Below are 144179 nucleotides of genomic sequence, written 5' to 3'. Positions count from 1 at the left end.
CCTACCAAAGAGGAAATCAAAACGTTAGGAATTTGTTGGAACACAACGGATGACAATCTGCAATACAAAACTCAAGCAATGGCAAAAACGGATCGTCCAACTAAACGATCAATATTATCAACTATTACACAAATTTACGACCCACTCGTATTGATGGGTCCGACGATAATTTGTGCAAAGATCGTACTACAGCAACTATGGAAATTGAAGCTAGGATGGGATGAATCATTACCGTTAGATCTTCATACAACATGGATCAAATATCAAGAAAAAATCGAGAACATGAGTCTAATTGCGATCCCACGACATGTTATATGCGCTGAACCACAGCATATAGAAATGCATGGGTTTTGTGACGCCTTAGAATCTGCATACGGAGTTTGCATTTATATCAGAAGTATGAATGAATCTGGAAAAATTTATACTCAACTCCTATGCGCGAAATCAAGAGTAGCCCCTCTCAAGCGAGTCACTTTACCACGGCTGGAACTGTGTGGAGCACTGGTACTTGCAAAACTCGGACAAAGTGTAAAACAAGCACTGTCAATCAACATCGATGCCATTCATTATTGGAGCAATTCGACAATAGCGCTGGCGTGGATTAAGCATAGCCCCGAAGAATTACAAACATTTATTGCTAATCGAGTAGCCGATATTCAACGTATCGCACCCGAAGTTCGTTGGGCTCATGTAAAATCGCAAGATAATCCAACCGATATAATATCCAGAGGTTCTAAAGACACTTAACCTATGATGAAATGGACCAGGCTGTCAATGGATAAGTTACATTGGCCGTGTGAATTCATATCATCACCGAACTGCATTCCTGAGCTCAAAAAACAAACAACAGTATTTCATTGTACTCGATCGGATATCAAATGGTTCACTAGATTTTCATTTCTGACCAAGCTTAAACGCATCACGGCCTATTGTTTACGATTCAAAACAAACACTTTAACTAAGGAATCAAAAAGATACGGATTTCTATCAATAGAGGAACTGGAAAAAGCCAGAACAACACTCATACGGATGGTTCAATCGGACGAATTTGCCTTGGAGAGAATGGATCTTCGGGCGAACAAGGGAATCAGCAAAAAAAGCAAGCTTGTCACATTGAATCCATTTCTCGATCAAAAGGGAATCTTACGAGTAGACGGCAGACTTTGTCACGCTAATATTGAATACTCCCGACGTCATCCGATAATATTGCCAGCAAAGCATCCTTTTACAGAACTAGTTATTCGCGATAGTCATTTGAGACAATTGCATGTCAGGCCGCAGGGTATTCTTGCTAACATAAGACAGTCTTATTGGATTCTTTCAGGTTAGGTTAGGGCGACAAGCGGTTAGACGAGTTTTTAGAAAATGTATCGCATGCTTTCGTGCACGTCCTACTAACATAGATCAAATGATGAGAGATTTGCCTAAAGATAGAGTAAGACATTCTCGAGCATTTTTGCATTCTGGAGTGGACTACGCAGGTCCTTTTAATATTAAGATATCGCGAAACAAAAGCGGGAAAGCATACTTATGCATTTTTGTGTGTTTCTCCACAAAAGCTACACATCTAGAAGTAGTTAACGATCTATCGACTACTGCATTTCTAAATGCCTTAAAGCGATTTATTGCGAGACGCGGAAGATGCGCTAAATTAGTCTCGGATAACGGATTAAACTTTGTTGGAGTTAACAATGAGCTAAAAGCGTTAATTAATATGATAAAGGCAGAGAATAAAAAAATTGAAAAATTCCTTGCAGATCAAGCTGTTCAATGGACTTTCATTCCGCCATACTCGCCTCACATGGGAGGACTATGAGAAACCGCTGTCAAAGCAGCAAAGACTTATTTGACGAAAATTGCAAATAATGTGTCTCTAACGTTTGAGGAACTTTACACTATTTTTACGCAAATCGAAGTGATTTTGAACTCTAGGCCGTTGTGTCTCTCAGATAATCCTCAAGACTGTGAAATATTGATACCAGAACATTTTATTATCGGCGAACCTCTTAATTCATTCCTAGAACCTGATTTATTTGACGTACTAACTAATAGATTAACTAGATTTCAATTATTGTCACAAATGCGTCAACATTTTTGGAAACGTTGGTCCAGTGAATATCTTACTCAATTGCAAAACAGATACAAATGGTAAGGGTCTAACCTCGAGACTATTAAGGTTAATGCCTTGGTGTTATTAAAGGATAAGGATTTACCGCCTTTAAAATGGCGTTTAGCAAGGATTGTTGAAGTCTTTCCAGGTGACGACAATCATGTACAAGTTATAAGCGTTAGAACGTCAAGCGGCATTACGAAACGAGCAGTCAATAAGATATGTGTATTACCTATCGACATATAAACTTTAATTTTTGCGTATTTATTTTTGGACTTTATGCGTTCTTTATTATATAACTTGTCATTTCATTATAGCGTACGTGCATTCAATTAAGATAACACTATTTTATGTTTACTTCTTATATTGTATTCATTTTTACTACTAGAATATTATTGGAAGACAGACCTTCCAAGGCGGGCAGTATGTTTAGTAATTACATTATTCACACGCATATTTGTGACCCCTTTTTAAATTTAAATTGTGCGCGACTACATTTTATCTGCAGCGACTCTACCGCGCCTCTATAACTACACAGAGAGACACGGCGGAGACTGTAGCACGAGACAAGAAAGGACCAGTGGGTCTAAAGCGAGCGTACAGATAGCATGTATTAGTGATAGAAATAGTTCAGTAAATTAAAAGTAAAATTTACTGTACACAAACTAAAAGATTAAAAATGATATAATGGATAGAATTCGATGATTGAATATCAATTTTAAAATACCAAACGGAACGAAACTCGTCAGATGTAATTAGAAGACAACGAACGGAAATCAGTTGTATCGGATACCAAAAGTATTCGCCTGACAGATCACCTTTACTCGATAACGATTGAAAATGAGCAGATAGGAAAAATACCAAACCCCCTCCAAGACAGGAACCTAGAGAGAACCCCTTGAGAACCAAGTCAGTCGACTGCAAATCGTTACCCTGACAAGACCTTAGCCAAAATTGACGACTAATAGATCATTGATTATTTGAATCATATTTAACATCATAGTTTAAGCTGTGAAAGTGATGATTTAATCTAACCGAAGATTTTTAACAAATTTTGAGAGAAGATTATCCCCGATTTTAAAGAGTGAATAATCAATCCAGTAAGTAGTAAGTCGATTTTTATTTTATTAACATTAGAATTAAATATTAAATAATAATTAATTAAATAGAAATAGTAATTTAAACATTTTTAAATATGATTAATGAATTATTTTCATAATAAATCATATTCATATATTTAATTAATTAATTAATTAATTAATTATATATATCCTTTTAAAATTTTTAAAAACCATTCCCTGTTACTGCTATTGTGAGACGACACCTGTGATTTATGTCGGTCTATACTTTGTGTATGGATTTACAATCATAATCGATTGGATCCATAGTAATTCTTCCTCAAATTCCTTCTCTTAGATAATAGGAATGATTCGTGTCTGATCTACACTTTATGTGTGGACTCTTAGTCCTCCTGTTCAATTAACATTAGTTCGTCTCCTTTAATTACTATTAAGAGAAAGAGGTGTGATTGCGTTTGGTCCACACTTTATGTGAAAATCCACAGTCACAACCGATTGGATTCACAATAGTTTCCATTATTTATTTTAAATAATTTTTCTCTATCCAATTTAAATTTATAGTTACATTTAACTTAGGCCTAGATAGAGGAAGTTTTTGTGACAAGATACTCTCTCGGTGGTTTTGCTATTGCCTTCCGAGAGGTGGCGATTAAATAACATCGAATAAAAATTCGATGGTTCTGTTCGGATTTGAACCCGAGATCTTAGGTATAGCGAGCAGACGCTCAATTCACTGCGCCAGAATCGCACACACATATATATATATGTTACGCATTGTTGTGCCCGTGCCGTGAGGATAGGGTCTTCTGGGATATTTGCCCAAAGAGTTGGAACTCAGGCAACAAATAAACGCACTCCGTACTTGTTTAGTAAAAGAATATATTTCGGTCGTACTGTTACACTATTCTCACACTACTGTTAACTCGCGTATTCGGTCGTCGTATAGACGAACCGTGTAGATAGGTCGATAACTTAATTATGCGCGGCTCTCTTACTAACGACTTTCTTACGAGCGACTTTCTTACGAGCGACCGCGATGGGTCTCGCGATCGGTTTATATATCGCTTTAATTTCGAGGATGGAAGGATGAGGTTTTCCGGGTCGGAGCGCGGGACGTGCTCCGTGCTCGGGTGTCGTAATGCTTATTCAGCTTGACCGTGACTTGCTTTCTTGTTGGTCACGTCTTATTTTTCTTTCTTAATCTTTCTATTTAATTCTTATTTAATTTTCTTATTTAATTCTTTTAATGCTTTGCTTTGCTTGCTTAATTTTAGTTTCTTATTTTTTAATTTTATGTACTTTTTCTTTCCAGGTAAGTGTATCGGGTTACGACATCCTTCCCCCTTTGAGAAAAGAAAATTTACTAGCGGTAAATTTTCTTTACTTTATTTTCGCTTCTTAGTCTATGTTTTTACATTTTGTCTTATTAATATAACATGGCTGTGTTGTTTTCGTCATCTAGTGTTGTGTCGGATTGGTAAGGTCTGTTATAAATTTTTTCTCTTTGTACTCGTGGTGTGCTTATTTGAATTGTGCTTATCTTGTTGTTCTTTTTTCGTTTGCTTCCTTCTTCTTACTAGGTGAGTTAACACTACAATGCTGAGTATAATTATTGTTCCTGTGATGCCTGATATCGCGGGATATATTACATGTTCTCGTATCAGTAGACTGTCTTTATTTATCTGTCTGTCTGTCTCGGTCAGTGTGTTACTCAGTTTAATTAATTCGGATGGGTTCCGTATTATCTTTCGTAATTTTATGCTTTCTACTTTGTCTTTTGGTTCGTTCGTCTGTTTTTTCAATATGCTTGTTAGGTTGTAGTCTATCTTGTAGGGTATCTTTGTATTTATATGTTGTTATGGCGGGTTTGCTCGCTTTTATTATTATGTCGGGCGTTACTAATTTATATTTTTCTTTTATTGTTATTCGCCCTGACCTTTTGATTTCGGTTTTCTTTGTTTCTCCGTTACTACATGTTACTTCTATTGGTTGTCTTTTCCTAGCGGAGTATATCCACGAGTCACTCAGCGTTATCCATATCGTTGAATTAGCGTGTATGTGTCGTGTGTTGCAGCTGTTTGTATGTGTGTCTGTTCGTACGTATGTCTGTACCTCGCATAACGCTTGGCTGTCTATGTGATGTGTCGGATGACTTCTTTCGCATACATGTTAGTTGTCGTTTCGCATACATTTTGCTAATTCGCTTTCCGTGGTTGTAAAATACGTTCGACTATCGGTGTCTATCGCTATTATCGGTTGGCTTACTTCTATACATATAAATATGTCGTCTTGTTTATGGACGGGTAGAGGGATTGTTTTTATTATCTTGTATGTAGGGTACATTATTAATGGAAATCTTACTATCGTAATTATTCCTATACTATCGTAGTATGCGCTTATTTTTATAAATTTCTCGATCTCTCCCCAATTTTCTGGTGCAATGTTGAACGGAAAGTGCGTTCCTTGCGGTATTTGTGCCGCGATTTCTTTAAGATTATTTATTATGGTTTCGATCGGTAGTACTCTTATGTTTATTATTCCGCTTTTCGCGCTATTTAAATGCGATATCGGTAATATCCGTTATTAATCTTCTGATGATCGCGTTTAATACGATGAAATGTTCGTCCATCTCTTCTCTGTGTCCGAATCCTGTTTTCATCTGTATCCAGCTTTGTCGCATTTTCTCTGTCACATTTAAAAACTTGTCTTCATTTTCTTGTATTATTTTTTCTGATTCTTCTACGTGTGCAATGGTTGCGTTTAACACTTTAATTTGATTCTTCAACGCATGCTGTAGTGTTTGTTGATTTCCTTCTAGCATTTTCAATTGTTCGTTGATTATTTTTTCGTCGTCGGCATCCATCGTGCCGAATAGCGTTTTGGCTATGGTTCCTAGTCCATCTACGAGTCCTCTCCTTGTTTTCTTTGCTAACTGATAGGTCGTTCTTGGACGTGTTAATAGAGTTACTGATTTTTCGTACTCTTGTTCTGTCAGTTGCAGTAAGAGGCTACAAGTTCTTTTCATTTTTTCTTCCAGAGGTTTATCATAGCATAACGCTCTCGTTTGCGCCATGTATCCTACTAACTGCTCTTGTCGGTGATCTATTGCGGAGATGTCCGTTTTGATTACCATTTTCCATGTGGACTTTACTTGATTGATTTTTCCTATCTTCTCAAAATATGCCTGGTTCCTGTGAGAATTTTTCTATCTTCGTCGGTGTCAGCTTTTTCTGTTCTGACTGTGCTCCAAGTAATTAGACTCCTGTAATATAAATAGTATCATATTATATCACTGCGCTTTTTTAGAATGTTTCGTGCATTCTTTATTCGCGTTGCGCTTTTACACATGTAGCTGCTTTCGCTGTTCTTTCTTTGCTCTTAGTTAGTCTTCAGTCGCGATCCTGTATGGTTCCTTTCGCTTTGTGTTGGATTGTTTATTGTCGAGCAAGTTTCATGGCTCCCAACGCAGGTGACATTCAGTTTTCGAGTGATCAACAGATTGTGCGTGATAACGGTGAATTGGTTTCTCGCGAAGAGCCCGCGGAAGACCATTTTTCTCGCAGTTTTGTTCCGCGAGTGGTGCCTCGGGTTTCTGAGGTGGTGTTTGAGCCTATCCCGGACACGCCGTTTACCTCGGTGCCACCTCACCGGTTTTGGCTGTCAGGGCGCGGTCGCCACATTTGGGATCAGGGTGCCTTCCGGTATTACGGGTCTATATCGTTTCGTTCGCGGCCGTGGCGCTCCCTTTTAAGGTAAGCTGTATTTTATTTACATTTACTTCGCTTCTTTATCGCTTTCCTCTACGCGCGGCGCCGCCTACTATTCTAATTTTCGATGAACGCTTTTAATCGGTTTACGTGTACGCGTATCGTCCTTCTTTCCATTTTTATCGTATAGTTTAGTCCGAATTCTTTTCGGTAATTAGATAGGGTCCAAGCCATAGGGAATCTAACTTCTTTGATCGCCCTCTACGAACCGTTTTGTCGTGTAGCAGGACTTTCTTTCCTACTTTGAATGTAGTTTCGCGTGTCTTCTTATCGTAATTTTCCTTCGCTTTTATTTTTTCGTTGCGTAGGTGCTCCTTTGCGACTTGTTGCGTTGCGCGTAACTTTTCTCACAGTTCGTTTGCGTAGTCTTCGTACGTGTATGTAGATTTTGGCGGTTACGATAGAGTTGTCGGTAGGGTTGCTCTGTGTCCGTAAATTAGTTCGAACAATGTGAATCCTGTCGCTGTGCGGAGTAGTATTATACGTGAACATTGCGTATGGGATCCATTCGTCCCAGTTGGTTTGATCTGCGTTGATATAGTGTTGTAAATACTCGGCTAGTGTACGATGTGATCTTTCCAGCGCTCCGTTGCTCTCCGGATGATACGCTGTTGTTTGTATCTTTTCGATTTTTAACAATTTGTAAGTGTTTTTAAACATCTCGCTTAGGAAATTTGTTCCTTGGTCGGTTAGTATTTTTTCTGGAATACCGTACTCGAATATTATTTTCGTTGTAAATTCTTTTGCGATTGTGGCGGCTTCTTGGTTCGCTATTGGTATCGCGTTACTAAATTTTGTTAAATTATCTTGGAAGATTAAGATATACTTGTTTCCAGTATTTGTAGTTGTTAGTGGTCCGACTATATCTAGTGCACATTTTCCGAATGGCTTATCGGCAGTGTCCGTGATTATTAACGGTGCCTTATTTTTTTCTTGATAGTTTATTTCGTTGGCATAGTTCGCATTTCGCTATATAATTTTCGACGTCTTTTGTTATTCCTTTCCAATTATGCATTAGTCGAATTCGATTTATTGTTCGTTCGACTCCTTGATCTCCTCCTAGGGGTGCGTCGTGGTATTCGTATATCTTTTGTTTCTCCTCTTCCGTATATTCTTGCATTGTTCTCGCGTCGCGTGCCTCTTCCTCTTGAATTGCATTGATATCCGCTACGTGTCGACTCATCGTTTCTGTTCGCTGTTCCGGCTTTATGTATTATTACATAATTGTATTCTTCTAATTTAAGTCTCCATCGGGTCAATCGAGATCCGGGATCAGTGACATTAAATAACCACACTAACGATTTGTGGTCCATCACGATCGTGAATTTGGTTCCATATAAGTACGGTCGAAAATGTTTAATGGCCCATACTATAGGGAGTAACTCTTTCTCTGTCGTACTGTAATTCTGTTCTGCCTTTGTTAGTACTCGACTCGCGTACGCTACGGGTCGGTCTTGTCCTATCTGTCCTTGCGATAATATGGCTCCGATTGCATAGTTGGATGCATCTGTCGTCACTATAAATTCTTTTGTAAAATCTGAGTACTTCAGTACCGGTGCTGTCGTTAGTTTTTCTTTTAGTAATTCAAAGGCGTTCTGTTGCGCTTGCGTCCACTCGAACTTGTTTTCTTTTTTGGTTAATCTTGTGAGTGGTCTCGCTATCTTGGAAAAATTTTCAATAAATTTCCGATAATATCCAGCTAATCCTATAAATGCTTGTACATCCTTGACCTTTTTTGGCGTCGGAAAATTTTTTACAGCTTTTAATTTGGTTGGGTCGGGTGATATTCCGTTCTCCGTAATTATGTGTCCGAGATATGTCACTTCCTTTCTTAGAAATTCACATTTGTCGGGCTGTAATTTTAGTTTTCCTGTAATTTTTTTAGTACCTCGATTAATCTGTTATTGTGTTCCCTTAAACTAGCTCCAAAAATTACAATATCGTCTAAATAAACTAGACATTTTATTCCTTGCAATCCGCTTAACACGGCGTTCATTAATCGCTGGAATGTGGCGGGTGCGTTTTTTAATCCAAACGGCATTCTGTTAAATTCGTAGTGTTCATACGGCGTGGAAAACGCTGTTTTACTTTTGTCACTTTCTTCCATCTCGATCTGGTGATATCCTGATACCAGGTCGAGGGTAGTAAAATATTTTGCGTTCCCTAATTGATCCAATATATCCATAATATTCGGTAGAGGGAATGAGTCGCCTATTGTTAAGTCGTTTAATTTTCGAAAGTCTACCACCACTTTAAATTTTTGTTTTCCGGATGCATCTAACTTCTTCGGAACGACTAGTAAAGGTGCGTTCCATTGACTCACGCTTGCCCTAATTATTCCATTATTCAGCATCTCCTGCATTTGTCGATTGACTTCCGTCTTTTGTTTTTCTGGCAGTCGATATGGTCGTACGTTAACCGGTGCGCTATCTGCTCGTGTTGCAATTTGATATGTCACCGCGTTTGTACATGTGAGTGGCTCTCCGTCGGTGTGGAACACGTCACTGTATTCCTCGCAGATATCTCTTATCGCTTTTTCCTCTTCCTTATTTAGGCGTCCACTGCGGAGCTCTTCTAATATTTTCTCGGTCCGTCGTAGGCTTTTCTCCTCCGTTGTCGAATGTGCGAGATTTATCTCCGTTGCGTCTTCGGCTTCAATTTTCTCAATTGTTATCTGTGGCATTGTAATTTCGACTTCGTTTATGTTTGTATTCATTACGCTCGCAGGGCATAAGAATTTTTCGGGTTTGACTAGGCAGTTCCCTATAAATACGCCTGGTATTATTTCCTCTGCTTGGGTTACTCCCATCATGTCGATTGTCGTTGCCACTTGTACTATCGTCTCGCTCCGAGGCTGTAATGTGATCTTTTGATAAGGGTATAGTCTCAGTATATTTCGTCCGATTTTTAGCTGTTTCGTTGAGTAATTGCATATCGCTTCTTATTTTTTGAGAAAATCTATTCCTATTATTCCTTCATACTTAATCGGAAAATTGTCTTTTATGACATAAAATCTATGTTTTATTTTTTCATCTTCCAACTTTATCGTCGCATTTATTCGTCCAATGGTATATACCTGGTGTCCCGTCACGCCCGTGAGGGTTATTTTATCTTCGGTTATCATCGTTTCTCCTTTTAGATTTCTCACTTTGATAAGAGAAATGGCTGCTCCCGTATCGCATAATAAATTAATTTTTCCTCCTTTTTCCTCTCGCATGGGTAATGCAACTAAGTCTAGGCCTGTGTGTGAGTGAGGCATTCGTCTTACGTGTGATACGTGATACTCGGCGGCAGGTCGACGTTGCTTCTTATCTTCTTTCTCCTCCTCGTCGCTATTTCGAGCGGAATCAGATCTCTTTTTTCTTCTTTCATCGTCGTACCGATTTTTAATTTCCCGGCTGATTTCGTTTTGTACGATTAGGCTGGTCCTTATACGGTCGTCCGTGTAATATCCAACATTCTTCTTGCCTATGTCCGGTCCTTTTGCAATGGTTGCAATATTTATTCACGGTATTCACGCGCGAGGGTCGCTCCGGTTTTGATAATGAAAATCGCGTCGCGTATCGATTCGTCCGGCATTCTCGTCCGTAATGCCCCATTTTTCCGCATTTCTGCAGTTGTTTGCATTTCTGGCATTGTGCAGTTCTTTTATTATCATGATTATGCGCGGGCGTTGTAGCGTTCTTTGGTCGTGCGCCGGCACATGCCGATCCCTTGACCTTCTCTTCCGTGCTCGCGGCTGATATCGCTTCTTGCAGTGTCATGTATCCTCGAGAACGTACTACGGTTTTAATGTCGTCGTATAATCCGATTTGAAAATTCTCTAAGGCTTGCTGCTGTATTATTTTAAAAATTATCCGCTTGTGCTCCGTCGCATAATTTTGTCCGTCTAGCATCGACTCGTACAATTCTATTGCTAGTTTGTCTGTTCGAAGTCCGTATGCTCTCGCGCTTTCGGCGGTTTTCTGTTTTAGCGTATTGAACTCTATTTGCAAATGTGTCGTGTTCTTTCTACTAGCATAGCACGCTTCCAGTTCTTGCTTTAATTGTACAAAATTTCGGATCTTTCGCGTCTGAAAATCTAGCATCGCTCTGCCTTTTAATTTGGTACATAGTACGGCACCTAATAGAGTGACTTCGTCTAATAGATCAATATTTTCAACCGCGTACGTTGTCTCGCTTAAAAATTCTTGTAGTTTATTTGGCGATCCGTCGAATTCTGGTATTAGGCTTCGTGTCTCTTTCAAGGGTAAACTTTCGCGTCCTCAATGGTATCGTACATCGTCGGGCGAGTAGTCTTCTTCAATTTCGCGTCTGTGATTTGTTGGCGTTAGGCTTCTGTTATTTCGCGTTTCCTGTCTTTCGCGAATATAATCGATTTCAAGGTGTAAGTCCTGAATTTCCTGCATCAGCATTTGTATCATCTCTCTACTATTATCGTTTATATCGCTTGTTCCGAGTCTCGGTTCGACGTGTCTCTGTGTACGTGGTTCTGCCGATTCCTCGCTTATCTCGTGTAAGTGTTCGATTTCTCTATTGACCTCGTCGGCAATGACGTTCGGTTGAGCTACCGGAAGTGTTCGGATCATGTTTCTTCTCTCGCGGTATTTTAATTCCGGATTAAAAATACTTGAGTCGTAGGACGTTAATGAAAATTCGCGTCGGTGTGTCACACGGCTTGGTGTGCTTATCGCTGACTCGGCGTCGGATAACTGACCGTCTTGATTCGCGATTATGCTACGATCTATTTCGTTGACCGGGAGTTCGCGTTCTGCTAATACGTTCGCTCCGGGTTCGCTTTCGGAAGAACTTTCGCTTGAGTAATATGCCTCTAAATGTCTGCGCACTCTATTACTAAGTCTCTAAGTGCGGTTTTTGCTACTCTTTGCGGGCTTATATTAAACTATTGGCTTTTTCTGCCGATCCGCTGTGTAGCTACGATGCGTTCGCTCTATTATTTGGTCGTTTGTTTCGTCCTTCCGACATTCACGCGTTACAATAGTAAATTTTTCGTTCGACTTACATTAGTATGATGAACCGCATTTTATTTGATCGCTCGCTCTCGCTGTTTGAGGTAGATCGGTGCTTTCTCAGGTTGCAGTCCGGCTGTTGTCTCAGCGTACCGGGTGTTCGGGTTTCCTGGTTGTCTTCTCCGTTGTAGTGGGTGTGTTTGGTCCCGACGTCCTTTATTTCCCTTGCGTTACTTGTGCTGGCGTATCCCACCGCTGCCACCAATTAATGTTGTGCCCGTGCCGTGAGGATAAGGTCTTCTGGGATATTCGCCCAAAGAGTTGAAACTCAGGCAACAAATAAACGCACTCCGTACTTGTTTAGTAAAAGAATATATTTCGGTCGTACTGTTACACTATTCTCACACTACTGTCAACTCGCGTATTCGGTCGTATAGACGAACTGTGTAAATAGGTCGATAACTTAATTACGCGCGGCTCTCTTACTAGCGACTTTCTTACGAGCGACCGCGATGGGTCTTGCGATCGGTTTATATATCGCTTTAATTTCGAGAGTGGAAGGATGAGGTTTTTCGGGTCGGAGCGCGGGACGTGCTCCGTGCTCGGGTGTCGTAATGCTTATTCAGCTTGACCGTGACTTGCTTTCTTGTTGGTCACGTCTTATTTTTCTTTCTTAATTTTTCTATTTAAATCTTATTTAATTTTCTTATTTAATTCTTTTAATGCTTTGCTTTGCTTGCTTAATTTTAGTTTCTTATTTCTCAATTTTATGTATTTACTTTTCCTTTCCAGGTAAGTGTATCGGGTTACGACAACATCAAAGCAAGATTCTTAAAGGAGAAATTTTCATTGCTTTTTATTATAGAACATAATACAACTATTTTTATTATATAAATTTAAATATAATAATTAAACATAAACATAAATATAAGTATTAAATATATAAATAATCTCTATTAGTGAAGTGCTAAGAATTTCTAAAATAAGCTTTTTCAGATCTTACACTACACAATCTCAGATTTATAGAAAATTTTACAGATTTCTGTTCTAAAGTTATCATCAGACGTAAACATATGAATTTTGGTGGCAGCGGTGGGATTGTTATAGTGATCTACCCTTTAATAATTATATTGTTTAATGATTTTTAGTATACAGAATGTCCGAAAATTCGCGCAATATCCTTTAAGGGAAGATAGAGAGTATTATTCTGAACAGAGAAGTCCTGTATCATTTCACGATTTTCTCAATATTTAAGAAAATATTAATTGTAAAAGATCAGCTAATGAAGTGCCGCGAGAAGCTCGCGGCGCGAAGACGCTTCCCATTGTTACTTGATACTAGGCCCGCGACGAAGCAGTGGGAGGAGCGCTTTGCGAGCGCGCTTCGCTATGACAACCAAAAAAATTATACACATAATGCACGCTCGCAAAGCGCTTCTCCCACTGCTTCGTCGCGGGGCTAGTATCAAGTGACAGTGAAAAGCGTCTTCGCGCCGCGAACTTCTCGCGGCACTTCATTCGCTGATCTTTTACAATTAATATTTTCTTAAATATTGAAAATCGCAAAATGGTAAGGGACTTTTCTGTTCAGAATAACACTTTCTACCTTCCCTTAAAGGGTGTTGCGCGAATTTTTGGACACCCTGTATGTACATATATATGTACTGCATATTAATATTGCACTTTAATTGTTTTCATTTAATGAATTCCCATAACTCTGTATTATGTACGATTTAATGATTAAAATCCTTATGAAGCATTTAGGCAATTAATTAAAATTTGAAATGGCATATTCGACTCGTTCATACGGTACTACTGAGGAACTCGAATTTAGACAAAAACATCTTGACGAACGCGAGAAGCAATTACGCGAACAGTAACAAACTATGTAACGCGAACATAACGAAATAAAAAAACAATTACGCGAACAGCAACAAGCTATGCAACGCGAACGTAACGAAATGGAAAAACAATCACGCGAACGCGCCGGTAATAGTAACGAAGCTATAGATGCAGAATCTCTTATACAGCTGCTTTCACAAATTCAAAATGAGCTCTCTCAATTACGAAATCTGCCGGATCAAATAAATCAATTAGAACAACGTGTAAATAATGCGTCGCAGGCCACCTCTCACCCTGAAGAAATCTCAGGATTGCCAGTTTTAAAGGACGTTCCGGCACCCTTACCTACTGTAAAGTTAAAAGATGTTATTGCCAATATCTCCGAGTATGATGGTTATAAAATATCAATATTTCAGTTCGCTTGTGCCTGCGACCGCGCATGCGATTTGATATCTTCAGTTCAAGAACCAGAGCTGGTTCAATTCATCATTAACAAATTAGAGGGACGCATATCAAGTAGTTGAAGGAAATATATATACTCGAGTCGTTGATCTTTTGGATAGATTAAAAGCTATTTTTGCACTGAATAAATCAATCGCGCAGTATAGAGGCGAACTCGCTAATATCTACAAATTGCCAAATGAAACAATTTTAAAATACGCCGGAAGAACCAAAGATCTCGCTATATTAGATGGAAACAGGCGCCAGAGTAAGAATTTAAGCTATAATTTTACGGACGAAATAGACAAAGAGGTTTTGGAGGCTTTTACTAACGGATTGCCATCTAATATAATAACGCGCATGGAACACAGGCGAATATTAAATTTAGACGAAGCCATCAAGTGGACTGTAAATATTTCAAAGAATTTAGAAACGGAAAAATTACGTGAACGACACTCTTTTCAAAAGGCCGTCCTTTTATTACGCTCGGACATACGAAATGTAGAGCCATTATACCCCGAACCACCGAAATCAATTCTAAAAAATTCAAGTACTCCACATCCATGGATTAAACCTTTAATTCCGGGCTAACCAGGCCCAAATTTCCCCAATGTATGTAGATATTGTAAATTCCCGGGACATGAAATATCTGCTTGTAAAAAACTAGTCTTTCGAAACGCCATGCAAAGTTCGGGAAACTCCGAAAGCTGCCCAGAGATGAACGCGGCCTGGGATACGGCTCAGGGTACAGCGCACCCAATCTCTGCGGAGACAGAGCCAATAATAATCGAGAGTTGAAATAACTATAAATAATCAGGGTTTCAAATCTATTCCAGATGCAACAGTAGTAGTGGCAAATTCGGGAACCACTACTTCTTTGCCTAAAGTAATGTTAATTTGTGAGAATCTAAAAGGATATTGTACCTTTATGATTGACTCTGGCTCTGCCATAAATATAGTTAAGTTACATATTTGAAATGATATTGCTATAGATTTAAATGATAAGATAATACTAAGAGCATTAGTAGCAATCCTGTCAAAACGTCAGGATCCGTAACTTTTATATTATCAGGACGAGTAACAAAATTCTACGTAACAGAGGATGATATATCCTTCTCCAGTGATGGGATTCTCGGCTCGGAATTCTTAAGAAAGAACAATGTTATTTTAGATTATAACACCGAATGTTTAAAGGTAGGAGAGATGATAATTCTATTTTATAAAAATAAGAAATTAAAGATACCGGCCCGAACTGTGGTACCGGTCTCGTTTAATGTTACAAATCCTGAGAGCATGGACGGATATATTCCATATCAGAAACCTGTCAAAGGATTATATCTGGGTGAAGCCATCGTGGCTAATTCACAGGACAAAGGGCATTTAAAAGTATACAACGCCATCGAGAGTGACCACGACATAATACTGAAGCCATGCACCTGATTGATTATGATTCCACTGATTTAATTAATTATACTAATCTCATTGATTCCATTGATTTTACCACTGAGTCTCCTAATTCCACTGATTTCACTGATTTTACTAGTTCCATTGCTATTTGTTACTATAATGAATCAGATAGCGCTAAGTTCAAAGATCGTTATAGTACATTAAAGAATTTAATAGAGCTTAGTCGAAGTTATTTAAACGAAGAAGAAACGAGAAAGATCATGTAGAAATGATATTAAAAGAAAACAAAGACTGTTTCTTTTTGCCAGGAGATAAGTTAAAATCATCTAACCTTGCTCACTCTATCCCAATCATTGATAATATCTCTATCCATGTCAAGCAATATAGATATCCGTCTGTCCATAGAGAAGAAATTACTAAACAAGTAAATAAGATAAGAGATCGAGGAAAACGAAAAAAGGAAGGGGTTTTGGAAGTCGCCTTATTTTCCTCTTTCTCAAAATCAAAAGAAAATTAATATCGAATTCCCAAAGAAACACATTTAATCATAAAAATGTGATTTCTCTAAATTTGTGAAAGAAAAGAATCGCAAGAATAAATTTGCAAATGTTGTTTAACCCCAACATTTGTCTAAGGCGGAGGGTGTTACGTCCAGTGGACTCCACGATTCTTTTCTTTCAAAAATTGAATATCGAAACTTAAAACCAAAGGAATCCCAGCAAACACAAAATATAACTATTATATAACATGGAGGTAACATGTAATATAACATACGTTACATTTTAAGAATATAAATGTTATATAACTTAGAAGTAAAATGTAATATAACACATGTTACACTATATTTATATTGTGGTTACATAACTTTATTTTATATTTACAATATAACTGAGTTATGAAACTGTTACACTGTTATTTATACGTTATATAGATGAGCAGTATTATAACTGTTATATCACGTGTTATATGTATAACATTTCTTATGTTTATGTTACATTGATATTATGGACTTTGAATTGCGCGAGACTCTAATCTTTTGCATTACGATAAATTAATTTCTGATATAATTACAACAAGAGATTCAAAGTATGAAATAGATTATTTGCAACAAATCGGATAAATTAGAAATAGTTCGTTTTACTGCCTATTTGAAACACAAAATTGAAATTTCTAACTTAAATACATATATAATTTATTAAGTTATTAATTAAGATCAACCTAAATGGAATTACAAAGCATTTCAATATAATTAATTGATTGAATTTAAAGTCGTCATTAAAACGACAATAATAGACCAAAAATGGTCACGAAGTCATAGTCCTTTTAACGTCTTTGAAATGTCGTCATGGGTCTGTGACATTAGTCCGTCATTTTTACGTCATTACATTACGTCATATTCGTCCGAACTGACCATATTCTGACGTCAAAATGTCGTGTGCTATCTGTTGGGTGTTATATAATAATTCAATAATTTTGTTAAAGTTATATAACATGTTACTTATGTGTTACATTAACGTTATATAACTGTAATTTATATGAATAGGAAATTACTCCTAACATGTATATAACGTAGTACATTCGCGTTATATTGCGTGTTATATTTCGTTTCATTGTGATAATATAAATGTTATATACCCGTGTTTGCTGGAATCTGACAGGCGAGATTTAATAAATCAATAATAAAAGGTAAAAAATAGCAACCAGACGGAACGAAACTCCTCAGATGTAATTAGAAGACAACGAATGGAAATCAATTGTATCGGATACCAAAAGTATTCGCCTGATAGATCACCTTTACTCGATATCGATTGAAAATGTGCAGATAAGAAAAATACCAAACCCCCTCCAAAACAGAAACCTAGAGAGAACCCCTTGAGAACCAAGTCAGTCGATTAGAAATCGTTACCCTAACAAGATCTTTCCCAGAATTGACAATTTGAATCTTATTTAACATCGTAGTTTGACTTGTGAAACTGGTGAATTAATCTTTCCAAAGAATTTTTAACAAATTTTGAAGGAAGATCATCCCTGATTTTTAAAAGAAGTAAATAATCAATCCAGCAAGTAATAAATCGATTCTCTTTATTAATTAACATTAGAATTAAATATTAAATAATAATTATAAAAAGAAACAGTTCCAAATTTAAACAATTTTAAATATAATTAATAAATTATATTCATAATAAATCATATTTATATTTAATTTTTTTTTATTTATATATATATATAGCCTTTTAAATTTTATTATTCCATATTACTGCTATTGTGAGACGGCAGGTATGATTTGTGTTGGTCTATACTTTATGTATGGACTTACAATTATAACCGGTTGGATCCATTGTAGTTCTTCCTCAAATTCCTTCTCTTAGATAATAGGAGTGATTCGTGTCTGATCTACACTTTATGTGTGGACTCTCAGTCCTCCTGTTCAATTAACATTAGTTCCTCTCCTTTAATTACTATTGAGAGAAGAGAGGTGTGACTTGCGTTTGGTCCACACTTTATGTGAGGATCCACAGTCACAACCGATTGGATTCACAATAGTTTCCATTATTTATTTAAAATAATTTTTTTTTATTTCTAATTTAAATTTATAGTTACATATAACTTTCATTATTATTATTAAATCAAAACTCAATTTTGTTTATTTCATTTAATTTTTAACAATACTTTTATAAGAAACTGTTTCTCCTTCATTATTTTTAAACTAACAAATTACTGGATTTCTTAGTGGAGTCAAAATCAAAAAATGAGCTAAAAGAAACAGATATCGTTAAAATAAATGGGCAAGAAAAGTCTTGGCGAGGGCGGTCGTCAATCCTAATTTTAAAATAAATAATAATAATATAAATTTAACAAAATATTTACCATAAGTTAGGTTAACTAGATTAGAAGATTTAATACACAAACACATACAAATTTCTCCTCCTTCAAATTTATCTCAAACAGATTCCTCACCATCCTCATCTCCTCTCTCTCCTTTAATAAATTCTGAATCTTCTTCTCAAACACCTTTTCGCCATCTCCTTTCTGATTGTTTCTCAGAATCTTCATTTAGACCACCCTTTCCTTCTTTTCCTTCACAATCTTCTGTTAGGTCTCCTTCTCCTACAATTATAATTTTAGAAGATTCACCTCCTTCTTCTCCTTATTCCCAAAATTCATCCCATATTGATAGTCAATCAAATAATTATCAGAAAGAATTCCTTAATCTAGAAAAAGAATTTGAAGATCAATCTTCAGATTTTGAAAACTACCAATCCAATTTTTCCCCTCAATCAAATCTTAAATCAAAAGAAACATCTAAAGAAAACCTTTTAAATTATTTCCTATCTCAATTTCCTAGAATTGAAGAATTAATTCCTGAAGGAGCTTTTCGAGTAGGTCCTGGTCCTGTAGATCATCAAGAATTCTTTAATATTCTTTTGACCAGTTTTTCTCATACAATTATCCCTTGGTTTCTTTCTGGGAATCGTTTTCCACTCGCTGTTCTCATCCAAGCCCTTTGGAAGAAATTCTCTCCTTCAACTATTGTATTCTTAGCGAAATTATTTACAGCTTGAGAAAGAGACCCTTGCGCTCGTCACCGCCGTCGAACAATTCCACAAATTTGTATGGGGTAGAACATTTATACTCCAGACAGATCACAAACCTTGTAGCTCTACTACAGACAGAAAACACAAAAGGCTTGAAACCCACTACAACAGCTCGCCTCAAACGATAGGCGCTACGACTCCTGGGTTATGACTTTAAAATACAATACATATGAACACAAAAGTTCGGTCAAGCCGACTGTCTGTCCCGTCTAATAGATAAATTCTGACAAGATAATGCTGACGAATTACAGGTTGCTAGCATCAAAGAAACAGAAAACGAACTTCTTCAAATAAAGAATTTAGCAATCGATACCTTCGGGAAGAATCTTTGCAATAAGCTAAAGGAAGCTACAAAGGAAGATCCTCTCCTTTAATGAGTTTTTAAAGCTATCAAGGAAGGCTGGAAGACATCGGGAAAATCAGGTTCTTTAGACCAATTCAAGAAACGCTCAGAAGAACTCTCCATAGTCGATGACATCTTACTGATGGGCGATCGAGTCGTCATTCCAGAGAAATTAAGACCAATACTCTTGAAAGCTTTCACAAAGGTCATTGCGGCATAAGAAGAACAAAACAACTCGCACGCGAATACTTATATTGGCCAAACATGTCAGAAGACATCGAACGTCTCGTACGCCAATGTGAAGTTTGTCTGTTTAATCAGAAATTACCAGTAAAGGTTCTGCTAGAATCTTGGCCTAGCCCATCGCGCCCAATGGAACGCGTACACGTCGACTATGCAGGCCCGATCGACGGACAATACTTACTCATATTCGTGGACGCTTATTCCAAATTTCTAGAAGTTGCAATCACACCCACGATCTCTGCAAAACGTACAGTCGACTTGTGTCATGAAATCTTTGCCAGATATGGATCTCCGAAAATAATTGTCACGGATTACGGAACACAGTTCACGTCAGAACTATTCGCTACCTTCTGCAAAGAAATGCAGACAACTCACATTCTTACTGCGGTAAACCATCCACAGTCAAATGGTCAAGCTGGGAGAATAATGGACATTGTAAAAAGGGCCATAGCAAAAAATCCAGACAACTGGAAACATCAACTGTTTGATTTTCTCTATAGCTATCGGTACACATCATGCTCAGTGGTTCCTGAAGGAAAATCTCCAGCCGAGCTCTTATTCGGACGTTGCATGAATACTCCGTTCACTAAGTTGCTCCCGAAACCGAAGAGTACCGAAATCACGCTAGGAAAATCGTCGAAACAACAGCCATGGAAAAACAATTCTCGAGACATCATGGCGCCCGACACCGAAATTTAGTGGTAGGAGACCGGGTAGTAGTACTAAAAGGTTTGAATAAACGAGTACCATAGGTAAACAGGTACTATCTATAAAGCTCTGTCAAATATTCGCTACTCAGTACTTCTTAAAAATGGGAAAATAGTGGATCGACACATTAACCACATTTGGAAGAGTGGTTCTACCCCTTCACCTCCATCTCCGGAGGAAGGAGACGATTCGACGCCGATCACGTCTCAGGATTCTCAGACCCCACAGCAAGAACCTCCACCCGACCCGGAACCTGCTACACACCGGGAGGCTTCTCCCACTGGAAGACCTGGACGTACTCGAGCTCCTCCAAGAAGATTGATTCTGGACCCCACTGCGAAAAGCTACTCCGAGCGTTAGCTATTTGAGGGGGGAGATGTTGGGTATCGCGAGATGCTACGCGTAGAGCGCGGAGTAATGTCATGCGTAGAGTGATGTCATGCGTGGGCGCGGTAATACACGGACACGCGAGAGGGGCACCGTGACGTGAGAAATTAGTACTTTGCTAAGCCCTGTGCAGACGGTCAAGTAAAGAGTACCTCGCGAGTTATCAGCGGACCTCATTCGCATACGATATATCGACCAGACGAACTAATATAAGGACCCAACAATGACTTATCATCGAAGGAAAGGAAAATACAAGAGGAAATTAATAAATGGGCAAGGGAAGAAAAAAGAAAAAGGTACGGATATTAAGATTGGATTTGACAAGATAAGATTAGATAAAATTTGGAAATATTGGGGAGAAATAGAAAAGAAAATGGAAAAGAAAGGGGAAAGGGTAGAGATAATAATAGATGAGCATGGGGATAGAAATGAGGGAATGAAAAAGAATAAGAATTTTGCTAAGCCAGAAGAGATGGGGGGATATGAGAGAAAAAAGAGAAAAATTAGACAATTTTTATTTTGGAATGTATGTAGTTGGTTTAGGGACACAGATTTGGATTTTTGGCACTACATGAAAAGATATGATTTTATAGGTTTAAGTGAAACATAGTTGTATAAAAAAGGATGGAATAGTATTAAGTATTAAACGTAAAGTAGATATCCCCTTTGGGAAACTTTATTAATAAGTAATAATAATGACGGTCTAATCGCTAGATTTAAAAAAGCTTAGAGTACAGATTAAGATCTGCAAAAAAATTAGCGAGACTTAATAAAGCCGATGGTTTTATATTAAGAAATGATATACTGTATCAAGATAGAAACGGCGAATTATTGTTAATAGTACCTAAGATATTAAAAAATTGATAATTAGACATGGGCACGAGCAAGGTCACTTTGGTATTAATAAGACAGAGTTGCTTGTACAAAGAGATTACTGGTTTAAGAATATATGCGATCAAAAGTCGAAAAAGTTATAATGAATTATTGTATAAGTTGTATTCTAGCAAAACAAAAACAAGGTAAACAAGAAGAATTTTAAAATGTAATTTATAAAGAAGATATTCCATTACATACGTATCATGTCGATCACTTAGATCCAATGTCGAGCACAAAAAAGAATTACTGTCATATTTTTGTCGTAATTGACGCGTTTAGTAAGTTCGTGTGGCTATATGCTACAAAATCGACTGATACTGCCGAAATACTTAATCACTTGCATAAACAATCCAAGTATTTGGAAACCCGCATAGAATTATATCAAATCGCGGCACGGCATTTACGTCCAATGAATTTAAAGAGTATTGTACTGATGAAAAGATCCAGCATTGCTTGTTACTACAATACCCAGAGGTAAAACGGACAAGTCGAAAGGGTAAATCGCATCCTTATACCGCTTTTAACAAAGTTGTCAACTCCAAAATCAAAAGAGCGGTTTAAATTTCTCGATATTGTCCAGAAATTTTTGAACGCTACGTCACATAAGAGCACAGATCGAACACCATTCCAATTAATGTTCGGTATATGCGTTTAAAAGAAAATTCACAAATTTGTAAAATAATTGAAAAAGAGGGCGCAAATGTTCAAAGAAGAACGCGATGACATCAAACAAGAAACTAAAGAAAAATTGCTGAGTTTCAAAGAGAAAACTTAAAAGATTTTAATAAAAAAACGAAAAACAACGTTAAAATATATGGAAGGAGATCTCGTTGCGATTAAGCGGATTCACTTTGGTCCAGGGCTGAAATTTCGTAGTAAATTTTTAGGTCCGTATCGCGTAAATAAAATAAAGCGTAATAATCGTTATGCTATTGTAAAAGTAGGTCTACAAAAAACTTCTACATTAATTGACTATATGAACTCTTGGTTGCAGTTCGATGATGTAAAAGAAATGGAAAGCGAAGATGAAATCGAGAGAAATCTCATTTTATTAATGACATGGACATTCAAGGACGAATGTCTTGTAGAGCGGCTGAAATGTAGGATAAAAAACATATTATTTAATATATTATATTCTTTAAAGCGTTATTGTTAGAAGATAAGTTTTGCGTGCGCGTTTGCTGTTACGACGTTGTAGTGTTTGCGACTAGATCATACGGCGAGGCCATGGAGGCTAAGGAGTTCCCTGACTATCTTAGGCGGATTGTTGATGACTATTTGTTTGAAAGGATAATCGAGTATCCCACCTTCGGTGGTGTTCGTTCTAGACCGGTGAGAACAGAAGTTCCCCAGGGCTCTGTTCTTGGGTCCCTGCTCTGGAACATCAGTTTCGACCGAGTGCTGTGGGGTGGCCTGGAGCATGAGTGTCGGTTGGTATGCTACGCTGATGACACCTTGATTCTGGTATTCACGGATGTTATCGGGACTGCAAGCGAGCGAATCTCCAGGTGTCGCGGGTTCTTTTTCGCATCGGCCGTTTAGGGCTGAAGGTTGCAACCGGTAAGACTGAAGCTGTATTACTTATGAGACAGAGGAGTCTCCAAGGGAACTTTCCCCTCCCTTCGCGTGGGTGAGAACACTATCGCAGTTGGTAAGTCAATGAAGTACCTGAGGGTTGTTATTGACACTTGTTTGAACTTCACTGAGCACTTTGAGAGAGTTGCTGACAAAGCCGGTTTGGTGGCTAGAGCCTTGGACAGACATATGTCCAACCTCAGGAGTCCCGGAGAACCTAAGCGACGATTGTACGCTAATGTGATACTGTCTGTAATGCTCTACGCTGCTCCAATGTGGAGTGATGCTTTAGTGTCGTCCGGAAAAGCGCAGAGAATACATAATAGGATATTGAGAACAGTCGCGATTCGTATCGTTTCTGTGTATCGAACGGTATCTTAGACGCGGCGTTGCTGCTGGCTAGGATTCCCCCCTTAACTATGATGGCTGACGAACGCCAAAGAACATACGAACAGGTGTTAGTCTTAAGATCTGAAGGTGGTTTTGATAAGAAACGAGCTATGCGTATACGAGTGCAGGAACACTTACGAACTTGAGAAATGTGGTCAGTCTACCTGAGGAGCCCCGGTCTTGCCGGTGCCAGGACCATTAGCGATGTACTTCCAAGGCTGGAAGAATGGTTGGACAGGCGTCACAGTAGGATGAGCTTCCGGCTGACGCAGGTCCTTACTGGACATGGGTGTTTCGGAGTCTTCCTTCATAGAAGCTACAAAAGGTAGCGGATCAGGGGTGTTTAGCCTGTGACTCGGGTGACCCGGAGGGAGCGTCCCGTTTGACCACGTCACGATTGACCACAGCCACTTATATCGACCGATGCCTAGGGTCATTAGCAACGATTAACCAATCAGAGAGCCTCATTTTAAACTGGCCAATTGACAACGTGATCAATAGACTCCCACCCGACCCGGATACCCCCGAGCATATCTCGGCGAGGTGTGGTCGGTGAACGACCGAGCGGGAATAGCTAATCGAGGGAGGGGGGGGGCGATTGGATTGGACTCCAATCTGGGCGCAGTTTCTAATGCACTACGACGAGTCGGGCCTGACTCGGCCTTGAGTGCCCCTTGGGCTGATAACGACGATGCGAATCTGGCCGATGACGAGAGAGAAGGACTACTAATCCAGATGCCGTCCTAACTCTCGAATATCTGGTGACCTGGGACTCAAGAATGCCTGGACTGCCGTGGTCAAATTCGTGGAATCGGTGATTTCTATTAAAGAACAAGAGGAGAGAGATCGCCAGGCGCAGGAGGTGGACTTGGATATTCCCTCTCGTAGAGGGAGAAGACGTCGGAGAACACCCTCTACGGATACGAACGAGTAAATGGGACAGGACCATCTATAATAGACCTCTACTTGGAAGACTTACCGGACTGATGGGCGCCAGCAGCGCGGACTCCGTTCTCTCGGAAGAAGTAATGTTCACAACGGTTCCTTCTGGACAAACGCATGGAGACTGATGAACTTCCGGTGGGGGTGATTCTTTGAATCACCTCCTCCATGGGAGTGGTTTTAGCGAGTAAAGTACGGTGCGTGGGAGTCAGTACACCCACGCACCATTGCACTCAGTCCCGCATAACTCCTAGACCGGCCTAGTATCCATAAAGGATTTCCACCTTCCCGTCAGCGAAATAAATAAAAAAAAAAGATCATACGGCGTAAATATTTAGCATTGTTTATAAAAAGATATCAGTTTGTCAACTGTTTAGTATTAATATAAGATATTGAGAGAACACGATGAATCAGTGCATTCTTTCAGAACAGTCTGTGCCTAGCTGTTATTCTGTGCGTACCATTACATTACATTCTATACTCAATAAATCCTTAATTTAATTAATAACATATTTATCTCCACTCTATCTTACATACATTACTTAAAATGTATATGGTTCAGATTTTAATAATTAAGATTATTAAACGGAAAAATTCAAAAATTCAATAATTTTTTAAATTGAACTACTCTACTTGCACACAAGATTTCACAATTTTCTGGATTTTCGGGTATGTAATATACCTAACTTTTCCCTTGTAAATAAAAATAAAGAATTTTTAAAATTTGCAGTTTTGTAATTATTTACGCATTTTTTAATATTATTTAAATATTTTTTAATCATGCATCAGTTAAAAAGAAAAAAAATAAGAACCATTTAAATATCAAATATTAGATTTCTAAATACTGAAATAAAACTGAAGAGAGAGAAACAGACTTCATAAGTATTTTTCTTGCCAAATTTTTTTTGTTATTTTATTATTAAGAATTACAATGAAACAGGATTACAATAAATATTATATTCTGCAAATTTATGAATCACACATGGATATGCTGCCGTATCGCTATATTAATTAATAATTTAGCCGATCAGTAGATTACTGACTTGCAATCAAAAAGCAAAAATATCAAAAAGGTAATTTTTTTAATCCTCGAGTTTCAATAAAATTTCATGAAAATTCCTTGGTTATTTAAAGAAAAATTTTTTTCTAAGATATCCAAGTTTTACAAATTTACAAGGAATAGACGCTTTGAGTTTATTAAGAGTTGAATACCAGATGATGTAGAATAATAAAGAAGTCAGAATAGCGTGGGACAGAATACGAAACATTTTGCTATAAAATTTAGTGATCGTGTTTAATTAATTATTATTGCTTCTAGCAATAGCAATGATATAGTCAACAATTTTTCGTTCCCATACTATTTTGAAGGACAATATATCGCTTGTATTAATATATTATATTAGCTTGCTGCATTTTTTTTAAATATTAAAGCGTATCCAAAATATTTTTGTTCGTGACTACACGCACACGCATACCCACACATATATATGGGACGTTCTACGTTAACCGGATCATCTTCACACCCAAAATTCAGTGCATCAGAAAAAGAAATCTTAAGAAATTCGTATATGCGTGTAGTTTTGAACGTGGCCTTTGGAGGTAGGTTACCTTAGATTAAACCGTAGGCAGAATGTATAATCCATTCTGTGCTCTTCAGGAGCGGTGTGTGACAAGCAGATTTTAAAAAACATACATCATTTTAACCTTTTGGTAGTATGAACTTGTTTGATTGTATGATATTGTATTTGGTAGTTGAAAATATATTTAGTGTTTATTTATCTTATTTTATTAAATTTTGAAAAGGAAATGTACTGTTGTTAATTATGAAACAAGAAATTTTGAGTGTAAGACGAGCGTGTTTTAAAGTCTCTAAAGAAGATGAGAAAAGAAAAAATCGTTAGAATTAATACAACAATTAAAGGCTCAAATTTTAAAAGTTTCTCATGTTATTTGTAAACATTTTCTTCCAGAACTTATTGTAAAAATTTTCGGTATTATAACAAAAATATATTTTTGTTGTATTTGTGTCAAATGTATACCTACATAAAATGCATTTCTCGAATGATTTATCTGATAAATTATTCTAAAAATTACAAGTCCACTATATATGTTTTGGAGAAATTATAGTATTGTATAGCAAAGTATTAAAAGTAAATCGTTGGTATTGTACTTTCTTCGTAAACGAAAAGTATGTCTAAATAGAGAGCAGTGCATTTAGACACAGTACAATTGGACACGTTGTAAATGGTTCAAAGGAACGCGTTTCTAGTGGATACGAAAGGAGAATGTTAAAACAAGGCTGATTTTTGTCCCGAAAGGTATAAGTAAAAAAAAGAATTTTTTATAGATTTTGACTTTCTAAACGCGGTAAAACTATTGAAAAGTTCATGAGTGTTGAGGAACACCTTGAAAATTGAACAAGAATTATAGTATATTTATAGAAATTTAGATGATGTATTGAGTCACTACAAAACACGTCCATACCTGGTAAAAAATTTCTCATATATAATTATATATAATAATATACAAGTATATAGAAATATATAAAATTCTGTATAAGTTATGTATAGTTATGTATAGTATGCATAATTTTGTATTATTGTTGACTGACATCTAGCCAACATTAATATAAAATTATATATAATTATATAATAAGTCATATATTATTATATATAATTATACATAACTTATACAAAATTTTATATAATTCTATATAATTTTATAGGGTCATATATCATATATGATTATACATAACAAATTTTTTACCGGGTATGAATTTTTTTTTGAGGGATTGAAAAGGAAAAGATAACAAAGGTATGTTTTGTGTGCGTTTGTAAAGGAAATTGTAAGCAACTGAGTGCGTGGAAGGAGAGACTTGCAAAAATCTCTGCAAATAACTTGAAGAATAAGAACTTCTCATTATGTATATAATTGTAAATAATTTTCTTTGATTTATTAAATAAAACTTGTGTTATTCGACTTGTGTCAGTCGACTTTCTGACGTATAAGTTTAATGTTCGATCTGTAATACCTCAACCGTCAGCGTCAATCAAGACTTGAAAAGGACCTAAACCAAAGGTCGAAACGTCGTCGATGTCAACCTTTTAATAATAAATTTGATTTGTCAGTTTGGTCGCATAAATAAATCATTGTATTATTTTGTAAACTTGCTATGATTTTGTAAACTGTGTGTGAGTATGTATTGTGCTTTATCCACTTTATCTTTCCAAAACTATCTTCTTACACATTAACCTTTTGCTTCTTTTAATCTCCTTCTCTGTCGAACTCAGAACCGAAATATTGGTTCCATTTTTTTATATTTTTTGGTATTTTATATTTTTTACTTTTCTTGTTTTTTTTGTATTTTTAATTTATATATTCAAAAATATTTTTTGTATTTTTCTATTTTTTAATTTTAATCTTTTTTTACTTGTGTTCACATTTTAATTACTTGAAAAATAAATCAACTTCTTACGTTGTTCTTACACTTAAAAGTTGATTTATTTTTTAATTAATTAAAATATGTAAACAAATAAAAAAAGATTAAACTAAAAAAATACAAACAATATTTTTAAATATACAATATAAAAAAATTAAGAATACAAAAAGAAATTAAAAAATACAAAATACCAAAAAATATAAAAATATAAAAAAGGAACCAATATCTCGTCGCATCTTCGGTGTAATTCCAGGTTCGGCAGAGAACGAGATTAAAAGAAGCAAAAAGTTAATGTACAAGAAGATAATTTTGGAAAGATGAAATGGACGCAAAGCACAATACATACACAGTTTACAAAATCATAACAAGTTTACAAAGTAACACAAGTTTTATTCAATAAATCAATCAAAGAAAACTATTTATAATTATATACATAATCAGAAGTTCTTCAAGTTATTTGCAGAGATTTTTGCAAGTCTCTCCTTCCACACACTCAGTTGCTTACACTTTCCCTTACAAACGCACACAAAATATACCTTCTTTTATCTTTTGACTCAATACATCCGAATTTCTAAAAATATACCACATTCTTGTTTAATTTTCATAGTGTTCCCCAATACCCATAAACTTTTGAATAATTTTATCATATTCAGGAGGTCAAAATCTATAAAAAAACACTCTTCTTTTTACTTACACTTTTGGGCAAAAATCAGCCCTTTTTTTAATATCCTCCTTTACATTCAAGGACTAAAAAATTTAATAATTATATTTTCAAAAAAATTAAAAATTAGTTATTAAATATTTTTAATTTTCGAATGTGAATTTTATCGCTAGTCAGACATTTGTTACGCCTTGATTCGCATTTTAATCTACGATATTACAGATCATCAGTCGAGTGTAGGCGCTGTATTGGATTTTTCAAATAGCCATGTTACTTTCAAAACTATATACATACACAAATATTTTAAGACCTTAGATGTTTTTTTCCCGATGTACTGAATTTTGGGTGTGAAGGTGATCCGGTAAAACATCTCATATATATATATATATATATATATATGGCTATGTACATATACATATACATACATATATATACATATACAGGGTTTCTCATAACTAACAAGCCAACGCTCGTGAGCGGGTAGAGCGGGTTAAATGGAATAGAAAAGTTCTGTACCCTTTTGCGATTTTCAGAATAATTATTGAGAAATTAATTTACAAAGATCGGCAAATCTGGTGCGAGTATCAGCCTGCCGCAAAAAAGATGGCGAGAAGGATAGCCCTAAGGACGATCGCTAAGCGCGCGCGGCGTAAATAGGCGCCATTGCCTCGCGGTTACCAGGGGCATAGACGAAAAGCGTTGATAAGAACAATAGATTAGCGATTATTATTTAGCGACCGGCCTTGCGGCGGGCTGATACTCGCGCCGGATTTGCCGATCTTTGTAAATTAATTTCTCAATAATTATTCTGAAAATCGTAAAATGGTACAGGACTTTTCTATTCCATTTAACCCGCTCTACCCGCTCACGAGCGTTGGCTCGTTAGTTATGAGACACCCTGTATATACATATATATATATATATATATATATATTTACAAACATATATATATATATATATATACATACATATATATATATACAAACATATATATATATATATATATACATACATATACACACACATATATATATATATATATATATATATATACATACATATATATATATATATATATATATATATATATATATATATATATGTGTATATATAGCCATGGCCAGAAGTATTATTTCAAATTTTCCGTACTTCATAGTGTGTAAATACTAAAAGCAATAAGAATTTTTAAAGAAGTATCGATAGCACGTTAAAGTTGAAACTTCAAGCTTCAAAATGCTTTTTTAATTTTTCGTTTGTGATGATTTTTCGCCAAGTATCGACAACATTTCTAAAAAATACAGGTTTAGTTTCAAAGTTATATAATTAAGAAAAAGAATCGTAGAAAAGTTTAAATAAAAGTATGTAGGCAAAATATTTGTAATTTATGAAACTTGATTTAAATTGTTTGAAAAATAATGTGTTCTTTTTTAAAGTACAAAACAAGGAAAATACAAAAATTTTTTAAATTATTGTATTAAAGTTGCTATCAGTACGTTTAAAAAATTTTTGTATCTTCTTTGTTCCGTGCCTTAAAAAACATGTTTTGTTTTTTGAAATTACGTATTTTTGCCACTCGGAAGCTCACTACAAATATTTATCTCAAAAAATTTAAGTCAAGTTCCATAAACTACAATATTTTACCTATAAAATGTTTTTCTTTAAACTTTCCTGCGATTATTTTTGGTCAAATTACGTAATTTTAAAACTAATCCTGTATTTTTCAGAAATATTATCGATACTCGTCAAAAATTATCGCAGATAGAAAATTAAAAAACATTGTAAAGCTTGAAATTTCAGCTTTAACATGCTATCGATACTTTTTAAAAATTTTTTATTACTTTTAGTATTTACACACTAAGAAATACAGAAAATTTAAGGTACTTAATACTTCTGGCTATGACTGCATATATTATATACATTATATACGTACATGCACGCACGCACGCCCGCCCGCCCGCCCGCCCGCCCGCCCGCCCGCCCGCCCGCCCGCCCGCACGCACGCCCGCACGCACGCACGCACGCACGCACGCACGCACGCACGCACGCACGCACGCACGCACGCACGCACGCACGCACGCACGCACGCACGCACGCACGCACACATACATACATATATATATATTGTAACGGTGCATGAAGTGCATTTTTAAATTGTGAGTCTTCCGACCATACACAAGCACCAGCGCAAGTGGGAGCGCTGATAAGGTATCTAAGCCAGCGCATAGGATTAGGAACGTATCATAAAAAGACAAGTTTGTGATTATATAGCAGTTTTCTTTTTTTATTTTCTGACGCGTCTTAACAATGAGAGACATAGGGCTCGAGCATAGAATTTTGCATAATGCATAATGAGATTTCGAGGAGATGCTATTAGCGGACTCTGTCTTTATTTAACTTTCAGTAAATAACAATGAAAGACACTTTTAGTGTTTCCCCAAGCACACTCATAGTTTAATACGTTTTATACGTATCCTACATATGATACGCAATCATACATACCATACATATGAAACTTCTAAAATACGTATCAAACCTAACCCTGCATGTTCCAATTCAGTTTTTAGCCACAAGATTTCCAGCTCCTGTTAGCATCGTTAGGTGGCGAGTGTTCTTAGTGTCCGATCTCCATCTTGATTGCGTTATTATTGGGCGACAAGAGTCCTCGTTGCTCTATCGAATGTTCTTGGTATTCAATGCTTTCATGTGCAATTATCTGCGGCGTATTTTTCAGCGCGATTGCGAGATCAAAAACGTTGGTATCGCCAAGCAATATTAACCTAACCTGCTTGTTAATAAAGGCTTTGGCCTATTCACTTTTCTCGTTTAGTTTAAGCACTCACATTGTCTTCATTTTTTAGCTCATAAATACACATCCTCTGTATAACGCTGGTACGCACACACATCTAGTTTTAAGTCACGCTCGCGGATTCTGTTCGGGCGCTATAATATAACGCTGCATCTATCCTGACACTCGGGATTAACTCGATGTCAGAATTTGGATGTAGGTAGAAGATTCTAACTTGTTTCTTCTCAGACAAGATCTTTATTCAAATTTAGATTACAAAGAATAAAACGGGTGTACAAAGTAACGCGAATTTAAGACTAGGAATGTCTTATATAGAATATGTGGATATCTATAGATTACAAGATAGAGACGATGCTCCACGAGCACGGTTTAAACCTAGGTATATGTGCGTTTTTGGGCGTTATATATAGAGTTTATGTATATTTATGAACTACGAAATGAAGTTATTGTACGCGTTCGCGTTTATGTGCATGTGCACTGGACTCTGAATGACATCACTCATTTTTCGATGCGCTGGCCGAGCCAGTTTATATATCTGTCATTCACAATGTTACATGATGGGTGGTGCCCACGGTGAGAGCTGACAAGTGTGACGTTTAGATGCGTCAGGTTTCTGAATCCGAAGATGGTCGGCTCGAGAAGCTCACTTATTAATGATGCACTTTGTGCAACGATATATATATTTATATATATATATATTTATTTATGTGTGTATATTTTGCATATATGCATATTTATATATGTATATTTTGACCTGACATATCACGGATCAAAAGAATCTAATTATATCATTGGTATTAAAATATCTTAATACATATATTAATTAGTGAACAACCTTAAAGAACATATGTTACTCTAATAGACTAGGAAATTATAATTATAATTATGAGTGTGTGTAAATATTTTTCTTTTCTCTATCTTTTTCTTTTTTTCTGTTCTTTACTACTTCATTTCTTCTCTTGCTTTTTTCTTCTTTTTTTATCTTTTCATAAAACTCACTCTTAAAAAAAAACATGTTAAATATTACGATATTTATATTGTTGCCTTTTTTCTATGTTGCTGACTGGTTATCTTGATGCTGCGCATTACGTCATATCAATAGAAGCTTATCATGACTGAGCGACGCATTTGACAATTCAAATATTAAGTATGCATTTTCAATTTAATTGATTTTCAAAGAAAACGGAGAAATAGAGTTAATACGTATATAATTTATAATTATATACATATATATATATATATATATACACAGTGTTCCAGAATTCGCGGACATGGAATGCACAACGTGATTGTCCGTGCCAAAAGAAACAACTTTTTTCTCAGCAAAAATATCGAGACATCAATAATTTTCCAGTTATAAGCAATTGAAAAAGACGGGTTTTTCGCAAACTAAACTTTGTAGAATTAAAAGATTAACACAATTATATTCTTCAATTAATTGTAGGTGGAGTTTACTTTACTAAATTTTTATGTAAGACTTAGTTACAGAGATGTATAATTGCAAAATTTGTAAATTAGCGAAAATAACTTTTTTCGACATTTTCACCGAGAAAAAAGTTGCTTCTTTTGGCACAGATAATAACGCTGTGCATTCCGTGTCCGCAAATTCTGAAACACCCTGTATATTTTGTATATATACACACACACACACACACACACACATACACACACACAAAATATACAGGGTGTTTCAGAATATATATATATATATATATATATATATATATATACAGAGTGTCCCGAAAATACCGGTAAATATTTGAATGGCAGGTTCTTTAGAACATTTTAAGACAAAAAGTTTAATACAAAAATGTCGAGGCTACAATAGTTTTCAAACTAGAAGCAATTATATCTCACGAATGATAGGGCTGAGATTTCGCGCTTTCAGGTGCGGCAAAATAATAAGTGATAAAAGTGCTCCTATAAATAGCGCTCTTTTCACGATATTATGAATATTATGTTAGCACTTGTTATTTTGCCGTACCTGAGAGCGCGAAATCTCAACCCTATCATTCGTGAAATATAATTGCTTCCAGTTTGAAAACTATTGTAGCCTCGACATTTTTGTATTCAACTGTTCGTCTTAAAATGTTCTAAAGAACCTGCCATTAAAATATTTACCGGCATTTTCGGGACACCCTGTATATATATATATATACAGGGTGGGTCATTTTAATCGAGGAAGTCGAATATCTCGAAAACCAAACCTGGGAGAGAAAAATGTTTCAGGCAAAAGTTGTTTGATTTCGAGGGGGCCATAAGATGGTACTATTGGTCTGACCTTGAAGAGTCATTTGAAGGTCACATGAACGTCATGTTTAATTTTTTAAATGGGACACCTTATATATTATTGCATATTCTTGTAGCTTATCTTGAGAGCTTTCCAAAACACTATAATCAAATGTTTTTTCATGAAGTACTTTTTGAGTTATAAGGCTTTTAAAGTTGAAATATTTTGACATAAAATATAAGATATCTTGTAAAATATTCATTTTTCGATTATCTTACCTTAATACTTTTATGCACAGAATAACAAGACAAATCAATTGGCGTAATTAAAACACATAGTTATCTTTAAGAAAAAATCTGAATTTGCAACTACAGTTACACATTTTTACTTTAACATAATTATGTGTTTTAATTACGCTAATTGATTTGTCTCGTTATTCTGTGCATAAAAGTATTAGAGTAAGATAATAAAAAAATGAATATTTTATGAGATATCTTGTATTTTATGTCAAAATACTGCAACTTTGAAGCCTTATAACTCAAAAAATACTTAATGAAAAATACTTTGTCATAAGTGTTTTGGAAAGCTCTCGAGATGAGCTACAAGAATATGTAAAAATATATAGGATGTTCCATTTAAAAAACTTGCAGTGATCTTCACGTGACCTTCAAATGACTTTTCAAAGTCAAACCAATGGTGCCATCTTATGGCCCCTTCGAAACCATACAACTTTTGTCTGAAACATTTTTCTCTCCCCGGGCTTGATTTTCGAGATATTCGACTGGATGGATTAAAATGGTCCACCCTGTATATATATATATATATATATATATATATATATATATATATTTATATATATATATATATTTATATATTTATATATACAGGGTGTCTGGTAATGATCGCCTCTCCTCTCTAGGACAGATAGAGCAGGTCCAACTGAACATAAAAGTCCTGTACCATTTTGCGATTTGCGCAATAATTTTTAAACTAATAATTAAAAACGCTCAGCGAACGATATTATATATTTATACAAAGTGTCCGGTAATAATCGCCCCAACTTTCTAGGGCTTATAGAGCAAGTCAAACTGAACATAAAAATCCTCTACCATTTTGCGATTTTCGCAATAATTATTAAAATATTAATTAAAAACGCTCAGCGTATGAGCGCGCGTATATAGTACTTAGCATATGCTGAGCGTTTTTAATTAATATTTTAATAATTATTGCGCAAATCGCAAAATGATAGAGAATTTTTATGTTCAGTTTGACCTGCTCTATCAGCCCTAGAGAGGTGAAGCAATTATTATCGGACACTTTGTATATAATATATATAATATCGTTCGCTGAACGTTTTTAATTAATAGTTTAATAATTATTGCGCAAATCGCAAAATGGTACAGAACTTTTATGTTCAGTTTGACTACTCTATCTGCCCTAGAGAGGTGAGGCGGTCATTACCGGACACCTTGTATATACATATATATATATATATATATATATATATATATATATATATATATATATATATATATACAAAATAAATGGCGCACGCTTATAATATTCTAGTGTAATAATTTGTTAATTACAATATAATAATATTATCTATTGATTGAATTGTTACATCTGCACTGCCCTGTTGCAGCAACGTTAGAATATATTCGAGATGTAATATGAGGTAGAGATCCAAGAAGATTAGCTCCTCTCAAAGTACCGGCAAAACCGTTTTTTCCTAAGAAACTGTGAGTACATTTATAAAGGCGAGTTTGAAGAATTAGCACATCATCGAGATCTTGTTCGCTGTAATATAATTATATTATATTTTAATTTAATGTAGAGTTAGACTACATTACAAATTTATATAATTTTTCTACATTATAATGCTTTTTATATTTATATTTCTTGAATATAATATAAAAAATATTTCATCTATATCTTAGATAAGAACGGAAAGTGACCCTCTTATCATATAGTTTTACAGCAGATCGAAAAAAGAAAGCAATATATTAAAAATTTGTCAATATATATATATTTATATGGTGAGTCAAGAAGAGAGGGAAATATTTTGATGGTATAAATTATTAATGGGTAAATAAATAAATTTATATTAATATGGTTATTATTCTTAGTAGTATTCAAGTTCGTATGAACATAGTTGTTATTCTCATTGTCAGTATTTTCGGAGATACAGCTGTTTGAATGTTGCGCGCATAATTTTTCCTAAACAATGGGCGGATTCAGCGGACTCAACAGCTTAATAGAACCAACAAAGTTCTAAAAGTAAGAACCAATCATGTTCGATTGCTACTAAGTAGCTAGTAAGTTGTTGAATCCGTTGAATCCGCCCAATGGATTGATCGAGATGCTCTGATTGATTGATCGCTACGTATTTGGACTTGACTTCGTAATATGGGGATGCACAATGGGCTAGGACTTCCTAAATGACAAAAAACCAAGTTGAAAATATTGATACAAGATCAAGAATTTCTTAAAATATTTTGTATATTTATTTTTCAAATTATTTATTAAAAGAGTAATTAATTTGTCTTTAACAGAAATAAAAAGCCAAAACAAAAAAATTATATAAAACTAATATTTTTAACTTCCTTTCATAGCTTTTTTTGGGAAAGGATGATGTTTTTGAATTCTGTAGGATGTCTTTCAAACTTGTGCTTTTTTGCGCTTTCTTCTTTATTAAAAGATTTTTTTAATTAAATATAGAATGTCCCGTTTTAAACAATTACTTCTTTCAAATATTTTTTGTTTTCAATTTTAGAAAAAAAAATGTATTAAACAAAAATCTTAGTAAAAAATGATTAGTTAAAAAGCATCTATTCGACCTCTATTCAACACATTTAACATATGTATAATAAACGTCTATTCGACGTTTTTTCGACTGTCATTTCTCACTGAAGTTATAAGATTTCAACAGGGCTATATGATTATGGTATTGATTCATTCATGAGTGGCGCCACTGTCGATATTTTTAAAGGCATCATTTTTTAAAAATAAAATTATATATACATATAAAAATTTTAAGCTTTACTAAAAAATTAATAATTTTTGAGATATTTTATATTTTATGTCAAAATATATGTCAAAATATACCGAAATAAAGTATAAACTATTTCGAAAAGTATTAATTTTTTAAATAACATTAGCTTAGTATTTTTTCATAAATATACTTGACTCTATTTTAGTGTGCTTATCCTTTCTATTTATTTCATGAATGGATTGCATTGTTTTATATTCTATCTTTTTTCTGTCACGATTGCTTGCAAGTCATCATCAAAATAAACTGTCATTGAAAACATGAAAGAATTACTAAGAAAATTACTAATTAGAATTATTATTATTTACTCTTTATTTGTTAAAAGTACTAAATTTACTACTAACAATAACATTAAAATTCAAAATTAATTAAAAATACTTGATTAAAATATTATATTTTAACTACATTTAAAAACAAGTTACACGAACACAGACACACATGCGTTTATGCATACGTTCTTTGTACGTATAATATGTGTATAATATATAAAATAAAAAATGTAGAGATATATTCAAAATAGCAGATATAAAAAAGCTTGCGTATGTATTTTTACCAAATTTCAAAGAAATGATTGTATCCGCCACATTGAATCCACTATTTTGAATTGTGAAAATCATATTTAAAATCAGTATCTTCAAAAACCTCTTTATAAGCATTTCCATATCAGTGCAAAAATTAATCTTTCAGTTTTATAATTTTGACACAACATGGTGAATCTTCAGCCTATTGTCAGGTGGTCGAAAACGAACGCTTACCGAACAAAGTATGCGAAAAGAATTAATTGCTCGTATTTTGGATGTTGCTACTTATATAAAAGAAGAGAAATAACATGCCATTTTAGGATACGAGTTGTACAGTGTATGGACATTCATGGTTCAATTTTTAAACATTTGTTGTGAACGTAACATATGTGTATCACTCATTTATCATTGAAATATTTAAACAAAATTCAAACAGTATCTCCGAAACTACTAATTGTAAAAATAATAACCATGTTCACATAAACTTTTTTATTTACTAATGATTCATATATATATAAGGTGGTACATTTAAGTTAACTCAAGGTAATACTCGAAAACATGAGACTTAAGAAAAAATGTTTCAAATAAAAGTTATATAGTTTCGAGAGGGACATAAGATGATGCCACTGATTTGACCTTGAATATTGGTTTGAAGGTCACATAAAGGTCACCTTTAGTACCGCTCGTTGAAAATTTATATTTTTTTCTTTAAGACAACTATGTGTTTTCTTTACACCAATTGATTCATTTCATTATTCTGTGCATAAGTATTAAGATAAGATTACCGAAAACTGAATGTAACTTTTGAGCCATAACTCGACAAGTACTTAATGAAAAAATACTTTATTATAGTGTTTTAAAAAGCTCTCGAGGTAAGCTACAAGAATGTACAATGAAAAATGGGGGTTTCATTTAAGAAATTAAAAGTGACATTTATGTGACCTTCAAACAATTATTCAAAATCAAATCAATAACATCAACTTATGTCCCCCTCGAAACCATACAATTTTTATTTGAAATATTTTTTTCTAATGTCCCATATTTTTGAGTTATTACCTTGTGTCAATTTAAATGAATCACTTTGTATATATGAGATATGGTTATTTAAAAACAGGACTGATAATTTGTACAATTTATTTATTGCCTTCTTCAATATACTCTTCATAATTATGTACATACTACTGCGTACGTATTTTCCTTTGTTCAAAATAATGATTCATATCATCAACTGTCAGATCTTTTAACAGTGTTTCACCCCCTCCATTAACTTAAATTCCTTTATAAGGTAAAAATCGTGACAGCCGAAGACATAAATCACTGTTTCGAACAATGGAAAATACGTATGTAGTGTGTAGATGAAAATGAAGAATATTGTTGAAAATAATATATAAATTGTAAAATTTTATATAAATTGCAAATAAATAGCAAAATAATAACAAATAAATAGCAAATTAGCAAAAATCGAGCAAAATCCGCAGCCTTAATTCATTTTCTTACTGCTACGTGACGTGCTATTTGCAATCTATATCCATATTCAAATTTTTCTCATAAAAAAATATCAAATGCGGCTATAATACAATTGTAACGTTTATTTCTATCAGTTTAATGTTTGATATAATCTCTTCATATGAGGAATTCATGTCTATCAAACTGATTTTTTGGAAAATCGGACAGATAAATATGTCCAAATGGATGAAAAAAAGTCATCTATTTATATTTAAAAAATAAAATAAGAGTTTAAGTATGAACTATAAAATGTTCAATTTGTTTTATCTAAATTACATTTTAAAATCATATATAAATACTGTAATTTAAAAACATCAGAAAATAACGTCTCATGAATGCAATATAGATGTCGTTTTCAAGTCTCATAAATTGACCTAAATTAAAATGTCTAAGCATTAAATTTACATCGAGAAATTCATTTAAATATACCATTTTGTGAATGATTAAAAGTTGCAAATTCTGCTCGGTTCTGCCAATCTACCGTCAGATTGCACGCGCGCAGATTTTACTCGCTTTCCATTGACATCAAATCATGTTAGCAAATCCTGTTCGGTTTCTGCTAGCAGATCATAAGCCTAATGTGGACATAATATATGCCAATTTGCTAATAACTTTTGCATAAATCTGCTGCCAATCTGCTGGCATATTGTGCACGCTTTGTTTACTAGATATATATGTATATATATATATATATAAATGTATATGTGTATGTATATGTATATGTAATGTATACCTTGCTGCAGCCAAAAACTTTTGAAAGAGTTTATTAGAAACAGTACGAGGCCGGTCTACCGTGTCTTCATAAAGATCCGTTTCTCTATTATATAGATGCAAGAAATCGGAAAGTTGTTTTGCAGTAATGGCAGCTCGGTCTTTGTTACTCAATTTATTACACGGCAACTACGGAAAATATTATTAATTTAAATATTAAAATTATTAATATAATATAAATTATCCAAAGTTAGTGTGTTTCTCATTTATAACATAAAAATATTATATTAACAGATTATGATAACTTGATACGTGTGTTCGTTCATGCATGTGTGTATACAGGCTGATAGTGAGTCATCACATTTTATCATTTCTAATAAATTTTAATATATTTTCTAACAAAGAAATTAGATTTTTCAAAAATTTCAAATTTCTCAAACTTTTCCTTTCATTTTTCTTAATTTTCGAAAATTTCAATATATCTAAAAATTAAAGTGCATTTAATGGCAAATTAAACCATATAACGTTACTATTTTAATTTTTGTTATTGGTTAAACTTTAAAATTTTCAAAAATTAAGGAGGGTAAAAAAATTTTTTAAATTTAACGTTTTTGAAAAATCTAATTACATCGTTATAAAGTAAAGAACCATAAATAAAACTTGTTTTGAAACTTTTCATATTTCTTAATGTTTTAATGATATTCATTCAAAAATTTAAAAACCGTTTTTTTTTAAAGTAGATGTTTCAATTCTTAAGTGTACAATTAATTACTTATTTAAAAAATACTGTCTTTTATTATGTAAGGTGTCCCAAATCGCTCCTTTTAAAATGAAGAGAAGTCTTTTATCAATCTAAAAAATTTTGATAAATAAATCGGGTAGACTTTATCAAATGGCGATATTTTCAACTTCCGGTACCGGCCGGAAATGGGTTACCCAATTGAATTTTTTAAAATGATAAATGGCACTTTTTATTGTCAGATTCAAATTATATGCAACTAAACTACTTTTTACTAAAATTATATTAATAAGTTTTTATCTAAATATTATATATACAAACATGTAAATGTTATTCTTTAATGATATGGAATGGTCTATGTTAGACATGAAAATAAATAATGACGAAATGTCATTTATTCGATATACTTGATATATTATTTTAGAACATCATAATTTCTCAAAGACAATTGACAAGTAAACCACTGCTTAAATTCCTTAAAGTCATTTCCTCAGAATATTAAAATCAAAATGAAGATTATCCAAAATGTGCTTGATGCTTTTTCAAAGATAATTAATAAATTTTTATTTTGACCTTAATTTTAAGCCTCACAAAGATTAACAAAGGTCATTAATCGTAGTCAATTGTCCTTGAAAAGTTATGACATCTTAAAATAATATATTAAATATATTAAATATATAACACTTATTTATCATCACATACATTTATATTTAACATATTTATAACATTAAAGAAACACACGCACACTTAAATACATACATATCAAAAACATGCAAATGCAATTATAAGACTAATTGATAAAAGCTAATATAATTTCTATTATCAACTATTAAAATGTCTTATAGAATAAATTTACCTAAAATATAGCAGAATATCAACAATTAAATACATACTGTAAATAGAAATGGTGTTCTCAAATTGCATGACGAATGTTGAAGAAACTTCATAATAAGATCACAACATGCTGGATCTGCATTAGGTTGTGATATTTTTCGTAATATGTAGCTTAAATATAAACCAAAAGCTTTCCTCGCTTCACCAGGACTGAAATATTGTTTGATCTAATATTTTTACATATCATATATTTCAGAAGAAAAAGATAACAATGCAGATAAAAATCAATTACAAAGTAGTTAGTCAATGTACAAAATAGTTAAATAATTGATATTTGTTACATAAATTTTGATAACAAACCTTAGTTTGTTGCCTTCTTGCATTGACTGTATTACTTGGTTTTTATATTTGTGCATATCTATACCCAAATTTTCTTTGTTATTCCTTCTGTCCAAAGTTTGTTTGTGACCTTTTACCAATGCTCTTTCGTATCTTTCATATCTATAATTAAATACTCAAATTTATTAACTTTTACAAAATATTTATAGTTTTATATATATATATATATATATATATATATATACACACATACAGGGTGACCCATTTTAATGCACCACCCCCAAAAACTTTTTTATTTTTGATTGTAGAAAAAAATACTTCAGACAAAAGTTGTTTGGTTCGAAGGGGGCCATAAAATGGTACCAATAGTTTGACCTTGGATAGTCATTTGAAGCTCACGTGAAGGTCACCTTTAATTTCTTAAATGGAACCTATTATTTTTCATTGCATATTCTTGTAGTTTACCTCGAGAGCTTTCCAAAACACTTATGATAGGGTTTTTCATTAAGTATTTTTTGAGTTATGAGACTTGAAAGTTGCAATATTTTGACATAAAATACAAGATATCTCGTAAAATATTCATTTTTCGATTATCTTACCCTAATACTTTTATGCACAGAATAATGAGACAAATCAATTGGCGCAATTAAAACACATAATTATGTTAAAGTAAAAATGTGTAACTGCTAGTTGCAAATTCAGATTTTTTCTTAAAGATAACTATATGTGTTTTCTTTACACTTTGATTCGTCTCATTATTCTGTGCATGAAAGTATTAAGGTAAGATTGCCGAAAACTGAATGTTTTACAAGATATTTTGTATTTTGAAATAAAATGTTGAAACTTTCAAGTCTCATAACTCAAAAAGTATTTAATGAAAAAACATTTCATTATAGTGTTTTGGAAAGCTCTCGAGATAATATGCAATACAAGAATATGCAATAATATATAGGGTGTTCCATTTAAAAAAAATCAACGTGACCTTCACATGACCTTTAAATGAAAATTCAAGGTAAAACCAATGACACCATCTTATGTATCCCTCGAAACCATGCAACTTTTGTCTGAAAGATTTTTTTCTAAAATACTCTGTTTCCGAGATAAAAGGGGTGTACGGGTGGTCTGTGGCACCTCTGTGTGTGTGTGTGTGTGTGTGTGTGTGTGTGTGTGTGTGTGTGTGTGTGTGTGTGTGTGTGTGTGTGTGTGTGTGTGTGTGTGTGTGTGTGTGTGTGTGTGTGTGTGTGTGTGTGTGTGTGTGTGTGTGTGTGTGTGTGTGCGCGCGCGCGCGCGTGCGCGTGTATATATGTAAAATTATATATATATATATATATAATGAAAAAATGCTATTATAAACATAAAAAATATTTATAATACAACTTACCTGGATAACCTGTCTAATGTTATCTCTGGAATAACGTAACCAGTATTGCGATTAGCAATAGGAAATAATTGTTCATGTAACATTAAATTATGATTTACATTAATATGTTGCGGTAATCTCCTTGGGCCAAGCGGATCCGATATCATTGGTATACCTGTAATTGGATCTAAGGCATAGAATTATAAATAAGTTAATTTGTAAGGCACATACATGGTTTGATTTTAAGAAAAGCCATAATTTTTTTTTATTTAAGCTTCAAATAATTATTTAACAAAAAATTATACTTACCCAAATATTGCGAGTAAAGTTCCCAAGATTTTGGACTTGGAAATATTCTAACAAATCCACCTCTTCTCTCGAATTGTGCTTTTGCAGACGTTACTATTCGTTGTTGCTCTAAGCTTAGACCTTTATTTTTATTACTCCTATTAATATTCTTTTTTTCCTGAGGTAATGTTTCTGCAGACTGTACTCTTCTATACTAAAACAAACAAAAATAATAATCTGCTTAATCTATTTATCATCCCTTAATTCAATGCTCTATAACCCGCCAGTTCCTAATTTCCATATTTTATAAAATAAAGAAAAAAATAGACTATTTAGTAATTAAATTTAATATAATGATTGAATTTAATATTTGCTTAGTATTTCATTTATCTTTTTTTCATCAAACATTTTATGTTTATCTTCTTCGTATTTAAATAAAATATTTGTTTTTATTTTTTGCTAATTAAGAATAAAAAATCCATTAGAATCGTTTTCCTTTTGCTATATTTATAATCTAAATGTAAGTAAAAAATATTGTATAACTTTGAAGTTAGTATAAAATTGAATATTTAATGTTTAAAGTTTATATTTTGTACAGATATAAAGGGTAAAAAGTTTTCTTTATAAAATAAGTATAATTTTTAGAAAAAATATGAAAAAATAACTTACACTAATTTTTTTATTGGAATTAAGGCCAGCACGATTTAAACTTTGGGAACGTAGAATTGGATCAACAGCAGGTATACCGACAAGAGTAAACAAATCTGCTATTAAAGCTGACTTAAGTCTAACATCTAATGGTGAATCACATCCCAATGAAGGCGTTAAATTTACTTCCAGTAACCACGGCTTCAGCGTATCATCGATTAGTATATCAAAGCCAAATAATTCTAGAATGAAAACAATATATCTATGTATGTAAATAATAAACACGCACGCACGCACACACACATTATATACAGGGTGGGCCATTTTAAACAGTACGGTTAATTGTGTCGTAAACTAAGCGAAATATCGAAAAATGTTTCAGACAAAAGTTTTAGGATTTCGAGGGGGCCATAAGATGGTACCATTGGACCTTCGATAGTCACTTGAAGGTCACTTAAAGGTCATCTTTAATTTCCTAAATGGAACCTACTATTTTTCTTATAGTTATCTTTAAGAAAAAAATCTGAATTTGCAACTAGCAGTTACACATTTTTACTTTAACATAATTATGTGTTTTAATTACGCCAATTGATTCGTCTCATTATTCTGTGCATAAATATATTAGGGTAAGATAATCGAAAAATGAATATTTTACGAGATATCTTGTATTTCATGTCAAAATATTGCAACTTTGAAGCCTTATAACTCGAAAAGTATTTAATGAAAAAATATTTTATTATAGTGTTTTGAAAAGCTTTTGAAGTAAACTACAAGAATATGTAATGAAAAATAATAAGTTCTATTTAAGAAATTAAAGATGACCTTTATGTAACTTTCAAGTGACTATCCAAGGTCAAACCAATGGTACCATTTTATGGCCCCCTCGAAACCATACAACTTTTGTCTGAAATATTTTTCGATGTTTCGCTTAGTTTACGAGAAAATTGACCGTAATGTTTAAAATGGCCCACCCTGTATATATATATATATATATATATATATATATATACATACATATATATATATATATATATACATACATATATATATATATATATATATATTATATAAAAAATAATTACATTTTTACTTGTATGTATTTGTGTTTATATACAGGATGTCCAAAGGTCATGCACCATCTGTTAATGACGAGTTCTTGGGATCGTTTGGAGATTTTTATTAACGAAATTATCCTCAGCAAAAATATCAATAAAAAAAGGACTTTTTAACTAAACTTTCCGGAATTACAAAGTTAACGCATCTTGTAATTAATTTGACATAGAGTTTACTTTCATACAATTTTAAGACCACTAGTTACAATATATGGCAAGTATTGGCAATTTGTAATGATAAAAAAAAAGGTAAATTTCTTTTCGACATTTTTGCTGAAAAAGAATTGTTTTTAAATGATTTCAGAAATTTGTAGCAGATAGTGCAATGACTCTATATAACATCTTATATGTAGGGAAAATTAATTATAGTAATTTAAAAAGTGCTTATCATAAAATAATTATTTGTTAATTTTACATATTAAAAATGATTTTCTAGTTTTATCTGTGTATAATGAAATATATTTAATTTTATTATATTTATACATATTATAATATATTAATAAAACCTATAATTTGTATATTTATTAGAAAAGTCAATTATTACCAAAACATGTATCAGGATGTTTCACGAATTGTTTTAAACCACTGACAATTCCAGATGCAGTAGCAAGGATTGATTTTATAATAATATCTTCTATTCGCTGCATTAGCGATTCTGTGTCTTGACCCATTGAACGTAAGTGTCTGAGCAATGCCGACAATGTCCACTTGTGTCCTACATTTTCAGCGTCAGGATCTTCACTCCTAATCACATTAGACCCTCTCTATACATACCTTTTTTATAGCAATTTTCCTATTCATATCATTTTAGTCATTTTTTTTATTTTTTTAATTCTACTTTATTTTTATCTTTTTTCTCTTTCTATTCCATTTTTTAATTACGCTTTTTCATACTTTTGTCTTTCCTCTTATTTTATCTCTTTTGGTTTTCCTTTTTTCCTATTATTTTCATTACTATTTTGCTAATTGTGTGAATTTTAATATTTTAGGGAAATAGTAAGTTTGGTGGTATTATTATTTATGTTATAACTGAGGCAATTATTTCAAAATTTTAAGGTAGAATAAAATCAAGTAAAAGTATCAATAGTTTGTTTTTATAAGCAATCTTTACCGTAAAGTTTTCTCAAAATTTAATAACTTTAATATTGGCACTTAACTAATTTACACTATTGTTTTAAGTTATCTTTCATCACAAATAATTTTATCTTAATACTCTGTCTATATTTGTTTTAACTTACTTTACATAATCCACGTGAAATTTATTTATACTGTAGTTGCAAAGATGCATGCAAGGATTCCAAATGTACTGATTTCCTCCATCGTATTTAACAGCTGCAAATCTCACTAAACCTTCCTCGTATAAATAAATAAGCAGAGGATCGTAATTCGTCACAGCTACGTAGAGACGCAAATCACACTTGTGTCCATCAACTAAAAGCGGATTATTTATGTATTGTGCCACGATGACTGATTCATCTGTCAGGATCTTCTCAGGCTATAACAGAATAATAAACAATTAGACAAATGAGTACCAATGCATTTAGATGTATCAAATTTAAAACTGAAATTATGTTCTTTCGGCAAAACTGCCGAAAACGAGACTCCACTACTGTAAATTGTGATATTTTCCAAACTTCTTTTTGTAATGAGTTTTCAATAAACAATAAACAGTTAAAATTTTGTAGAAACTACTCAGTATAATAATCGTGATAATATCAAGGGGAGTTGTAACGAGAACAATGTAACGAGATCCTCTTTTTTGGCAGTTTTACATTCCCTGTTTTTGCCCCCCCCCCTCTCTCTCTCTCTCTCTCTCTCTCTCTCTTTTCTGTAAAATAAGTAATGTAAGTAATTTCAGAATATTTACTCAAATCTCGTAAAAAACAAGTTCTTGAAAATTCCTAATTTTCAAGAACATATTTTTATTTAAAAATCAAGATCCAAAGAAAATTTTTTTAGAGATTTCTAAGTAAAATAAGTTTGTTATTATGTACGTTTTCTGGTATTTTTCACTTATATGTATATACAAAAGAAAAATAAACAGATATTTAAGTTTCAAGTGATAGATTTAAAAATATAGTAAAAAATTGAACAGCTTTCATAAAATAAACATTTTTCACTTGCATAACATTTTCTTATTTCTTTCATCACTAAAAGTTACAACAAATAATATGTGCTACATATTTTCAATATTTTGTTACAAGATATTGAATATATAAACAGAGATAAATATATTCATAATATATTTTAAACATATATAATTTACAACTCGACTAATTTAATCGGTGAATTGCCTGTTGCTTAACTTCTTGAAATTATTGTTTATAATATAAAAATTAAATTATCAAAAAGATTTTTTTCTTAATTCTTTGAGTTTCAATAACATTTCACGAGAATTTCCTTATTTTTTCCAAATAGATACTTGGATTTGATGTATAAAAAATTTCTGAAAAATCTAGAGTCTCTATATTTTTTCAGATAGATACTTTGGATTTGAAATCAAGCACGTATTTATGTATGTATAAATGTATTAATGTATATAAGTAATTAAAACTTTCAAGAAATCGCATTATTATAATACAAAGAACGTGAATAAATTTAACAATTTAAATAAACGGTGTCCAAAATTTCGTGTCCATTTGTAACATGTCCAATTGTATTGTGCGCAACAATGCACCGCCCCTATTCTAGATTACTAGCACCTCGGTAATGGAGGCACGCACACAAGCAAGCACTATATGAGAAAGTGCATGGATACAGTTCTCTTAATGAGTGCCTCTATCAACGAGGTGTAACACCTAGAATTGGCATCACTGATTATTACTAATAAACCTTCTTTTCTCCCTTCCCCTTCTTGTCAAAAAACTCACACAGACGCATTAAATATATTTTATCGAAGCAGTGCAGGAATTACAAGAATTTCTAGAAAACACAAAACTGAAAATAATTTCCTTTTTGGTTAAGCGAATAAATTGGAGTTTTATTCCGTCACAAACACTTCATTTTGAAAATTCATTTTATAGTCTTGACTATTGTTTCTTTCATATTTGAAGGAAACTACATTCAAGATTATGAAGAAATATTTTTATATAATTACACAGGGAAAGACTTTTTGCTTTTGATGAGTATAACGCTAATTACAAAGAAGCTATATTAAATTCGCGATCTTTGACAAACTCCATTAACAAACAATCCTTTTGACTTTAATGATTTTACATCTTCTCATGTTCTTATAGACAACTCACTGTTCAGTCTGTTTAATTGAATTATCTCGACATTCCTCTGAGTAATTATTTGTCTAATTGGCAGTATTTGCAGAAATTTTGCCAGTTCTTATGTGGCCGGCCACAAGAATATTTACAAAAATTGCAGAAAATGAATAAATGGACTACTCAGGAACCAACATCAAACACACTTGTTTTACTCATCGAAGAAAACATGCCATCTTTGCAGTGGCCCTTGGATCCACTTATTCTGGTCCCAAATAACCAAGCATGATCAATTATATTAATTAATCATATTGCTATCATGTTGATTAATATGATTAATCATGTTGTTATGTTTCCAACAAAACAACAATCTCACAGATAGTTGGGTACCTGTGGCGTAGACAGTTGAGTCTGAATAAGGACGATAAAGACGCAGACAGGCTCTTTTAAGATATCAGTAAAGATATGTCTATTATACAAAGTGTCCCCGAATTAGCGGATCAACTCTCGTGGGTAGATAGAGCGTGTTAAACTGAAGAGAAAAGTCTTATATCAATTTGCTAAATTCGCAATAATTAATGAGATATAAATTAATAAAAATCGACCAATCCGTGCCAGTATAAGCACGCGGCGCGAAGAAACCTCCCAGTTGTTACTTGATACTAGGTACGCGGCAAGACATATAAACGCAGCGCGCACTGTACGTGTCTCTTTCAGTACGTCCTTTGTACATCCTTTGTAGAATGCTCCGTCTACTGTCTCGCCGCGCGTCTAGTATCAAGTAACAACTGGAAGGTTTTTTCGCGCCGCGCGCTTATACTGGCACGGATTGGCCGATTTTTATTAATTTTTATATCTCATTAATTATTGTGAATTTAGCAAAATGATATAAAATATTTCTCTTCAGTTTAACACGCTCTATTTACTCACGAGAGTTGATCCGCTAATTCGGGGATACCCTGTATAATATAGGCATATCTTCTTTACTGATATCTTGAAATGTAATGTATAAGTATATTTGGTCGTATGTACGTGCTTACGTACGTGCGTAAATTCAATGATTATATTATGTGCGGTCTAATGACCACTACACAAACGTCTGCAATCGACAATATGTCGAATAAGAATTCATGCATACATCTTGCAGATTTAGAAGGTTCTCTTGCGAAATTTTTCTGAAATTTTGAGCGCTTGGAGCTTCCGCCACGCATGAACCGCACAAACCTTTGCCGCTAGATGGCGGAGTTTCATGTAAGAAGAATTAAATTTCGCTTATATTTTGATATATAAAACGACGCAACGAGATTTTTGGGAACAGTTTCAGCTGTTCAGAGCCAAGTTGATACAATACATCAGGCAGTTAGAGCCACATTATAGCCGACCTAACAACACGACAGATTACATTATACTATGAAAGATTAGTTAACACGAGACAACCATATCAGCCTTATTACACAGGATGTATTAAATTTATTAGAGCACGCAAGGCGCAGCTTGCCACTTTTCACCCCACGCCATAGGAGAAATCTCCCAGGCACAACGAATTATAGTGCCACTTCTATGTTATCGACCCGCATTGCTCGCAAAATCGATTCACAGATATTGGATAGCTTCTCATATACAAATACGTATACATTTTGTCGATGATACATGATACTTGTCATGTTTTTCTACAGTCATATTTATTCATCCACCTCATAAAAATGTTATGATATGTAAAATGGAAGATATTGGAATATGTTATTAAGACTCTCGAGTACTCGCTGCGAAACTTCGATGTCGACATATAGTTCTGTCTCTTTCTCTTTTTTGGGAAATTTGTCAGAAGCGAAAAATGACAGCCCAATTTATGTTGCAACCTACGTCGTAATTATTTGCTTTTTGCTAGTGTTGTGATGTGCAATGTATTTATGAAACTTGTGAAAATATGCGGCTGCCAAGCTGTGTAAGGAATAAACTGTGTAAAGTAACATTTTCCTCTCCTTTCGACGGTTAGTTAATATTATCTTAGAAAAAATAGTAGTTTGTCATCTTACTTATTTCGTTATTTTACTTTTTTTTTCCCTACTCTAAAAAATATTGGATCTAGCGTTAAAAAAAAAGTAAATTCTACCAAGTCTTCCATTATTGAGGATATAGTTTAATAGGGCTATTTTTATTAATTAATGCTAACTATGAATTAAATAATCTGCTGATGCATCGTAAAAGTAGTGTATTTAAAGTCAAATTTTAAGTCAAATCGTGTGTTTTCCTACATTTCAAGAGTTCATTTCGGACTCAATTTACAGTTATTTATCAATTGTCAGGAGAAAGGATTACCAGTCGTACATTTTTACAGGTGTGCTGAAGAGATTGGTAGTATATTTCGTTGAAATATGTTTTTATTTACATGTCAGTCGCAACATAAATCAGGGTATCATTTCTTGCTATTTCTCGCTTATGACGTCACGGTTTCAATATGGCCGCGGCGACTACTCGGAAGCCTTAAATGAATTTTTAAATACACTATACTGTAATTTCGTAAAGATAGTGAAAATAGTTACTATAATTATATGTTGTATTCCTTTTGAACAAACAACAAAAAATTACATATGGATCCAAAACACATTTTTAATTATATATCACGTACTTTCCTTGGCAGATTAAACTTTCAACTACAAGAAATTACTTATTATTATCAAAAGACATCAATTAGTTGAACATCGGTTAGTTAATATTATCTTAGAAAAAATAGTAGTTTGTCATCTTATCTATTTCGTTATTTTACTTTTTTTTCCCTACTCTAAAAAATATTGGGTCTAGCATTAAAAAAAGTCAATTCTACCAAGACTCCCATTATTGAGGATATAGTTTAATAGGGCTATTTTTATTAATTAATGCTAACTATGAATTAAATAATCTGCTGATGCATCATAAGAGTAGTGTATTTAAGACAATAAAAAGGCGTTATAAAAATTGCTGTAAGTGTATTCTTACATTATTAACAATGTAAATACCACGGCCTCGTGAACTGGCTTTAGGCTTAACAATCCATAGTCCTCTATATCTGAAATGCGCTGAAATTAATTCTTTAGCTTCAGTAGGCAGTAGAAAAGTCTGAGGTATAAAATCGAGGTGTCGAAATCCTTTACTCCTCTGCATAGCTTCGATGTTTTTGTAAAGACGGTCTTTACGGGTAATTTCGTAAGATCTAAAAAATAGATTTTTAAAATAAAGTTAAGAAACATAAGTTAATATTTACTTATTCAGGTGTTATGAAGATTAAATATATTTTTGAATATTTCAAAATTTAAGTATATTTTTAAATCAGTATGTTATTAAGTAAATATTTTTGAAAATTTATATATTTGAATATATTTGAATTTTATTTAAATATTTGATTCTAAATATTTGATTTAAATATATTCTCTGAATATTTAAATTGTTCTGAAAATTTATTTCGTTAAAATTGTTTGACAAATCTTTATACATATTTTTTCCTGTTATTTAATTATTTAATAATTATTTAATTGTATTAATGTTATTTAATAATTAATAATTATTTCCTATTTAAGAAAGCTGTTTCTTAATCATATTTTTTCTTACCTAGGAAAATGATTCACTTTTTGATAAGGCATTAAATTTCGCAAAACATCTGGTTTGGGATGATTTCCCATCCATAATATATTAAAATCCATTTCATTCATAGGCACCTGAAAACAAAAATATTAATACAGAAATATTATTTTTTATTGAAACGAAGAAATGTTTTATTTACTAATAGGGAATTGAGCTAATTGAGAACCAAATGTGATAAATAAAAATGCCAAATTTTTCTTATTCTATTTGTACAATATTTATTGCACATTTCGGTCTCTCATTGAACCATCATCAGAATATTATATACTAATTATATAATATTAATGATCGTATGGATATACAATTCCGATACATGTATATAATTCTTATCCTTTATATGATCTATCGGTTACATCAGTATGCTGCAATGCAATATTGAATGCTGCACAAGTCCACACTCAACTAATAAAGTTGTATGCTCTCACCGCTTTTATATTAACCAGAATCGACAGTGAGATACAAACAACCATAAATTCCAAACTTTATTGTTCCTTTGAAGAAAGGAATTGAGCGTTAGGATTAAATATTCGGTAAATTATTCACTAACGTGAGATATACTTGACTTTCTGTATCGCTCTGTAAGTTTATACTATTTACTTGGCTTTGATGAATATTATTTCCGACACAACAATCTCTTTTTATAAATCTTCATCCAATATTTCTACTTCGCCCGATGCGAGCTTATGATTGTTTATTTTGTGATCCATAATAACAGAGTGTTAAGCTGAATTTAATGTAATTAGGTGCTCGGTTATCTTCAGAAATTTCGACTAATTTTCAGTAATCTGCTCGTATATCCTATAATGTATCAGTTTTTGCATGGGATCTTATATATTACATTACTGCGCATTCCGTCATTCAAAGTGTCTTTTGTACACGTATGAACCGTCGCAATTTATATTAATGCTCATATATAAGAGCATAACGTTTAAATCACGGACTACTGGTTTGAATTTCTTGATGATTCTTAGTGCATAAGGAATATTGAAGTATTAATACGAGATTATGTGATCATCTTATCGAAAGATTAATATGAATGCTTTCCATTTAGCAATACAAGTGTTATTCTGTCTTTTTTCGACATCAAGTGAGAACAAAGATAGAATAATATTTGTGTCGACTTGTATTACTAAATTCAACACTCTATGTGAATATTAAATTAAGTACATATAAGTCTTAAATGAGTTATTAGTGGATAAATATAGGTACATAAATATATATAATACATGTTATTTGGACTCCACGATTCTTTTCTTTCCTACGATTTCAAGCACATTTGTTGTTTTTCTGAGAACATTATAAATGTGAAAATGCATTTGAATAAAATATAGTGGGCAAACCGCCACCATTTAGAAAAATTAGTTTAAACATTTAGACATCATAAATTAATAAAATTTCAAAAACCGCGGCGTCAGATTGCTCATAAAATGCATTTTTAGTGCCGACTAAGCGACAACAAAATCTGAGAAAATTTAAACAACTGATATTTTTTATCTGCGAGTAGATTCATAAAATCTGGGAAGACAGATTTATTAAAATTTTTCAATACACTAGGCAAACGTTTTGTTGCTGCGGATGACTATAACGCAAAACACACTCAATGGGGATAAAGAACAACCCAAACCAAAGGAAGAGAACTTTTCAACGCTATCGAACTATTAGGGCTAGAAACGATCTCATTTGACGAGCTCACTTGGCCGACTGATAGCAAGAAAATACCTGACTTGTTCGACTTTGGCATTGTTAAAGGTATATCGAAAACTATAATTTCAAAGTTGAATCGTTTTTCGAATTGTCCTCCGATCATTCCCCCGTTATAATCTATCTGAGTAACAGAATAATCTTGGAAGATAAGCCCTATGCTCTACATAAAACTGACTGGGATTCTTTTAAAATCTAAGTTACACATACCTTGAATACTGTAGTATATAATTGAAGACAGAAGAGCACATATTCTTGGCAATGGATTATTTCAATAACTGCATTCAGCAAACGGCCGGAAATTCTACTCCCAATTTTCAGAGTAAGGATTTTAAATTCTAATACCCTACGTATATCCGCGAAAAATTAGCGATAAAATCTGTAAGCAATGATAAGTTACAAGAGATCTCGACCTAAGATTCTAGTTTAAACTGAATCATTAACAAACTAAAAAACTACTCAATGAGGAAAGAAATCAAGGGATCTAAAAATATTTAAGTGGACTAAGTGCTTCTAAAGCCTCAGAATATTCCCTATAGAAAGCCACCAAGAAATTTAAAAGACCTCAACAAGTATCACATCCTATTCGAAGTTGAAACTGGGCCAGAAACGATGCAAAAAGGTTTTACAGAATATTTCTCTAGAGTATTCACTCCAAATTCTAGAAAAATTAGTTTACAAGAAGAAGCCCATATATATGAAACTTTAAATGAGGATTCCTTGAGTGAGATATCTATTTATATTAAATTTTTCGCCAAAAAAGAAATACATGCTATAGCAACTCTAAATTCTAGAAAAGCCCCCGGATATTATATATCTTATAACCAGCATATACTCAAAGAATTATCCAATGAAGGTACAATATTACGTTCTTCAAATAAATATATAATTCTCAGGATAAAGTCCTTCCCTACCCTATGGAAAGTAGCACAGATAATCATGAAATTAAAACCTGTCAAACATACCAGAAAATGTAAAATCATATAGATCGATTAGGCTCCCCTCAATCCCATTCCAAAGTCTTCGAAAAATTGATATTAAATAGGCTTATTATAGGCCAATCATAAATGATAAGCAGCTTATTTCTTCTCACCAATTTGGCTTCAGACTAAAACTCTACAATACAACAAATTCATAGAAGTGTCCAAAAAATTTACGATGCAATCGAAGCCAAAAAATATTGTTTCGCGGCGTTTATTGACATTTCACAAGCCTTTAATAAAGTGTAGCACAATGGTCTAAAATGGTACAAAATAAAAGCGAATATCACGCATTACATTCTAAAGTCCTACAAGATAGACATTTTTTAATCAACTACAACAATACAATAACAAAACTGTACAAAATCTATTCAGGGTTCCTATAGAAAGCGTACTAAGTTCCTGTTTGTACTTACTATTCACTGCCGACCTACTTGGCATAAAGGGAGTCACAATAACTACCTTTGCGGATGATATCGCTATACTAACCGCCCCCAGGGAGCCTATTGTAACATCATTGAAAACACAAGAAAGTTTAAATGCCATTCAAAAATGATTTAAAACATGGCGAATTAAAGCAAATGAGACCAAGTCCGCTCATATTACGTTTACTACATGCAAAAAACATATCTTTCTGTTTTTTCTAAATGGACAACAACTTACTCAAACCGATGAAGTGAAATATTTGGACATGCACCTGGTTTGTGGTCTAAACTGGAAGAAACATATTCATGAAACGCAAGCAATTGGGACTCCAACTTAAAAAGCTGTATTGGGTTATTGGCTGCAAATTTCAATTATCAATAGACAATAAATTGTTAATTTATAAATGCATTCTCAAACCGATGTAGACCTATGGAATTCAGTTATAAGGAATAGCCTCTAATTTAGACTCTAATTTAGAGATACTTCAAAGATTCCAATTTAAGATGCTAAGAATCATTGTTAATCCCTCATGGTACATCACTAACGAAGCTCTATATCGTAATTGGGTATTCCAATGGTTAAAGACAAAATAAAGAGATTCAGCCTGAAAAATCCGTATATCAGCCGCTTATCGCCATCCGAAAAAAATATTGTTAATGGTGCGATTGAGGAGTGAAAGACGCAAGGGATTTATCACCACAACAATAATTGCAAAGTTGTTTACATCAAACAAAAGATAATTAGCGAGATAAAGTTGATTACGATACGAGATAAAATATATAAAATAAATATAACTCAATGTTTTTTATTTTTAATCTTTTAGTATTTTTTCTTTTATTACTTTTGTACAAATATCTAGGAGATAATGACAGCTTTATTTTTAACACATAAGAAATATGTATGGTGAAAGAATATGTATTATAGGCGACGCCACTCAAGGTCAAACTAACAAAATCAACAAATATATCTTTTTAAATCCTTCAGCTGATCTAAAACATTTTTTAGAAAATATATATTTTTCAAAATATGTATATAATAAAGAATTTCAACATGGTTTAGACCTTCTGTATATTTATAATTAATATTTCTAAATATATCCTGTGTATTTGTTGCATTGTTCAAATTATATTAGCATACTACAAATTTCTATATAAGCATTTAAATGATTCCATCGCTTTAGCTCCATTATTTGAATTAGCAACATAAATATCAGAAATCATTCAGAAACTCCATATCAGAAAGTCAAAAGAGATAAGTGTTTTGCTTCATGTTGATAATTGTTTTTCTACATATGTTTTATCTGAAAGATAAAAATAAAACATACAATTATATTTATATAATTAATTAAATATTATAAAAATAATATAATATTAATTTGTTACATAAAATATATTTATATTTTTATTTTAAATAAAAAATATTAATTTGTTATATTTATATACTTGAAATGATTTCCTTATTTTAACATCGTCGTTTTTATTTTATAAAGGTTATTAATATTTGGAATACAAAAGCTTCATTTTTCATAAATTCTAAAAGACTAAAAATAGCATAAATTTGAAATTATTTTAATTACTATTTGTTAAATAATTATCATATTATGTTATTAATTGTAAAAAATAATAGAAAATCATTTTTTATATATTTTTCAATTACTAATTTTGATAGTTCAGTTAAATTAATGAAATTTACTTACAGCTACAATATAGCTTTAGTATGATACGGATTTTTTCTTGGTGATACATTCAACCAGAAACCTCTTTCAGGGCTCAAAGTAAAGCCGACTTTAGAAAACTTGAGCGGTATCGATGTCTTTTCGCAAGGTTTAAGATCGCAACGTGCTAGCAGATGAAAGAGCAGAACTTTCGTTTCCAACAACGCGAATCTGTTACCTATACACATTCTAGGACCCAGACCAAAGGGAAGATAGGCTCCACAGTTCAGACTATTTTTCTTTTGTTCCCCGCGAAATCTTTCGGGATTAAATTTTTCCGGCTCTTCAAAGTATTGAGGATCGTGATGAAGTCCATAAACTGGTATCCATATGCCGTATCCTTTTTTTATAATAAAGGGTTTCTTTCCGGGTAATGTCGATGGTAACTCGAAATCTTTCAAACATAATCTATCCAACGCTAAAACAATCGGATTCTTCCTGAGGGTCTCTTCAATCACAGCATTTAAATATTCCATGTTATTAATTGCTTCATATGATATTTGTCCATTTGTTTTTTCCAAAACCTCATCGATTTCATTTTGAAGTCTTTCTTGTATGTCCTGATTTATCGCGATTTCGTGAGCGACAAAACACATTAACTGAGAACTGCTGTCGAAACCGCCAAAGAAGAAAATAAACGCCTGAGCTACCATATCGTCAATAGTCCATTCTGTTTTACCATCCTTACCTCTATTCTCCATCATCAATTGTAATATGTCTGGTCGAATAATACCATTCTCATCCCTAGTTCTTATTGTGGTTTTTATGAGATCCCGGAAAAAATTCGCTATTTCTTCACGAATAAATTTCAGTTTAATTATTCGTGCCAGCCAAGGCAAGCTTCTAAATATACGGAACTTTAAAAAAGCGATAGTGTTAAAATTGGTTGCCTCTTTGGCATACACATAGAACTTGTTCTTTGGATTTGTCATTGAATCAACACTAATGCCAAAAGCGCAAGTAGCTATTAGGTCACTTGTATATTTTGTAAAGATGTCTTTCATTTCCATTATCCTCTTCTCCGTTGGTAATTTCGTTAAGTAATTGACAAAATCGGCACCACAATCCGACATCAACTTGAACATACTTTTCATTTTACTGGACGTGAAAGCCGGACTCAATGTATATCTCACTTCGCGCCACTTGTCTCCGCGAAGGACGAAGGGATTTTTACCAAAAATTGAATCTTGAGTTTCATCAATAAAGCTAAGATGATCCATAAACATGTCGAAATGTTTCAACGCGATGGATTTAATAAGCTCAGGATCGCGGAGTACTATGACTGGTCTGCTCAAGTCATACATGCCGACGTATTTGGCGTCTGGTGATAAATCATATAATGATTTAACGAGTTCAGCTGCCGATTCGCGACGAAAGAGTGTCGATCCTACTAATGGGAAAGACATCTTATGCGGTATCCCATGTTTCTCGAAAAAGTTCAAATGTTTAAAGAAATAATAATAGATGCCTAAAGCACCCGCGATCACTGACAACACAATTATGTATATCATACTGATATTTATTCACAGGGATGGAATTAAAATTGCAAAAAAAAATAATATATAGATTATTGCACGAATGTTATTGTGCGAAATCTATTATTTGAATATTGTGTCTAATTATTAAAGTCTGAATGACGTGTGCGAAGAAATGTTACACGTCGGAGTACGACATTCTACTGCTGCAATGATTTTTCTTTTATACAGACGCAGATGCAACATCATGTGAACTATTTATTACGTAATACGTGTATGTGATTGTGTAAACATTTATATCTCACACAACTTCAATTCTTAATTATATCTCGATGAGGCATTTTTTGATAAGATAATATTAATGATGATATTAATGTTGATATTAATTGTGAGATAATGTTAAAATTTTGTCGCAAAATTTAGTAAAATATTTTAAGTAAATATGTTTTTAGCTATTTTTTATTTTGATAATATATATATATATATATATATATATATATACAGGGTGTCCCCGAATTGGCGGATCAACTCTCGTCGGTAGATAGAGCGTGTTAAACTGAAGAAAAAAATCTTATATCATTTTGCTAAATTTGCAATAATTAATAAGATATAAATTAATAAAGATCGGCCAATCCGTGCCAGTATAAGCGTGCGGCGCGAAGAAATCTCCCAGTTGTTACTTGATACTAGGCGCGCAGCAAGCGTAAACGCAGAACGCACTGTACGTGTCTCTTTAAGTACGCCCTTTGTACGTCCTTTGTATGTCCTTTGTAGACCGCTCCACCTACTGTCTCGCCGCGCGCCTAGTATCAAGTAACAAGTAGGAGGTTTCTTCGTGCCACGCGCTTATCCTGGCATGTATTGGCCGATCTTTATTAATTTATATCTCATTAATTATTGCAAATTTAGCAAAATGATATAAGATTTTTCTCTTCAGTTTAACACGATCTATCTACCCACGAGAGTTGATCTGCCAATTCGGGGACACCCTGTATATGTGTATATATATATATGTGTGTATATATATATATATATATATATATATATGTGTATATATCTATATATATATATGTGTATATATACATATATGTGTGTATATATATATATATATATGTGTATATATATATGTGTGTATATATATATGTGTGTATATATATATATGTGTATATATATATATATATGTATATATATATATATATATGTATATATATATATATATATATATATATATATATATATATATGCAGAGTGCCTGTATCAGGCATTTTTTCAAAGACCAAGACTTTTATCTCGAAAAATGTAACTTATAAAAGTTTTATAACTTCGAGGAGGGCATAAGATGGTATCATTGGTATCATTAGTTTAACCTTGTACGTTACAAAATTATACATGGAAATCAATCTCGTTTTTTTTAAATACAACTACTCTAATTTTACTAACGGTGTATAAAAGCTCTCTAAATTAAATAATCAAATAATAATACATGAAAATAAAGTGTGGAGAGCTAGTTCTTGCATTAGAAATAAAAAATCAGAAATTAAAATATAAAATGTAAATATAAAAAATACATAACGTTTATTAGTAAATAATATCATAAGAAATATCATAGAGAATATCATGAGAAAATGTATTGAGAAGCGGATGTTTCGGCTTGACCTTTCAAGCACTCTTCGGCGCAAATAGTGTAACTTAAACCTACAAAAGAACTAAAAAATCGAAAATGTTAAAATTGGACATAGTCGTTCGCATATTGATAAAGTCTCTAGCAAATCATAACGCTCTAATCGCCCCTACGGGGCGGTTTAAAATTGTTCGTTTTAAATCGTATACTGGAATTCGTGTATAATATGTCATTCGCGGGCCACGCTTTGCATAAGAAGGTATAATCCACCTCACAAAAGCTCATGTTGGACACAGTCTAGGGTCCCCTTTCAAAATTTAAAGATTCGGAGATGAATAAATCGGTGTTGAAGTTAGTGATTGATTTAGAAGTCGTCAATATTTGCAAAAAATAAAAAAAAGTTAAAAAAACAGAAAAGAAAACTTAATAATTTATTTATAAAACGCATGAGTCAAACGCAAATTATATGTCAGTCCCTAAGAGTAGTCAGATTATGTGTCAATCTCTTATAAAACAAAAACCTGTACCATGTGCAAAACTGTGATACGCAAAAAACTAGATTCTACCTATTTGGTGTATCTATCAATTTACTAATTAATAAATACCGGATGAATGAACAATTATTGTTAATCGGTGTACTTACATAAATATAACACTCACAAATATTATAAAATGATATTCATACAAATATTATAAATGATAATATGATATTCTCTATGATATTTCTTATAATATTATTTACTAATAAACGTTATGTATTTTTTATATTTACATTTTATATTTTAATTTCTGATTTTTGATTTCTAATGCAACAAACTCTCTACATCTTATTTTCATGTATTATTATTTGATTACTCTAATTTTTTTATATAAATCGAATTCTGGCAACATTTGCATAACAAATTATAAAGATATGATGATAAAAAATTGAATAGTTTATAAGCTCATACTTTAATTCGATATAATTTTTTATAAACTATGAAATATTTCATAAAATATTCTTTTTTTAAATTACTTTACTTCAATACTTTTATGCGCAGAATGGAAGAATCAATTGGTATAAAGTAAACACTTATTAGAAAAAACTTTAATAGGAAAAAACACAAAACACAGTACACAATATGTGTATAACTGCCTTCTTTCTTCAACATTGTCGTCCCGCAATTACTCTCGAAGTTGAATGAGTTGACTATTGTCCTTATGTTTCAAGCGTCGACGCTAGCGTGCTTTGCAAGCATGCCCTAATGGCTTTCTGTATCCTAAGTTGTTGCTAGGTTATCGACCACCATTATTTCTTAGTCTCAATCGAATAAAATGTCGAATTACGTCCAAAATGATACATCCGCGAGTCGACCTCGAAATATATTGAACATGCGCGTGCTGCAACCGGTCTTGCAAATTGCAAGATAAACACTTATAAGGAAATGCAAGAACTTTCATAATAAGAGAACACAAAATACAATACATAAGTATACTTATATTCTAATTATAATTAGAAATAAGAGCTGTCGGCAATACGCCCGCGCACGACGATAGCTGTCTCCAAAGATGTCTACTGTTATTTATTAAAAGACGCGAAGATGACCTTCTTCTTGTCTCATCAAGTAACAGATATCGCGGCATAGGAATAACACAGAGACGTAACAATGTGTGTGTGTGTGTGTGTGTGCGTGTGCGTGTGCGTGTGCGTGTGCGTGCGTGCGTGCGTGCGTGCGTGCGTGCGTGCGTGCGTGCGTGCGTGCGTGCGTGCGTGCGTGCGTGCGTGCGTGCGTGCGTGCGTGCGTGCGTGCGTGCGTGCGTGCGTGCGTGCGTGCGTGCGTGCGTGCGTGCGTGCGTGCGTGCGTGCGTGCGTGCGTGCGTGCGTGCGTGCGTGCGTGCGTGCGCGCGTGTGTGTGTGTGTATTGTATAAGTCATAATTGCTAAAACTCTTTTCTGTTCTCTCCTTGTAGCGTAATTTTTTGATATCATCATTTTTATAGGATATATTTTACAATGTTAAAATAATTTGTAGAACAGTTTTTTACAGTTTAAAATAACGCTATTTTGGACAGTACATAATATAATAGTTCTTGACATGCCTGAACTTAATGTCTTTTCTTACTTTTTTTTAAAAAAGTAAGTTTTTATGGATTATATAATTCTTTTTTGTAGTTTTAAATTACATTAATAATTTTGAACTTTTTCTTGCATTATTGCTCTTAAATCATTAGTGCGTATGTAAGATAATATACATATATGTATCATATAATACATTAGTTCGTTGAAAAATATGTAGCTATTGTTATAGGTAAAAATAGAATTGGTATATAGATATAATAAGATTAATTGTATATAAATATATTCATTAAATTTTGATTAACAAAACAAACATATATTTCATAAGTATTTTCTACATATAATTTTTGCTATTTTAACGAATTAACTGATACATGTATTATACATAATGATGTTATCTTGCTATGCAATAATAATTTATTTCTTACGTGATTGAACTATATCCAAAAAGAAAACAGCCATTTCTTTATAAGTAAACTCTTCCTATAAATTTTTACAAACCTAAATATTTATAAAAGATATTAATCATGATATAAAACACACTTCGTAGATCTCTCCTTGTGTTGTCATGCTGTCACTGAAAACTGACGTTATCCCAACGCAAGTTCAACCCAGACATGGCGGAGTTAATTAAATCTCAAACATACGGTGTCCAGACCCTTATTATAGGGGCTCTATGACAGGATAGAGATCCTCCACAGATGGATAGGAATAACTGACGCCATTTGTAGTAAATGCGGAAATGACTCAATTATAAATTTTATGCTGTCACTGTCTATGTAGAAGTTTTATATATCTATCTATCTTATCTTTATATTCTTTCGCTGTTTCCGGTTTTACCACAAATGGTAATCAGCAGAAAACGTAAGCAATTATTCTAATCCCTTTCTAGAGGATCTCTACGACAGAAGACACTATGGAGACCTGTCGCGGAGAGTGATTCGTAATTCTCATTTTAATGTATTTTGGCTAAAATGCAGAGAAGATCGAGATTAAATTATGATACTCGTAATCAGCAGAATGGTTTTATCTACGTACAGAGCGATTTTTTGGAAAAAAAGTCAAAATAAAATTTTCAAAAACGTGCTGCTAACCGCGAATCAGGTGTAACTGTCCCCCAAATTGATATTCTATTTATTATAAATTTTTAATAGCCAAAATGCAAAATTCGGCTCTATATGTAGTTTCTCATTTTTTGTAAAGATACTAAATATACTATAATAGAGTCATGAAAGAATATGACTTTCTCTAAATATTCAAAACTACGAATATCGCTATCTGTATCTAAGGTACAGGTAATGAATCAATGTTGGTAGCACCATTTGCTAAGAAGAGATAATGAGAGACAATAATGTCGTTTTTGTCTCTCTTGAAATGCAATAATGTTTGTGCGTGTACAGACATACAGCAATACATTGAATGAGAGTTTATTTCTCAATGTTGGTGACAGTAATGCTGGAATTTTCTCGTCACTCCTGTCGACCCTTAATGAAAAAATTTCACATTTCAACTTTGCGTTATAATATCATTGTTTATGATACACGTAAAACAAAAATAAAGACTTTCTTTATATCTTATAATTTATATAATTCAAACTCAAGCTATCGCTTAACTCTAATAAGAATTTAATTCATTCAGCGGTTATTTTAATGGTTACTCTCAATTATCCGATTCGCGTAAAAATACATGGATCAGCTTGTTTACAGGAAACTTAGTACAGACACTAGGTGTTTTTTTATATATAATATATTGTATAATACTTTACCTCTATTAAGCCATGCGATTGCAGCAGAAGATTGATGAGTCTTGTATCTGTCTGAAAGATCTTATAAGTCATGTGTAACTGTTTCGCAGGTGGATCTTCTGGTGGTGTGGCTAAAGCGGAACATCTGAAGAATAAATAGAATGTAATTGCTTAAAAAGTTTAGGAGATAAACTTATATAATAGACTGTGTCTTCTTATGAGCGCACGAACGCCAACATAGGAAGACAGAAATAGTGACGGAATCTTCCGCTCTCTCTCTCTTTCTCTCACATTTTACAAAAAAGGGGGAAAATAACTGAGAAAAAAGGGGAAAACATTTACTCTATTTCACTCCTCTCATTTCCCACACTTACTATTAATCACATATAGACAGAGAGTATCATTTCATCTATTGCTCTCTCACTCTTGTGTCAGCGTACGTTTCTCTCACGCAATCTATTATATAAGTCTATAGTTTAAGGACATATATACATATATATGTATATATCCTTATACTATATATGTATAGAGCGTGTTAAACTGAAGAGAAGTCTTATATCATTTTGCTAAATTCGCAATAATTAATGAGATGTAAATTAGTAAAGATCGGCCAATCTGTGCCAGTATAAGCGCGCGGCGCGAAAAAACCTCCTAGTTGTTACTTAATACTAGACGCGGCGAGACATATAAACGCAGCGCGCACTGTACGTGTCTCTTTCAGTACTATACGTCTTTTGTACGTCCTTTGTACATCCTTTGTAGAATGCTCCGTCTACTGTCTCGCCGCGCGTCTAGTATCAAGTAACAATTAGGAGGCTTCTTCGCGCCGCGCGCTTATCCTGGCACGAATTGGTCGATTTTTATTAATTTATATCTTATTAATTATTGCGAATTTAGCAAAATGATATAAGATTTTTCTCTTCAGTTTAACACGCTCTATCTACTCACGAGAGTTGATCCGCTAATTCTGGGACACCCTGTATATATAATAATATATAGATATAATAAAAATAATATAAATATAGAAATATAAAAGAAATATGACGTTATTTTTAATACTAAAGTTACTATATATATATATAATAGTGTAAGAAAAATAAAATAATTAAAGTAATATTTCGATATATCTCGAACGCGCCACGTGTCGAGATATAGAAGCGAGCAAAAGTTCGAGAAGAAAGATCGTTGAGCAAAACAGCGGAAAAACACGACTTAGAAATGCGACAAACAACCTCGAGCAACATCGACGTGAAGGCGAAATTTGGCAGAGCCTTCTTGGCACGTGTAGACCGAAATTAAAGACATTATCGGAGCAAATTGCAAACGTGGGACTTAGAAAAATTTCGACTATCGTATCGGAGCATAGCCGTTCCGCGAAAGGCTCACAGTCCCGCGAATAGTTAAAGAAAAAGAAGTTCCATATAAGTTCAATTACATTTGAACGCGACGTTCAGTATTTTTTTCTGTATTCAGTAGATTTCAATTTGTAATAAAGACATTATGCATGTGAGTGTAGATACATATAATGTTGGCTGATTTCGTCGTTACCGCCATCGATCCTTGCTATCCCACATTGCCATGGAAAAGTGACAATTAGTGCAAGAAGAAAAAAAGAAAGAGAAGTAATAATGATAATTAACGTTCACATTCTTAAATCTCTTACAATAGTAACTTTAATATTAAAAATAACGTCATATTTCTTTTGTATTTCTATATTTTTTTTCTTTAGGTAAAAATTCTTCATATTTTTTCTTACTTAAGAAAAGATAAGGTTACCTAAGAAAAAATAAAAGATTGCTGTTTTCAATTTTTCATGATATCAAAGGAAAACTAATTTTTGAAGAGATCACTCAGAAATTAATTTTAGAAAAAAAATAAAAAAGTTCCAAAAAATTGTAATTAAAGTTGCGCATTTTTTTATTTTGTTTTAAAGATCTTTTTAACAAAAAACTTTGATGTAAATTTAAAATCAATATAATGCGCCGTTTTTAGAATAATAAGTTAAAGATAAGAAAATTCAATCAGTTAAGATCCGTAGTTCGTATGCGACCCCCGTCCGATTTTGATAAAATTTTACAAGCATATACTTATTAAATACAGACGAATGACACAAGTACAACTAGACAGAAACGTCTAGTTTCCAAAGTTATTAAATTTTAATTATCTAAATAAACAATTTTGAGACTTTCATATAAAAATAAGATTAAAATTCACAAATATTTTACTAAATTGTTTCATTTTATTAATATAAACTATAAACAACAACATATTAAAATATCATTATCACGAAAAAACAAGAAATTGAAAAAGTACATTTCATAGTTCACAACCCATATAAAACCATATAATTATATCTTTTTCGCATCCAAAGCACAAGATGTACTGAATATCGCGCGAAAAGTTATAAACTACGTTAGATACCCATGTAAAATCATAGAAATATAAACCTCGTTTCGCATCTAAACCAAGCAATATAACTGTACGTTCACACAGTAAATTACAAATCTACGTATCTAAGTGTATATCTTGTTTCGCATTTGAAATACCAGGCAATGTGAACTTTGTTTCGCCCAAAAAGTTGCAAGTAAGAGAGGGTCAACAAACGTCAAAACTGTAATTTGTTGCAGACATTTTTTGTGAATGCCTTCGACAAAAATGAGGATATGGCAACGCACTTAAGCAAATTGGAAAACCTCATCAATTAAGGTCGTCAGATGCTGATATGAATGATGACATGCTGATGTCAAAAATATTAGCAACACTTCCGGAAAAATACAAACATTTTGCTACTGCGTGGGAATGAACTCCTTTGGAAGAAAAAAAGCTAGAGAACTTGATAGCAAGACTGTTGGTCGAAGAATTGAATAATACGAAAGATATAATACGATTAAAGAACTATCAGTAAACTTTAAGAGCAAAGTAAAATGCTAGAAATATGACGGAAACATCCACCTGGCCAAAAACTCTAAGTCAAAGGGATATGAAGGAATGCTAAGAAATGTTTCAGCTGCGGTAAGAGAGGACACTTTGCTGCAAATTGTCGAAAAAAAAGGTAATACTAATAAGCAATGCAATATATGTAAGAAAATAAATAATTTAGAAAAAAATTGTTTTTCTTGGAATAAGGAGAGTAAAGAAGCTTTTTAGTTGAAATTATGATGCTGAAGTTGGATAGTAGATTCAGGTACTACAGGATATGGTAAATAATAGTAAACACATGAAGAATCTAAGGAGAATCGAATCTAAAATCAGAATGGCAAAACTAAATGAATTAATGAAAACCGAAGGAATCGGAAATATGGATTTTGAGAGATGTTTATTGAAAGAAGTTATGTTTGTTCCAGATCTAAGCGCAAATTTGATATTAGTCAACGCAATTACTAAAAATTATTGATAAGTACTCTTTACTAAAGACAACATATAAATCAGTCTTAATAATTGAATAGTGTTAACAGGTAAAAAGATGGAAAACGGACTGTATGGTATAATACTAAAACCAGAAAATAAAAGAAATGCATATCTAATAGGAGATAAATTGCAACATGCAAAATGTGGCACAGAAGATTAGGACATCTCAACAAAAAAGGTATGAAAAACTTACTGCAAATATCTCAAGGAATGAATATAAGGCAAACATTGACTCAATAGACAAGGTATGTGAAACCTCTATGAAAACCAAACAAACAAGGTTACACTTTAATAACAAAAGAACAAGGGCAAATAAACCGGAAATCATACATACAGACGTATGCGGTTTTATAGAACTATATACAAGGGATGGAAAAAAATATTTTCTCACATTTGTAGATGACTATACTAAATTTTTAACAGTTTATTTGTTAAAACATAAAAGCAAGGTTCCACATGCAATTATAGAATACGTCGAGAGAGTAGAAAAGACAACATCATTCTAAGGTATTAAAATTGAGATGTAACAATGGAAAAGAGTAATATGTGACCGGAAGGTGCAAAAGTGGAATAAGACCAAAGAATATAATCAATAATAATTGACTACACAACTCCATATACACCGCAACTAAATGGCAAAACAGAACGAATAAACAGAACAATTATAGACAGAGTAAGGGTTTTAATATTTGATACCGATGGATAAAAATATGTGGGGAGAAGCCATATATATAGGAGCATACCTACATAATAGATTTTCGACTAAAAATCTTGATGTGATGTCAAATCTTGATGTCAGTGGAAAAAATGAGAAAACAAAACACCTGATTTAAGCAGGATTAAAATGTTTGGATGTGAGGCTTATGTGAAAGTTTTGGAACCCTTGAAGAAACTGATGAAAGGAACGGATGAAAGGACCAAACTGTACAGAATAGTGGGATATTCAACGAATGGATGGACTATGGGAACAAAGAAGGAAAATAATCATATCCAGAAATTTCAAATTTAAAAAGTATAACATTGAAAAACATAAAAAAAAAAAAAAAAATAAACCACAAGAATAGAATTGAAAGATAACACAGATGAATCAGAAAAAAAAACTGGAACAGAATGAAGAGGAAAAAGATTCAAACATTTCAGAGTATGAAGAAGAGGAATCAGAAGACTTAAACATGTTGTCATCATCATCAGCATCTATCGAGCAATCGTATTCTGTATAAGGCATTCGCAATATCTTTCAGTCCAAAAAATGATTTGTAAATAATTATTTGTAAATATATAATTGTAAATATTATACTTTAATTATATTATACTTTATGGACTAGAAAAATATATGAGGCATGAATAGCTGAATTGGAAATCAAACCTAAGACCTTTTATTTTCCGAGCAACTGTTCTAACTACCTGAGCTGTTCAGACCTCATAACTAATGCCATTTAGATAGAGTAATAAACTCATACGACTCCAGAGCGATGTGTGATATTTCCGAAAGGTAAATTTTGTAAGATATACAGAGTGGGCCATTTTAAACAGTACGGTCAATTTTCTCGTAAACTAAGCGACATATCGAAAAATGTTTCAAACAAAAGTTGTATGGTTTCGAAGGGACCATAAAATGGTACCATTGGTTTGACCTTGGATAGTCACTTGAAGGTCACGTGAAGGTTACCTCAATTTTTTTAAATGAAAACCTCTATTTTTTATTACATATTCTTGTAGCTTATCTCGAGAGCTTTACGAAATACTATAATAAAATATTTTTTCATTGAATACTTTTCGAGTTATAAGACTTCAAAGTTGCAATATTTTGACATAAAATACAAGATATCTTGTAAAATATTCATTTCTCGATTATCTTACCTTAATACTTTTATGCACAGAATAATGAGACGAATCAATTGGTGTAATTAAAACACATAATTATGTTAAAGTAAAAATGTGTAACTGCTAGTTGCAAATTCAGATTTTTTCTTAAAGATAACTATGTGTTTTTTTTACACCAATTGATTCAGCTACAAGAATATGTAATAAAAAATGAGGGGTGCCATTTAAAAAAATTGAGGTAACATTCACATGACCTTCAAGTGACTATCCAAGATCAAACCAATGGTACCATTTTATGGTCCCCTCGAAACCATACAACTTTTGTCTGAAATATTTTTCGATATTTCACTTAGTTTACGAAAAAATTGACCGTATTGTTTAAAATGGCCCATCCTGTATATGAAATATGTTGAGATATATATGTTAAGATCTAAAATACGTTACAATAAATACTATAATAAAGTTTTTTTCATTTTATTTTCCACGTTACGAATTTTGAAATTTACAGAACCTTCGCATTTAGAAAATTGCGTGGTTGGGTTGATAAACTATAATACATATTTATAAAAAAGGTCTACAAAAGTTCAATCAAGCTAGTAAATATAAAAAATGTTTGCAAAAGTATCAATCTAAAAACTTCCATAAATCCAGCAATCTTTTATTTATGGCACATTTAATAATGCATTTAAAATAATCATAATTTTGAGAATATATTACATTAAAATTACATTTGAAAAAAGGACTATGGATTGTTATTAAATACCAAATATACTAAATACTTCTTTAAAAATGACGAACTACAAGTCCTGCTCTTTACGTGACATACACGCAGTACATGCACGCGCACACACATACTCGCGCCCACATATGCACACAAGAGATGTATAAACCCGATCGCAACTTTCACGCAATACATTTTGTGTGAGTACCAACAATATTAAAACTTTAAAAATTAATAATTCAAGAAGTTTTCTAATAAAAAAGATTTATGACAAGTGTTTCGAAATCTCGTCCTCAATTATTATAAGAATATGCAATAAAAATTAGAAAATTATATTAAAAAATTCATATTCGAAAATATTTTTACCCGATCTTAAAAACTAAATCCAAAAACAAATTAATATGCTCATTTGATACATTATCTGACACTCAACAACTTTTGTATTTAACATTTTCTATAAAATGTTTAGGTTTCGAAATATTTTGCCGTCCCTTTTTGAACTCTTATATGCAAGGTGTATAATAATCGCTTATATCCAAGAGCGGAAGTAGGAAAATGGTCTATTGTTTTCTGATTTTCTAATAATTAATTCATAATAATGAGAGATTAATTTAAAAACCGATTAATTTCTCCATAAGTATAATGCTTATACTCGTGTTAACTGATAAATTTTTTTAAATTAATTAATTTTTTAAAATTAATTTTTCATTAATTATTGAAAAAATTGCAAAAGCAAAGGATTTTCCTATTCGTTTTAATTCGCTTTACCTGCATATGAAAAGTGATGCAATTATTAATAGACAGCCTCTGTGTATATGTATTGTGTGTATGTGGCTGTGAATGCGCGCGCATATATCCGCTTAGATATCTAAATAAAAATTAGATAATTTATTAGATAGTTTTTAATATCAACTTACTTAAAATATAATACAGGTGTCTTATTTCCATTTGGTCCATTTAATAACCATTCGTTGTTTTGTGCATTTCTTGCATTTGTTGTGCTGTAAGTAAGCATTTATAAAATGTTAAATTCTAAAATATGATTTTTATCAGTATCGCACATTTATCATAAAATCAAATATCTTTCATCTGCATTCGTTATATTATCTAGTTATATTAATAAATAAACAAATAAATTTAAGTTAAATAGCAATTAAGAGCTCTAATTACAATTAAACAATTAATAATAATAAAAATTGACATAAAGAGCAATTAAAATAATGTTCTAAAAACAGGCAATATTTAGTCGCTAAAGGGCTACCGTCGGAATTAAGTATTTTAGTACATACAATTTACAAAAACCAGACTTACTGACAGTTTTTAGAATATTTATATCAGTTTTTAATTTTATATATTATATTTATTTATCGCCCGTTGATAATTTTTTATGCTATGTACTGTTACGTCCGGTGGACTCCATGATTCTTTTCTTTCATAAAAGATCACCAACGAAGATCTGATAAGCGAGACGAGAATTTTAAACCGTAAGATAACAAATGCTAGAAACTGAGCCGTGCATAAACATTCAAAAGGCTCTCTAGCCTACTTAAGAATTTTTAAATAAAACAGTCACCGTAAATTGAGATCGTTGTTTAAAACTTTTAAAAATTGTTTTCTAATACTAAAACCAACAAAAGAATGCAATTTTCAATACACTATGTGTCCCACAAGAACTGAAATCTCAGAATAAAAATTAAAAGAATTTTTTTTGAAAAAAAATATTTTCTAAGAAGGATCATTTAGTCACATATTTTGTTCCAGAGTGCACCACGAGGAGGCAATCTTTTTTACACTCCATATTTTTGTTTTTTTATTTGTTCTTTTTCTTATTTTATTTATTTATTTTTAATTTTTTAATTTTTTTAATTTTTTTAATTTTTTAATTTTTATTTATTTTTTTATTTTTTATTTTAATTTTTTAATCTTTTAAATATGTACATAAAAATATTAATTACATATAAATATATTTTGATTAATATTTTTATGTACATATTTAAAAGATTAAAAAATTAAAATAAAAAATAAAAAAATAATTGAAAATTAAAAAATAAAAAAAATTAAAAAAATTAAAAAATTAAAAATAAATAATTATATTATATGATTCTTCAGAATAATATTTTCTAAGAAGAATCATTTAGTCACATATTTTGTTCCAGAGTGCACCACGAGAAGGCGATCCTTTTTACACTCCATGTTTTTGTTTTTTAATTGTTCTTTTTCTTATTTTTTTATTTATTTTTAATTTTTTAATTTTTTTTATTTTTTTATTTTTTAATTTTTAATTATTTTTTTATTTTTTATTTTAATCTTTTAAATATGTACATAAAAATATTAATCAATTTATTCTGAGATTTCAATTCTTGTGGGAGCCATGGTGTATTGAAAATTGCATTCTTTTGTTGGTTTTAGTATTAGAAAACAATTCAGTAAAAATAAATAGCGCTTAAAACACAGAAACTTTTTCTTCCGTAAACTTATCCTTATTTTTCATTATATGCATCTTTATTTTAGCGCCAAAACTTTTCCCCTCAATTCTGGAAATTCCAGGGTTCATTTTCGTCAAACAGACACTCAATCAAAACGTTTCCAATAGGTTTTACCCGTTCCGCTGAGGGGCGAAAAAAAACGAGGTTTTTTAACATTGTCCTTTGTGTTTCTATGTGAGTGTAATACTACTTGTACAAAAGGGTAAAATAGAACAGTAGATTAGTCGCGTGATGTTGCAATGAACGGTGCGACAATCTGTTTGTGTGACAAGGAGAGTCGCCGAAGGAACAGAGCGAGAACGTATAAGGAGCAAGCAGACAACTAACATAAAAGAGCCCGAAGGCTCGCTGGCGAGGATTTCTATATTTATTGTTTTTCATATCATATATCATCTCACTATAGAAAATAAAACTTTTTTATTTCATATTTTATCAATTTAAAAATAATTTTAATGGTTTAATGAGATTTTTATAATTAAAATGACACCAAATATGATATAAATCGGATGATTTTTAATTAATTAATAATTATAATTATGATTATCTTCCTAATTAAATATTATTCGATTTATGTCGTGTTTGGTGTTATTTTAATCGCAAAAATTTCATTAATCCATTAAAATTATTTTCAAATCGATAAAATGCGAAATAAAAGAGTTTTCTATAGTGAGATATATGATACGAAAAACAATGGATGAAGGAATCCTCGTGAACGAGAACTTCGGAACGCTTTGATGTTGTTCATCTCGCTTACTCCTTATTCGTTCTCTCTCTCGCTTTCGACGATGCACCATTCTCGCAGAGATCTTATCTTATCTATAATATAAACATCTTATAAAATAAAAATTGAAACTTTTATTTCGCATTTTATCGGTTAGAAAATAATTTTAATGGATTAATGAAGTTTTTGTGATTACAATGACACGAAACACGATATAAATTGGATAATATTTAATTAGAAAGATAATCGTAATTATGGCTATTGATTAATTAAAAATTTTCGAGGTAACTGTATTGTACTAAAGTCTCTATATAATTGTTAAGGGGTTATATTACTTTGGCGTGCTGAAAAATAAGGTTTTTTTTTTTAGCAATTTTTTTCTCCAGTACTAATAAAATAATCAAAGTAAAGTTTTTCAGGGTTTATTATATGTGTTTTAAGGTATACAAAAATATTTTTTTATTTTGATTTAAGGTACAAAATGGCATCGTGGCAGTAGGTAACGTGAGAAAATTCGTCTGTAAACGGTGTGCAGGGTAACAATCTCCAGACAGCACCTAGAGAGGTGAAAAAATTTTTTTCATAATCTACATTAGTTTTTCTTTGGAAGTACACACGATTTTTACGATCGATAAACAATTACATTTTTTATAAACAATTTAAGATCGATTTTGTACCAAAAAAAAAAATTAAAATTGATGCCAAATTTGCAAAAATCAATATTTTTTAATAATCGTATGTATTTCCAAAGAAAACCTAATGTAGATTATGAAAAAAATTTTTTCACCCCTCTAGGTGCTGTCTGGAGATTGTTACCCTGCACACCGTTTAGAGACGAACCTTCTCACGTTACCTACTGCCACGACGCCATTTTGTACCTTAACTCAAAATAAAAAATATTTTTGTATACCTTAAAACACATATAATAAACCCTGAAAAACTCTACTTTGATTGCTTTATTAGTAGTGGAAAAAAAATTCCTAAAAAAAGTCTCATTTTTCAGCACGCCAGAGTAGTATAACCCCTTAAGTAAAATTTATTAATCTTTTGTTATATATATTATTAATATCATTTTTATATTATTTTAAAAAATTATTTTTTTAATTATTTTTTCTTTTATGTAATAAAACTGCAAATTTGGTTTTTTTTATTTTTTAATTTTTATTATTTTTCAAATAGAATATTACAACTATTTTAAGACCCTGTTATAATCAATCTCAGGAGTAGAGATAAAAGTAACGATACACGATTTTCACAAACCGTTTGCCTATAAAAGTGCGGAACTATTTTACAAATATTTTCGTTGAATGTTTGATTAGAAAATAAACATACCTAACAGCACACATATTTAAAAGATGTTTATAAGAAATCCATAAAATCTTAAAACATATTTTAATATCCTGTGAATCTCTTATAAACACCTTTTGAACATGTGTGCTGATAAGTTAATACCTAAAAAATAAATAAATAATTAAATAAAAATAAAAAAGATATAAAAATTTAATAAAATGCAAAATCTAAAAATTAATGTGCAAATTGTTACTTTTGTTCCTAAACTTCCCTAATATAACATGATAATAAGTAGGCGATCTATTATTTGTTACTACCAATAGGCGGATAACGGCTATTTGAGACAAAAAATCAGTATATAATTTTTATGGAAATTAAAACTTAAATTTCATAAATATCATTTATTTTATTATTTGTTGAATAAGTTTAACTTAATCATTAGTGCTATATGTAATAACGATGTAATGTACGTTATTATATTTATATATAACAACAATGTAATGTGTGTTATTACATTTATATTTATTGAGAAATTCTAACTAATTGGTAACTTACCAATAAAATTTATGCAATATTATTTCTAATATTCAATTATATCGTAGTTTTATAACATTAATATGATAGTGTTTACTGAGTAAATTTTCAAACATAAGAAAAATATTTTATTATTATTTTAAATAACTTTTCAGAAAACAGTTTATAATACTTTATAAGCATTATTCAATATGTGAGTGTGCGTTTTGTGCATACACGAACGTAGTGCGTGCGTATATGTATATAATTTGTACTCACTTTTCTAAGTTATCAGATCTATGGGGTTTATATATAAAGGCCTCCAATGTTTCTTCACTGCTATTGGATAACTGCGACATACCAGAAAGACTAGAAGAGGACATAAGCTCTTTCGAACGTTTCTTTTCCATCCTTTCTATTACAATAGTATTATTTCTTTTGGTATTGTTTTTTTGAGACATCATGTGTTATCTGAAATAGAAATACAATTAATGAAATACAATAAGAAATGAATAACAAATAGAAGTAATATTTAAATTTTTCACATATAAACAAAAAATATTGAATAAATTTAATTTTTTCTTTCAAAAAGAGACAATAAATATTTATACAATATATGTATATGTATGTCTATTTTAAAGCCAACTATATTGCCAATCAAAGATTTACTGAAAGAGAGATTCATTCATTGTCATAAAAATTTCCCTTTTTTTAGCCTAGATATATTATGTTTAAATATTTAGATGAGTTTTTGAAGCACTAACAATAAGTATATTATATCTAAATTCCTGCATCACAAATATATGTATAGATATTTAAATTTTGTGTGTGTGTACATGAATATGTGTGTGTATGAATTACTTATTTTCCTAAATCATATATCAAATCTACGAGATTTATGTGTACAGATCTTCAATGTTTTTTCATGCTGTGGATAACTGTAATATACCGAATAAAGATTAGAAAAGAAAAAAGAAGATGAAACTCTTTCAAACGCTCCCAAATATCTAAATATATGAAAATAAGTAAAGATTTCACACATGAAATGGACCTATTTATTTAACCTATTTATTCAAATAGTTTGACTGTAGAGGGCAGGTCAGTGTTAATAACAAATAACAGAGTAAAAGACTTTGTACTTTTATGTATTTTTTTAATATAATGACATATCTCATTTATGTATGTACAATAAATTATATTAATACATATTCGGATACTAAGATATTTAATAAATTATTGCTTTATGTGTACTTATCCATTATTATGTTAATGTGATTTATTTCTAATTTAAGATACTTATTTTATAGTAGTTCTCAAAAATAGAAATTTATTTATTTAAAATAATATATATTTAATATAATAAATATTAATATATATTTTAATATTTTACGTTCTGACGGCTCCACGTTTCTTCCTCCCACGTAGGATTAAATGATAATCATCCGATTGGTGATAACAAAAAGTTGCTCGAGATAAGTGGATCGTTCTTGCCACATAATATTCTAAACATTTGAACGCGATGTCCAAATAAATACAGAGAGGGTTGATAATGAGACACTATCAATCTTCTCTGTTATCAAAACCGAACAACAAACACAGCTGCACAAATTCAAGAAATGAACAAATGCAAAGAATAAGAATTTCCTAATTTTCTACAAGCCCATATCAGATCGGGAATTATCACCAATCAACAACAATCAAATAAGGCGGAAAAAGATACTGCCGATCAACAATTTTTAATACGTACTCTCGCCTCACACACCTTCAAGAGTTGATATAAAAAGGGAGACTTTCGGGAACGATGCAGTCGCTACTCACAAGTCATGTACCATTCACCATTCATAATTCACAAATCACAAGTCACAATTCTTTTCTGAGTTTATGAGTTTGTCACTCAATTCGCGGCTGGAGTTAGTGTCAGTGAAACCAAAGCTTCAACCCCCATCGGCTCACTCTCTCGAACGGCTACAACAAACTGACTTTTCCTGCTAATTCTCCAAAGCTCTAAGAATCAGCTAAGGTAGTAAGTTGACTCTTAATTATTTTAGTTTATCTCTTTTACTCTCAAACATCGCATTCTTATTTCTCCTAATTATCGCGAAAGTCCCAAAAGTAAACTCAAGTCGCATTTTCCACGACCCAATCGAGAATTATATATATATATATATATATATATATATTTAATATATATTTAATATAATAAATTATAAATTAATAAAGGTTAATTTTTAGACTGTAAAAATATTCGAACAAAAAATATATTTTGTGATTCATTTTGATAAATACAACTATAACATATCTCAATATGCTAGTTTTACTTAAATATTTATTGATAGTACATTAATATAGATTAATTACAATAATAAATGGGATGCAAAAGCAAAAATAATATAACAATTTTTTATACCCAAAATGAAAATCATATAAAAAAATTTGCAATTTACTAAATTTAAGTAAGAATATGGTAGTAAACATTATTAAAAAATATTTATAAGAATCGTATTGAATCAATTTTTTAGAAAAAGGAATCAAAATTGCTTAATTTATGAGATAATATTATGTAAAAAAGATTAAATGCTCCTGGAATAAATAGTCTTAATTTGATCATAGAAATATTTGAAGAAAGTAAATGATACAATTTGCCGAGCATTGAAAGAAAGTTACAAGTAGAATAATTTACAAAAAAAACTATTCATAAATGAAAAAAATAAAAAAGAATTAAATATTGCATGACTTGATTCTTAAAGGATTATAATATGATTAAATGTGTTTCAAAACAAATTCACATAATAAAATGTTCTTTATGTGATAAGTAACAATTGCGCACGTAACAATATATAATGTATGAGAGAACGGAAATTACCGTGTAAGTATTGCCATTGATTCATGCATTGATGCAAAATAGAAAGTGCGAGATCAGGTGCGCTCGTCATAGAATATAGAGTGGAAAAAGTAGAACAGAGTGTCAACGAAAGTAATCACAATTGAATAGCAATTTTAATTGCTGGACGATTGCGATTGAAAGTTCTAAGAGAAAGAGATTTTGAAACCGTTTGACTTCTACAAATATAACTGTATATTATCGATCGTTCTTATAAAAGACCAGAAAAAGAGAGAGACGTTTTGATGAAGGCTTTTATGGAAAACATCATAATATGCACATGTTATCTACATGTGCTAGAAAATCATGTCGAATATAACGCACAATATTGTTAAATTAAAAAAATATCGAAGGTTCTCTTTACGGAGTTGTCGAAAAAGTGGTTTTCCTACTATCTAATACTGAGATGAATAGAAAAGTAAGTATAAATTCTTTAGAATTCTTTAGAATTAAAAATAAAACATGTATTTTTTTATTGGAAATTTTATTGGTAATTTAGCGATTCTTCCGAAAATGGCCATGCTCCGATTCCGTTCAAATTTTCTAAATAGGTTCTTTTTAGATAGAAATAAAGTATCCTAGAAGGATTTTTACCGACTCAAAGTTTAACCAATTTTACAAAGCATTTTTCATATTTTTTAAAATATATCTTACAGTAATTTAAATCGTTATATACAGGGTGTCCGGTAATTCGTAAAAAATCTCTCGTACAGATAGAGCGGATTAAATTGAGCAAAAAAGTCCTTTACTATTTTGCGATTTTCGCAATAATTATTGAGAAATTAATTAAAAAATACCCACCAATTCGCGCCAATATATTAGCACTCTGCGAAAAGACAACCCGCTGTCACGCGGTCGCTAAGAACACAACGAAAAGAGACAGCCCGCTGTCACGCGGTCGCTAGAAGCACAGCGAGAAGAGACAGCCCACTGTTACACAGTTACTATGCATATGACTAGCAACTGCGTGACAGCGGGCTGGCTTTTCTCGCCACGTGCTAATACACGAATTGGTCGATATTTTTTAATTAATTCCTCAATAAATATTCCAAAAATCGTAAAACGATGCAGAACTTTTTTGCTCAGTTTGATCCGCCCTATCTGTACACGAGAGATTTTTTACATATTACCGGACATCTTGTATATTATCAAATACGCCATCTAAAATAATCACCAAAAAATTGTATATAGAATAGACATTTATTATTATTGACATTAACAAAAAGTACATGCTAGAAAAGAACGTTTAGAGCTTCACCCCGCTCCCGTGCCCTCTCATATAAAAAAAGAAATAACAAAACTTGAAAGTGCAAAAACTATCAAAGCTGACCGTATTGCATGGAAGTTGAAATGTAAAATTGTTCTTGAAGAATACACACAAACATACACATTTCGTAATATATATATATTCATGATGTGCGAAAATTATATGTAATAATTCGTATTATGTACTGCTGTAATATTATGATCATATTTACCAGATTTATAACATCGAAAATAATCCAAACGTCTTTTTCCTTCAATATAAACCATCTTTTGTTTATGAATTTTACATAATTTTTCAGTGGGGATTAATTGTATTTCTCTAAGCCATTCAATTGTTCTTTGATGATCACTTAATTTCTTCATAAGATAAAATAAATTTATACAATCTATTTTAAATGATATAAACGTTTGTACACGACATTCGTTGTCGAACAACTACTTTACAATATTACAAACCAAAATAACTCATTAACGATAAACACAAATATTAACATACATAACTGATAGTCCAGGATATAGCCGTATCATGTCAGGACAAACACCTACCGTACATAGAAATGAAAGCAAGTCTGCTCTAAATAAGCATTTTACAAAACATGATGTCCGAAAATTACATGTAATTTATAAAACTTTTTTTGTTTGTAACATTCGAATAAACACCGAATGATAGCTAAAACATTTTAGTAGTTACTCAAGAAAGTAACCGTATCCATATACATCAAAATGAACATCATTGTAATGTTCTATATTAATATGTATAAAAATACAAAAAAATGATAAAAACTGTTACTTAATCTTTGAGTCGATAAAAATCCTTCTAGAGTACCTCTTTTCTAATTTATGAAATCTCCCTTAATATACAAAATTACAGCTGTTCTTCCAAAAACCATGTTCCGATTCCATTCAAATTTTGTAAATAGGTTCTTTTCTAAAAAGAACCACAGCTGGTAATTTTGTATATTAAGGGAGATTTCATAAATTTCAACGACCAAAATATGTTGTCAAAGTTCCTAATCCTGAATAACATTCAAAAGATTTAAACTGTCAGTTGTTGCTTATTAAAAAGTTATTAAAAATTTAAAAAAACAGTTTTAAATGTGATAATCTGAATTTTTCCAAGCATAAATTTTATATTAATTTAAACATTGAAGTGAATGCGTGGACAGAGGAGAGACGGAGCCCTTTCCCTTATACTCCCCCCGCCCCAAAAAAAAGAACTAATCAAATCAAGATCTAACTTTTATTAAAAAACAATACTAAATTTAGATTAGGTTCAAATTTCTCATAAGAGTATAGAGGGAAAGGCAAAACCTCTTTCCCACTCATTATTGACTTTTTGTAATGACTATACAGATAATAATTCAAAGTATAATTATCACAGATGTGTTATTGTTTAAATATTGTATGATTTCACATAGATTCACACAACTTTATATGCAATGCAAGTCTTCTACATTAAATATGGCAAATATATGTATATAAAAATAATAAATACATGTTATTAATAAATGTTATAATTTATTTGATATCATTGTTATTGTTAATTGGATAAGTTTGTTTCATAATTTCAAAAACCATATGTGCAGTGTATATATATAAGCTTTCGCGTAAAACGATACAATTCTTGATTTAATCTATACTTTAAAAAGATAAGGGATATACATCTATGTATTATTCTAATCTGAAAAATATTTGTGATATATTAATAAACTTCTAAAAAAACGTAGCTTAGCTTAAATAAATCAAAGCAATAAATTATTTTATAATTCTACAAGAATTTATCTTGATAACATTTATTTCTGTAATATATTCTGTAATATTTATAATTTTATAAGGATTATTAATTGATTAAATTAAAGAAAACATGGAACAAATTTAAAATTTGAATTAAAAAAATAAAAGATTGGCATGTTGTATAACATATATTATGATAAATAACATTTTTTATTAGATAAACTATTGTATATATTTATGTTATATATATTGTATCGTATGTATGTGTACATACAACACAATATAAATCTACACAATATAAACATACATAAAATAAATGGCGCACGCGTAGCGCGCGCTTATAATATTCTAGTCCACTAAAATTCTCAACTCATCATTATTTTTGCTACGTTCGGAAACCCGAGTGTGTTCTGTCTTTGTTCAGTCTTCAGTAACAAAGATACAATGACTACTTTTACACACGAGGAGAGGTGTTTCTGAACTCAGTCCTGAAGGGTCGACAACAAAGAGTAAAGAGAAACAGGAGGGAATGTATCGGTGGTGGGGGCTAGCCAAATCGCTGACGGAAGCCGCCATCTTGAGTGTCCACTTTTTTGACGCTTATTAGCATCGTCTGCTGCTGTTGTCAGAAAGACACATGCGCGTATTATTTTGCACAATTATTAATTCTAAAAAAAATAGTGAAATAAAATTATGGTGCATTGTCAGGCCTATGGCATAACTACAACAGCGCGAAATTATGGAATAACATTTCATCGGTTAGTAATTGTTATCAATATAATAACAAGAATTTAATGTTTTGAAGGTTATGTTTTATTTAGATATACTATTTAAGGGACAGTAAACAATGTGTTAAAATTTCAATATTATTAATATATATTATTTTATTTGTTGCATATTAAAATTATATATTTCAATTTAATCTTATTGAGTTGATTTTTTAAAAATATAAAGTATATTCCATATTTATATTTAAAACTTTGTTCTTCCAGCATCTCCGAAAAGCCATTCAATTTTGGCGCCCATAAGCAGCCATTTTGAGTGTCCACTTTCATACTGGTATATATAGGCATTTCCGTCCGTTTAGCTCGAGCCATATGCTCCCTCCTGTTTCTTTTTACTCTTTTTACTCTTTGGTCGACAGCAGGAACTGTGGAGATTCCTATCGGCCGGCTGTGAACTACAGTTTTGCAAGAACATTATTAAAAATTCAAAAAGAATCTTAAGGATCGACACTGTGGAGACTCCTATCGGCCGGCTGCGAACTACAGATTCGTTTTTGTCGTTACAGCTACAATTGAGAGAAAATCGCAATAAAATTATAATATTTTTAATCAGCAACATTGTCTGCAGGTTTCTAAAGAGCGATTTTTTGAAAAAAAAGTCAAAATAAAATTTTCAAAAATGTGCTGCTGACCGCGGATCAGATGTAGCTGCTTCTTGAATTCGAATTCAATTTATTATAAATTTTTAAGAGTCAAATTATAAAATCCGGCTCTTTAGGAACCTTCCAATTTTTATAAAGAATATATTAAAACAAAATTCATAAAGAAATATAACGTTTTCGAGGCTACATACGAAAAATACGAATATCGTTATCTATACCTAAAATACAGCTAACAAATCGATGATGGTAGTACCGCTTGCTAAGGAGAGACAATGAAAGACAATAACGTCGTCTTTGTCTCTCTTGAAATGCAATGATGTTTGTACGTATACAGACATACACCAATACATTGAATAAGAATTCATTTCTCAATGTTGGTGACAGTGACGCTGGAATTTTCTCGCCGGTTTTGTCGACCCTTAATAAAATTGTGTTATTCGTAATCAGTAGGACCGTCCGCAGGTCACTACAGAGCGATTTTTTGAGAAAGAGGTCGAAATAAAATTTCCAAATATCGTGCTACTGACTGCCAGTTATCATGGGTCAGGTGTAGCTGCTCCTTGAATTCGAATTCAATTTATTATAAATTTTTCAGAGTCAAAATGTAAAATACAATCTGACTCTGTAGCGACCTGCGTTATTATATAAAGAATACATAAAAAAAGTTTCACGAAGAAATATAATTTCTTTATAAATATTGTCGATGCGGATATCGGTATCTGCACCGAAAATACAGTTAACGAATCGGTGTTGGTAGCACCGCTTGCTGAGGAGAGATAATGAGAGACAATAATGTCTTGAAATGCAATGACATTGTGCGTGTACAGACATACACTAATACATTGAATGATAATTCATTTCTCAATGTTGGTGACAGTGATGCTGAAATTTTCTCGTCGGTCCTGTCGACCCTTATAACTTTTTGGGATTATCCATATGACTTATTTTCAAGGCTTATATTTGCTGATCAAAGATTTTCAAACCACTATAACAGCACACGTGTTCAAAAGATGTTTATAAAAGATCCACAGGATATTAAAACATGTTTTAACATTCTATGGGTCTCTTATAAACATCTTTTGAACATGTGTGCTGTTAGGACAATACCATGTTATCTACTCGTTAACTTCTTTGAATAACATATAGATTTTGCATATTATTCTGGCAGCATTTGAATCCATGTTTAAACTCATAAAATTATGCATTTTCATTACCATTCAATATTAACTTTTTATTTTTATTTTTCTATTTAGCATTAAGTTGAGAGAAGAAATAATCAAGTGTTGTCCTGCAATGAGATTTAATTTAAGACATTATTTGCACATTTTGCTGGCAATTTTTAATATTAAGACCGTAATCACTTTCATTATGATGTATCTATATATCTGTTGATATATTATGATATACGTATATATGTATATATATATATATGTGTATATATTAGCTAATTATTATAATATATAACAATTTAAAAAATATACTGCAATATAATTTTTATTAAAATATTTTTAAAGAAATTTACATAAGCAACTAAAAATAACTTGTTTAAAAATAGATAGACAAGATAAAAAAAGTTTGTTAAAAATAACTTTGTTAAAAAATAACTAACTTAAAGATAAGAAGTTAATTCAAATTTTAACTATTTAAGCTATCCAAGTATCCAAATATGTGTTTACACTTACATTTATAAGCGATTTAAAATTTACTTAATTTTTAAATTTTATTCTGTTTTTGTTATGTTTTCATTTTACTCGTGAATTCTTTGGTAAAACTCTGACTAGGCTTCCATATGTAAACTGATTTTGATGATATTTTATATGTACGCAGTACTTACTAAATATAATTCATATACCTAGTACTTACTAAATGTAGTCGAATGACACAAGTCTAAATGTACGAAAATATATAATTTTTGAGATATTCAAATTTTAATTATCTAGCTAAAAATAATTAAAAAAAATTTTTTCGTATAAAAAAATGAATTACATTTCAAAAATATTTTAAATATTTGAAATGTTTCATTTTATTAATATGTTACAAGACTAAAAAGACCAACGTGTCAAAATATTATAAATATTATTAGCGAGGAAAAAAACAAAAAATCGAAAAAGCTCATTTTTTTACGTTTTTAAATATAATCAGCAGATCGGACTCTATAATAGCACTTGATAACACTTAAACACTAACCTAATTTAATCTAAACGTATGCTAAATAAAACAAAATCTATAATTATCTGATTTTACGTGGGTTTGTAACTTTCCAGGCGAAGCAAGGTCGAACCTATATCGCCCAGTGCAAAACGAGATTCATAATTATATGATTCCATCTGGGTTTGCAATTTACCGCGCAAAGCGAGGTCCAACTCATATTGTCTTGTGCTTCGAATGCGAACAAGATCTATAAAATAATCTTATATAGTTTTACCTTAACCGCGGACGGATAAAATATGTTTTTTCAATTTCTTATTTTTTGTGATAATAATATTTTAGTACGTTGTTGTTTATAATCTTATAACACATTAATAAAACATTTCAGCAAAATATTTTAAATTTTAACCTTTTTTTCTACAAAAATCTTAAAAATTGTTTATTTAATTAGATAATTTAAAAATTTCGAATATCTTGGAAACTATGCGTTTGCATTTGTGCACATTCGACTACATTTTGTAAGTACTACATGTCTATAAAATTTCATCAAAATCGGACGTGCGTAAAATCTACTCAAAAATTAACTCTTCAAAAAAGGATATAAGATCAATGCAGTTAATCAAGAAATTAATTTAATTGTTCTATTAATTATAATCGATTCTAAATGAATCAGAATTTCTTTATTTCTTGTATAGTATATTTAAGGGATGTGTAATTTAAAATTATTTCTATGTAAATTTACAGTAATCTAAAATAACCTTCATATCGAAGTAAAAAATGAAAACTTGAAACACTTCAGAGTCACATTAAGATACATATTTTATCATACAACTATTAATTATTTTTCTTAAATAAAGAAAAAAGATTAGTTTACATATACATGCAATATACATATATATAATATTTCTAAACATGTGTAAAAAATGTAGGAGGATTCTTTGAATAGTTTCTTGAAGAAAAGTTCATATACATCAATGTCCTAAATGATAGTTTTCGAGTAACAGAGTGTACAAAGTTAAAAAAATAAGACTTGAAAAAATCTATTGTGATAAAAATTAAATAAAATTAAAATTATAGGAGTTGTTGGAAATGATCACAGATATGGTGCATGAAAATTCTCTTTCTCATTGATTGACGAATACGTTCAAAAATATCAGATGTATTACGGATTGTTTTACATGATGATTTTACATGATCACATACTATGTGATTTCTTAAATCTTCAATATTTTCAATCGGGATGTTTAGGTATAGCTAAGAAAAGCTAAGCATTTAAAATGTTACATCTAAAAAAAACTAAGAATTTAAAATGACTTTTTAAAGAAATTTAAAATGGCTTTTTAGAGAAAAAAAGCATTTAATTTTGAGGACCGAGAGAACCAAGATTGAGTTACTTTAATTTAATATTTTTAAAACCCTGATATCTCGAAAACTATGCGTTTAGGATATTGGTGTATACAAATTTTTTTTCAAAGAATTATCCATAAAATGCTATGAATCCTATGAGAAGGAATTATTTCCCGAATTTTTTCGCACATATGTTGGAAAACTATATTTACTTTATATTTTTGCTGTCAATACTTATGATATGATAGATCATGCTGCATTTTTACCGCGTTTTTACTGATAGCACAACGTGATGAACACATCCTGCTTAATTTTTACCATCTCTCTTCGTTGATCTGTACGCGAGGTTAGTTCAGGGTATCTTGAATAACTGACCTCAATAACGGCTGAACCGATCGAATTCTTAATAGGCTTATTTGATAGTTTAAATCTCAATTATATTGAAACCGTCTTTATTTTCGTTTTACAGCTCAATGAACAGAGATATTACGATGTAAATTCTCAATGCGAAAATTTTCCCTTAAGTAACATTACCACCGTTACCATCGTCCTACGCGTACTACATGTGTGTATGTATATATATATATACATATATATATATATATAAGCTCTCGAGGTAAGCTACAAGAATATGCAAAAATATATAGAGTGTCCCATTTAGAGCGCTCATGCACTGAGCGATTTTAATTAATATCTTAATAATTATTGCGCAAATCGCAAAATGGTAGAAGACTTTTATGTTCAGTTTGACTTGCTTTATCAGCCCTAGAGAGGTGAGGCGATTATTACCGGACACTTTGTATATATGTATACATATATAATATCGTTCGTTGAGCGTTTTTAATTAATAGTTTAATAATTATTGCGCAAATCGCAAAATGGTAGAGGACTTTTCGACTCAGGTTTCCACAAGGAATATCGCTATATAAATAATGGGCGCCAATTAAGAGACACCCGTATATAGGGTGGACAATTTTAATCGATCCAGTCGAATATCTCGAAAACACTTTCGCGAAAAATGTTTCAGGTAAAAGTTGTTTGGTTTCGAGGGGGCCATAAGATGGTACTATTGGTCTGACCTTGAAGAGTCATTTGAAGGTCACATAAAAGTCACGTCGATTTTTTTAAATGGCACCTTCTATTTTTTGTTACATATTCTTGTAGCTGACCTCGAGAGCTTTCCAAAACACTATAATCAAATGTTTTTTCGTGAAATACTTTTCGAGTTATAAGGCTTCAAAGTTGCAATATTTTGACATAAAATACAAGATATCTCGTAAAATATTCATTTGTTGATTATTTTACCCTAATAGTTTTATGCACACAATAATGAGACAAATCAATTGGTGTAAAAAAAACACATAGTTATCTTTAAGAAAAAATTTGAATTTGCAACTAGCAGTTACCCATTTTTATTTTGACATAATTATGTGTTTTAATTACGCCAATTGATTTGTCTCATTATTCTGTGTATAAAAGTATTAGGGTAAGATAATCGAAAAATGAATATTTTACGAGATATCTTGTATTTTGTAAGTCAAAATATTGCAACTTTCGAGTCTCATAACTCAAAAAATACTTCATCATAAGTGTTTTGGAAAGCTCTCGAGGTAAGCTACAAGGATATGCAATAATATAGTGTTCCATTTTAAAAAATTGACGTAACCTTCACATGACCTTCAAATGAAAATTTAAGGTCAAACCAATGGTATCATCTTATGGCCTCCTCAAAATCGTACAACTTTTGTCTAAAACATTTTTCTCTAAAATGCTCTGTATCCGAAATAAAAGCGTGATACGGGTCATGGACACCCTGTTATACAGGGCGTCTCATAACTAACGAGCCAACGCTCGTGAACGGATAGAGTACAGTAAACTGAACAAAAAAGACACGGGTTTGAGTGTAGCGTCGATAGTAACGAATAAGCTTAACACATTAATCAGACGTGGCAAAGATATGTTAAATATTGATAATAGAACTAATGTCATATATAAAATTCGTTGTAGGGATTGTGATGCTTTTTACATAGGCCAAACAAAAAGACATTTGCGCACAAGGCTTAACGAACATTATAAAAATATCAAATTGCATCTTTCGTGTCAATCCGTAATTAGTAAGCATAGATCGGAATTCGGACATGACTTTGAGTGGAATAGCCCAGAGATTTTACATAACGAGAAATTTATAAAAAAGAGAAATAGCAGAAATGTTTTTTATCAAGAAATTTAACAACAACACAATAAACTTACAAAAAGACACAGAAAATCTACATAATATTTATGACAAGATTATAAAGGTCGTCTAAAATGTTTTTTAAAAAATCGACAGTTTAGTTTCAACATTAGTTTTGACAAGACGTGTTCCGTCACTTGTTGGTTCGTCAAATCAATATGTTTAATTAACTGCTACTTGTACAACACATTGATATACATCTTTGTTCACTCGAATGTATCTACTAAATTTATTTGGTTTTTGATTGATTGATTTACTGCGTTTACCGTCTTGGTTCAATTTATAATTTATTTGTTATTCATTTTAGTTAAACTTGAAAAGGACCACAACCAAATGGTCGAAACGTCGTTTTAATATTAAATAAAGATATTATTGGCTAGTTTGGTCGTTCTACTTACACTACCTGTTATGAACAAAAAAGTATTAGGTCATTTTGCGATTTTCGCAATAATTATTAAAATATTAATCAAAAACGCTTAGCGAACAATATTATACATATGTACAAGATGTCCGGTAATAATCGCCCTACCTCTCTAGGGCTGATAGAGCAGGTCAAACTGAGCTTAAAAGTCCTGTATCATTTTCCGATTTTCGCAATAATTATTATAATATTAATTAAAAACGCTCAACGTATGAGCGCGCGCCGCATATAGCGCTTAGCATACCCTGAGTATTTTTAATTAATAGTTCAATAATTATTGCGCTAATCGCAAAATGATATAGGACTTTTATGTTCAGTGTATTAGGCCAATATTTATAGTCCATTCTTTTAAGATCGTTTTAAGATTTCATTCGACTATTTGATTAAACGGAATTTTAAGATAACCAAAAACTGAATAATTTTAAAGAAATATAAGAATAGATTATAAGTACTAATCTTATGATAGTTATTCATAATTCAATCTTATATTTAAAATAGTCTTAAAATCTCATTCAACTAATGAAATTATGCAATCTTAAATATAAGATTGGACTATGAATACCGGCCTTAATTATCTTATACTGTTGATGCTAAGGACAAAACATTGCGCTAGTAGTTTAGAGATTTGACAAGTAAAGATTAAAATTTAAAAATGTGATAAAGTTCATGTATCGGGATATTTGCAATGATATTTGTGTGATCAATTTTAATGATGTTTAGTGCGTGAAAAACGATGCTTGAAATTAAATCGAAAGAAATTCTATGTCTCTTTTGGTATTTGAATTCTTACAAGCATTCATTACATCATATTTGGAAATTTTAGCGTAAAGTTGACATTTTAGGAACGTTAATTTGAACATCGTTAAATAATATATATGATAAAAAATAACCATTTCATTATTCAATGCTTAGGATAAATAATAAATATTTTTAAATCAAAAGTAATTTACGCTATGAATAAAACTAAATAAATTCTTGTTTAAAAACATTTTATTATTTCAAAATCAGTTTATATTACATTTTTCTTCTAAATAATATTTCTGGATAATTCAATCAGTTAATTATTTCACATTACTTTTTACATATTTAATTAGTATTTATTGATTATAAATAAATAATCAGTGAGTATGTTTTCTCTTACGTATATAAAATAATTATTTATGCTCTTACATATACAAGTTCTTGCAGTTCTTATTATTATTTTTGGACAGATCAAGTTATTACATAAAACTGCATGTATTACACGAGATATTTTGCATACGTTATAGCATATGCACTAATGAAAAAGTAATGTGAGATGATAATCTAATCGAATTTTCCATGCAAAAATATTATATAGAAGTGTATAGCTTCACTTTTTTCTATTTTTTCAGTAAACTGTAATATTTAAATAAACTTAATTTTAAACTCTACATAAATTTATTAAAATAAATAATTATTTAAATAAATAATTTTAATCAATTTATGGTAATGATTTATATGTATATGAGTATCATGAATAGCTCTGCCAATTTTCAACGGATTTGTATTAAATTTGATACATGTTTTTTGTGTTGCTGAATATAAATCCAGAATCAAATTTAAGAAATTCATAATAGCGGATTCAATATGGCGACTTCTAGTGACTAACAATATTTAATTATACCGCCGATCAATCAAAAGTGGCTTTTTCATGTACTGGTCTCTATAAAGACACTATAATAAGAGACTGGACACAAGCCCCCATGTCTGCCATTTTTCATCCAAATCTCACGAAAGAGAAAGTAATATATATATACTATTTCACTCTACTGTCTCTATTTCACTGGAACTTATAATAACGTGACTGATGTTTTACTTCATGTGTGACTAAATGCATTATTTGTAAAAAAGATTTTAATTGTGACTGATAGCAAAATGGTTAGGTGTTTAGTCCTATTTTGCAATAACTCTTTAACAAAGAGTTATATTATAAAAATTTTTCCGGGAATACGTTTAATTTACTGTCATTTTTCATCCATTTTTACTGATTTTTAAATCTATTAATTATACCTTAATCTTAAATTGTAACACAATTTTAAAAAAGTAAACGTTTCAAAGTTAATAAAAAGTATTTTTACTAACCTAACCTAACCCAATCTAATCTGTGACCTGTGATATCACGATCTCAGCCTAAAAGAGTTTAGTAACAGCATTTTCGCCACTCTTTCCCGGTAAAAAATTTCTCATATATAATTATATATAATAATATACAAGTATATAGAAATATATAAAATTCTGTATAAGTTATGTATAGTTATGTATAGTATGCATAATTTTGTCTTATTGTTGACTGACATCTAGCCAACATTAATATAAAATTATATATAATTATATAATAAGTCATATATTATTATATATAATTATACATAACTTATACAAAATTTTATATATTTCTATATAATTTTATATGGTCATATATCATATATGATTATACATAACAAATTTTTTACTTGGCTCTTCAAGAGCCTCTCTAGGAGGGAACCATAGACTTAATGGAAAAACCGAGTGAGGGGTGATGGTAGGTGCTCACGTAGAAAAAGACAAATTGAAATGTGTGACCGTGCGTTCTCTCTCATTCGCGCAAACGCACAGTGCATGGAAAGAGGAATACACGGTCACACACGGTTCAATCTGTTTTTTTTCTACGTGAGTGCCTCACTCCTCAAATAAAGACAAACGCTCCGTCTATACTTTTATGTCTATGGACGCGACACAGCTAAATCTGTTTTTTATTGCAGTGCAGTAAAATTCAACTACAACAGTTTACTGTATTTGCTGCACTGAGTCTTGGAAAAGGATGAACAGTACAAGATTTAAATAAGTTGTTAATGGTGGGAAATTTAATTTTATAAAAGTAATAAAAAATAAATATTATATAACTCTCTCTCTCTCTCTCTCTCTCTCTCTCTCTCTCTCTCTCTCTCTCTCTCTCTCTCTCTCTCCTGTGCGTGTGCGTGTGCGTGTGCGTGTGCGTGTGCGTGTGTGTGTGTGTGTGTGTGTGTGTGTGTGTGTGTGTGTGTGTGTGTGTGTGTGTGTGTGTGTGTGTGTGTGTGTGTGTGTGTGTGTGTGTGTGTGTGTGTGTGTGTGTGTGTGTGTGTGTGTGTGTGTGTGTGTGTGTGTGTGTGTGTGTGTGTGTGTGTGTGTGTGTGTGTGTGTGTGTGTGTGTGTGTGTGTGTGTGTGTGTGTGTGTGGCAAAGAAAAAGAAACAAATGACACGACAGCACGCAACTTATACAATAAAAGAACTTACAAATTGTATTCAAAAAGAAAAGTAAAATCAAAATAAAAAGTAGAAAGACAAATGTTAGCGGAATACAAACAAATGAGATACTCTTATGACACACATTTACAGAAAATAGAGAAATAATTAATAAGTGCTAACAAAAGAAAAGAAAAAAGAAATAATTTATTAAAAGCACTTTAAAAAAAAATGAAATAGTAATTAAGAGTTGAAGACTTATATTTTAAAAGTTTTATAATTAATATATGGTTTTATTTTTTATTTAGCATATAAAATAGAATGTTGTTTGACTAAATAAATGTTATTTGAATATATAATTTGTTCAATTCATTACTTATTTTGTAAGAATACAATGTTTATAGATTTTCATGTATATCTTTAAATAATAAATATATACATGTACCTTTGTGTTAATGACAATATAAGTAAAAAATAAATATTATAGTTTCTGAAATTATATTTCTCGATGTACAATTTGATTAATAAATCATTCTCATCAATCTTAAAAATCTTTTGGCATAATGTATACATATATTAAACGGAAATAAAATATAATTATTTATTATCAATGTTCTATATAATTTTATTTTGACATGTTCTATAATTGTAATAAAAATTAATGCAATAATCGTAACTATCTAAAAAAAGTTAGTTACTAGATTAGGTTAAATTATATTTCTACGAAATTTTAATTTAATATTTTATTCAATAATATAATGATAAATAATAAAATTAATTACACATAAAATACTTATATTACCATCATCATTGTCATATAAATTGGTTTAAATAGTAGCATTACATTTATATTTTCTTCATCAGAAGAGTCTAATAATTTGTGTAATATAATATGATGCATTATGTTGATTAGTACACTAAAACATTCTTGATTCTTGCTCACTTTTCTTTTAAATATCGAAAGACAAATATTGTATAACCAGCCGCTCAGAAAACAGCTTGTCTTCACTTGCATTAGTTCAGTTCAGTGTAGTGCAGTACAAACTCAATGCAGTGTTAAACAATATATATATATATATATATATATATATATATATATATATATACACAGGGTAGGCCATTTTAATCTTTTTACTGAAAAATCTCAGAATCTATAAGTTTTAGACAAAAATGTTTCATATATATATATATATATGTATATACATATATGTATATATTACTCTGTCACTCTCTTTCTCTCTCGTATTTATCATAAAAGAATGCTTTTTTTCGTGTAAAGTTATTAAAAAGGTTAAAACGAAGGGAAATAATGCAAATCCTTTCATTTAGGTTTTGGATAAAATAAATGATTGCATGTACGGCTACTGGCAGGAATGGTGTCCATCGACAACTTCAGTGTTACACACATACAACAGAAATCATACGTATACATATGTACTAACTTCATGTGTATGCATGTGATCCTGAAGTTGCCGACGGACACCATTCCTGCCGGTGCATGAATACATATGTCGTAGGCAAATGGTTATTTTAGGAAAATAGCTTTTGACTAGGCAAATGCTATCTGGCGTGTACGCACTAAAAAGTACATTTTGGAAAAGAACGCTTAGATTCCCATCTAAGCATAGGGGGCTAGAGTGCATAGGGAGACGGGGCTTCGCCCCGTCCCCATAAAAAAATATAACAAAACTTGAGAGCGCAGAAACTACCAAGGCTGACAGTACAGCCAGATAACCATTTGCCTAGTCAAAAGCTATTTTTTTAAAATAACCATTTGCCTACGACATATACTTAACAATTAATATAATAACATTTCAATATAACACTTGATGTTTTTTGTATTTACAATATGAATATAAAAATCAATATAGAAAATTAACCCGATTGAATTCTAAAATTGGAAGAGAAACCTACCTTCGAAAAATCCATTTTTATTAAAATTAGGTATTAATTAATTATTAAAAAATATTTGTTGTATAATTTAATAAAATTTAATTCTTCAGAAACTGTTAGACATTTTACGAAATGCATGCAAATTTTTTAGTGCATTTATAAATATATAAAATCTTACAAAATTTTCACTCGAATATCTTTAAAAATATTATATATTCACTGTCAGAAAAATAGCAATAATGAATGTATGTAACATAACAGTCATAATATACTTTGCAAAAATTTTTCATTTTTTCTTAAAAAAAAAAATTAGTGTAACTTATTAAATTAATCATTTATCAACTTAATATCAATAAGAAAGCATTATAAAAATGTTATAATAGTATATTTTTCAAATAAAAAATTCCAATTGTGAAAAAAAAAATTTCTTATTGTTATACTACTATAAATTTGTAACTACTTATATCAAAAATTTTTTTCCATATAGTTTTATTTTAATTTTTCTATAATTTAAATGTATCTTTTGTGAAAAGTAATTGCTCTTCCTTTCACACTTTCTAATTTTGAATTCAATTATGCAACACATATACAGACTGGAGACATACATATACTGTCTATTACTTATTGTTAGTAAGTTAAAATTATATTAAAGATTAACTTCTATTTTTACATTATTATATCTTAAATTAACATTAATAAAAAAATATTTTATTATATATGAAATATAAAAAAAGTATTTAAAATATATTTTATAAAGTTATATAGAAAATTATATAAAGTTATATAAAGTTATATAAAGTTATATAGGAAGTTATTATAGAGAGAGAGAGAGAAAATATAAAGTTATTATATATGAAATGTTTATAATGCAATAATGGACAAAACTGTCATTTGTAAGACACAACTGTAACTTGTAGAGAAAGTCTTACTTTAAATATATTTCCTTTAAATACAGGCCAAGGCAATTAAAAAGCAAAGAATTATTGTAAGTAACTATATTAACGCTCGCGTGTCAACCTTGAAAACTAGATTAAAATCTATAAAAGTAAATACGAAAACACAAGTGGAATATTTTTCAAATAACGAGATTAATAATTATTATACGATTATTAATTACTATAACTATTTATTCTATGTACAAAAAAAATTTGAGATAAAATCGTCGAGAATCGCAAACTTATCGCAATACTTAAGCGTTCCGCCATCCTAAGAAATCATTAGATTGACTGTTTATTAGCAACACTATTGAATTGAAGAACAAAGTGTTTGTGACATTGACAGACGACAAACTGACGTATTGCTGCATACTTATCAGAAATATTAAATTATGTGCAAGTGACTTATACTCACCGCGATATACTCTGATAACGATCTATTGCCTGTCGATTTTATGTTTCGTGAGTCGACGCATCGCGATGACCTCATTTTATGATATTCAGACACAAATTGTGACCGGTACTAACCACAACCATATTATATCAAAGCGCAACGCGTGTACTGCTTGTTTCTATCAATCGAATGCTAAATTAACGCCTGTGTACAAATGGCGACAAAAGTGTGAGCAGGAGCAGAGTCATGCAACACGAGCCCTAAATAAGTGACTATAGCTATAGCGTCGCGATTTCTGATTGGTGGTTTCTCTACCTGATTGAGGTAGTCATATTGGGAGCTTTCCAGCAAGACACAATATCCACTAGTGTAGAGTGAGACACACTGATGTATTCATGTAAAATTTTATTTCAACCTATGTCCAAACTCTTACACTATATTTATAATTTTTTATTCATAATCTTACAAAATAAATACTGAATGCATTGATGCACGATTCATTGAGCCATTTGCCTAACAGCGCTTCAGTCAAATAGCATTTGCTTAGGAAAATAGCATTGAAACTTCCACACAGTACTGTCAGCCTTGGCAGTTTCTACGCTCTCAAGTTTTGTTATATTTTTTTATGATGGGGCTCGCCCCGTCCCCCTATGCATTCCCATCTAAGCATGTACTTTGCAATGCATATACGATTCCACATGGGTTTGCAATTTGCATAGCATCATAAAAAGAATTTATTAAAATTAAAAAGGATTTATTTAAAATTTTGTGTAAGTTACTAAAACGCATGCGCGCGTGACCGCAGCGCACGTCCATGTCACTATACGTCGCCCGTCGTCATTTTACCGCACATGATTTTTTTCATTTTTCGGATAAACTATGAAAGAATTTATTCGTGATGACCTAACGATTCTGCATCGAATAAGCTCTTGTTTAACTCGATTGGACGAAAAATAAAAATGTTCGGCTAACTTTAGTTCGAAATTTTAATTATTTAATTAAAAAAAACGATAAATGACCGAACGTTTTAATTGAATGACCAATCATGAACAAACGATGACCAAACAATTAGTTAATTTTAATTATAAAAAAATCAAAGTGGTTCGGCTAACTTTACGGAGCTACGTAAAACACTATCATCAGTGACGTCACGGTAGTTTGGTAGTGCTACTAACTCCCCGAACAGTGATAGCGTTAAATAGCGCTAGGCAGTGTCTCCCCGAACGCACCCATTGTAAAACTGGCTTTTTATAAATTATTTTTTAAATCAAAAAACTAGTGTCTCACAATTAGATGCTGAATTTGCTTCTTGATAATAAAATAATTTAAGATTTTCTATTAATTTTACTAGATCCCGGTAAAAAATTTGTTATGTATAATCATATATGATATATGACCATATAAAATTATATAGAAATATATAAAGTTTTATATAAGTTATGTATAATTATATATAATAATATATGACTTATTGTATAATTATATATAATTTTATGTTAATGTTGGCTAAATGTCAATCAACGATAATACAAAAGTATGCATACTATACATAATTATACATAACTTATATAGAATTTTATACAATTCTATATACTTTTATATTGTTATATATAATTATATATGAGAAATTTTTTACCGGGTGCTAAAAAAATATATATTTAGTATAGTATATATGTAAAATATATGTAAAATATTAAAAAAAAAAAAAAATATATATATATATAAAGATTTAACATATTATGCCTAGTTAATGTAAAAAATATTTTGTAAATTATTCAATTTTTGGCGATCTTACCTTTATAATTTTTTATACTGAATATTAGGAGATAATTGTATAAAAAAATAATAATATAAAAGACTTAAGGAGTTGAATGCAGATGTGCATATATTTATTTCGGATACAGTTCTCGAAAAGATAATTTCAATAAAATTGTTCTTAAAATTAAATGTTTCAGTTCTCGATTGAATACTCTTTAATAAACAAATGCGTCAAAATCAATTTACAGATTAAACACACTTTGTCTTAATGATGACAAAACGTTCCAACACACAATTCCAACAAAACGTATATATTAGATAAATGCATGTATATTCACTTTAAAGTCTTTTATATTATTTTTTGTTTTATTAGTGAAACTTTTTGATCTATTTATTGTATATACAAATTAAAGTATTTCTATTTAAAAAATCTTTTCCTTCAGAACCAAACAACTTTTATCTAAAATATTTTTTTATAATGCATACTTTTAGAAATAATCGCTTGTAACATTTTAAATATCCCATTCTGTTACATTTGTCAATTTTGATGTTCAATTTATTTTTGACAATTTTTAAAGAGTCTAAGTTTGAATAACTAAAATTGAAAATTATTTGATTAATTCTCAATCTCCCTCTCTCTCTTTCTCTATAATTTATCATTTTCCGATAATATATTATATAAATATTTATAACTATAAATATTCTACAGTCCGACCTCTTATCCTACAACCCTTTTATGCTACGAAAAACCTCTTATCTTACGACAAAAAATCTTCTCATACTACGACCGCGAAAGGGGAATTATATCCCCACTCTCAAATTTTTGTCGTAGGATCAGAGGTTTAAGGGAAAAATTCCGGACCGAAAATGTCCGACTATATTAATTATCCTTTATGAAAGTTAGAAAATCCTAAAAAACTTTTGTAACAAAACTTTTTATAATATATCACGTACTATAGCTATATTAAAATACATAATAAAGTGTATATATATATATATATATATATATATATATTATGTATATATACAGGGTGTCCCATTTTAATTCCTCCAGTCGAATATCTCGAAAACCAAGCCTGGGAGAGAAAAATGTTTCAAGCAAAAGTTGTACGGTTTCAAGAGGGCCATAAGACGGTACCATTGGTCTGACCTTGAAGAGTTATTTGAAGGTCACGTAAAGGTCACCTCAATTTTTTTAAATGACACCCCCTATTTTTTGTTACATATTCTTGTAGCTGACTTCGAGAGCTTTCCAAAACACTTATGACAAAGTATTTTTCATTAAACACTTTTCGAGTTATAAGGCTTCAAAGCATATTTTGACATAAAATACAAGATATCTCGTAAAATATTCATTTCTCGATTATCTTACCCTAATACTTTTATGCACAGAATGAGACAAATTAATTGGTGAAAAGAAGACACATAGTTATCTTTAAGAAAAAATCTAAATTTGCAACTAGCAGTTACACATTTTTACTTTAACATAATTATGTGTTTTAATTACGTCAATTGATTTGTCTCGTTATTCTGTGCATAAAAGTATTAGGGTAAGATAATCGAAAAATGGATATTTTACGAGATATCTTGTATATTATGTCAAAATATTGCAACTTGGAGCCTTATAACTCGAAAAGTGTTTAATGAAAAAACATTTTATCATAGTGTTTTGGAAAGCTCTCAAGATAAGCTACAAAAATATGCAAAAATATATAGGGTGTTTCATTTAAGAAATTTAAAATATTCTTCACGTGACCTTCGTATGACTCTTCAAGGTCAAACTAATGGCACCATCTTATGTTCTCCTAGAAACTATACAACTTTTGTCTGAAATATTTTTTCGAACTTTCCATATCTTTCGAAATATTTCACTGGAGGAATTAAAATGGGACACCCTATATATGTCGTAGGCAAATGGTTATTTTAGGAAAATAGCTTTTGACTAGGCAAATGGTTATCTGGCTGTACTGTCAGCCTTGGTAGTTTCTGCACTCTCAAGTTTTGTTACATTTTTTATGGGGACGGGGCGAAGCTCCGTCCCCCTATGCACTCTATCTCCCTATGCTTAGATGGTAATCTAAGCGTTCTTTTCCAAGATGTACTTTATAGTACATATACGCCAGATAGCATTTGCCTAGTCAAAAGCTATTTTCCTAAAATAACCATTTGCCTACGACATATATATATATATATATATATATATATATATATATATATATTAATATAGCATATTTTTACAATAATTGTATTTTCTTAAAATATGTGATATGATGCAATATTTAGAAGCTCATGAAATCATATTCAACATAAAAAAAAGGAAAAATAATTACTCTCTATTTGTATTAAAAAAATATTATTTATTGAAATATGTATTAATTGATGTAATAAAAAGAATAATATTAATAATACAACACACAAAAGACACTCCTTTGGCAATATTAAGAACAAAATGCAATTCTTGGATTACTTACTCATAATACAAATCATAATTAATTAATTCTTTGTACATTCTTCATCATGATTAATTAACTCTTTTTACATTCTTATTTTCAGTCTCGTAATTAAGTCTTAAATATAAACTCCAGATTTTCTGATGGCTCGTTTCTTTTAAGTTTTAAAAGTGTATTTTTTGCATTCTTTTAAATTTTTTATATTATTTTCAATTTTGAAATTCACGTAGAATTCTTGAATCTTCAGATCATCTCAATAAGAGCATTTTAGCAGATCTTTAGTTTTATTTATTCGGCCGAATTTGGTTCTAGAATCTTACCGTTTATTTAATCCATTTCACATTCTTCCCTCGCGGATAAAAACACCTTCTGTATAGTATGTGTAGCTTTAACTAAAATGTAAAAAGTACACATATATATGTATATATATAAATTTAATATAATAATAAATATAATTTAATTAGGTCATTATATTAAAAACTATGATATGAACGATAATAGCCTATACGAGCACTAAAAAGACGTTGGAATAAGTTTTTGAATTGATTTATTCTTGTCAGTAAATATGGATTGTAGGTTTAACATTGGATCAATTATAAACCTAAAGCATGTTGCCAGTGTGTTTAGTTCTCCTGATTTTATTTCGAATTTAACAAACAATTAAAATAAGTAAGAAAGAGACACTATTAATTAACAACATGCATTTTCAGATCAAGAACTTGAATACTATTTTCAATTATTGTCCATGAAAAATATGACCTATATAACAATATATTGGCATGTATTATATAATACATAAAAATAAACATTGCAGAGAGACTAGATGTACAAAATCAAGATGTCTTCATTCTACATCAAACCATAAAGTTCAGTATGTATATTATAATAATCAGTTAGGCTAGTGTTATTGTTTAAGTTAAAAAAAATATAATTAGATGTTTAGTTTTAATATTTTTAATATTTAACATTTTTAAGATAGCTAAAGAGACACATGTAAGTGTCAAAACGTGTTCCGCGTTTAACCACAATAATTATTTATTGATAAGAAAATAAAGATAAATTCAAAAACTATTCCAACGTCTTTTTCATATAATGAGTTTGAAATATATGATCATATACAGAGTGTCCGGTAATTCGTAAAAAATCTCGTGAGCCGGTAGAGCGCACTAAACTGAACAGAAAAGTCCTGTATCATTTTGCGATTTTCTCAATATTTAAGGAAATATTAATTGTAAAAGATCAGATTTGATACTAGGTTCGCGACGAAGCAGTGGGTGAAGCGCTTTGCGAGCACGCTTCGCTATGACAACCGAAAGAATTACACACATAATGCACGCTCTCAAAGCGCTCCACCCACTGCTTTGTCGCGGGCCTAGTATCAAGTGTCAGTGGGAAGCTTCTCGCAGTTCTTCATTGGCTGATCTTTTACAATTAATATTTCCTTAAATATTGAGAAAATCGCAAAATGATACAGGACTTTTCTGTTCAATTTAGTGCGCTCTACCGGCTCACAAGATTTTTTATGAATTACCGGACACCCTGTATAGAGGCATAAACGGTGTACAATAAAATTACGTTTCTCTAACTATTCCTATTTTTAATTAGCTCAACATTAAATTTAATTAGTTCAACATTATTTTTAATTAGTTCAACAGTAAATTTCTAAATGTCACTTTGATTAAACTGCTATCAACTTAATTGTTGATTAATTTGTAAAGTAATCACAACAAAATTTAAGAATTTCTATTATATTTTTATTACATATACAATAATTATATATTATTAGAAATTTTGATCATTTTGCAAGTTAATCAACAATTAATCAGAATTTAATTAAAATACACTAAAATCTTTCTCTCATATATTTCTTCAACTATCACTATTTATTTGTTACGTGCACACATAAAATACAAACATAAGATAGAAATGCTTACTACAAATGCACAGTATAAAAATGTATATGTGATTAAAATACAACGATCTTATTCGACCACGTTGTGATTGACCATTCACAGCAATTAATGGTTAAAGTTTTTCCATTGAAATAATTAATCAGAAAATTAATTAAATTGAATTAATTCTCAACGTAATTAATTAGATGCCACTCATTAAAACATTTTTATTCATACAATTAGAATGAGAATGGAGATTAAACAAGAAGCTTAAAAAAGAGCTTTTCAACAATAAATAAGAGAAAGATAAAAAAAATGAGAAAGAAAGAAAATAATAAAAATAAAACAGAGAAAAAAGAGGAGAAAAAGAAAAGGAAAAAAGGAGAGAGAAGAAAGAGTAAAGGGATAGAAAATAAAAAAGAACTGGGTGAAAGAGAGAGAACGAAAGAGACAGAGGACAGAGAAAAGAGAGAAAAGAAAAATATAATATTATAATAAATATTACATAAACTTTTAGTCATATTTGTGAAAATTACGTACTGTTAATTTTTTGAAACCACGTTGGTTTATTTTTCCAAGCGACACCGAAGAAATATGCCGGTATACCAGATATGGTGATCATAATGCCCATGCCGAGCTCATACGGCCTTTCGTAACACGGTACGATAACGAGAAAAGCGCATATTAAAACAAATACTATAGGTATCCATAACGGTACCTAAAAAAAAAATTTGTCATGGAGCATATAGATATAAACTTATATATTAGATCATTAAAGTAATATATGTATAAATGTATGTAATTACTTTGATTGGTCGTTCCATATTAGGTCTTTTGTAACGCAGCCATAAAACTCCAGCCACAGAAATCATAATGAAAAATGATTCCACTATACTGCAATATGGAATCAGTACAAATATATCACTCGTACATAACATTACAAGGGATAAAATACACTGCAAATGTAAAAAGGATTAACGCATAATATGAAAAAACCTGATTTATTCGATTATAGAAATTAATATGAAAAATATTTTACTCTTCGTTTTTAGTGTCATAATCAGATATGGCTGCTATAAGTCATATCTATAAAGCAAGAATTTTTAAACTTCAACATGTTTAATTAGAAAATGTAAGCGTTATACACACCAGAAATATTAAGGCAGGTGTGGGTGTGAGTCTGGACATGTTGATATGACTCAGCATTGAGGGGAAGTGACCGTTCCTGGCGCCGACAAAACACATCCTAGACGATGTCATAATATGAACACTTAGTCCTCCGAAGGCAGATATAGCCACCATTACAGGTATCGTCCATGCCATGTATCCAAGAAGTTGATTGCCGAAAGTCTAGTATAAATAATGAATTTTAGGCAAAATATTTGATAAAACAACTCTAACTGAAGTATTATCATAAAAATACTGCTTACCACTGCGATAGCATTAGAAGCAATCATAGCAGTTGGTGTTATAACCATTAAATAAGCAACATTTGCCATAACATATATCAAGGTCACCAATGGCAGTGATATATATATCGCGCGTGGTAGATTCCTAACAATAAGAAATTATTCAATTGTTAACCCAATAAGGAATAAATATATTTCCATATTCAAAGCATTTTTTGTTTTACAATTATATATTTCACGTTTATTTTCCTTTTTAGTAATTGGAGATAACTATCTATTTCTTTATAAAACGAATAGCTTACACATAAGGATCTCTCAATTCTTCTGTCATAAAATTCAAATAATTCCATCCTGAGTAAGAAAATATTCCAGAATAAAAGGCCACAGCAATTTTACCAGGATCAGTATTCGTATTTTCAAAAATATTTTCAAAATTTTCAGTGTGTCCTAATTAATAATGAATTTTGATTAACAGAAGATGAGCTAAAATATGCTAACAATTTATTTAAAAAACTTACCCATACAAAGCCAGACTAATCCCGCTATAATAATAATCGTTAATGCACCGATTTTAGCAAACATAAATGTATTCTGCATCTTAGAAGTCTCTTTTACGCCGTAACAATTGATAAACGTTAGCAAGCCTGTAAATAAAATAATATTTAATATTTTACATACACACATATGCACGTATGTATTATATTTTAATATACAGAGTATTTTATTTAAATTGAAACCTCAAAATATCTAAAAAAATATATAAAATTAAAAAAAAATATTTTATAGACAAAAGCTGTTTAGTTTAGTTAGAAAGTAGAAATAAGATGTAATATTTATTTTGATCTTGAGTGATTATGCCAGATTATATTAAAGTTATCTTTTTAACTAGGACATTTCATTTTTTATTTTGTATTCTTGCAGCTAATATTGAGTCATTTGCAAAATGGTACAATCAAGTCCTTTTTGATTAAGATTTCTCTGTATGAGTCTTCAAAGTTTATATATAGCCATTATATTTACCATCAAATTTGTAATTATTTATATTCACGCGCGTATCTTTCTGTTATGTGATTTTCACAAATCAGATGATATTTATTTTTACTGCACAATTGATTTAATTTTCATTTTTTATGTAATTGTGTATTCCATATATAGATATTATGTGTGTATGTATGCATTATTGCGTTTAATCAATATTTTAATACATTGTAACTGTTAAAAACAAAATGTTTAATTTTAAAAAATAATCTATTGATAAGTCTATTTAAAATTAATAACTAAACATATAACTAATACTCATTATGATTGCATAATATTTTCTGAGATTCATACTTATTAAAATTGCAACAAATTATTTCAATATTACTAGACATCACAGGCGCGCGCTATTTCTTATACAGGATGTCCCTAATTTAAATGGCAAAACTTCGGGAGTGTGTAAGGGACCGGGAAACTAAGATAAAAAGTCTTTTAGAGATTTGATCGTTTTTGCTCCATTTTGGAGAAAATCGCAAAAAGAAAATAAACAAAATAAGTTTTCGTTTTTTTACTTATTTATTTACATTTTATTTATGTTATCATCTATTTAATGCAGATATTGTTCAAAATGCTGCCCTCTTGCAGCAATACAAGCTTTGCAAGCTGTCAAAATTGATAGTTTGACGTTTAACAGCTGCAGACACACAAATAAAGCAACATACAAACTTGATAACCAACAACCAATCAGCATCGCGGAAAAGAGACAACAATCACTTCGAAATTTACGACTATCGATATAACATGCCTTTTTTACTAAAAGGAAAAAAAAAAAAAAAAAAAAAAGAGGATTGGATGATAGATCAGAAATTGATTTTAAAAAATTTGGTAATTTTTATGGAACTTTACAGGCTTCTGAATTCAAACTTATATTCAGCCATTGCTTCTTCTATCTTTCTTTTAAAAATCAGACTTCTCTTATTCATTGAAGGATCAATTTTCGTTCCAAATTCATTTTTTTACGAATAAAAAGAATAATTACAAATTTTTATTCCGCTAATACCAGAAACGCGAATAGTGATATGGCGAATAAGGAACTTGACTATATGACATTTAAATAGAATTACATTGTCCAACAAAAAAAAAACATTTTTATTCAGGGATCGTAATATATATTTTTTAGTAAATTTGAGTGTGCTGAATCCAAATCTGTCTATAAAAATATCAAATAGCTCATTAAGATTTTGAGAAAATTAAGATTAAAGGTACAAAAAAATCAAGATTTTCATAATGTTTAAGTAAGTATATTTATAGATAACCTAATGTGACAGAAAAGTTTACCACAGTTCAAATTAAAGATTAAACATTTCATTTTGTTTAAATGATGTAGAAAGTTTCTGAGAAAAACTGCAATTTATATTAAAAAAAAAGATCGTTTTTATCTATTTATAATTCATTTATTTAATTTATATATTATGCTGAAGAGGATTCAAAACATGAATCGAAACGTTCAAATTTTTATTATAATTTCCGTCATTCTATAGAATGTTACTAATGTACTTAATGTCAATATACCTGCGACACATCATCTATATAAAAAACTTATAATTTTGATTCATATCTCCTCGCTCCTATTGCTTCTTTCTTACTTACTTATTTATATTTATTAATTCGAAGCTCTTTCAATAATCTTAAAAAAAAAGATGTTAAATTGATAAAAAATGTTATTTTTGTTATTTATTAACTTATCAAAGCCTATATGTAATTGAGATAGCACACTCACAGTGTGTATCTATGTATTAAATGTAAAGTAGAATATTTAATTTTTCATTTCAGTTGTGGTAAGCTCTTTTGTCACATCAGGGTATCTAGATATAGCACTAACGTTTAGATTAAATTAAATAACAAATAATAAAATAAATCAGAGTATCCGAGAATGAATAGTGAGGTTTCAATCGATTTTTATCAATAATACAAGCTATGAATTTTTTAAAATAATAATTAGTAACTTAAAAGTTTTTTTTCTTGTTCAATAAATTTCGATAACCCTATTAGCAACATGACACATATGTTGTAATTCAATTTTTGTCAGAATATCTACTACTTGATCCAAAACATTCGGCATAATTTCCGCAATTGTTTCTATGATTTTATCCCTCAGATATAAACAAAATAAATCTCTAATAATCTTGATTTTCACAGTATCCCAAAAGAAAACTTTGTCGTTGAATACAGATTACAACGCAATTAGTAACGATGGTTTAGGCCCAGTTTTCTACAGGAAACATGAAAAACGTTGCGTACAATGTAAAAATCAAAGATTTACATCATTTCAGGATAAAATCATAAAAGCTGACGAAACTTGCGCGAATATTTGTGGATTAAGAATTAACAATTTAGTTATAAAGTTATACGAATTAATTATAGAACGAAACCATGACAAGCAAGAAACAAATTATACTCGAAATGATACAGCAATAAACCTTACAAAACTTCCAGATAGGCTTACATGACAAGATACAGTCGTTAAGGATGTTTAGTACCTATATTTAAAAATATAGGAATTTAATAAAATTTGCACAGATTGATCTGATACATGCTCAGAAACTTATAAAAAACCTGGAGTTGATTCACTGAAGCAATCAAAAGTTATAAGAATTTTAATTTGCAATGAATTTACCCGTCGATATTATTATAAATATAAATATAATTATATTATATATATAAATATAATTATTTTATGGACCTAATTATAAGTAAAAGTATTAATAGAATTATAAATATAATTATTTATATAAATAAGTATAAATATAATTATTTCTGTCCTTTTTAGCCCTTAAATTGATACGATTACAGATTTTCTATCTTATAAAAAATCTGTGATCGTGTTGATTTAAGAGCTAAAATAGATAGAAATAATAATAGGAATTTATTCAAAATTTGTAAAAGTATAGTTTAAATATAGAGGAAATATTTGATCACATAATTTTGGTCAAGTACTGACTAGTTTAAAAGATATTGAATATAATTTTCTCAATTTCGTCCTATTACCCGAGATGACATATTATTTATTGAAAACGTGACAATATAACATTCAGCTGAGCCTTCTTTTGATATTATAAATAACCTATCTTTTCATCTGAAGAAGCCTCTATATACAAACGTGTAAGCGAGAAGCGACTAGGCCTCATAAGTATATCAATTTGCAATTTGACCAACTTATGAAAAATTACCATGTTGCCACACTTCTTTCTTCTCGGAGAAATGACAAATTATTAAATTTATCAAAGAAATAGTTAAAAATCTTCTATATTTTGTCATTATTCACTATTATAATTTTTATTCTGACATTTTAAATTACTCTGTACGAGTAAATTCTTTTATTTTTATAATTCAAATTTTGTGCTGTAATGTTGAAATCGAGGTACGTCAATGATAAAAGTTTCTCATTATAATTTAAGAAACACGAAAAATTTCCGAAAAAAAACAACAGAAGTTCGAAAATACATTTCTACACTCTAGCTATGAATAAATAATAAGATTTTATGCAATTTTTATAATAATCATATATTAAGATATATGAGAAAAGTATATATTAGTCAATTTCAACTACTTTTTGCTCCGATTGTAGATGCTAAACATCCTTAATTCGATCGTAATATTATACAATATTACAAGAAGCTACAACTGAAATTAGCATGAAAGAAAGGATTAAGAGACCAACTAGAGAAATATGTACCTCACAATTAAAAAAAAATTATATACAGTCATTATTATTTTTTAAAAATTAAGAGCGTCGTTCTAACTCCACGGACATTCACACGTTATAATAAGATACTAATGTCAAAAATATTGAAACCTTGAATATCACGGTTGTAATATTATTGAACGTATTGATATGCGAACTGATTTTCGTTATCAAAGTCGGAGAGACAGTCTTACATAAATAAAATAGATAAATATTGCAAATATTGCAAGAAGTCAAAATATATTTGCAATAAATGTTATGGTTGCTAAGCGACAAATTAGGAAGAGAATTGATTCGAAAATAAAACAAAATGAGTAATAAAAATTTAAGCAGACAACGAAAAAAGATCCTTAATTCTACATAGAATAAGGAGAAAGAAGCCAAGTAGAAGTTAAGTTCTACAGTAATTGTGATCTGCATTAGAGAATAACAAGACAGTATATATGATTAGAAAAAGACATGCAACTATATAGTATAATTATAAAATTAAGTATGCTATATACGTGATAAACACGTGCTATATACGTGATTCCTCCATTGAAAACAATGGAATCTTGCAATTAGACAATATGATTATAAGACAAAATAATTACAAGTAGAAAAACTCTGAAACTATCTTTACTGAAGGATAACATTAAAATTTTACAGCGAGACAATAATACAAGTTACAACAAATCAAAATATAATAGAACTCATGCAGGCAGAAAAAATTACACTAGGAATATTCATTTCAAAAGCTGTTTAGTCGAATCTAAAGATTATCTTTGTCTAACAAATGTAATAATTTAAGAGCTCTTCTTTCAAAGAACTGAGCACAGTAAAATATTCGTAGGAGGATTAACCAGTGAGTTTTAGTATTGGAGGAATCGGTTTTCGGAAGGAGGAGCAAAATTGAAGAGTTTCAAAGCACAAAAAAAAGAGGAGCAGCAATAAAGAGTTATAACCGTATGACGTAATGGGTTTTAGTCGCGGAAGTAGGAAAAAAGGATTAGACAAAAAGTTTATGGGGTTTAGGTAGGATTTGAGATGGAGCGCAATTCAAGTTTATTGAGGAAATTGTAAAAACCTAAGGTATATGTTACGACACGTAACATAAAACGGTTGATACTTTTTGTAACAGTAAAAGAGATAATGTGCAACAGCACCATAAATGTAAATATCATGTAAATAAAGAAAAAAAGAGAAAATATCATCAAGAAGACTTAAAATTTGTACATTTTTAAAAGTTGAAGAAAAAAAGCATCGATTAAAATTTGTAAAGACTTTAATATATTACATTCAGAAAAAGTCTCTTTCTCACATGCATTGGTATAGTTGTACATAAGGTAAACCGACAGTTCACTGATCTACATACGATATCATTTACTAGAAAAATATATAAGGCAGAAGTAAATCATCAAGTACAACATAAAAGTGGAATTATAAAACCTAGTATGAATTAATGTAAAACGCACCGCTATTAGAGCAACAAAAATAACATAATTTTCTTTACATCGTACAAGGATGTAATTTCTGATTTTAATTTAAAATAAGATTTAATTAGAAATAGTTTGATTTAAATTAGTTTCTTTTCGAAGAGAGGGTGTATGGAGAAAGGCAATCCTTTTCCGCCTACGCTTTCACTTTATAATAAAAAGGTGGAAGAAATATAAAAACACAAATAGAATAACAACAAGACGTACGAAAATTAAGATATTTTAAAATCACATATCTGGAGAACAAAAGAAGAAAATGCCACAAAATGCAAAGTATGTATTATTTAGAAATGTACTCTCTATCATATGAAATAAAAATGAAAATGATCTGTGAGATGTAAGTTAATCCAAACATTTACTAAAGTAAATAGGACAATCCATAAGATGTCGTGAGAAACATGTTTTGTGTAATAAATAAAAAGTATTTATAAGTTACAAAGGAAGCGTTTCCGAACTAACATTTATATGACTTTTATTCTTACAGTGAGTAGAATCGCTTAGAATTTGGCCACCTACTTCTAAAACATTCTGTATAACGAAAAAAAATACAATCTATTATATATAATCTATGTATAACTTATTTATATTGCCATTTTTAAGAATACATATATTGTATAGATAGATAGAGGGTGTCCTAATAAATCTCTCGTGGGCATGTAGAGCAGGTAAAAATAACCCCATAAGTTCCTATAAAATTTTTTTCTATAATGCATTTCTACCGAGATATTTGTCTCTAAAGTGTAAATTTGAGAATTATTTTTCTTACATAACTTTTATATTATTTCATAGATCTTAAAGTGTGTAAGAACTTTTTTTATTATTAAGTGAAGATCTTTCAAATAATGTGATAGATTTTTTGATATCATCTCGGAGAGCCAGAATCGGATCACCTGTAAGTCTTTTAACTTACAAAACTTTAACCCCGGCTTTTTTATTTTTAAATTATATTTTTAGAGTCTTCACATCTTTCTCTAAAGCCTTGTGGCCACGATACTAGAACTCGGTCCGAGAAATATTTAACCAATCAAATTGCAATTTTTATAAAAAAGCGGTAATCTTATTGGCTATTCGTTTCTCGGATCGAGAACTCGGACCAAGCTCTAGTATCGTGGCCACAAGGCTTAAGAAAAAGGTATTCTTGTTTCATTTCGTTAAAACTGTTTTCAAGAAAAATACATTTGATCAATAGAAAGTAAACCTTTATTCGTAATAATTGAATAATAATGATTTTCAAAATAATAATACAAAATTACATTGTGTATTAAAGAGAGAACAATTACTTGAAAAAAATTATTTATCACTGTAAACAAATAAGAAATGCATCCGGAATATTATGGCGAGTGCAGCAGTTATCAATTCGTCGTGAACGGGAATGCGTTAGAGTCGGTGGAAGTCATTTTGAACATTTTTTAAAATTTGACTAAATTCGTTTTCTTTTAAATAAATTTTAATATATAATATAATTTTGTATTATTTTGAAAACCATTATTCAATTATTACAAATAAAGGTTTATTTTCGATCAAATGTGTTTTTCTTGAAAACAGTAAGTTTTAACGAAATGAAACAAGAATATTTTTTTCTTAGAGAAAGATATGAAGAATCTAAAAATATAATTTAAAAATAAAAAACTCACCGGCTTTAAAGTTTTGTAAGTTAAAAGACTTACAAGTGATCCGATTTTGGCTCTCCGATATCAAGAAATCTATCACACTATTTCCCGGTAAAAAATTTTTATATATAATCAGACAAAAATGGCCGTATCTAATTATACAAATTTATATACAAAATTTGTCCATTTTATATATAATTATATATAATTATACATAAAATGATGCAGGCATTGTGTATAAGCTTACATATACATATTTCTAATTGCAGCTATCAATCCATTTATATATAAATATACGTAACGTTTTATACGGTGTCATCTATAATTATATATATTTTTATAAAATTGTATAGAATATTGTATAATTATATTCAATTCTGCATAACTATACATAAGAAATTTTTTATCGGGTTTAAAGATCTTAATAATAAAAAAAATTCTTATATATTATTATTAAGACCTACAAAGTAATATATAAGTTATTTAGAGAATGATTCTCAAATTTAAACTTTGAGAGACAAATATCTCAGTAAAAATGCACTATATAGAAAAAATTTGAAACTTATGGGGTTATTTTTACCTGCTCTTCATGCCTACGAAAGATTGCCCACCTTTACCAGGACACCCTGTATATATAATATTATATTAAATATATTAATATATTAATTATATAATTATATATTATAATTATATACTATACATATACAGGGTGGACCATTTTAATCCATCCAATCGAATATCTCGAAAACCAAGCCCGGGAGAGAAAAATGTTTCAGACAAAAGTTGTATGGTTTCGAGGGGGCCATAAGATGGTATCATTGGTTTGACCTTGAAAAGTCATTTGAAGGTCACGTGAAGGTCACTTCAAGTTTTTTAAATGGAACATCCTATATATTTTTACATATTCTTGTAGCTCATCTCGAGAGCTTTCCAAAACACTTATGACAAAGTATTTTTCATTAAGTATTTTTTGAGTTATAAGGCTTCAAAGTTGCAGTATTTTGACATAAAATACAAGATATCTCATAAAATATTCATTTTTTGATTATCTTACTCTAATACTTTTATGCACAGAATAACGAGACGAATCAATTGGTATAATTAAAACACATAATTATGTTAAAGTAAAAATGTGTAACTGTTAGTTGCAAATTCAGATTTTTACTTTAACATAATTATGTGTTTTAATTATACCAATTGATTCGTCTCGTTATTCTGTGCATAAAAGTATTAGAGTAAGATAATCAAAAAATGAATATTTTACGAGATATCTTGTATTTTATGTCAAAATATTGCAACTTTGAAGCCTTATAACTCAAAAAATACTTAATGAAAAATACTTTGTCATAAGTGTTTTGGAAAGCTCTCGAGATGAGCTACAAGAATATGTAAAAATATATAGGATGTTCCATTTAAAAAACTTGAAGTGACCTTCAAATGACTTTTCAAGGTCAAATCAATGGTACCATCTTATGGCCCCCTCGAAACCATACAACTTTTGTCTGAAACATTTTTCTCTCCCGGGCTTGGTTTTCGAGATATTCGACTGGATGGATTAAAATAGTCCACTCTGTATATATAATCAGTGGTCAGATTCAAGCTATCAGAAGCATGCTGTTAGTATTTTATATTATACGATTATGTTTATATTTTTTCCTAGCTTATATTTTTTTAAAGCAGTGTTAATTTAGAATTATTTAGATAAGTTACTTTTAAAGATAAGATAATTTTATCTATTATCCAGAAAAACTTGAAATAAATCATCTTTATCTTATCTAAGATGAAATATTATCTTACTTTTATCTAGATGACTTTAATGTTATCTACATGAAACATTGGAAATAAGTCAACAAATCATAGCAATAGATACAGAAGATCACAATTATTTCATAATAATAAAAAATTATCTAAATGTATAGAAATGAATACTCCCTTATAAAAAATTTCTTATGTATAGTTATGCAGAATTGAATATAATTATAGAGGATTCTACACAGTTGTGTAAAAATATGTATAATTATAGATGACACCGTATAAAACGTTACGTATATTTATATATAAATGGATTGATAGCTGTAATTAGAATTATGTATATGTAAACTTATACATACTTATACACAATGCTGCAACATTTTATGTGTAATTATATATAATTATATATAAAATATGAACAAATTTCGTATATAAATTTGTATAATTAGATTGTATAATTTTGTCTGATTATATATAAAAATTTTTTACTGGGTCAATATATATGTGAATACAATTATTCTATATATTACATAGATATAAATTTATAACTTTGCAAAGCACAGACAATATCTACATCTAATAGAGCATAAAGTAAATGCAGCACTTGATATATTTTTTAACACAACAATATGGATGTAGCGCTAAATAATATTTATAATTATAATATTCACATATTCTAAACAATACATTACAATATAGAAATGGATAAAAATAAAAGAAAAAATAGTAATTGAAAGAATTGGAAAAATTATGCTGAAAGAAAACAGTATATATCTACAATTTTTTATAATTAACACTGGATGACAATAAAATCGTGAATTATCACCATGGCATATATAGAAACACATTTGCTAGAATTTAATTCAATCTTTCTATATGAAAATCAAATACACGAAAATATCATGAATATAATAAAGCATGTGAAATTAAGGCTCCTGAGTAGTCACCACGGCCATATTGAAATCGTGACGTCACAAGCGAGAAATAGCGAGAAATGATACCCTGATTTATGTTGCGACATGTAAATAAAAACATATTTCAACGAAATAATAATACTACCAATCTCTTCAGCACACCTGTAAAAATGTACGGCTGGTAATCTTTTCTCCTGACAATTAATAAATAACTGTAAATTGAGTCCGAAATGAACCCTTGAAATGTGGAAAAACACGCGATTTGACAGTTGTCGATAGGAGAGGAAAATGTTACTTTACACAGTTTATTCCTTACACAGCTTGGCAACCGTACATTTTCGCAAGTTTTATAAATACGTTGCACATCACAACATTAGCAAAAAGCAAATAATTATGACGTAGGTCGCAACATAAATTGGGCTGTCATTTCTTGCTTCTGACATATTTCCCAAAAGAGAGAAAGAGACAGAACTATATGTCGCCACCGTCGACATCGAAGTTTGGCGGCGAGTACTCAGGAGCCTTAAAGAAAATTCAAAATCTGTTCAAATTGATAAAGTTAAAACGTAAAATTAGAAAAATTATAAAAAATAACTAAAATCAATAAAATAAAAAACTAGAAAACGACTTAAAAAAAATCGTTTTAATAACAAATTTGTATCTTCAGTAGCATTAAGTACAATCACCCGATAAAAAATTTGTTATGTATAATCATATGTGATATATGACCATATAAAATTATATAGAAATATATAAAATTTTATAAGTTATGTATAATAATATATATAATAATATATGACTTATTGTATAATTATATATAATTTTATATTAATGTTGGTTAGATGTCAGTCAATGATAATACAAAATCATGCATACTATACATAACTATACAGAATTTTATATATTTCTATATACTTTTATATTGTTATATATAATTATATATAATTTTTTACCGGACATCATAGTCATAAATTTTATTATAATTGCAAACCTAATGAAAATACAAAAGATAAAAACCAAACTAAATAATGTAAATATATATATAATTCATGCAAATATTTAGATCAAAAAAATATAACATTCAATAGAAAGAAAAACACATATACACACAATTAAGACTAGGCATTCTCATACTTATTTGATGCTATGTACACAACAAAATCAAATTTGAGAGAATAAGATAACACGAAATCATACTAAATGAGGAAAATGTTCCAATGTTATACTAAAACATATAACTTTTAAAGAAATTGTTATAAGAAATAATTGTAAAGCATGAAAAAATCCATTAAAAAAAATTTTTTTTTATGAAAACTAAATTTTTTAATGCAGAAAGAATGTCGAGACCTGACTATTGTAGCTCGAAAATGTTTACAGAACAAAATTGAAAAATTAGCATACATAGCTTAGCAACTACATTGTAAAGTATACCATAGAAAGATTCCTAGTAATGTGACAATACAACATACTTAGTGTAATAATAATAAATAAATACCAATTGCAACATGTGTTCAACATATATGTGCAATCAGTAACGAATATTATATAACATTCCTTCCATTTAATTAAAAATAATAAAGTAATAAATTAATTTTTTTAAAGTAATATAAATATAAGACTCAGAATAATTAGACAATTGTCATTTCCTGTATTAGTAACGTAAAAATAACTATTGACTAGTATAATACATAAGATTAATTTTATTTTTTTAATTTTTAATCACATTTCTCTTTTTTTTTAATTAACATCTCACAATTTCATTTCTTTCAAAATGTAAAAATTTAGGAAGTAATAATAATAAATTAATCTCCACACAAATACTTTCTTCACTTTTTAAGATAAAAACAAACATTGTTTTTTCAAATAATTATTAAATTTAATTATTTTTAAATAGAGTAATTAATAAAATTCTCACACGAACTCTTTTCAAAACAAAGTATTGAAACATTATTGAAAGTTATATAATATATTCTTTAATTTTTTAAAATAAGAACTTGAGTGCTTATCATTTACCCCTTATTTAATCATTATAAATAATTAAATAAAAAATTAATTACAAAAAAAGTTTTTAGAATTAAAAAAAAAAATTTATATGTAAATTTACTATTTTTAAAATCTTGATATCTCGAAAAAAATAAATAAAATTGTATAAGATTAATAAAAATTAAGAGATTGCAATTTGAATTAATTTAAATTGTAAATAAAATTTTTCTGGCAATAGTTAAACTATTAAAATGTAACCATACATATCTATATGTATTCATTGATATTGGTTTTTGTATGCATATTTGAATTTAGATATCTCACAAGTATTTTATAAATACATTTCTAATAAGTTAATGTATTTACATCTAGATAAAAAGAGTATTGTATCTTTGATAATATAAAAATCTTACATATACTTAGTGCAGCAATTAGTCGTACACCATAGTCCGGAGTAGCACAATTGGGAAAAAATGGTTGTAGGACATACTGCGCAAAAGTCAGTCCCATAATAGCATTTGTTGTAGGTCTGCAAATAGCAAATATATTTCTGCAATGTTTTTTTCCAACTAATAAAATTTAATTAAAGATTTACTTACACAAAAATTAAATTAGCAGCCCATAAGTACAAAAATGAAGGTAGCGCACCAAATGCTTCATGAATATAGGCATAATCTCCTCCACTACGAGGTATACTGGTACCTAATTCTGCGTAACACAACGCACCAACCATAGAGAGAAAACCACATAGTATCCATATGATTAGAGATACTCCTACACTGCCAACTTCTTGTATAACTCCCTTTGGTGAGATAAAAATACCTACAAATATATGTAATTTAGCATAAAGATTTAATACATATATATATATATATATATATATATATATATATATAAAAGTATGAAATGTATCAAAGTGTACATGTAAATTTAAAAACTGAATTCTTGTTTATAGAAAATGTGTAACTTTAATATACCTGAACCAAATATAATTCCTAATATAATTGCTACTCCTTCTAAAAGACCTAATTGCTTTTTCATCTGTATTTTGTTTACAAATTTTTGTTGATTATCAATTGGCGATCGAATAGATCCCTCATCATCAGAACTTATTAATTGCATTTCTCTGACTGTTTCGTCAAATATTTCTTTCACCATTTTTATAAAATAATGTCTTACAAGATGCTGAATTTGCTTCTTGATAATAAAATAATTTAAAATTTTCTATTAATTTTACTAGATGTGCTAGCGAATATATATCATCATAGAAAATAATATATGGAAGTATTTTGATAATCACATATTTTTTATATTTGACTTCTTTTTGTGCAAAGAAATGTTTAACAAAATAATTACTCAATAGTGTAAAATTAGACTTCTAACCACAGACACAGACTTCTACATATTAGGTGCTTTCCATTCAACGACACAATGCTTAGGCCTGTTTTACAATAGCTGTCGTAAGTCGGACGTCGTTGACCAATCGTATTCGATTAGTCTTCTCTAAAGTCAACTGTGATTGTTTAACTCATCCGATATCCGACTTACGACTTACGACAGCTATTGGGTGCGTTGGGGGAACTCGCTATCACACTACCAACGCAAACGTTACCAAAAATGTTCGCGGAGCCAATAGAGTGATAGCGGTAGCAAGCTCTATGAACAGCAATAGCGTAGCATATTACCAATTTCAAATCTAACCAAATACTATTTCGCATTTTAGGTATGATTTACTAATATTAATGATTTTTCTTTTTGGAAGAAAAAAAGTTATATTTTGATATAAATATTTATAAAATATTTAAATAATTATTAGAAATATCTTGTAAATATTTTATAAATATTGTCGATATTGTCATATTTATCTAAATATTGATGTATATATATCGCTGAATTTTTCTTTATTACGCATTATACCGGTTAGTTATAATAATTGGTTATGCTGAACACTACTGGTGCGTTCAAGGAACTCGCTATCGCACTACCAACGCAAACGCTATCGACACACTACCTCGGGTGCGTTCGGGGAGACACTGTCTAGCGCTATTTAATGCTATCACTGTTCGGGGAGTTAGCTAGCACTACTAAATACTACCGTGACGTCACTGATGATAGTGTTTTACGTCATCATTTTGCGCAACCAACGCTATTCCTTCCGAGGTAGTGTGTCGATAGCGTTTGCGTTGGTAGTGCGATAGCGAGTTCCCCGAACGCACCAGTAGTGTTCAGCATAACCAATTATTATAACTGACCGGCATAATGCGTAATAAAGAAAAATTCAGCGATATATATACATTAATATTTAGATAAATATGACAATATTGACAATATTTATAAAATATTTACAAGATATTTATAATAATTATTTAAATATTTTATAAATATTGATATCAAAATATAACTTTTTTTCTTCCAAAAAGAAAAATTATTAATATTAGTAAATTATACCTAAAATGTGAAATAGTATTTAGTTAGGTTTTAAATTGGTAATATGCTACGCTATTGCTGTTCATAGAGCTTGCTACCGCTATCACGCTATTGGCTCCGCGAACATTTTTGGTAGCGTTTGCGTTGCCCGGTAAAAAATTTCTCATATACAGGGTGTCCCAGAACAACCTTCCGCTCGTAAAATGACGTATTTCTGACACAATTCTAATATCTGTATTCATAGTCCTTCCTTGAGGAATAAGGATTCCTTATTTCTCATTCGATGTTTCATAAACCTTCCTTGACCAAACAAGGAACTTTATTAGCTCTCTTATTTCAAGGAAGGTCACGAACTTCCTTAAGGAGGAGATTTTAATACCCGTATTTATAATCCGTCCTTATCTCAAGGGTGGAGGAAACCTTAATGAAGAATTCTTTGAATCTCCAAGGCTGTCTTATTTCATAGATGAATCTCGAGTCTTCCTTCTAAAAGGAAAGAATATTTTAGGGATTTTTAGGGATTTACTAGAGACTAGAGAGCCTATAATCAGAGTGGCGACAACTGGGTGCCACTTTCTGATTGATCCGCCATTTTCCAACCATTGCCGCCAGGTTTTCAAACTTATCTAAATTTTGTATTAATAAGTAAACAGTGTTTAAATTAAAAATTAAAATAGGAAATAAATAAATATATATAAAAAATTATATATCACATGTTATTTTTTGCACATTGTTAAAAAACATATGTTTATATTATATAAAAATAGATAAACTCATTTGAAACAAAAAAATAGATAAACTCAAATCACATTTGAAACTAAAAATACATAAACAAAACTTATTTAAAACTGAAAAAAAGATAAACTAAACTCATTTAAAAGAATAATGCATCGCCATAGATTTACTGTCATAATATTTTTGATTACTTAATATAATTTTACGCTTATTTTTAAATTTTAAACGTACTGTTGCAAATTTGGAAAATAACTTAAAACGCAATTTATGACAGTCTGGAATGTATTGTGTGGAAACATAATTAAATTTCTTAACTAAAAAATTATGTAAATTTACATTACGCATTTTTTGAAAATAAGGACTGTAATGTCTAAAAATATTTTCTAATTGTAAAAAAACTTGAAATGTTGGCTTATTAACAAAATAAAGACTATTTGCATTATAACATTTAATTCTTACAAGTTCAGAAAATTTAAAATTTAATGGCGTTTTAGAACCAACAGATTGCATGCAAACAGAGCATGTAATACATGTTTTTTTAATAGATGCCAAACAATATCCTGCAACATTATATAAGCAATTCATCTCTATATTATTATATTCTTTTATTGCACTATTATCAAACAAAAAAATTTGATCTATGATTGTAGGAGATTGTAAGGATCCATTAGATGTAGGTGAAGGATTAGGTACATTATCTTTTTTGGATTTTAAATATTCTAAAAAACCAGAAAGATGTTCACTATCATCAATTTCATAATTTCCCGTTAATATTGGTTTTGTAAACATACTTATGGCAATAAGTTTTAAATTATTTTTAAATTGTAAAAGATCAAAAATTACATTTTTATGGCGCAAAAGTGAGAACAGATTTTCTATGCAGTCTTGCGTAAGACGACCAGTCAAAACAAATTCAAAATTGCATTCGTTTAAAAGATATTGTACCAAATTAACAATTGATGTTGTAGAAAGTATGATTCCTCTTTGTACAGGTTTAAATATTCCTTTTTCACCTATTTTTATTTTTTTAAAGAGATCAATTATTTCATGAAGAAAAGAGATACTATTATCATATATTTTTTTGTTCTTAATATCTAATGCTGTACAGCATGATCTAGAAGTCATTAATGAGAACCATTTAGATATTTGTTTAACAAACCATGCAGTAGTGCAAAATTCCGGCTTATAATTTTCATTTGATAAAAATTGTAAGGAACTACTGACACGGGTTGAGAAAACATTTTTTGCTTTGTTTACACGCATTTTATTGTAATTATTAGTACAATTAACATCATTATATTGTAATCTAGGTGTAAGGAGAAATTCCAGGTCTTTTTGAGACTCAATTAATTCATTAAAATGTGTAATCTCTACTCTATTAGATGGTAAGTTGTATTTTTGAACAAATTCATCTGGCAAAATGAAAAACCCATTGGAAACTAAGGCTTCTTTCAAATTTTTTAGAAGATGTGGTATATCTGCGATAAAATATAAAAATCTATCTAAAGCGTAGGGATGTGACATACAATTTCTAACATCAGAATGCCGTCCCACATTGATTCCACAACATTTCCATATTTTACCATTTCCAGGACCCATGTCAGAAGTTATATAATTTACATGAAGACCAATTTCTTCAGCTTTTTGAATTATCTGAAATATAATATTTTTAACAGTTTCTCCATTAAATGAATCACCTGTATAAAAATAACCTACAACATGCTTCCATCGCTTAGCTATGCCCGTTAGCATAAACGTTAGAGCATGTGTTGCTATACCTTCTTCATGTGGAAGAGTTATATTTCCAAGTAATGTTTTTGTTGAAGAATCATAAACATACTTTGGACTTATACTCATCTCATCAATAACAAGTCCACATTCTTTATCGATATCTTGAAAAGAATTTACCTTCAATTTTAAAAAATCAAACATTTCGTTTGAAATACCACTCTCAAACTTCAAATTTTCTACTCTTCGTTGTAAGGTGCGCAAACTTGGAAGTGGTATTTTTTGTCGAAGAAGTTCTTCGTAACCACTAGTACCACAAGTTAATCTAAATCTAAGCGCATTTTTAATGGTCTCATTGGACCAATATTTTGTTCTTTGTGTTCTTTTTAATAAAGCATTGATTTGATCATCTTTAAAAACTTCTTTTAAAACTTTTCTATACTTATCATTCTTCATTTGTTCTTCAAGTCTTCTTAATCTTAAACTTATCATCTTATATCTTTTATTTACACGATATAAATTAAATTTTAGTTTCTTAATTATCTCTTCTGAATTATTTTTTTCCTTTACCTTGATTTCATGCATTATCTAAAAAAAATATATATATATAATATTTAAATATATACTTTTTTTTATTTTGTGTACATATTCTATCATATTTTACTTTACCTGTTTATCATTTATTATAATTTGATTTTCTTCATTAACAAGTTCTTGCTCAATAATGTCAAGATTAGATTTCTCAGTAATAGATTCTTGCTCAATAATATCAAGATTAGATTTCTCATTGTTAATATAAAAATGTAGTTTTTCTTTTTGAAAATATTCAAATATAGTTGGCACTGCGTTTGGTTTTAATTTCTTTTTCCATCGATCCTCCTCTTTTCCCATATTTCAGGTTTAAAATGTACCTATCAATACAATAATTAATTAAACAATATATTATAACATAAATATTCATTAACAAGTAATTTTACCTCGCATAAATATGAATTTTTGCTTGGTGTCCAGATTGGGTATTTATTATTAATATTATTAATCCATTGATTTCGGCGTTGTATATTTGTTGGTGACATTTTCATGTTATATCCCTTCTGTGCGGAATTATTACAAAAAGGAATTGTACAGCCAACCATTTTGTAAAAATTTTGTAATTAAGATTTAGACAATCAATATATTATTAACAGAAAATCTTAACCTTACTAACAGATAACAGACAGAGTTACAGACAAAGACTGCATATGTCTCTGTCTCTTTCGCATATTTCTTTCTCTTTTTTGCATATTTCTTTCTCCCTCGCACAATTTCGCTGGAAAATCGCGGACCTCTCCTGATGTCACCACTCTGATTATAGGCTCTCTACTAGAGACAACATTGTTTTACGCGCCTGCAACTAATTTCACGTATAAACTTTCAAGTGATTGAGTTACAAATAAGTTAAATTAAAAGTATATTTATTTATTATTTTTTGTGCAAGTTGTGATCGCATTGCAAATATAATGGATAATAAAAATGTTCATTATACGGAACGGGAGAGAATGCTCTTGGCGCAGCTTGTTTCAGAAAAAAAAGCTATCGAAAATAAAAAAACAAGTGCTTCAGATGTAAAAGATAAGGTGGATGCATGGGAAAGAATCACAAAAAAATTTACTAGCGAAGGATGTACGCCTCGCTCTAGCAAACAGCTGAAAAAATGCTGGGATAATATGAAACAAAGGTAAAAATAATGATTATACTAATAATTTTATTAATGATGAGGCTATATAATTATTTTAAGTGCACACATATTCTTCTTCCTATATACACTTTTATATACTTGGCTTGTTATATAATATTTTAATAATAATTATATTATTAATTAATTATTTTAGAAAATGAAAATTAAATACGACAATGCGGCACGAACGGCTTATAATAGGTGGAGGTTCTGCATCAGTACAATCGAATGATCCAGTGATGGCATTCATGGATGCAACAAATGCAAATTTAGATGTCGAAATTGATTGCCCATTCGACAGCACAGCAGTATTTGAGAAAGAATGTATAAGCACTACATATAATTCTTGTTTTTTTATTATTCTATTATTATACATATATGGTAATAATAATTTATTCTTTATTTTTTGCTTTTCAGATAATGTAAAGATGGATTGTGCGTCTCAAAGAATAGTCATCGAAGATGAAAGTGAGAAAGAGAATGAGAACATTGATGATATCTGTCATGAAGATTATATCCATCAAAATATTTTATCTACATCATTTAGCACCCCAAAAGAAAAAATAGCTACTTCAAGGAATAGCACATCAGTAGAAAAAAGGGCCACATCAAGCATAAACAATGCATCAGAAAAAAAAGTCACTGCAAGTGTTAACGCATTAAAAGGAAAAAAAGCTACTTCAAATATTAAAAACATACAGGTAAATTTTATGAATTAGGTTATATTAATTTTTTAACAGATTATATAAATAATTATTATTATTATTAATATGAATAAGATTTTATTGTTATTTTTTAAAATTAAGGTAGAAAAAAGTACGTAATAATCTTTATTGCAATAAATTAATGATAATGAAATACTAATAATAAAATAATTTTGATTTTCAGAATATCCGTGACGAAAAAGAGTTACGATTAATAAAAATACGCGAAACAATTGAGCAACAGCGCGAGCTTCATCGTAAAAAAATAAAGATTGCTGAAACAGAGGAGCAGATTGTTCTTGTAAAACTTTTGAAGGAGGAAGAAGCGCTCAAGAGTAATACATGTAAATAATATATCTATAAATATGATAAAATGACTTTTGTTAATAATATGCTATAGATACAAGTTATGTTTTTTATTATATATTTCTATATGTTTATATGTATTTCAGTTTACACAAAGTTATGTAAAATATTTAATTATTTTTATAAGTGACTAAATAACTATAAGTGTTCTTATAAATAAATGTTATTCTTGATAATTAATATAAAATTCTATGTTTGTTATCAATTTAATGGAAATATATATATTTCTTACAAACAATTAAATATTGTCTGTTTATATTTTTAAACGTCACTTTGAGGGCTGTGTTTTGTTGATAATCATTGTCAGTATTGAAAATCTAAAGTGTATGTGACAAATTAAATAGATTTACAGTACTGTCAGTGAATACCAAAATGCGGTTTATATAAAAGAATAGTTTATAGAGAGAAAGAGAGAGAGAAAGATTTGTTAAAATAAATATAACATTCTTTAGGTTAAAATTTATACTTAATATATTATATATTTGTTTTATTTACAATTTGATCTTGTATGTACAAATCTAAATTTATTTATACAAATTAATCTTAAATTTACATGATGACAACATTATTGTTAAATCACTCATTGCAGATATAAAATGAATATAAAAATATAATTATAATTCGCTATTCTGTTTTACGAAAAATGTGTTAAAATGAAAGCATTTCTGTGTGCAAGTCCTACTCCATTTTGTTCTTGATTTATAATGTCTTCAAATTGTATATTCTCATACAACTCCTCTTCGATTACTTCCTCCAGATTATGTTGAATAGATATATTATGTAAAACTGCAGTGGCACAAATAATTGCCACCGATGTGCTCAACTTTGTTCTTAAACCATAATGCAGACATGGAAATCGACGTTTCCAAACTCCAAACAGTTGTTCAACGATAACTCGTATTTGTTTATGTGCAGTATTATACCGAACTTCTGCATCTGTCTCAGGTCTTAAAACAGGCGTCAGTAGATAACTGCGGCATGCATATCCACTATCACCAAGTAAAATTCCGTTTAGATGTCCCAACTCTAAACGACAGCGCAAACCGCTTCTATCAAATATTACAGCATCATGAGTTGAACTTGGATGTCTAACAACTATATCGAGAATTTCTCGTTGAGGACCAGCTACAGCCTATAAAACAAATATATCATAAAAATTAACTTCATATAAACTTCATGATTATTTAGCAAAATAAAACCGTTGAAAAAACCTGTACATACCTGTACATTTAAAGAAAACCATCCTTTTCGATTTCGGAATATCTCTCCATTATTTCCTCCAGGATTCGCAATACGTATATGGGTGCAATCGATACATCCTATTATGGATGGAAAGTTGGCCATTTCATAAAATTGATTTTTATTCCTTCGACATTTTTCTTCGATGGAAAAATTAATATATACACTTAAGTGTGACACTAAAATTCTGGAAACTCGTGCAACAATTCTCGATACTGATGCTTGACTGTATCCTCGTAAATCTCCATTAACAATCTGCAATTAAAACAGCATATAAATAAAATAAAAATAAATTATCTATTTTAATTTATATATATATATATATATATATATATATATTATAGTGTCGGAACAAAATTTACAAACCTGAAAGCTACTCGTTGCATAAAAACGCAGTGTTATTAAGAGCTGCATTAACGGAGAAATCGGCAGTTCTCGATTATTGAACCGTCTTAACTTATCATTCACTAAAGGTAATAGGATCTCGATTATGGCTCCTTTGTTGAATCTATATCTTTTTCGAAAAGGAACATCTTCGAAAAATTCCATGGGATTTTCCCAATCACGAATATATCTTTTCGCAAGTCGCAACAAAATCCGATCCTCTACATTTTCATACGAAATCCTCTACATTTCAATACGATTATTACTCTACGAATTTTTTAACGATTCTGACGAAAGATTTGAAGATGAAAATGTAGAGGATCGGATTTTGTTGCGACTTGCGAAAAGATATATTCGTGATTGGGAAAATCCCATGGAATTTTTCGAAGATGTTCCTTTTCGAAAAAGATATAGATTCAACAAAGGAGCCATAATCGAGATCCTATTACCTTTAGTGAATGATAAGTTAAGACGGTTCAATAATCGAGAACTGCCGATTTCTCCGTTAATGCAGCTCTTAATAACACTGCGTTTTTATGCAACGAGTAGCTTTCAGGTTTGTAAATTTTGTTCCGACACTATAATATATATATATATATATATATATATATATATATAAATTAAAATAGATAATTTATTTTTATTTTATTTATATGCTGTTTTAATTGCAGATTGTTAATGGAGATTTACGAGGATACAGTCAAGCATCAGTATCGAGAATTGTTGCACGAGTTTCCAGAATTTTAGTGTCACACTTAAGTGTATATATTAATTTTTCCATCGAAGAAAAATGTCGAAGGAATAAAAATCAATTTTATGAAATGGCCAACTTTCCATCCATAATAGGATGTATCGATTGCACCCATATACGTATTGCGAATCCTGGAGGAAATAATGGAGAGATATTCCGAAATCGAAAAGGATGGTTTTCTTTAAATGTACAGGTATGTACAGGTTTTTTCAACGGTTTTATTTTGCTAAATAATCATGAAGTTTATATGAAGTTAATTTTTATGATATATTTGTTTTATAGGCTGTAGCTGGTCCTCAACGAGAAATTCTCGATATAGTTGTTAGACATCCAAGTTCAACTCATGATGCTGTAATATTTGATAGAAGCGGTTTGCGCTGTCGTTTAGAGTTGGGACATCTAAACGGAATTTTACTTGGTGATAGTGGATATGCATGCCGCAGTTATCTACTGACGCCTGTTTTAAGACCTGAGACAGATGCAGAAGTTCGGTATAATACTGCACATAAACAAATACGAGTTATCGTTGAACAACTGTTTGGAGTTTGGAAACGTCGATTTCCATGTCTGCATTATGGTTTAAGAACAAAGTTGAGCACATCGGTGGCAATTATTTGTGCCACTGCAGTTTTACATAATATATCTATTCAACATAATCTGGAGGAAGTAATCGAAGAGGAGTTGTATGAGAATATACAATTTGAAGACATTATAAATCAAGAACAAAATGGAGTAGGACTTGCACACAGAAATGCTTTCATTTTAACACATTTTTCGTAAAACAGAATAGCGAATTATAATTATATTTTTATATTCATTTTATATCTGCAATGAGTGATTTAACAATAATGTTGTCATCATGTAAATTTAAGATTAATTTGTATAAATAAATTTAGATTTGTACATACAAGATCAAATTGTAAATAAAACAAATATATAATATATTAAGTATAAATTTTAACCTAAAGAATGTTATATTTATTTATAACAAATCTTTCTCTCTCTCTTTCTCTCTATAAACTATTCTTTTATATAAACCGCATTTTGGTATTCACTGACAGTACTGTAAATCTATTTAATTTGTCACATACACTTTAGATTTTCAATACTGACAATGATTATCAACAAAACACAGCCCTCAAAGTGACGTTTAAAAATATAAACAGACAATATTTAATTGTTTGTAAGAAATATATATATTTCCATTAAATTGATAACAAACATAGAATTTTATATTAATTATCAAGAATAACATTTATTTATAAGAACACTTATAGTTATTTAGTCACTTATAAAAATAATTAAATATTTTACATAACTTTGTGTAAACTGAAATACATATAAACATATAGAAATATATAATAAAAAACATAACTTGTATCTATAGCATATTATTAACAAAAGTCATTTTATCATATTTATAGATATATTATTTACATGTATTACTCTTGAGCGCTTCTTCCTCCTTCAAAAGTTTTACAAGAACAATCTGCTCCTCTGTTTCAGCAATCTTTATTTTTTTACGATGAAGCTCGCGCTGTTGCTCAATTGTTTCGCGTATTTTTATTAATCGTAACTCTTTTTCGTCACGGATATTCTGAAAATCAAAATTATTTTATTATTAGTATTTCATTATCATTAATTTATTGCAATAAAGATTATTACGTACTTTTTTCTACCTTAATTTTAAAAAATAACAATAAAATCTTATTCATATTAATAATAATAATAATTATTTATATAATCTGTTAAAAAATTAATATAACCTAATTCATAAAATTTACCTGTATGTTTTTAATATTTGAAGTAGCTTTTTTTCCTTTTAATGCGTTAACACTTGCAGTGACTTTTTTTTCTGATGCATTGTTTATGCTTGATGTGGCCCTTTTTTCTACTGATGTGCTATTCCTTGAAGTAGCTATTTTTTCTTTTGGGGTGCTAAATGATGTAGATAAAATATTTTGATGGATATAATCTTCATGACAGATATCATCAATGTTCTCATTCTCTTTCTCACTTTCATCTTCGATGACTATTCTTTGAGACGCACAATCCATCTTTACATTATCTGAAAAGCAAAAAATAAAGAATAAATTATTATTACCATATATGTATAATAATAGAATAATAAAAAAACAAGAATTATATGTAGTGCTTATACATTCTTTCTCAAATACTGCTGTGCTGTCGAATGGGCAATCAATTTCGACATCTAAATTTGCATTTGTTGCATCCATGAATGCCATCACTGGATCATTCGATTGTACTGATGCAGAACCTCCACCTATTATAAGCCGTTCGTGCCGCATTGTCGTATTTAATTTTCATTTTCTAAAATAATTAATTAATAATATAATTATTATTAAAATATTATATAACAAGCCAAGTATATAAAAGTGTATATAGGAAGAAGAATATGTGTGCACTTAAAATAATTATATAGCCTCATCATTAATAAAATTATTAGTATAATCATTATTTTTACCTTTGTTTCATATTATCCCAGCATTTTTTCAGCTGTTTGCTAGAGCGAGGCGTACATCCTTCGCTAGTAAATTTTTTTGTGATTCTTTCCCATGCATCCACCTTATCTTTTACATCTGAAGCACTTGTTTTTTTATTTTCGATAGCTTTTTTTTCTGAAACAAGCTGCGCCAAGAGCATTCTCTCCCGTTCCGTATAATGAACATTTTTATTATCCATTATATTTGCAATGCGATCACAACTTGCACAAAAAATAATAAATAAATATACTTTTAATTTAACTTATTTGTAACTCAATCACTTGAAAGTTTATACGTGAAATTAGTTGCAAGCGCGTAAAACAATGTTGTCTCTAGTAAATCCCTAAAAATCCCTAAAATATTCTTTCCTTTTGGAAGGAAGACTCGAGATTCATCTATGAAATAAGACAGCCTTGGAGATTCAAAGAATTCTTCATTAAGGTTTCCTCCACCTTTGAGATAAGGACGGACTATGAATACGGGTATAAGACAATTTTTTCCTTACCAAAATTTGATTTAAAGCGTAGTTTTTGTTATAAGCAAAAATAGTTAGCAAATCACGCGTCGAGTATAGAAGGCAGGCAGGAGCGGCGCGGCGCACCGCAAGCGCGGGCGCAGCTGACCGTCCGACGGGTGATTACCGCCGCATGAGTCGCTAACTATTTTATCTTATAGCATAAAATTATGCTTTAAATAAAATTTTGGTAAAAAAGAAAATGTCTTATAATTACGTCAGGAATACGTGTTCCTTAAAATAACATTACTTTAATGACCAAAAGTTGTTCCGAAAAGCCGGCCATCGGACGCTGCGATCAGCTGATTGCTACACGCGATGTGTATATGTTTGAGTGTGTGCGTAAAAGGAAACAACAGAGTGAGTGAAAGAAAGAGAGAGAGAGAAATAACCGCCTCCGCGATGGCGACGTTCCTTCGATTGTCATCAACATTGTCGTCAACGACTTCAGACTGATCGATATATTGATTTTCCGGCTCAGCTGAGAAACAACATCGCGTGTAGCAATCAGCTGATCGCAGCGTCCAACGTTATTTTAAGGAACACTTATTCCTGACGTAATTATAAGACATTTTCTTCTTTACCAAAATTTTATTTAAAGCATAATTTTATGTTATAAGATAAAATAGTTTTAGCGACTCATGCGGCGGTAATCACCCGTCGGACGGTCAGCTGCGTCCAGGCTCGCGGTGCGCCGCGCCACTTCTGCCTGCCTTCTGTACTTGATGTATGATTTGCTAACTATTTTTGCTTATAACTCAAAAACTACGCTTCAAATCAAATTTTGGTAAAGGAAAAATTGTCTTAAAATTGTGTCAGGAATACGTCATTTTACGGACGGAAGGTCCTTGTTCTAGGACACCCTGTATAATTATATATAACAATATAAAAGTATATAGAAATATACAAAATTCTGTATAGGTTATGTATAGTTATGTATAGTATGCATAATTTTATATTATCGTTGACTGACATCTAGCCAACATTAATATAAAATTATATATAATTATACAATAAGTCATATATTATTATATATAATTATACATAACTTATATAAAATTTTATATATTTCTATATAATTTTATATGGTCATATATCATATATGATTATAAATAACAAATTTTTTACCGGGTGGTAGTGTGATAGCGAGTTCCCCGAACACACCCTTCGGAAGGAATAGCGTTGGTTGCGCAAGATGATGACGTAAAACAGCTCCGTAAAGTTAGCCGAACCACTTTGATTTTTTTATAATTAAAATTAACTAATTGTTTGGTCATCGTTTGTTCATGATTGTTCATCCAATTAAAACGTTTGGTCATTTATCATTTTTTTTTAATTAAATAATTAAAATTTTGAACTAAAGTTAGCCGAACATTTTTATTTTTTGTCCAATCGAGTTAAACAAGAGCTTATTCGATGCAGAATCGTTAGGTCATCACGAATAAATTCTTTACAACGTTTGGTTATCTATAGTTTATCCGAAAAATGAAAAAAATCATGTGCGGTAAAATGACGACGGGTGACGTATAGTGACATGGACGTGCGCTGCGGTCACGTTTTAGTAACTTATACAAAATTTTAAATAAATCTTTTTTAATTTTAAATAAATCCTTTTTAATAATGTAGCTATGCAAGTTGCAAACCCATGTGGAATCGTATATGCATTGCAAAATACATGCTTAGATGGGAATGCATAGGGGGACGGGGCTTCGCCCCGTCCCCATAAAAAAGTATAACAAAACTTGAGAGCGTAGAAACTACCAAAGCTGATAGTACTGTGTGAAAGTTTCAATGTAAAATTTTAATTCAACCTATGTTCAAACTCTTACACTATATTTATAATTTTTTATTCATAATCTTACAAAATAAATACTGAATGCATCGATGCACGATTCATTGAGCCATTTGCCTAACAGCACTTCAGTCAAATAGCATTTGCTTAGGAAAATAGCATTGAAACTTCCACACAGTACTGTCAGCCTTGGTAGTTTCTACGCTCTCAAGTTTTGTTGGGCGAAGCCCCGTCCCCCTATGCATTCCCATCTAAGCATGTACTTTGCAATGCATATACGATTCCACATGGGTTTGCAACTTGCATAGTAACATAAAAAGAATTTATTAAAAAGGATTTATTTAAAATTTTGTGTAAGTTACTAAAACGCATACGCGCGTGACCGCAGCGCACGTCCATGTCACTATACGTCGCCCGTCGTCATTTTACCGCACATAATTTTTTTCATTTTTCAGATAAACTATGAAAGAATTTATTCGTGATGACCTAACGATTCTGCATCGAATAAGCTCTTGTTTAACTCGATTGGACGAAAAATAAAAATGTTCGGCTAACTTTAGTTCGAAATTTTAATTATTTAATTAAAAAAAACGATAAATGACTAAACGATTTAATTGGATGACCAATCATGAACAAACGATGACCAAACAATTAGTTAATTTTAATTATAAAAAAATCAAAGTGGTTCGGCTAACTTTACGGAGCTACGTAAAACACTATCATCAGTGACGTCACGTAGTTTGGTAGTGCTACTAGCTAACTCCCCGAACAGTGATAGCATTAAATAGCGCTAGGCAGTGTCTCCCCGAACGCACCCATTGTAAAACTGGCTTTTTATAAATTATTTTTTAAATCAAAAACCTAGTGTCTCACAATTAGATGCTGAATTTGCTTCTTGATAATAAAATAATTTAAGATTTTCTATTAATTTTACTAGATCCCGGTAAAAAATTTGTTATGTATAATCATATATGATATATGACCATATAAAATTATATAGAAATATATAAAGTTTTATATAAGTTATGTATAAATATATATAATAATATATGACTTATTGTATAATTATATATAATTTTATATTAATGTTGGCTAGATGTCAGTCAACGATAATACAAAAGTATGCATACTATACATAACTATACATAACTTATACAGAATTTTATATATTTTTATATACTTTTATATTGTTATATATAATTATATATGAGAAATTTTTTACCGAACTTAGTCTTCATCGTTGTAACTTTTGACGATCTTTAAAGACGAAATGTAAGTATTGAAAATATGTATTGTTACAATTTATATTACTTTTTATAATAACATTAGATAACACCCGGTAAAAAATTTTTTATATATAATCAGACAAAAATGGTCGTATCTAATTATACAAATTTATATACGAAATTTGTCCATTTTATATATAATTATATATAATTATATATAATTATACATAAAATGTGTTGCAGGCATTGTGTATAAGTATGTATACATAATTCTAATTGCAGCTATCAATCCATTTTATATATAAATATACATAACGTTTTATACGGTGTCATCTATAATTATACATATTTTTACACAATTGTGTAAAATACTGTATAATTATATTCAATTCTGCATAACTATACATAAGAAATTTTTTATCGAGCAGTAATTAACGTTAGCAGTTTTTGCCTTAAAATAATTGACCGATTTTTAATCAAGCAATTCGAATTAAAACAAATATTAAACCATAATTTTATTAAATAATATTTAACTTTTAAAGTCACTGAAGAAGGCTCTAGAAATTGACGTATGCATGTTGTCATTTTTTTACGTCACTTCTAATGCAAGTCAGAAGTTGGCCATATCGCAGGGCCGAAAATGAAATGATAGACGTCGCCCGCGATATTTCAAACCAGAAAATTTCGTATAATTTGCAAAATATTTACATTAAATTATACATCGTTGTATTTGTTTCAAACAGTGCTACAACTTTTATTATATCAAAATATCTACATTATTATAAAAAAATTATGCATACTTCTCCGTTCTTCAATACAGATAAATTTTGTAATCAATCACTATATTCACAATAAAGTTTAGTTCAAGCCATTTAATTTCATATATATTTGTTATGGTCTATCTCTTTTAATTTAAAAGATAAAAGGGGTGGCCACTTTCAGGTGGGACACCCTGTATATATATATAGAGCAATGTAAATTAATATAGTTTTTGTTAAAAGATAGGTAATAAAAAGTAATTAATAAGCAATACGAATATCGGAGTATGTCTTGAAAGTTTCTTGGGGTCCGCAACCTTGGTTGTGTGTACCATCCTCACACTTTTCCCAAATATTTGCAGCAACATATTCCCATCTAAAAATTAAATAAATATAAAATAAGGACATCATTACAATCTTTATATACAAGATTTTAAAATAAGAGTTATATTCTAATAAAATAATTTGTTTTTAAATATGTATATAATTATATACATTCTTAGAAAAATATTAAAGCACTTCTTCAAATCGGTAGTAAAAATGGCGAAAGTCAAATTTCTGTAACCTTATAATAAGATAATCGATTATCAAGAAAGTATTTTAAAACCAAAAAATGTCTCGTTTTTCAAATCTCCTTAAGATTAGTTTTTTCCTTGATTCTGTTATACTTTCAAATATATCGTACATAATCGATAAAAAACTTTAACTTTGAAATCATGTACATTTGAAAAAATTTTTAATTTAATTTTCAGATATTCTATAAACCTAAAATTTACTTTTTAAAATACTTTTTAAATGCTATATGCTAGTTTAAATATTGAAGTAATATTTGTTCCATGTTATTTAAAATGATCAGAATTTTCAATTCTTTTCAGTATTAATCTATAATAATACTGCCAGCATTAGTAATATGACTCTTTATTAATTGTTACATCAATTGTCTTATAGTGATAACAAGAGTATTTAACAAAAAGATTAATGATTTCTTAATATCGATGATTCTCTTAATGTTCGATCAAAATATCTATAATTTTGATTTTTTTGTTTGAAGGTAAATTTCTTGATAATAAACTAAAGACTAATAACTGTGATTTATAATTTATATTTTCGCGACATCTTACGACACACATACACATAATGCTAATTCAAATTTTCTGCTATTCTTCAAACAAGAATTTCCTATTTTCCTACTTGCATAAAAGTATCCGACAATGAGTGATTTAAGCTAATAAAAAATGATGGTTTGATATTTTTGAAAACAAAATAATTCAAATAATATCAGTTTTAAAACGGTACTGAATGAATTGAGAAGTAAATTATATTATATTAAAAAAAATTAATATATGTAAACAACTGTAATCTTGTAGTATATTTTGCATAACGTTAATCTTACGACATATTAGATTATTGATAAAAATTGAACATTCCTTGATTTTTTAAATTACAATAACAAATTACAGTTAAACTTTTAAAAACTTATTTTAAAGAGGAAACTTTAAACTTACAAAATAATTTAAATAAAATAAAAAAAATATCAACTTTATGTATGATTTCAGTATTGAAAATTTTTTATCAAATTATTACGATCGATGTAGAAGTGATGCCATTTGAAATAAAAATATCTTTGAGAATAAATAAAATTGAAAGCTGAGATTTGGCATTTTAAAATACTTTTATACAATTAAGAGACAGCAAAATAATTAGAAACGATCAAACTAGCCAAAAAATTCCTTTATTTAATACCACGACGTTTCGACCATAATTCTGGTCCTTTTCAAGTGTTACTAAAAGCCAAAGGTTACAAATGAATACAAAATTAATAATAAATTCAGTGCAGACAATAAAATGAAATACAATCGATAAAAGACAAAACTAATTAATACATATATTCAAATAAAATAAAGGATGCAATAAAACGTGTCATAAAAGTGAAACATATTAAACATTTCGCTCATTGATGTGAGATATTAGTAAGATAAAACAACACAGTAAAGCGACACGTCTTGTCTAGACGATTCTTAAAACTAAACTGACAATTTTTAAAAACATTTCAAACGACCTTTATTATCTTGTTGTAAATATTATTTAGATTTTCAGTGTCTCTTTGCAGGTTAATTGTGGTGTTAAATTTCTTGATCAAAAACATTTCCGCTATTTCTCTCTTTTTGACAAATTTTTCGTTATGTAAAATGCCTGGACTATCCCACTCAAATTCATGTCCATATTCAGCTCTGTGTTTACTATTACAGATTGACATGATGGATGCAATTTTATATTGTTAAAATGTTCTTTAAGTCGCGTGCGTAAATGTCTTTTAGTTTGGCCTATATAAAGCGCATTACAATCTTTACAATGTATTTTATAAACGACATTAGTTCTATTGTCAATGTGTAATCTATCTTTGCCGCGCTTTATCAATGTATTCAGTTTATTAGTTACAATCAAAGCAACGTTTAAACCCGTATCAAGTATTGAACGACGTAAACAAAAACTAAAATCTTTAACGTAACCCGGTAAAAAATTTCTCATATATAATTATATATAACAATATAAAAGTATATAGAAATATATAAAATTCTGTATAGTTATGTATAGTATGCATAATTTTGTATTATTGTTGATTGACATCTAGCCAACATTAATATAAAATTATATATAACTATACAATAAATCATATATTATTATATATAATTATACATAACTTATATAAAATTTTATATATTTCTATATAATTGTATATGGTCATATATCATATATGATTATACATAACAAATTTTTTACCGGGAAGGTAATGGCATAAAAAAGTTGTTCGGTTGCAATTTTTTCGTGGATTTATGATCATTGTTGATTTTACGGTTTTTTAGAATATTAATCCTTTTTTGAATGTGTCGCCTAATATATTGTTCAGGGAAACAATTATTACGCAACGTTTTACAAACAATATTTATATTTTCTTTGTGGAATCTAATATCCGAGAGCAGTAAGGCGTGATCTACAAGATTATATATGGTATTGATTTTATATTTCATTAGATGGTTTGAATGAAAGTTTATATATCTTCCCGACCAAGTAGGCTTCCTAAACCAGTTGGTTATAAGTGTATTGTTTGACACGCAAAACCGTTGTATTTAAAAAACTAATGGAATCGTTCTGTTCTATTTCAAATGTAAATTTCAAGCGAGGGTGAAAATTATTAAAAGTCTCTAACATCTTATCAATACCTGTGCGTGGAACTATTGCAAAAATGTCGTCAACATATCTATAATAGACAGAGACGTTAAAACTTAACAAATTTAAACAATGTGACCCTAAATCATTCATGACAATGTCAGCCAGAATCGGAGATAAGGACATAATCGATGAAATGTCGAGGTATTAAGTAAAGGAATTTTTTGGCTAGTTTGGTCGTTTTTAATTATTTTGTTGTCTCTTAATCAAATACTAGCGATTTTAATCTAATAACCTTGAATTTCATGCAATTAGTTGCCTTATAAATATTTTTTGCAACATTATATAAATTTAAAATTCACTATTTTTATTCGATTGTGCAAAATAGTTTTTAGTTGTTTTAGGATGAGTTTGTTATATACAAAGATTATAGGATGTTTGTAGATAATACTCACTATCTTGAGTAAATATTTATAACTTTAGTAGACATAAGTCGAAAAATAACTATATCAGTTTTGATAAAATAATTTGCTTCCTATTTATCACATACAACGTGAAAACGAAAGATTATTTTGCATACTCGGTAAAAAATTTATAATTATATATAATTATATATAACAATATAAAAGTATATACAAATATTTAAAATTCTGTATAAGTTATGTATAGTTATGTATAGTATGCATAATTTTGTATCATCATTGACTGACATCTAGCCAACATTAATATAAAATTATATATAATTATCAGAGTTGGGAAAGTTACTTTATAAAAGTAACTCGTTACCGTTACCGTTCTTTTTTCCAAAAAGTAACTCGTTACCGTTACTTGTTACTAATTTTAAAAAGTAACTCGTTATCGTTACCGTTACTCAAAAAGTAACGAATCGTTACAATTTCCGTTACTTTTTTTTTATACAATATAAACTTTACATAAACATTTTTTTAATACAAGGTGAAATTTTTACACTAAACACTAAAAATTTTTGAACATTATTTTACAGTAAAGTAATCAAAATGATATAATTTTTTGATAGTGATATTGCTATTGATATAAAGTGTGTAATAATTTTGATAATAATACCCGGTAAAAAATTTGTTATGTATAATGATATATGATATATGACCATATAAAATAATATAGAAATATATAAAATTTTATATAAGTTATGTATAATTATATATAATAATATATGATTTATTGTATAGTTATATATAATTTTATATTAATGTTGGCTAGATGTCAATCAACAATAATACAAAATTATGCATACTATACATAACTATACAGAATTTTATATATTTCTATATACTTTTATATTGTTATATATAATTATATATGAGAAATTTTTTACCGGGTTACGTTAAAGATTTTAGTTTTTGTTTACGTCGTTCAATACTTGATACGGGTTTAAACGTTGCTTTGATTGTAACTAATAAACTGAATACATTGATAAAGCGCGGCAAAGATAGATTACACATTGACAATAGAACTAATGTCGTTTATAAAATACATTGTAAAGATTGTAATGCGCTATGTATAATGATATATGATATATGACCATATAAAATAATATAGAAATATATAAAATTTTATATAAGTTATGTATAATTATATATAATAATATATGACTTATTGTATAATTATATATAATTTTATATTAATGTTGGTTAAATGTCAGTCAACGATAATACGAAATTATGCATGCTATACATAACTATATATAACTTATACAGAATTTTATATATTTCTATATACTTTTATATTGTTATATATATTGTTTTATATTGTTACATATAATTATATATAAGAAATTTTTTACCGGGTAAATTATTTTAAATAAGAGAAACTTTTGAAAAAAAGTGTAAACAAGAGCTTTCTTAAACACTTTTAGATTCTGTAAATGTAAATAAAATAATTTTCTTATTGTTAGTTTACTTTCAATAGATTGGTAAATATATGGCTAAAATCGCTTTCTTCGCGTCTGTTACGTCCAGGCCCGTAGAGAGGATGGGTCAGAGGAAGGGCGTAACAAGAACTGTTCCGATGTCAAAAGTCTTATCGACGAGTGACTCGGTCGAGCGAGCTGCAGGTTAGCAAACAGGTAAACGATGGGTGTCGTTATTACTCTGTTATGCGAACGCTCTCTCGGTGGTCCCTTTTTGGTAAGAGAATCGAATCTCTTTTACGCGGGACGGGACCAAGTGTGATCTTTCGCTTGTAAAGAGTGAGGGACTTAAATAAGTTTACCGATCATTTAATTTTTAGATTAACATTTATTCAATTAATCCTTACCATTATACATATAACCTTATTGATATCGGCCTTAAAATTATTTATATGAGTGTGTGTGTGTTCGTGTGTGTGGATCGCGGGTGTTACATAAGTACGGAGGTCATCAACCAGAAAAGAGGGGGAACGAGTGCGATTCTAAAGATTTTATCCTGGTTGGTATGTGTTACAATAGTTTATAATAAGAAAAAAAATAATAATAAAGATTTGCGAACAGTGTTATGTACGTTACGACGCGATTTCGCACACGGTCATGTCGTCCGATCTATTGTCTCGATTTGCTCGCGAGAATCGGCGGGTCGGCACGGTTTTAGGCATACTTAGGCAGATTGGTTGCGTTTTAGCTGCTGGTGTAGTTGTGGCCCCAGTTGTAGGTCTTGCTCGGCGGGTGGTCATTGTTGAGCACTGACTCTAATAGGTTTTAAGACGTAATCGGAACTCCCGCAGTGTAAAACGAATTGCTTGAGTCAGCGAACGACTGAAAAATCTGTGCCGAATGAATCTGACGCTGTACTATCGACTGATTTTAATTTTGTTGGTGTTCGTAATGCGCGAGTCTTCCCTTTTTATATTAAATCTTGAGGGCGTGTTAACAATTTGGGCGGGAGTATTTTTGAGATTTTGACGTGTAAAAAGCTGTGGTTCGGTAAGATCCTTCTTTTCCTTATTTTTGATTGTTGCTGATTGGTGGGCTCTGTACGGCCTCTTAGGAAATTTGGAGATTCTTCATTTGGTTATCTCCTGGGATTATGCAGCTGTTTTTATCCATTTATTTATTTAGGGGATCTCGCTATCGATCCTTTTCGGTCATTTCTTTGAACATCGATTTCAATGTTTAAAACATTTTTTCGTTCCGCGGCCCTCTTATGACTGGTCGGGCAATTATTGCTTTATCTTTATAGGAGGTAAAGACGTGGAGCCGACAATGCGTAGCGGCGTTATTTGTTTCTTTCTTAAGATTATGCAGCTGTAATTGTCGATTTATTCATTTAGAGGATCTCACTATCGGTCCTTTCCGGTCGTTTCTTTTTGACATCGTTTTCAATGTTTTAAAATATTTTTCGTCGCGCGATCCTTTTTATGATTAATCGGGCGATTATTGCTTCATTTTCGTGGGAGGAAAAACGTGGAGCCGACAGGACGTAACGGCATTATTTGTTTCTTTCTTAAGATTATGCAGCTGTGTTTGTCTGTTTCGTTGTTTAGAGGATTTCGTTATTGATCCCTTCCGGTATTTATTTAGATATCGTTTTTAGTAGGTCTAAACATTATTTGATAATAACGGTTCTTTTCTATTGCGCGACCCGTTTTTTGTGACCGATCGGACGATTATTGTTCATTTCGTGGGAGGAAAAACGTGGCCGACAGGACGTAACACGTCTTTTCAATTTTTTTTATTTTAAAATTTTAACACGATACGATAATTTTCATAACATCAAATTCTTGACTAATCATTGAATTATCTATTTACTTAAATGTTTTTTACAAAGTATACAGATACTAGAAAGAGATGCCAACAGTTTCTAAGTATGTGATACTGCGTTTCAATACTCTTATCAATCAGTTCCATTTTACGCATACGTGTACACGTATCTATAGTATATGTTACATGTACTATATAAAATGCATGAAACGAAAAATATCTATGTTTTTTTATTTGAAAATTATATTCGAAAAAAGTATAGTATATTCAAGTATATTTGAAAAAAATCCTAGACTGCACAGAAAGGTCAAAAGATATCTTAAAGATATTTAAAAGATAATAAGACGTCTTTAAGTTGTCTTTTAATCATTTTTTAAAGCTATGTGCTATCTGGGAAGTAACGATAAAAGTAACTCTTAATTTCGTTACTCGTTATCGAAAAATGTAACGAAGTTACTTCTTCCGTTACAAACAAAATTTGTAACGCCGTTACTGTTACAGTTACCGAAAAAAAGTAACTGTAACGGTAACAATGTTACAAGTAACGCGTTACTTCCCATCCCTGACATTTTATATGTTTTATAGAAACTTTTTTAGTTTGTTTTGAAAAGAAGCTGAGCACATATACCCAACCTTTACGAAATACCCTGCATATATAAAAATTTATATATAATTATACAAATACAATAAATATATAGAATTATATAAAAAAATGTCCCTTTTTCTATATATATTTTTATTTTTTTATATAATCTTTTTCACTACACGTAGGAAAGGTAATAAGAAAAGAAAAATTGAAAAATAAATTTAAAAAAATAAATTTAACATTGCTATTTTTTAGAAAAGAATAAAATTGAAAAAAATAGGAAAAAAATTACTCATATATGTATAATTATATAAAAATAGTTGTGTATATACGTATATAATTATATGTATGTAACTGTAAAAAATTTTTTTAATATTACTTTTTATAAGAAAAATAAAGAAACGTATATTTTAAATTATTTTTTAATTACTCTTATTATTTTTCCTGTATACAGAGTTTACTCTCTGAACATATGTGGATATATTTTGTATGCAATTATATATGATTATATATGAACTTTTTTCCAATGTGTTAAAAAAAATAAAAGTAGTAGAATATAAAAGTTATTCCGACATAATGTGCGTATGTACACTACATAATTAAAGATAGAAAATTCTCAATTTTTCGTCTAGAAATATACACTTACAAATAAACCTCCGTAATAGTTTCCATCATCATCATAGTTGATGGTTGTTTTGAATCCTTTTCTCCATGCACTTGCTCTATTTATGGCTTCCATTAGCATTCTATGTCCATGGAATTTTTATCCTAGATAAAAGATCGCGAGAATGAAGATGAGTACTGTTTTAGTGTACATTATAATGTGATGAAATAGTTTCAATTTATTCAATATGTATTTTAACTCTATATTGTACTTATTGCTACAATTTAATGTAACTTTCGTCTGAAATTACTCACTTTTTATAGGATTGCAAAAGAGATAAGAATTTCAATTTAACGATTAATAATGAAATAAGCAATGTTTCAAAGAAACCATATGTGATAATCGCATTCACTTGGATACATTAGTTTTTTATGCTTTGTTTATTAATAATTGCATTTATGAATAATGAATAAATATTTTATATGCCACGTCAAAATACGGTTACGTCCGTTTTTCTGCGGTTTTCGTATACATTTTTTATTTTATATGTATTTAGCTGTGATTTCATTATGACAATTTTGGAACATTGTCTGATGTTCCTTAACAACTGAAATCGATGGAAGATTTACAACATGTCGCGTATTGTTGCTCAGGAACTAGTAGAACGTACAATGTAATTTTTTATATTGTATTTGTGCGTATTAATTTCTTTTATACTTGATATAACTTTATTTTATTATTTATAAGCTAATGTTTTTTTCTTCCTTTTCTTTTCTGTAACAGTTACTAAAGATAGTTCAAAGACGGACCGAACCATTTAATTATATACCTTTTTATAAAATCTTTTATTTGCGCTTATGACTTTTGCTTGTTTCTGACTCTTATCTGTCATTACTTTTTCGATTTATTTTACTAATTTTGATTTATTTTACAGAATCTCTAACATTATTATCAATTTAATTATTAAAAAAAATATATAGTTGCTTCTTGCTTTATTTTTTTCCTTAACAATATCTATATTTTTTTTACACCAATTGATTACTCTTATTATTCTATGCATAAAAGTATTGAGATAAGGATAATCGAAAAATGAACATTGTACGAGATATTTCATAGTTTATGTAAAATTATATTAAATAAAAGATTAGAATATAAAATCTTGTAGGCCATTTTACTTTTTATGCCAAATATTGCAGAAAATCGATTTATATATAAAAATTAGGGTAGTTCCATTAAAAAAAAATAAAGATATTTATTACTTGAGGTCATAAGTAAAAAAAATTTATATGCGCTTTATTGCGTGAATTAAAAATTGTGCAAATTTCTCTTAATAAATTTTTGCAGGTACAAAAAAAGATGGATAAAAAAGAAGTTGTATAATTCAAAGGAAAAAAAAGATAGGGATATTAGTTTAGCTTGTAAGCGTTGAGATTAAATGTAAAAGTTAACTTAATTTTTTAAATGGAATCACGCTTTTTTATATAAATTGATTTTTCACAATATTTTGTAAGAAGTTATAAGAATATGATGGAAATTGAATAGTTTAGAAAATATTTTATATTTGATATAATTTTATGTAAAATATCTCGTAAACTATTCAATTTTTAGTCATAATATCCTTTATACTTTTTAGGCAGAATATTGCGAGAAATCGATTTATATAAAAAATTAGGATGGTTCTACTTAAAAAAAGAAAATTATATTAATTGTCATATAATCTTACTATTATTAAAGTCAAACTAATAATGTCATTCTATGTCTTCGTCATAAAACTTTGTAGGAAAAATTTTTCGATGAAGCCTTTCGTGAAATTCAAGTGTATTGATTAAAATGAAACACCTTATATATAAATATAAATATATATATATATATATATATATATATGCATATACATATTTTTTTCAACGTAAATATGTATTAATAAAAATGATCGACTGCTCTACTCAATAAAATATTGTAACTTCTCTTCCACTTTCTCTAAATAGTACTGAGATAACGCTTTATTTTGACTTTTGAACTCTTGTAAAACAGTTGAATCTAGTGGAAATCTCGCTTAATGTGACTTTCGAGCAGCATCACATAAACTGTCTATTTGCAAAATTTCGGCCAATTTTATCGAAACCCAATTTCCATAAGAATCGTATGGAGTCCTTTCAACATACACATTTAATATACATATATATTCACTAAAGCTATTCAAAAAGGAATAATCATTCATGTCAGACATCGATATCGCTCGATGGGCTGCAAAATTATAAATTTGTAATAAAAAAGAATATAATTAAAGAAAAATAGAAACATAAAGCAATATATTTATTGAAAATGTTAAATTTTATATTATATGTGTTAGATAATTGAAAACATATACAATTCGGAAAATTTAATTTAAACAAGTTAGCACCCCGATAAAAAATTTCTTACAGTTATGCAGAATTGAATATTATTATACAGGATTTTACAAAATTGTGTAAAAATATGTATAATTATAGATAACACCGTATAAAATGTTACGTATATTTATATATAAATGGATTGATAGCTACAATTAGAATTATGTATATGTAAGCTTATATACTTACACACAATGCCTGCAGCATTTTATATATAATTTTATATATAATTATATATAATTATATATATAAAATGAACAAATTTCGTATATAAATTTGTATAATTAGATACGACCATTTTTGTCTGATTATATATAAAAATTTTTTACCGGGATGCTAAACTGAACAATATGCTAATGAAACTAACGTACAATTTACTTTAAAATTTACGTTACATTTACATTGTAGTTGTTAGTGTAATAGTTCAATATTGTTAATATAATATTTAAATTATAAACTAATTAATTATTTATTATTAATTAGATATTATTATAATTATTAAATATTATTTAATTATTCTTTATAAATTAAATTCTCATATTAAGTCTTATATGTTCTTATGGTCAGTACATTGTCATTAACCATTATATTATCTTATCATTTTTCTAAAATATTGCTTAAAATAAAGATTAATTTTATGCTCATTGTGTTATTTGAAATCGCCGACAATCAAGGAATAAGAAAATCCGTTTACATGATAGAGAGCATGTTTGTTTTCTCATTTTTGGCCTCTTGCGGGCGTATCCATTATATCTCGTCATCGTTAACGGAAATTTCCATTGAAAGAAGATTTTCCATGAGAAATGTCGTCATCCAATAAAAGAATAAATCTACTGACGGAGAATGTGAGATAAAATATTTTTGTAATGATAATTTAATCAGTAGCTTTCGACAGCGTATACTTTGAAAAGTATTGAAGGCATTTAAGATTTAAGTCCCAAATATAATGTAATCTTAGTTTATCACAGTTAATTTATTTTCTAAGTTAATTTATAAGTAGTTTTATAAATTCAATTGTGTATGTGTGTATGTTTCATTTTTTTTTTACTTTTTATATTTTGTTTGAAGTTAATTTTTTTGCATTATATATGAATTGTGCGTATCTTTGATAGTATGGAAAAGATCTTTATTTCGTTATAATTTTTTTACATAGTGTTAATACGTTTTTAAGCACAGCAAAGTTTTATTTTGTATTAAGATAGTTTTTTCACTTATGACTTACAAATAAGTTTTACTTGCATATACTGTGAACAAAACAACACACATACTATCAACCTGACAGTGGTCATTTATTTAATAGTGTCAAATTTGTTGAATTTATGTATTAAAAAGTATTTTTATAAAACATAGAAAAATCTCTTCATTGAATGGATGTAATTTGCTAAATGTAAATATTAAGTAAACATAAAAAGAATTCCGTCCAGGCTGCTAAAAATACAATTGTTCTTGTATTTTTTATTTATATAAGGTGTGAAAATTAAAATAAATAAAATATAATCTACATTGTTGACAATTAGATTAGAACACTTTAGTAATTTATTTATGATCTTTTACCTGACTGCTTCAATTATTGCTATAAATAAATTATACATATTTTCCATACATTAGTATCAATTTTATTTTAATCATTTAAATATATATCTTATTTTAAAAGTAGGTAATATCACACACACGTATATGGACCTATTTCTATCACATTTAAATATTTCCTTACTATCAGATACATTCAATCTCACATTTATTATATGCTACAATAATGACAAGTTATGTTTTTTAATTCGATTTAATTTGATTTAATTCAATTTGATTTAATTTATCTCTGAAATAGATGAACAAATTTATTATAATTTGTTCATATAATCTTATAGCCTATACATATATGATATGCTGGACGTGAAAGATGGAAAAGAGATGCACTAATCAAAATATATACATATACACATGCATACTTGATTAGAAAAAACAATATCGTTTTGAAGTCATTGTAATTAGAGTCTTCTTTAAAGTGTAGAATATTGCCTGAAAATTTTGTGTCAATTCTATCAATTTTTTTTGTATTTCTAGCAGACTATTTTAGATTATTAATTATTTTTGTCGATATTAATAATTATGATTATTATTTAATAATTATTATTTTGAACAAAATGCATTTAATAATATTATTTAATAATTATTGATTTAAAATGTATGTTTCTTAATGAAAAGTGAGAATAAAAATTATTTGGACAAGATATTCATATACACGTAATTTAAACACACAGGTGTTCGATATTTGAAGTAGAATTGTCAATATTTGAACATAATTTATAAATTTGAATTAAATCATTAACATTTTGCGTAAAAGTCTTCTTAAAGAGAATCTGCAAACCATATTTGTATATTTGTGTACTGAAGAATAAATATTTCACAAATTAAATAATATCGTGACATTTTTAGTATTAATACAACATTTTATACAAATGCGTTATACGGACATTAAATTTATCAGATATTTAATTTTTTAATGAACATTTAATTTTTTTCATATGTGAATACATCAATAAGCAAATAAATTTTAATGTTTAACAACAAATATTTTTAATGTAAAAGTAAAAATATTTCTTTTATTTAAAATAAAGA

At 30.1% G+C, this 144179-nt stretch overlaps 7 protein-coding genes and 2 pseudogenes across 10 annotated transcripts in view; 3 read left to right on the top strand and 6 right to left on the bottom strand.

The window, feature by feature from the left end:
* The window catches only part of LOC140675676 (uncharacterized), a 924-nt gene extending 177 nt beyond the window's left edge, over positions 1-747 (top strand). The window contains exon 1 of the mRNA XM_072910293.1: positions 1-747. This exon is cut by the window's left edge and continues 177 nt beyond it. Coding sequence (XP_072766394.1) covers positions 1-747 — 747 coding nt within the window.
* A 6-nt stretch (positions 748-753) lies between these two features.
* On the top strand, positions 754-1816 carry LOC140675675 (uncharacterized). Its single transcript, XM_072910292.1, has 2 exons — positions 754-1324; positions 1560-1816. The coding sequence occupies exons 1-2, from the start codon at positions 754-756 to the stop codon at positions 1814-1816; spliced, it is 828 nt and encodes a 275-aa protein (XP_072766393.1).
* An 8526-nt stretch (positions 1817-10342) lies between these two features.
* LOC140675644 (uncharacterized) lies at positions 10343-13179 on the bottom strand (annotated as a pseudogene).
* A 22124-nt stretch (positions 13180-35303) lies between these two features.
* On the bottom strand, positions 35304-94522 carry LOC140675663 (tubulin polyglutamylase TTLL5-like). 4 transcript variants are annotated; one of them, XM_072910272.1, is made up of 15 exons: positions 94308-94522; positions 74707-74898; positions 70335-70418; positions 63486-63609; positions 51716-51822; positions 51107-51320; positions 46160-46416; positions 45466-45665; positions 43831-44051; positions 43183-43375; positions 42895-43048; positions 41535-41675; positions 41234-41384; positions 39624-39790; positions 35304-35611 (listed from the first exon to the last, which is right to left on the bottom strand). In XM_072910272.1, the coding sequence occupies exons 2-15, from the start codon at positions 74889-74891 to the stop codon at positions 35413-35415; spliced, it is 2397 nt and encodes a 798-aa protein (XP_072766373.1). In that variant the 5' UTR covers positions 74892-74898; positions 94308-94522; the 3' UTR covers positions 35304-35412. The 4 variants fall into 4 exon arrangements, 3 of the variants coding, with proteins under 3 accessions (XP_072766373.1, XP_072766374.1, XP_072766372.1); XM_072910271.1 differs by having other exon boundaries at positions 35306-35611; positions 42895-43060; positions 94308-94516; XM_072910273.1 differs by lacking the exon at positions 45466-45665 and having other exon boundaries at positions 35305-35611; positions 42895-43060; positions 43831-44071; positions 94308-94517.
* LOC140675664 (cytochrome P450 9e2-like) lies at positions 51829-58373 on the bottom strand. The gene is made up of 2 exons (XM_072910274.1): positions 56552-58373; positions 51829-56155 (listed from the first exon to the last, which is right to left on the bottom strand). The coding sequence occupies exon 1, from the start codon at positions 58078-58080 to the stop codon at positions 56554-56556; it is 1527 nt and encodes a 508-aa protein (XP_072766375.1). The 5' UTR covers positions 58081-58373; the 3' UTR covers positions 51829-56155; positions 56552-56553.
* Positions 94523-98437: 3915 nt separating the features above from the next.
* On the bottom strand, positions 98438-115650 carry LOC140675634 (Y+L amino acid transporter 2-like). The gene is made up of 10 exons (XM_072910230.1): positions 115230-115650; positions 114852-115074; positions 114666-114781; positions 102314-102439; positions 102098-102242; positions 101817-101940; positions 101536-101736; positions 101193-101342; positions 100927-101104; positions 98438-98886 (listed from the first exon to the last, which is right to left on the bottom strand). Exons 1-10 carry the CDS (start codon positions 115408-115410, stop codon positions 98822-98824), a joined length of 1509 nt encoding a protein of 502 aa, XP_072766331.1. The 5' UTR covers positions 115411-115650; the 3' UTR covers positions 98438-98821.
* A 5088-nt stretch (positions 115651-120738) lies between these two features.
* Positions 120739-121967, top strand: LOC140675658 (uncharacterized). The gene is made up of 4 exons (XM_072910265.1): positions 120739-120859; positions 121014-121183; positions 121277-121560; positions 121748-121967. Exons 2-4 carry the CDS (start codon positions 121036-121038, stop codon positions 121913-121915), a joined length of 600 nt encoding a protein of 199 aa, XP_072766366.1. The 5' UTR covers positions 120739-120859; positions 121014-121035; the 3' UTR covers positions 121916-121967.
* Positions 121968-125682: 3715 nt separating this feature from the next.
* LOC140675657 (uncharacterized) lies at positions 125683-126915 on the bottom strand. The gene is made up of 4 exons (XM_072910264.1): positions 126789-126915; positions 126465-126634; positions 126088-126371; positions 125683-125900 (listed from the first exon to the last, which is right to left on the bottom strand). The coding sequence occupies exons 2-4, from the start codon at positions 126610-126612 to the stop codon at positions 125733-125735; spliced, it is 600 nt and encodes a 199-aa protein (XP_072766365.1). The 5' UTR covers positions 126613-126634; positions 126789-126915; the 3' UTR covers positions 125683-125732.
* A 4443-nt stretch (positions 126916-131358) lies between these two features.
* LOC140675674 (uncharacterized) lies at positions 131359-139383 on the bottom strand (annotated as a pseudogene).
* Between the last annotated feature and the right edge of the window lie 4796 nt (positions 139384-144179).

This window comes from Anoplolepis gracilipes, unplaced genomic scaffold (genome assembly GCF_047496725.1).
Source record: "Anoplolepis gracilipes unplaced genomic scaffold, ASM4749672v1 Contig20, whole genome shotgun sequence".
Taxonomy (NCBI): Eukaryota; Metazoa; Arthropoda; class Insecta; order Hymenoptera; family Formicidae; genus Anoplolepis; species Anoplolepis gracilipes.
This window is presented reverse-complemented; position numbering and strand designations above follow the sequence as displayed.

Coding starts and splice junctions, on each gene's coding strand:
- LOC140675663 (XM_072910271.1), bottom strand. CDS start 74,891: ATGATGTCTCAAAAAAACAATACCAAAAGAAATAATACTATTGTAATA. Junction 45,666..46,159: donor TTTCACGTGGATTATGTAAA/GTAAGTTAAAAC, acceptor TAATGTGATTAG/GAGTGAAGATCCTGACGCTG. Junction 43,061..43,182: donor ACTTTACTCGCAATATTTGG/GTAAGTATAATT, acceptor TCTATGCCTTAG/ATCCAATTACAGGTATACCA.
- LOC140675675 (XM_072910292.1), top strand. CDS start 754: ATGAAATGGACCAGGCTGTCAATGGATAAGTTACATTGGCCGTGTGAA. Junction 1,325..1,559: donor GTCTTATTGGATTCTTTCAG/GTTAGGTTAGGG, acceptor TCTCCACAAAAG/CTACACATCTAGAAGTAGTT.
- LOC140675634 (XM_072910230.1), bottom strand. CDS start 115,410: ATGGTGAAAGAAATATTTGACGAAACAGTCAGAGAAATGCAATTAATA. Junction 114,782..114,851: donor GCTGCTAATTTAATTTTTGT/GTAAGTAAATCT, acceptor TGCTATTTGCAG/ACCTACAACAAATGCTATTA. Junction 101,343..101,535: donor CACCTGCCTTAATATTTCTG/GTGTGTATAACG, acceptor TTACATTTGCAG/TGTATTTTATCCCTTGTAAT.
- LOC140675658 (XM_072910265.1), top strand. CDS start 121,036: ATGCGGCACGAACGGCTTATAATAGGTGGAGGTTCTGCATCAGTACAA. Junction 121,184..121,276: donor AGCAGTATTTGAGAAAGAAT/GTATAAGCACTA, acceptor TTTGCTTTTCAG/ATAATGTAAAGATGGATTGT. Junction 121,561..121,747: donor CAAATATTAAAAACATACAG/GTAAATTTTATG, acceptor TTTGATTTTCAG/AATATCCGTGACGAAAAAGA.
- LOC140675657 (XM_072910264.1), bottom strand. CDS start 126,612: ATGCGGCACGAACGGCTTATAATAGGTGGAGGTTCTGCATCAGTACAA. Junction 126,372..126,464: donor AGCAGTATTTGAGAAAGAAT/GTATAAGCACTA, acceptor TTTGCTTTTCAG/ATAATGTAAAGATGGATTGT. Junction 125,901..126,087: donor CAAATATTAAAAACATACAG/GTAAATTTTATG, acceptor TTTGATTTTCAG/AATATCCGTGACGAAAAAGA.
- LOC140675664 (XM_072910274.1), bottom strand. CDS start 58,080: ATGATATACATAATTGTGTTGTCAGTGATCGCGGGTGCTTTAGGCATC.